This window comes from Sceloporus occidentalis, unplaced genomic scaffold (assembly GCF_023333645.1).
Source record: "Sceloporus occidentalis isolate IW3139 unplaced genomic scaffold, rSceOcc1.0.p SCAF_1, whole genome shotgun sequence".
In the NCBI taxonomy this organism is placed as follows: Eukaryota; Metazoa; Chordata; class Lepidosauria; order Squamata; family Phrynosomatidae; genus Sceloporus; species Sceloporus occidentalis.
Genome location: NW_028316981.1, coordinates 276949641 through 277071536, shown reverse-complemented (window position 1 = coordinate 277071536; position 121896 = coordinate 276949641). Strand labels below are relative to the sequence as shown.

The following is a 121896-nucleotide window of genomic DNA, read 5'->3' as shown; positions in this document are numbered from 1 at the left end:
TAGCAAATATTTAAGTGAAACAATTGTATTACCTGTTCATTCACATTTCTGAAAAACAAAACGCTCAGCTTCACAGATAATGGACTCTGGAGTACATTTTTTGTTCAGAGTAATGTCATTATGAATGAGAATGCTAACATCATATACACAGACATGCAAATATATTATTTTGACGTTCATGAAGAAATTGGAAAATAATATATTTGATTTGATAGCAAGTCAAGAGATTTATTGGATTCATGCTAACAGCATTAAATTAAAATACTATTATTTAATTCAAATAAGCCTGTTTATCAGGTAATAAGTCCTGATAAAGTAAAAAAAACAAAAACAATAAAACATGGCAAACTGAAGAAGACAGCAGGGTAAATATGCATTTTACTACTTGTTGGAATGTAGTTAGTGTAGGCTTTTATGTAAGCAGTATAGTTGTTTACTTCTTGGGTTAACACTGGAAAAAATGGTGCTTACCTTGATATATTCCTACAAAATACATAGCTAAAGTCAAAGGTACACAGTGGAAAAGGACCTGCACTCCATCCAATGAGAAGACCCTATTGGCGTGTCTTTGCTTTATGAAATAGCAAGCATCCTTAAACCTTCCTCTGTAATTATAATTTATTCCCCATATCCAGGGAAGTCAAACTGTCAAGTAAGAAAACAGCCTAAAATAAATATGAGAAAAACTACATTAATTATGAACAAGCAGCTTATATATAAAATATGTTTTTAAACTTATGCAGGACCTTGAGGGAATAATGTGTAGTGCCAGTTTCTACAGAAATGAAAAGGCAACACACACATTGTAAGTAGACCAACTGATTGTAGCTGACGCTCAAGTCCTTTGCATGCTTTGCAAGGGGAACAAACCCCGCTGGACAGAGTGGAATTTATCTTGCTTCTGAATAAACATTGAGCGGAATGAGCTGTCAATCCTAGTGGTTCCATAGCAGTGTGCATAGATGACAAACATACGTTTAACAGAGAGTCATGTTGTATTTACATCTGGGTAAAATTGGTTATACTTTTATTGCGGAATTCTGTGCAAGTAACCAACTCGACCAGAAAATATCTCACAGGTATAGTGCCATGGGTGGTTGAATCTGTGGATTTTTAAAAAAAAACAAACAAACGTGATATGGAGTGACACTGTAGATATAGATCTATCTGTCACACTTGTAAAGTCGAAGGCTTTCATGGCCGACATCCATAAATTTTTTGGGTTTTTCAGGCTATGAGGCCATGTTCTAGAAGAGTTTATTCCTGACGTTTTGCCAGCATCTGTGGCTGGCATCTTCATAGAATGCTGCATTGGAAGAGAGTGAGGCATATATACTGTTGGATGAGAGGAGGTGATTTGCTTGTTAATCTGTGTATTGTTCTGTTGTTGAATGGCAAGGCCTAAAGGGTATCCATTTACTTAATGATCCATTGTCTGCTGGGAATCCCCCTCACCCTCGGTGGTTTTCATTTGCATTTGCTGGGTCTTGATTTTGGTGCTTTTCAGGACTGGTAGCCAAACTATGGCGCTTTACAGAGCACCCAAAAAGGGCACTCTGCTGGCGCCAGTGTTTGCTGCACCAGGGAATCACAGTGGACAAACCACGTGGTTCCCCGGTGCAGCAAAAAGAACCTGCAAAAAGCGGGTTCTTTTTGCAGCACGGTTATGACGCCGCAAGGTGCCAATGGCGCACTTGCGGCGTCATTTCCGCACCATGACATGTGAACACTAAGCATCCGCTACGTCAAAATGGCGGTGCCCATATAGAATGGGCGCCGCCATTTTCTACGTGCTCAGCACGTACTAGAGTTAGGGGCATCTGGAAAGGACTTTTAGGTGGTGTGTAACCTGCCTATGTTCACTTTAAGAGTTTCTTCTTTCCTGTTGAAATTGTCCAGGTGTTAATGGATTTCAATGGCTTCCCTGTGCATTCTGACCTGATAGTTGTTGGCATGGTCCAGAATTTCAATGTTTTCAAACTGCATTTTATGTCCAGGATGGTTTGTAACATGTTCTGCTACTGCTGATTTTTCTGGCTGAAGATGCCAGCTACAGATGCTGGTGAAACGTCAGGAATAAACTCTTCTAGAACACAGCCTCATAGCCCGAAAAACCCACAAAAAACCTTATCTTGTTTTGTTCATGGCCCAGAGAGCCTTTGTGCTTCAATTTCTAATTAGGAAATATGTCAAAAAAGGCCGGGGGGGGGGGGGGGAATGACACACCCTTTGTATTTCAATATATAATATATCAGCCTTTATATGTCAATGTTTTGTGTGTATGTGTATATTATATACATATCTTGAATATATGTATCTTGAATGTGTGTGTGTGTATCCGTCCCCTCCATCACTTTGTTCCTTTGCTCCTGAGCTTGCTGTCAGCCCCAGTCAGTGGCATAATTCTCCTGTGGAATATTTTTGCAGCCATTTCGGAACAGCACACCAGAATGACAGAAATTCTGGTGAGAGCAGAGGAAAGAAAGAGCCTTCTACACACTCCTTGTGTGTGAATGTGTGGGGAAAACAAATGTAGAAATGTGGTGCTACATTTTGCTCCCTCTTTTTGCATTTCCAAAGTGGTCCCCGCCAGCTGTGCTTTCATAGGGATGGAAGTGTAGTAAGGGGAAGAGGGGCTGGGGGTGATTTGGAGGTGCATGGGTTTCCCTGTGGAAATTCTCATGTGGAATATTTGCAGCCATTTCGGAAGGTCCCTGCAGCCAGATATCAGAATGATGCAAATTCTGGTAAGTGAGTGGAGGAATGAAAGAGCCTTTCACACACCCCTTGTGTGTATGTATGTGTGTGTATGTGGGGGGGGGGGCAAATGTGGTGCTACATTTTCCTTCCTCTTTTGCCTTCCCAAAGTGGTCTCCACCAGCTGTAGTCCCTTAGGGATGGAGGTCTAGGGGGGAGAGAAGGGCTGGGGGTGATTTTGAGACTCAGGGTCTCCTCTGTCACCATTTGAGGGGCAAGGTTTCCTCTGTCCCCAGGCTCCTCTTGTTGTCTCAGCAGCAGCAAGAGAGCTACAACAAAAGGAGCCTGGGGACAGAGGAAACCTTGTCCCTCAAATGGTGACAGAGGAGACCCTGAGTCTCCAATGGCCCCTGAGGAGGAGGAGGAGGAGGAGGAGGAAGGTGGGGATGCTGGGGATGCTGCTGGGTGCTGCTGCTGAAGAAGGCCCCAGGCGGTGCTGAATGCCTGCTGCGTCAGAAGCGGGAGGGAGGGAGGGATGCAGCCGCCTTTCACGGTGAGCCCAGGCCCCCTCCAGCCCCCCAGCCCTTGGAGAGAGAGCCTCCCCCGTTGTGGGGCAGCAGCCCCTGCGGAGGGGAGGCAGCTTGGCCCAGGTGAGTGAGCCCAGCCCCTGGAGAAGGGGGCGAAGCCTAGGGCTGAACCTTCCATCTCCTCCTCCTCTTTCCCTCTTGAGGAGCATCCTAGAGCTGGCATCCTGAGGGGAAGCATCCCTCCTAGCAGTTCCCAGGGAAGAGGAGCCCTTTCTTTCTGGAAGGCAAGCAGCCAAGTGGGGCTGTGACACACAGAGGAGAGCCAGGGAGCCTGGAGGCCCACGCCCACCTTCTCCCCCGCCATCTTCTTCTTCAGGTAGGGAAAGAAGGAGGTATCATGATCTGGGCTCCCTCTCTCTCTCTCTCTGGGGAAGTCCAGGGGGAGCAGAGGTCCTCCTCGCCGCCAAGGAGGGCCAGGGCCCCCCAAAATGGAGGACGCCCCAGGAAAAGGGAGGGACAGAACCAAAGCAACGCTTCCAAAGCACGGCATTAAGAACCGAAACGAGGTTTCCAGACCTTCCCTAAAAGCCATCCAGTTCCAAACAGCCCTGGCTCTGTCTACGCCTCCAGGGCAAGGCAGCCACACAACCTTTGAAGGTCAACCTTTACATCTGTAACATAGTATATATGTATGTGTGTGTGTGTGTGTGTGTGTTGTGGGCCTTCAAGTCCTTTCCTACTTATGGCGATCCTAAGGCCAGTGTTCTGGGGTTTCCTTGGCGAGATGTGTTCAGAGGGGGTTGCCTTTGCCTTCCCCTGAGGCTGAGAGAGTGTGACTTCTTGCCCAAAGTCACTCAGTGGGTTTCATGGCTGAGAGGGAATTGATCCCTGCATATGTGTGTGTATGTGTGCCTATATATGTGTATAATTCTGAATATACGTGTGTGTGTATATATACTGTATGTGTGTATACATATATATATACACACATACATATAACATTCTGAATATATATATATATATGTCATTTTGAATATATGTGTATATATATATATATAAATGCAATTCAGAATATATATATATATATATATGCATTTATATATACAATTATGTGTGTGTGTTTGTGTGTATATACACACGCACACATATGCGTGTGTGCCTATATATGTATGTATAATTCTGAATATGTCTGTGTGCGCGTGCATGTGTGTCTGTATCTGTTCCAGGTTTGGAATGCCTTCCCCTTCATCCCCTGCTGCGCCCCCAGGGAGGGAAATCGACTGGATGCCTTGGTTGTGCAGAGTGGACCCCTGACTCTCCTCCCCTGCCAACCAATGCAAAGGGCCTGCCCCCTCCCCGCAGGCCTTGCAGCAGCCCCCCCCCCCGCCCTTCAGGGGCAGCAGCAGCAGCACTCTTGCTGCGCGCGCCCAGGGGCTCCAGGAGCGGAGAGCGCCTGCGTGGAAGGGACCACCTTTTCCTGCTGGCAGCCTGGGCTCAGCTGGGCAGAATGAATTAAACTGCTTCCCAGACGGAGGGGCCGGGCAGTGGCGGCAGCGTCGCCTTAGTCCAAGCGAAGGTAACGCCTAGAGAGAAGAAGATGCAATCCTTGCCAGCAGCCTGCCAGAGAACTGGGTTTCTGGTGGGAGGGGGGTGTGTGTGTGTGTGAAAGGAAATCCCTTAAATCGCCAGGGTTGGGTGTCTGCTTATTTATTTGTTTTTAAACAAAAGCATTCCCCTCCTTCCTGCCATATTGCACAGGCCCCTGAAATCTGCAGCAGGGGCTGTGACCATCTCCTCTAGACTTCTTGGCTTGGAGGCTGAAGGGTCTGCTTTTAAATTAGGTACAGGGCCCATGCTGACCTTAAAAGATTGTGGGGTGTGCCTTGCCTTCTTCTTCTTCTCTTTCTCCTTTTTAAACATTCCCTCCTCCTTTTCCCTATCTTGCTATATTGCACAGGCCACTAAACCTCTTGGCTTGGAGGCTGAAGGATTTGTTTTTAAATTAGGTACAGGGCCCATGCAGTATTTAAATGCTGACCTTAAAAGATTGTGGGGTGCGTTTTGCCTTTTCTTCCTAAATTGTTTTGCATGATGAAGGCGTAGCCAAGGCTGTTTGGAATTGGAAGGGTTTTACTGATGGAAAGGCCTTGTACCTTGTTTAGGTTATTAATTCAGTGCATGCCTGCTTAGAAAGAAGGCCCTTTGCATGAATGGTGCTTGTGCACAGAAGGGCAAGCTAAAAATGTAGCCAAAATGTAGGTATTGGGCTAAACCTTGTGTTAATTTATAGATACTGAATTTAGCTACCAATTCTGTGGAATCCTTTGTTGAGGAGCTTAGGTCCAAAACATATTGCAGAAATAACCCAGTTTGAGACTGCTTTAACTGTCCTGGTTCAGTAATAGGGAGTCCTGGGAATTGTAGTTTGTTGTGGCACCAGAGCTCTCTGACAGAGGCGGCTAAATGCCTCACAAAACTACAGTTCCCAGAATTCTCTAGCATTGACCCAGAGCAGCTAAAGTGGTCTCAAACTGGATTATTTTTGCAGTGTGTTTTGGACCTTAGACTCAATTATGTGCCTTCAAGTGATTTTTGACTTATGGCAACCTTAAGGCAAAGCTATCATGGGGTTTTCCTGGCAAGCTTTGTTGAGAGAGGGTTTGCCTTTGCTTTCTTCTGAGGCTGGGAGCATTTGACTGGTCCAAGGTCAGTCAGTTTCATGGCCTAGCCATGACCAGACCAGTTTCATGGTCTCCAGAGACCTAGTCCAGCGCTCAAACTACTACACCATGCTGGCTGTTCTGTGGTAATTTATAGATACCAAATTTAGCCACCATGGCTTCTTTCTTTGCTGAGGAACTTTGATTCAAATCTAGAACTTAGTGCTGAAGTTCAGGGGCAACAGACTGGTGTTTTCTGGCAGAGGATTCCAGGTTCTTTGCCAAACTGCCAACACCTGGATTCTCTAGGATGGAGCCATGGCAATTAAAGTGGTATCAAAGCAGCTACAACTGTTCTGTGTAGATGCATTTTCAAAGTGTTATATGAGCAATTTCTGGGGAACTCTTGAGCCTTTGTTTATGTACCTTCAATTATATTTTGCTTTTGGTGGTGATGGCTGAGACATTTCAGACCTGTGTATAGCAACATGCACTGGCATACCCTCCTACCTGTGCTGGTGCTGTTAACTAGTTGCTCTCTGTGTGTGTTTGTGTGTTGTATGCCTCTAAGTTGTTTCCGACTTATGGCAACCTTAAGACGAACTGATCATGTGGTTTTCTTGGCAAGATTTGTTCAGAGGAGGTTTGCCATTGCCTTCCCCTGAGGCTGAGAGATTGTGACTTGCCCAAGGTCACCTAGTAGGTGTCATGGCCGAGCTGGGAATCGAACCTGGTCTCCAGAGACCTAGTCCAATACTCACATCACTATGCCACACTACTAAATATAAATATGGGGATATTCCATCCATGCTTGTATTGGTGCAGCTCACAGGGAGCACCACGCAGAGACAACACATTTGAAAAATGTGCATCCTAAAGCAGCCCTCCTGAGCTTTTCCAGTTGGTGTAGCAACTACTGACAGTATTCCTAATACATTAACGCTTCCCTATCTCCATCTCAACAATTATGGATTTTTTTATTGAAGAGAAAGGATCACCTGTTATTTTTTCAGAAGTAGTTACATTCCTAACAATCCCTCCCCTATGGACATCTGAAAGTGCTCATGTGTCTTCTGTGTGTGCCCTTTATTTTTTCAGTTTGCCCCAGGCAAACCATCTGTTTTGCATTGTCTCTCAAACTTGGTGAGTCTCATAATGCTTCTTGCCTTGGGATGGATGGATGGGGAGATATATATATATATATATATATATATATATATATATATCCCAAGTTGGCCAATTTGTGCTGTGTCACAGACCTCTACTTTGAATTCTAAATCTTAACTAGTTTAACTAAACCAGTGTCCTCTGGAATTTGGTGATGTTAGCACATGCAAACAGATTAAAAGAGGGGGCTTTGGATGTTTCAAACTGTAATACTGTGAAGAATTGCAGTGGAATGCAGGCCTATAGCCTAATTTACTTTTGAGCCATGGTCATTGATAGTGTTGTGTTTAATTACAGAACATCAACTGTTAACATTATTTCAAAGCATGTGAAGGGTATTAGTGTATGGGCTTAAGTAGGTAATATCACCCTTAAGCAGAAATCTTACGTTTTAAAGCTCCAAGAAGGACTTTTCTTCCTTCCTGCAACTAAGAATCTCCAGCTGACATAAAGAAAAGAGTGATGCTCATGGCCTGTTTCTAGGTTTTGCTTCACATCTCTTCTGTAAAACATTAAGAATTGTTATCATACAGTATGAAAAGCTTCAGACAAAAGTGTCCAGTATTTACTAAACTGTTTAATAGCAACCCATCCTTTGAATATATGTTAAAGTAATATTAGCGAAGTGTATTAATCTCCTTTTCTCCCAATGTTTTTGGGTTGCAAATAGACTTTTTGGCATGGAGTGGGAGAATCTATGTCAACTTTGACTGAATTAACATTTGTCAGACATATTGTTTTTGAACATTTCAAGCTTCTTCATTCAAAATGGTATATAGTTTGGGTATGGACAGTGAAATCCAGACATCTGCCTTGGAACAGAGTTTTTCTTGTTTACCTGTGAAGCCCCTGAATGTTGTCAGGAGTTTTGAGAAGTGTTTAAGAGTGCATTTTCATTTTGTCTGGCTACTAGGCCTAGAGATTTAAAGACATGAGTGTGGGAAATAACTAGTTTCTAGTTTTGACACATTCCCAGTTTTCTGTTTTGGAAGCAGTTAATTGTTTTTAAAGGGTCTTAACTCCTTCTAAATGAACATTTTAGCTAAATATGTACAGCTTTGGAGACTGGTAGCTCTTATATACTGAAGCCTAGGATGAGCTTTCCAGATATTGTTGGACTTCAGCTCCTATGGACTGCAGTTCCTATGATTTAACGCCATTGTCAATGCTGACTAGGGCTGCTGGGATTTGCAGTCCAACATTTGGAGGGCTACAAGAGGTGCTCTCTTGCTGTGTAGACATCAGTAGTGTAATTATAAATTTTGAGGTCCAGGCCCTTACTAATACCGCCTTTATAGCACTACCACCCCTGGACAGTCCAAAAGGTCAGGTGGCTGTGTTGATTTTAGTAGTCTTAATCTGTATCAGGAACAGTTCTTTTGTAATGCTATTCCTCAGATATTTTCAGTTACAACAGGAATAACTCAATAGCTGTACATCACTGCTGTGAAAATCCATGTCCCCTAAAATTAATGGGAATGGCAGCTATCTTTCAATTAATTTAAGAGATGAGCTTTTGTTGTTAAAGATTAATATGCTAGTGATGGGTACAAAAAAAAAGTCAACTAGGTTTCCTGATGAAACTATGGCTGAGGGAGAAGCAAGAGTAGCAGCTGAACCAGCATTCACTATATCTATCTGTCTGTCAGTTGGTCTGTGAACTTGGATAGAAGCCAGGTACACCCTGTGAATAAGGAATGTGCTGCGAGTACTCTTTATATTCTCCCTTCTCTTTGTGCTTGGTCCTCATTAAAAGGGCCTGATGAAATTTAGTCACTTGTACATGTCTGTGTTCAATGAAAGAAAAATGATTGCCATGTTGTCCCTAGCTGGGTGGGTGGCAGGCGGTGGGGGAATATTTGGGATTGCTCTTCCCCAGTGTTACTGCTACTGACATGGAAGATAGAAAAGACCCTGTTTGGGTTAAGTGGGGTTCGCAATGAGGATGGTATTTGTGTGTTTAAAAGAATGAACACAACAGTATATTTGAGCTGTAGTTACTTGGGTCTTTTCTGGGCACTATATATCTCAGTTGACTAGACTGTTCTGTGGTTTAACTGCACCAGTTGTACTCCATTAAACTGTTTCCTAAATTTATTCAATTTACTTCAACCCTCCATATCCACAGATTCTTTATCTAAGGATTCACCCATCCATGGCTTGAAAATATTTTAAAAATATATAAATTCTAAAAACCAAACTTTGATTTTGCCATTTCATATAAGGGACAAGATTTTACTATGACATTGTATTTAATGGAACTTGAGCAGCCACGGATTTTGGTATCACTGGGGGTTCCTGGAACCAAACCTCAGCGGATACCAAGGGTCCACTATATTATCTATCCTAGAAGAAAATGTTCTCAGGGCAACTGTATAAAGACAGGTAAAATGCAAATAAAATACCATAAAAATTAACACTAAAAACCCCCAACAGAAGCAGCAGAGAGGCACATGACAACAACAAACATCAAACTAGGCACAAATATTATATATTAATTTGAAAAATCTGAGAGGGTAAAACAGTCTTTTCTTGGAACTGGGGGAAAAAACCAACCAGTTAGGTCAGGGGTAGGCAATCTTTTTGAGCCGGGGGCCGGGTTGCTGTCCCTCAGACAACTGGGGGGCCGAAGCCAAAAAATAAATAATTAAATATATATTTTTTAAAATTAAATATATAAATAAGCCAGGACAAATGTAGGACAAACTTTTCAAATGGAAGATACTTTTCTTAAAAAAATGGAGGACACGCGAAAAAATTTGCTGATTTTTAAAAAAATGTTAATATAAATGCATGTTTCTGAGGCTTCTATAGACAATTGCCCCCCAAAGGCCCCGGCGGCAATTGGCGGCAGGACCGGGCTGGGGCCGGTCCCAAGGCCTCGCCGGGCCGCATCCGGCCCGCGGGCCGCAGGTTGCCTACCCCTGAGTTAGGTAGTCACCAGTTGGATTCTTTGAAGAGAGGATTCCATAATTGAGGGACTTTCACTGAAAAGGTCTACTCATGATTATAGGTACTGCACCTTGGTATGCAGTAGCACCTAAAGAAGGGTATTCTGATCATCTTGGGGTACCCTGATAACAATATGTAAACCTGGTTTATTAATCTCACTCGCAAATCCTTTGTTCTGTGAATTCACTGGAAAACCCTGAAAAGCCATGTATGAAAACATTACAGTTGATATACAGTCAGCCCTCCATATCCACAGATTTTTTATCCATGGATTCAAGCATCCACGGTTTGAAAATATTTTAAAAATGTAAAATGTAAATCCCACAGTTAAAAAGTGGTGCGATTTCGCCGCTTTTTGCACGGGTTAATGTCACATCAATGCTTAATTTGAGCTATGTCATCTGAAAACAATCCCGCTCTTGTGGGATTTTCATGGGTTTAAACTCCATTTATGCATGGGATTTAGGCACATCCCTCCCATGTGATAAACTCCTTAGTTATGTTGTAATATTCTACAATATACACATGGATTTTGGGACTTTGTCTTGTCTGTGCCTGAGTTATTGGTTATGGCCCTTGTTTGTGCTTGTGGCACATCATATTAGTCTAGATTGTGGTTAGTTGATAGTTGTGACCTTAACTTCATCTATTGAGTGGCTTTATTCCCTTATGGGGTTAAGGGAATAATTTAACTCTAGGTAAAATTATATACTTTTTAGGGAGACATCTGTGTAGAAGTCCTGACCCTAGAAGGGTCCCACTGTTCTGCTCCTGACCTACATTCATTTCTGGATCTATTTCTGTTACCACCTGCTTCCATGGTATTCAAAACATTTCAGCTGTTCTATAAATCTAAAGGGCCTTGTGCATTCGCAAGAATAATTAAGAGCACTTAGCGGTGTGGCTTTTGTTTTTTCACATGGATTCTGTGTCTAGAATCAATCACAATGCAGGGAGAGTTTATGCTAAAATCCCATTAAAATCACACTCTGCTTTTTGTGTGCATCTAATACCCATTACATATGTCATAGGTTTTAGATGTTTCCAGAGAAATATATTTGGTAGTCATATTGGTTAATAATTTCTCTTCCCACAAGGACACCAAAGTGATGTGCAATTAAATACATAAAACCTTATTTGAAAAGAGATTAAGAACAATTCTAAGAATCAGTTTCAAAAAACAAGGCCAGAAGGAATAATGCCGTTTTGACCACTCATTGGAAGCACAACTAGTAGAGCCAGTCTGCCTTTGCTGGTTTACCACTGACATAGAAATACTTGAACAAGAAATTGTGCAATTATACTTTCTTTTGATTAATGTCTTTTCATCTAAAATAAATATGGCTTGTAAATTTAACTAATTGGCAACAATAGAAGTAGCATATTTTAATACCATTTAAGGTTGATAATGTGAAAATACCAAACGGAATACTTAAGTGATACATTGGCATGATGAATGGGAAGAGTTTTTGGGTCACTGGTGCCATTTCTAACTATTATTACAAGTGTGGCATCACTATGCTATTGAAATATTACATTGAATAAATCCAAGTGGACCAGTTCTCATGGATTAGACTTTTGATTTGAGTGGAGGTAATTGTTCTGCTTGCAGAAATATATCCATGTTTGTTCTGTTTTAAATCCTTGTGGTATTCTAGGGATAGGCTTATGTTCAGTTAAAAGCAACATGAAGGTTCTAGGGTAGTTATTGTGTTCTAAAGAACTTGAGCATGTTCTGAGAATTCTTGTTCTGTTTCTGTGTCTGAATTTGAACACACATGAAAAATTGCTAGCTCTCACGGTTATGAATATTTGAAAATGTAATGCAGATAATGCTAAAAAATTGGAAACAATAACATAGCTAAGATATATAATCCATTGTTGTCTACTCATTTGGGTTCTATTCATGTTGCATTTTTATGTTCTTCTGCTGTCATTCAGCTCTGGTGTTGATGACTTAGTAGTTATTGTAGCAGAAAGCCAGCCTAAATATGATGCTTGGAGATCAGTGCTTGGACCACCCAAAATGTTCTAGAAAAAAAATATCTTAAAAGTCATCAGGGTTGTTTTTTGTTTTACTGAACCCTCAATACACCTCATTTTCACAATGTAAACTCACCCAAGTTATTTACTCTGCAGAAAAAACTGCTGATGATTTTTGTAACCTCTTTTCCCAGTTTACAAACATTGAGATAACTTAGGGCCCTTTTACGCAGCACAGTTATAATCCTTTGATTCCATTTTAATTGCCATGGTTTCATCCTATGGCTTCCTGGGATTTGCACTTTACTGAGGCGCATTTAGACTTTTCAGTCAGAGAGCTCTAGTGCCAAACTATGAACTCCACGATGTGGCCATAGCAAAGTAGAATCATAGTGCTATTATTCTGTTGTGTGAAAGGGCTCTCAGTTATCAGATGATCCAGAACTTTGAGAAATGGGCAAGAGTCTAACCTGCAACAAAAAATGCTCCAGTGCCATGGCATTCAACCAGTTATGTTATGTCATCTATAAAAATACACTGCATGTTCAAATCTCCTGATTCTTCATCTAATTGGTCCAAAAATATACCATTTGGATTGTTGGTGCTGAAGGGATAATTTACATCTATTTTCCCTTTATAAATCAGCATGGTTTATCATTGTAATGTTAGAATAGCAGATGACTTTCTACTTAAAAAAAATCTGATGAATGCTATAAACAAGCAAAACAAACAAGCAAACAAACTAAAAATCTTGGCCTCAAACACAAAGCCTTAATGAGTGCTATCAGTATGTCAGAACTCTATTTCTTAGATATCAAAAATCCTCTTGCAACATTTCTTGGAAAATATAACGCTATGATATAATTTAAAGCAAGCTGGAACTGACAAAAAACAGGAGCAATTGTTAATTTTATTGTGTATTGAGGTTATGAACTATGATTTGTATCTCTTGCTAACCCGAGTAGTATAAGCTGCTTGAAAGTGATTACAAAGAATATGGTGGAAACACTAATCTCAGTGGCTTGGAAGATGTTGTCAACCTATTTTTAGTGCTTGGCTGACTGTGCTAAGATCTAGGAAAGATTTTACTTTATTCCCATTGATCAGCATGTATACCAGGGTGACCAGCCTTGGCAATCCAGGTGTTGTGGTGTTGCACCTCCCATTTTCACTTCTAACTGGCTATGCTGGCAAGGGGTTATAAGAGTTCAAAAACATCTGGAGGAGGCTGCAAATACTTGTCCAGGTTTATATAGAAAAGGTTGTCTGGGGATTTGAAGTGGGGTTAGGGTTGCCATAATTCTGGACCTCCAAACTGGGACAAATGTAGGACAAAAGTAGGACAAAATTTTCAAATGTAGGACACATTTTTTAAAAATGGAGGACACACAAAAAATGATGATTTTTTAAAAAATGTTAATATAAATGCATGTTTCTTAGGCATGATCAAAATGGAGGACATTTTGGCATTGTTCCTAGACAGATGGCAGAAATGTACTTCCCTTTCTGGCTAACCTCCCCCCCCCGCATTCCAAACAGCATATTTGGGCATTGAAGAGGAGGAAGAGTGGAAAAGGCAGAGGAGGAGGAAGAGGAGAAGAAGAAGAGGAGGAGGAGAAAGAGGAAAGGCTCTTTGCCCTGCCTGGCTGCCTCTGTCGCCAACGGAGGAAGCCAGGCAAGGGAATGGGGCCTCTCTGAAGCCAAGCCCCAAACCCCTGCCTGGCTGCCTCCATCGCCGTTTTGCCCCCACCCCCGGGATTCCCCCCCCCCCGAGACGGAGGCAGCCAGGTAGAGGTTTGGGGCTTGGCTTCAGCCGTCCTCCAAGCCCCAGCCAAGCCTGGAGGACTCCGCGATTGCGGAGGAGCCCCCTGGGCATGGCTGGGGCTTGGAAGACAGCCGTCCTCCAAGCCCCAGCCAAGCCTGCAGGACTCACTGGGGGGGGGAGTCCCGGGGGCGGGGCCAAACCGGGGCGGGACCGTGCGGACCCGCCCCAAATCAGGAAAGTCCCGCCCCCAGGCGGGATATGGGAACCCTAAGTGGGGTGATCATGGTTCATCAGTGTGTGTGTATAAGTGCCTTCAAGTTTGTCAATTTATGGTGACCCCATGAATTTCATAGGGTTTACTTAAGGCAAGAAATACTCAGAGGTGTTTTTGTCAGGTCAATTCTCTGAAATATAATGTATAGCAGTTGTTATTGAACAGACTGCAGTCAAGAGATAATGAAAAGACTAGGAATGGGAAGGGCAGCCATGAAAGAGCTGGAAAAAAGATAATTAAAAAGTAAGGATATACAACTGAGCACTAAAGGTAGAGTCATCCAAGCCGTGGTATTCCCCATCACTATGTGTGCATGTGACAGCTGGAAAGTGAAAAAAGTAGATTAAAAGAAAATCAATTCATTTGAAATGTGGTGCTGGAGAAGATGGTGGAGGATACTATGGATGGCCAAAAAGGGTCCTAGAACAGATCAAGCCTGAAATAACCCTAGAAGCCAAGATGATCAAATTGAGGCTGCATTACTTTGGCCACATCATGAAAAGGCAGGATTCATTAGAAAAGCCAATCATGCTGGGAAAGGTTGAGGGTAGTAGAAAGAGAGGAAGACCGCACATCAGATAGCTAGACACAGTTAGGGAGGTTACAGGCATGAGTCTGCAAAATTAAAGCAGAGCAGTGCTTAAGGGGGGTCTTGAAGATAACTTATCCACAGGGTCACCATAGGTTGAGGTCGACTTAAAGGCAGTTAACAACAACAGGCTGTTATGCATTGGCAATTTCCCATGCAGTACTCACCAGGGCTGACCCTGCTTTGCTTAGATGACATCTGGTGCCTTTAGGGTATTTAGGCCCCAGTTGCTGAGTAATCTACCTTTACCCCCCCTCCCAACAAGTTCAGTCTGAGCTAGATGGGGTTCTGTTTGTTAGATAACATTTCTTTAAATTCTAGCTAAAACCTTTTTGTCTTCGGATGAAAAAACGAACACACACACACATACTTGTATAGATAACAACATTGCAACCCATCAACAGTCTGGGTGAATTGTCAGTTGGCTGTGTAGTGTTACACAGGGTGGGGGCGATCTGGATACAATCACAGCCGTTATTTCCCACCTTTCTTATCCTCTGTCACAGAATGGATGCTGCTTTAGTTACTTGGCCTTGACTGCATTACATCTTCTCCAGATATGATTGCTGTTGCTTGGAATTTGATTTAATTAGCTACATCTTAACTAGCGGTTCCAGGTTCAATCATCTTTAACAACAAAGCACTTAATATAAGAACTCTAACCTGCACTTTCTTTCCCCCTCTGCCTTCATCATCCTTTATTCCTTGTGTGTTATTTCATAAATTTAGATTGTAAATCTGAAGTGCAGATCGTTGTGCTTATTTTTAAAATCCACCTTGGAAGACTTTGTGGCTGAGGGGTGTATTGGTTGCACTTGCCTCCATCCTTTACATGTAACTTTATCTGCATCATGTAGCTTTATGATAAACCTGGGACTTCGCATTGTTCCGAGGCCATTAAGAACTTTGATAACCAAGTCCCTAATGGCCTAAAAATGCAAGGTCCCAGGTTACATACGGTAAGCTGCACTAGTTAGGTTCTTGCCTTAATTACTGGCACCTCTTTGGTCATGACATAGTGAGACTTTAAATCAGGGGTGATAATTTTGCAGCTCTCCAGATGTTGATGACCTGTGGCTGCCAGCAGGTAAAGCCAGCATAGCCAATAGTGAAAAATGCCAGCAGTTGTAGTCCAACCTCAGCTGGAATGCTGTGTGATTCCCATCTTGCTTTAAATATTATTGAAAGCCTAAACAAGGGAGTGGTGCATGTCCTCAACTCTCCCACTGAAATCTTGCATCCCTATCTGTGATCCACCCCCACCCCCCACCCCCCGCAACTCTCCTCATGACGGTGAGGGATAATTTTTTTACTTATGTGCTGCAGTCTGGATTGCATCCTGTGCTGGTCTTGGACCAAGAAGCACAAATGTGTACAGTACATATTTACCAGAATGCTATGTAACAAAATGATGTTGGGTTCTGTTGAAATACATTGTTGATAGTGGGAGTAACCTACAGTGTTTCAAAAATAACTATTCTCATTGATCTTTTTTTTTTCCCTGTGTGGAATTTGGTCAGTAGTGTGTTGCCTAGGAGATGCGCTCACTGAACCGCATTCATTTTTTTTAGATTTGGTGGGAATTACTGAGTAAACATTGTAGCAGCTAGTGTTTGGATATAGAACCACAACTCTCCTATCTTTCCAGAAATATATATAGTCTACTAAAAATTTGAACCAAGATGAGTTGGATTCTGCATTTTGTACAAAGGGTCTAAAATACTGAGTCTATTTGCGTAATTGGTTAGTTTGCAGCATTTCCTTTGCAGTTATTTCTGCTTTGCATCGTTGGGAGGTGAATGGATTGGAAAGGTCTCTGTGAAGGAGGCACTAGGCAGATTTGGTTTCCTGACAGCCAAACCCATCACAGAGAACTCTGTGATGGGAGGGAGAAGCCTATGGAAGGAGTGTCTGCTGAGAGTTGATTTTGAGGAGTTGACAGTTGGATGAATCAGTGGGGAGTACATTGTTGCCTAAATTGATTGAAGGGTAAAGTCTGATATAATTCAGGCTGAATATAATACGATTGGAGCTAAAATCTAATCTGCACTGCAGAAATAATGCAGTTTGAAACCCCATAACTGTCATGACTGCATCCTATGAAATTCTGGGATTTGTAGATATGGCAGCAGAGCTCTCTGACAGAGAAGTCTAAAAATATCACAAAACTACAGATCCCAGAATTATACAGGATGGAGCTATGGCAGTTAAAGCAGTGTCAAACTGCATTATTTCTGCAGTGTAGGTTAGACCTCAGCACTGGAGCTTGTTAAAGTATTTACTGTTCTACAAGATATAATAAGCCACATTAATTCTCGTGTTATTTTGTTAATTCTGACTCAGATTGTCTCCCTTCACCCTGAATAAAAGGGTGGTTATGCTAACAAAAACAACACAAAGCTAACACAAACTTGCCCACATTAAGGGGCCACTAGGACAACCAGAAATCTGGGAGAACAAGGTCAGGGTGAGTGGCATGATTCCTAGGGGCTGGAGTGTTAGGGCCAGCACAGACTCTGTAAAGCCTCCCAGCCATTGAAAAATCTTACTCAGACCTTTCTCCCTGTGGTAGGACTTCAGGAGGCAGGACCTACACAGCTATATCATTGTCACTATAAATGTTGCAAACCTGTATCTTAAGGCTAAGATTGTCAGGGGGCATTCAATGACTGATACCACATATTTATGCTCCCTCCCATTTTGGGTGACAGTCTTTTACATTGATTTATTTAGCTCATGATTTTGTTGACTAGGAGATAGTCGGATAATTCACAGAACCTTTATTTTCATTGCATTGCATTTTTCTTCAATATGAGATGATACAACACATTCTGTTACTAGAGGACGTGCTATTTGTAGCATAGTCACTTTGCATGCCTATCAAGAGGGTGGAAGGTCTGTGGAAAATCACGCATGGTCTTCTGGGTCTTAGTACAAAGAACCTTTTAATGCCATTATGTAAGCTTGTGTATTCTGGGTTTTTTTTTCAATGGTGTAATGAAATGCGTGTACAGAACTGACGTACATCTCCTAATTCAATTTTTTAAAAGAAAATTCTCCCCTTTTTTCAGCTTTTTAATTTTGATGTTGCATGAATGACCATAACAATTTAGATAGCTTAAGGCAATGGCACATTTGTTCGGTCTGCCATAATATTCCCTGGCCAATCGGGTGGTGATTTCATGAACAGAGCACAGTCCGGAGTGCCTGACAAAGATATGACCTGACAGTTTTACTGTCATGCAATGCATGGAGGCTTAAAGAGGAAGGAAGAAACAGACTCTTAGGCTTCCTAAAAGGAAATGGTGCTGCCAGATCCACTTCTATCTGAAATTTCTGAATGCGACCACAGATAATACAAGGCTCTTCTCTCCAGCAGGAGCAGCTACATCTGTTTTATTCACCTTTCTTAATATTTTCTCTTTTCTTACCAAATATGTATGTGTATTTTTATACAAACATGCAAGTATAACCGCAGCTGTATGGAGATTTGTGTGCATGTATATACAGAGAGCTTGGAAACAGTTTTCCAGAATCCCACATCTGGCATGTCTAATGGATGTTATTGGAAGAGTTAAATTTCCAAATTCTATGTATATATTTTCCCTCCACTTCATCCTCTTGTAGCATGAATGAGAAAACTCTTGATTTTTTTTTTTTGTGTAGAAATTTATGCTAATGTCCAAGGCTTATTACATTGCTTCAAAAGGAAGTTGTCATCAGAAATGCATACCTGTTTAGGATTGCCCAAATCAGTCCTTGCCAGTATGGAGTAAATATCAGTCATTTTTGGACCAGATCCACAGTTTTGCTTTCTTAAGTTTGCAGTATTTTTTTAAAATATTTTTTCTGTTCTACAGAATAACTAGCAGGTAAGGAAGATCTTTCACCTGTGTTCTTGAAGTGGGAATAGGTTTGGGGGCATTGTGTACACAGAGACAAAAGGGATTCATACTGACATCATCCCTGCCCTTCCTGAATGTTTTAGTAATTTAAAAAGCTAGAGTGCAGGTAAGCAGCCGTTGCTGCATATTTTCTGCTTCAGTTCTACTTTATTCTAAAAATGCCAGGAATGATGGCCTCAGCTCCTAGGTCCTAGAGGCTTTTGCTGTTGCCATGGCGGGTAGTTTGCATATCTCATTGTTGTGTAAGCAAGATGTAAACTTCCATTCTACTTGGTTTATATTGGTCCCTCCCTCTTTTTTAAACTTCATAATAATTAGTTTTTGTGGGTTTTTCGTGCTATGTGGCCATGTTCTAGAAGAGTTTCTTCCTGACGTTTCATCTGAAGATGCCAGCCACAGATGCTGGCGAAACATCAGGAAGAAACTCTTCTAGAACATGGCCACATAGCACGAAAAACCCACAAAAAACTATGGATGCCGGCCATGAAAGCCTTTGACTTCACTTTATAATAATTGATTGGATTTCTCAGGTATGCTTTAACCTACATGCCTTCAGTTTTTTCAACCTCACTCCTGTATTGTATGACTTGTAGGGCATTTCCTCATCCCAGAGAGCATGCCAGTGAATCCCCTCCTAAGCAAGAAATTTCAGTTTCCTCTAAATGAGGCCAGTCTACTGACAATCAGTGCATTTCCCTTCTGCTTTGCTGCATCATAGGTCACTGAAAAATAAGACGAGACAGTTTTTGTTCCAATATATCAGATGGTTTGGGATAAAAAAATACCTAAATGGCAAAAAACGACACATCATTTTTTGTCCTAGCTTTTTGACAAATAAAACAGCAACTTATACATGCAAATGCCTGAAATTTGAGGGAATATATTTTGTGGCTGCAGGTGACAGTCCTGAAGAATAATTCCACTGTAGTTCCATTTCTGTGTGGAATATGCAACAAAATGTGGCTCTGGGTGACTCAAATATTCCTTTCTAGTGTATAAGGGTTAATAGGTTTGTAGTGAGATCTTTAGGCAATTCCTCAGCTACACCATTGCTTTAATGAGGTGTTATTAGCGAGATCTCAAGGGTGGTTTTGAGAGGCATACTACAGTTAGATTTCTGCTAAGCAGGATTGGCATTGACTGGCTGTAGAACATTTTGGGAACAAAACTGATCTAAGCTTTTTGGAAGAGGAGCTGGGTGTAAGCATGATAAATAGCATGAAGCTGCTAATCTTCTTCCAGAGCTTTGTCCAATCACTGGCTTTCAGTGCTATGTAGTACAATTGATTTCCTCCTCAATCCTGCCTTAATTGTCTTTATGGAAATGGGACTGCATAGGATCTGGATCACTCTTGGCAATTTTATTTGTCACTCATATTGCTGCAAAGACAACCATTGAATTTTCTATCTGCATCTCAGGATGGGAGAAATAGTTGTGTGCTTTGCCAGCTGCTGAGGTATAGTAAAAGTATATTTATGGCTGTTTAAACGAGGCAGTTCTGATTTGTATTGTGTATGTGTACCAGAGCTTGGAAGCTCTGTATTGTGATAATTCATGGAACTTTAAGCTACAGTGATAATTGTTTGACCAAAGAACAAATTTTCGCCATTTCAGCTGATCATGTGTGGGGATAGATTTTGGTAGACTGCTAGCTGTTACCTTTTGTACATAGACTGAGACCTGTGAATCATTTCCCTCAGCCCTCATATCCTTGCTTACAACTTGGGGAACTTGCTCAGATCCAGATGTAGTACTATGTAATTTGAGAAATGACATTTATTTGCAAGCTAAGTTATTGCAAGAAATTCTTCTAACCCAGTGAGTAGTTAGGAGACTTTACCTAGAGGTGGGGTTGGGGCATCATTAGTCTTGCATATTTTTCGTCCCCTTCAAATTTTTGGAGTCTTGTTACATGTGTTTTACATATTGTTGGCCCTCCATATCCACAGATTCTGCATCCATCCATGGGTTAAAAATATTTTTTTTAAAATTCCAAAAAGCAAACCTAGATAAGGGACACAATTTTAGTACCCCATTGTATATAATGGGACTTGAGCAGCCAAAGATTTTGATATCCATCGGGGGCAGTCCTGGAACCAAACCCCAGCGAGTACCAAGGGCCCACTCTATGAAGGATCGTCTAACAGTTAAGAAACAGTCTGCTTGCTGTCCTATATGCAACCTTGTTTAAGCTCATAAGAAGGTGGATCTGTCTTCAACACTTTGATAATTATAGCTGCTCATTTCTGCCTTTTTATAGTGCCATATCTCCCCTCCTGCTTTGAGATGAGGCAACTAGGGATACAGTCAGACAGTATTCAAATGCAGCTGCATCAGAAGTTTACATGAAAACATTGCAAGGCTGATCAGTTCATTAGTCCCTTCCTTAAAAATCCCTAGCCCTAAATATATATATATTTAGAATCATCTGCATGCTTTCATTTTTGTTACATGTTTTCATGGAAATATTTAACATGACTTCGAGACCCCATTCCCAGATAGTAACAGTTAGTAGGGATTTGGTTACATGTTGTTGTTGTTCTTAATATATCTGAACCTTTTCCCAGCCAACTCTTAAAACCAACTCTAACTTTTGGTGAAGGAAATGTTTCCACACGCTATGACCACAGCCAACATATTTGCCCATAGATTACATCAGGGGTAGGCAACCTACGGCCCGTGGGCTGAATCTGGCCCAGCGAGGCCTTGGGACCGGCCCCAGCCCAGTCCTGCTGCCGATTGCCGCCGGGGCCTTGTGGCCTCTCGCGTGAGGGGGCAAGGGGGGCAATTGTCTATAAAAGCCTCAGAAACATGCATTTATATTAACATTTTTTAAAAAAATCAACACATTTTTTAACGTGTCCGCCATTTTTTTTAAAAAAAGTGTCCTCCATTTGAAAATTTTGTCCTACATTTGCCCCGGTTTATTTATTTATTTATTTTAAAAATTATTTAATTATTTATTTTTTTGCCTCCGGACCCCCAGTTGTCTGAGGGACAGCAACCCGGCCCCCGGCTCAAAAAGGTTGCCTACCCCTGGATTACATGTTAGTACCTCTTTAACAGTACTAACTTTGCAGTAAATGGTTAGAGCTATAACATGCAATTATATTTTGCTGAATCTTCAAAGACGAAAGCACTTAAATTGAAACTCTAACCTTAGTTTCACTTTGTAGGGCCTTATTTCCAAATATTAAATAAATAAATTAAATTAAACTTCCCTTTTCCACACTTTAGAAATAGCTGAAGAGATTGGAAATGGAAAAAAATTGTATTTATCTGTATATCCTCTCCTAATTTACTAGGCAATGTTCAAGATCATGGGGGTTACCCAGTTAGAATTTTTTCCACTGGTAGAATGGTTTCCCCCACCCTCATGCACTCAGAATCTGCTCCAGAGGGTTAGAAAGCAAACCAGGGCAGTGTGCGTGTATTTGTGTGTGTGTGTAGATTGGAAGTCTGCTTGAGTGATGTTTGATTTTGCCTTGTATATCAGAGAGACACACCATGGTGTAGTAGTGTGAGCATTGGACTGTGACTCTGGAGACCAGGGTTTGAATCCTTTTGATGAAACTGGTCTGAAAATTCCAGAGTGTCAGCTGTGTTAGTGTGTTTACAGCAAAACACAAGAGAATCTTGCTTCATCTTTTTTTTATTCCGTCACCAGCATTTTTTCTCTTTCAATACATTTATTTAGGATTGTTCCCATGGAATGCCTTGTGCAAAAGTGTATAGATGCTAGCTTGTATGCATATGTTTTAATTCATCAAATATTTGTATTAGAAAAGACCGTGCCCCCCCTCCATGAAAATAAAAAAGTGGGGGAAAGTTGGCAATGGTTAGTTGGTAATTATTCCGATCTGAGCTGTAGCATTGCAGTGCTACAGCTCTCAATTACTAGCTCACAGGTTTTTGTTTAATTTATAATCCTACTGTTTAGCATTTTGCTGTCAGAATGGGAACCCTTATTCTTGTCTCCAGCAGCGTCCAACCATCCTAGCTTACTGGCTTCAGCTGTGCATGAATTTAATACTACTTTCTGATAACAAAGCTCCACCTACATAGGAAGGCTTTCCTGCCGCTTTATGCGTGGGGCTTCTAAAGCATCAAAATGACTGGGTGTATGCACATGCGTCATACCCATCCAACATTTCATAGATGAAAAGTGAAACACGTGTGACCAAGCTTGTAAGACGCGTGTAATCAAGATGGCAAAAGATAGTAATAATGAGGAACATAAAGATGCTGCACCATTTTGCTTTTCTCTAAAGTGATCAGATTCTGTCTGATCTTGGAAGCTAAGCAGGGTTAGTTCTGGTTAGTAACTAGCTGAGACCAAATACCAAGTGCTGCAGCTATAGGCTATATTTCACAGGAAGGAACTGGCAACACCTGAGTATTGCCTGCCTAAGAAAACCCTATGAAATTCATAACAAGCAACTTGAAGACACACACACACAGGGAAGGTCAGGATTATGCTGACTCCTTTCCAATCCCCCTCCCCCATTAACCGAGTTTAGACTACTTTTGTACTTTGAACTCACTTTGCAGCAACTGGTATAACCTAAAGGCAAAGGGGGAAAAGTGGGAAGAGGAGAGAAAAACTGGAGCTTTTAAAAGCAGCTGGAAAAGAAAGGGCACGAACTGTCAGGCCAAAATAAAGCTGCTTCGAGTCGCTTTGGAGTAGGCTTCCCATATCCCGCCTGGGGGCGGGACTTTCCCGATTTGGGGCGGGTCCGCACGGTCCCGCCCCGGTTTGGCCCCGCCCCCGGGACTCCCCCCCCCCAGCAAGTCCTGCAGGCTTGGCTGGGGCTTGGAGGACGGCTGTCTTCCAAGCCCCTGCCATGCCCTGGGAGCTCCTCCGCGATCGCGGAGTCCTCCAGGCTTGGCAGGGGCTTGGAGGACGGCTGAAGCCAAGCCCTAGCCATGCCCTGGGGGCTCCTCCACGATCGCGGAGTCCTCCAGGCTTGGCTGGGGCTTGGAGGACGGCTGAAGCCAAGCCCTAGCCATGCCCTGGGGGCTCCTCCGCGATCGCGGAGTCCTCCAGGCTTGGCTGGGGCTTGGAGGACGGCTGAAGCCAAGCCCCAAACCTCTGCCTGGCTGCCTCCGTCTCTGGGGGGGGGGGGGAATCCCGGGGGTGGGGGCAAAACGGCGACGGAGGCAGCCAGGCAGGGCTTTGGGGCTTGGCTTCAGCGAGGCCCCATTCCCTTGCCTGGCTTCCTCCGTTGGCGACGGAGGCAGCCAGGCAGGGGAAAGAGCCTTTCCTCTTTCTCCTCCTCCTCTTCTTCTGCCTCCTTTTCTTCCTCCTCCTCTTCTTCTTCTTTCTCCTCCTCTTCCTCCCCTTCTTCTTCATCTTTTTCCTCCTCTTCTTCTTCCTCCTCTCCTCCTCCTCCTCTTCTTCCTCCCCTTCTTCCTCTTCCTTCTTCCTCCTCCTCCTCCTCTTCTTCCTCCCCTTCTTCCTCTTCCTTCTTCCTCCTTTTCCTCCTCTTCTTCATCTTCTTCCTCCTCCTCTTCTTCTCCATCTCTTCTTCTCCTCCTCCTCTTCCTCCCCTTCTTCCTCCCCTTCTTCCTCTTCCTCCTTTTCCTCCTCTTCTTCATCTTCTTTCTCCTCCTCTTCTTCTCCATCTCTTCTTCTCCTCCTCCCCTTCTTCCTCCCCTTCTTCCTCTTCCTCCTTTTCCTCCTCTTCTTCATCTTCTTCTTCCTCCTCTTCTTCTCCATCTCTTCTTCTCCTCCTCCTCTTCCTCCCCTTCTTCCTCCTCCTCTTCTTCTTCTCCTCTTCCTCCTCCTCTGCCTTTTCCACTCTTCCTCCTCTTCAATGCCCAAATATGCTGTTTGGAATGGGGGGGGGGAGGTTAGCCAGAAAGGGAAGTACATTTCTGCCATCTGTCTGGAACAATGCCAAAATGTCCTCCATTTTGATCATGCCTAAGAAACATGCATTTATATTAACATTTTTAAAAAAAATCATCATTTTTTTGTGTGTCCCCCATTTTTAAAAAATGTGTCCTACATTTGAAATTTTTGTCCTACTTTTGTCCTACATTTGTCCCAGTTTGGAGGTCCAGAATTATGGCAACCCTACTTTGGAGGTATACTGTTTAAATGATGCATGCGCTCTAAGAGGCCGGAAGCCACACCAAAGCCCCGTTCCAGTCCTAAGGAAAAGTATGAGGAATGCTTGTTTTTGTTGGGGATATGTAAACAATACAGTGTGGTGTAGTGGTCAGAGTGTTGTGTTGGGATCTGGGAGGTTTGGGTTCTGGTCTGCAATAATCCTTGAAATTCACTGGGTAGGCATGTGTTGCTTGTATTCTGCCTGACCTATCTTAAAGGATGGTGTTATTACAATGAAGTGCGGAGGAGACAAGGCATGTATACTGCCTTGATCTCATTGGGAGAATGGCAGCATATAATTGGAACTAAGAAATCAATAAATAAGTAATATATTCAGACATTTTCTCAGTTCTCCACTGAACAGATACTCCTGAAGGTGTGCTTTTAAAAATAATAATTTGTGTGCCTGCAGCAGTAACCCTATGTGTGATTTCCCCCCAAAGGGATGGCCTTCCCTGTGGACCTCCTGGATAACTACAGTCATGAAGATCTGGAGAGTTCTGGAGAAGATTATCTTTCTGATCTTAGGTGTGGGGATCCAGAAAATCCAGCTTTCCTGTCTCTTGGCAGTAATGTCAAAGTAAGACTTGGCAATGAAATTGGGGTCTTTTCTCTTTTATGTTCCTGTTCACAATGCAACGTATACAGTTTAATATGAATTTCTCTTCCCCAAAGCCTTTTACTTTCCTGCATGCTGTTGATAGGGAGGGTATATACTGAGCTTGAAAAAGTTACTTTTTTCCCCTGCAGCTCTCCCTATTTTCCAGCAAGCATGGGCACTGGCTATGTTGGCTGTAAGATTCTGCGAATTGTAGTCCAGAAAAGTAATGTTAACAATCTCAGGTTACACTTCCTAGGGAGAAAAAAAAACTGCACATAAGAGTTCTTTTGTTTCTGTCACAGCAATAAACAGTTAAGCCTTCATTCCTAGATCCAACCTACAGTCCTTGATTAATTGATAAGTTCGTATACAGTAAAACAAAAGGAAGGCCTGTTGTGTGTGTTTTACCTTTGAATACTCTAGTTAGATAAATGAGTGTATTGTCTCTTTGTTGCATATTTAAATGTGTTCTGTGCTAGCAATTTATAACTGCATCAGCAACAACTAAAAGATGGCATTGAAATTTTCCCCCCTCCCAGATTCCAATTTGTTTATCAACGGTAGGCTTCGTTCCCATTTATGGTGGAGAGGAGAGGCACAAAGTCCTTGCGTTGTTTGCACCAGAGGATTCACTTGCAGGTTTTGCTTACATCTTAATTTCAGTGTTGTCGTGTTTTGTTCCAAGTTGTTATTTTTCTCTGCTTGTATTGTTTCTGGCCCTTAACCCGAAGATCTGAAATCATTGGGCTTTAAGAATCATGATAGATGGGAATGAAACTAAATTGAGTTCACAAAGATCAGTGGCTAGGAGAAAGCTTTTCCTAGTCTGAGCTATAATTTTGGATTCACTGGGCAAAAGATTACTAGTCCAGTACTTCCCAAGCTCTCTGATGTGAGGAACTGAAAATTAGTTTTTTTTCGTGTGCCTGGGATAGATACCATAACTGTGTCCATTGTTGTTGTGTGTCTTTAAGTCATTTCTGACTTCATGGCAGCCCTAAGGGGCTTTCTTAGCAAGATTTGTTCAGAAGGGTTTACCCTTGCCTTCCTCTGAGCTTGAGAGAGTGTGAATTGTCCAAGTTCACCCTCTGGATTTTCATGGTTGAGTGTGGATTCAGACCCTGGTCTCCAGAGTCGTAGTCCAGTGCTCAAACCACTACACATACTGGCTGTCAATATCTACAATTATTTCTTTCTCTCCTGAAAACTCAGGAACTGACACTAGTGTGCAGTCTACCACTTTGAGTAGCAATGTACTGGTCCACTATTGCATGGGTGGCTTTGTGAGCTGCTATGGGTGATATAATTTCCCATTTATTATATGGCTGTTTTCCTTGGCAGCTGGATGATACAGTACTGCCATGTCTTTTCCCCAAATTCTGGAAAGTGGAGGAGTCTTCCACTATTAATGGGAACAAGACAGTGGTCTGGTTTAGCTATAACAGCAAACCATCATTGATTGTAATAAACATGAGTCTTGTGCTTATACATTCCCCTTACTTATATGAGAGGAGTAGATCTAAAGTTTTAGTTCCTGGGTGTTGTGAACCATAGTGTCCTATTCCCAGGTTTAGATGAAGTGGAAAGGTGTAGTTTAGAAAGAATTGAAGCTTTAAACTTGTTTCCTTTGTGCATAGCAAGGGTGGGGATGTGGAGAGGGGCAATATGTGAACTCCGGGCAGGATAACAAGATACCATAGTTTGTTCTTGTCTCCAAACTAGGTCACAATTGCAGTGCAGTTGGGAAGGCCAATCAGCTTCCCCTCACCCCACATTGCTCCCCAGCTGACTGTTTCTGGTCCATGCTTTCCCAAGTACCTTCATGAGTTTATGAGGGTGGTGAGTAGGGAAAGGGTATTTTCCGTTGTGTCCCCTCACACATTTTGAACATTCACCCCACAGATGCCTACCTGGCCCCAACATTATCACTTTTTGAGTACTAGAATAATAGATGATTCTTTTTCAAACATTTTAGGGGAAGTTATTGGCCATTTTAAAAATATTAGACAAATTGATTATGCCTGTAATTTGTTTTTTGAGGTGGAGGAGGTGTGGCTTTATGTAAAATGCAGTTTTTATTGTCATTAACTTTGGTATATTTTATGTGTAAGACTTCTTTTGTGTGTTCCATGTAGAATTAATTACTAGTTTTAAAAAAGGATTAATGTGGAAATTTGAGCTATGGGTGGTCACTAAAATCTGGCTTCTGCTTAAGGAACATTGACTGCCTCACTGCTTCTTAAGAAAGTAATTTAATTTGTGACGGCATACTCTGGCCAAAATTGATTCTGCAGTTTTGCATAAAGTAACACTTATATTAGTCACAAAGAGTGCTTACTTGTTTCTCTTGCTTTTGACATCAAGAAAATTAAAATTAAAAAAAACCCTAACCCCCTCCCCCATTTCATAATCTTTTTTTCTCATTCAAGCTGTTGCTCTATTCCTTGCTGATCAGTGGTGGACCATAGATGATATTTTGAGAACATCTGCTCCTTCTAGAGAAGGACTTCTACGGGTACGTGTTGTTGTTACATTTAAATACATTTGAGTGCTGTTTTTAGACTTTGTAGATCAATTAACTTCAATAGAGGGGATGTGAAATGTATTCAGAATGTGAATAGCTCAGATTTACTTGTAATAGAATTGTGTCTGTGTTCATGTGGGCTGTTTGTTTGATCTGTGTTCATGCTACAAATATATCAGCAAGCAGTTGACTCTACTAAAAAGCATATAAACAATTCAAATTCAAGATGGCCTACTGATGATTTCACTGATGCAGTGAGGTCATCTTCCTCCTTGGTGTATTTCTGTCATTTGTGCTATATCTTATTTTGTGTTTCTCAAGGTTAATCAATGAAATGCTCATTATACAAATTATGACTTCATCTGAGTTCTGGTTGTTCTTGTGTGCCTCCAAGTCATTTTTGCTCATCCACAGGGTCCCCATGAGTTGAGGTTGACTTGAGGGCATATAACAACAGCAACAGAAGTGAAGTATCATAGGGTTTACTTGGCAAGTTTCATCAGAGGGGCCTTGCCATTGCCATCCTCAGAGGCTGAGAGTGTGTGACTTGCCCAAGGTTACCAAGTGGGTTTTTACGCTTGAGCAGGGAATCAAATTCTGATCTCCAGGGCTGTAGTCCAACACTCAAACCACTACATCATGCCGGTGGGAACCTTTATATTTGCCGGTACCTTTATGGTTTGGATCTTTATGGTTTCTGTTGGTTAACTGAGCCCATTTGAAACTATGGTTAGGTTTTGCAGTAAAATTGAATTAGATCCTTATTCTCAGAACTCTATTTTGTCTTCACTGGTCTATGTCTTGTCATGTTGGTCCTGAGGTCCTGGCTTTGTGTGGTGCTTCTTGTGTGTATTTAGATTAAGGCTAATTGGCTTCCTTATCTCTGTTTGACATGCAGTCACCCCTCCGTTTTCATGGACTTGAAATCCGTGGTTTTGATTATTTGTGGAGGGGTGACCTCCATTAAAGTTAATGGTGCGCACAGTCACTCAAGCTTATAGGTCTTGAATATCTGCGGATTTCCAAATTCGCAGGGGGATCTCCTGTGAATTCAGAGGGAGGACTGTATATATTCCACAATGGTTCCTATATATTCTATTCCTAATTCTCTACCCTTGAAAAATAAATCTTCCTTCTTACAGTTTAAGGTTTTGCATGTGTGCGTGTGTGCGCATGCATGTGCAACCACATTATTAAGTACAGGGTGTTGGCTATCACCTTTAAAGCCTTACATGGCTTGGGCCCAACCTATCTAAGGGATCGCCTGCTTCCATACAATCCGCCCCGTACCCTCAGGTCCTCTGGGAGGAATTTATTACAGCCCTTAAAGACCAGGTTGACGGCGACCTCCCAGAGGACAATCTCTGCAGCCGCTCCCAACTTATGGAATGGCCTATCAGACGAGATCCGTCAAATCACCAATCTAGAGAGCTTTAAAAAGGCCATTAAGACGGATCTCTTCCGGCAAGCCTTCCCGGAATAAATGCTCGGCCACAAATAAGACTTCCCATCCAGTGAACTCTGCCCATGATGATTTTTATTTAGCTTAGTCGGTTTTAATATGTAGTTTTTAATCTTACATTTTTTAATCTTGTTTTAAGGGGGGCATTATGTATATATGGCTGTATTTTAACCTGTTGTAAGCCGCTTTGATTGCCTGGCAAAAAGAGGGATAGAAATAAAAAAATTTATTTATTTATTTATTTTATTTATCTTGTTCTTGATTCAGCTCCTAAATGCTTGTTTTTGGATACTGAACATTAGTTTTGGGGATGAGATTCATAGGAATAGAGGATGCAGGCTTTAGTCTTTTTTGTATTGGAGTCCAGTGACATCCTGTAAGGATTTGACCAAATTAGACAGAAAGGATGGAGACAATCTATCTAGGAGAATTGTTGTTTGATTCTGGTGCTTTTGGCTTTACTCTGGGTTACAGCCATCAACAACTAGTATGTCTTTAATAATGTATAGGTTAGGCTCCCTTTCACCTGGAGTTGGACTCAAGGCAGCTCACAAAAAGAATCAATTAAAAATAAAAAAATAATTAAAAATTATCACATTCAAACAGTATTCAATAATTTAAAAGGTATACAAAAGTTAAAAAACAAAGCACCCCTTAGAAACCTCTCCTGAGCAATATACATGAAATATTTGTGTAAATAAAAAAAGGTCTTTGTTGGTGAAAGGAGAGCAGGGAGGGGACCAGCCTAGCACAGAGCATGGGAGCAGCCACTGAGAAGGCTCTTTCTCTTAATCTTATATATCCGCACCAAGCAAGCCCATGATGGTAGCAGCACCAAGAGAAAGTCCTCACCTGTGGATCGTGAAACTGGCAGGTTCATATCGAGAGATATAGGGCCGGTGTAGATGGGTGCTTTGTGGAGCCCTGGGGCCAAAATTAGGGATAGATAGGGCTGGCCATCCAGATGCACCCAGCCCTACTATCGTGTGTGGCGCAGCGTGCAGACGCCTATCAGCAGAAGTGGCATCATAGGGTTGCATTGCAGCCTTTACGACGCCGCAAAAAAGGAGCTGCTTAGAGCACTCCTTTCCCAAAACAAAAGTTAGAAGGATTAAACCACTTCAAATCAGTTCATAGTGTTTCTCTAGAATGTTGTAATGTTTAATGTTACATGTACTACGATGTATATCTTCTGTGTTTGATTAATTTGGTCATATTCTCTTTTGTGTTTTATATAGGTAAAGTCTATTGGGGAGAGAGTGGTTCTTTACGTGCTAAACAGAATAATTTATCGCAAACAAGAGATTGAAAAAAATGAATTTCCCTTCCTTTGTCATGGTAGCCATGATTATGCAAAGATTCTATGGAAGAAAGGAGAGGCGATTGGCTTTTATTCTGTTAAGCTCCCAGGTAAGACCATGCTTTAAAATAAAACTACAAATAGTCATTTTGATGCAAGACAGACAGAAACAAATCCATCTTTTTAGATCACTGGACAAAAACTATAGCCATGATGGTGAATTGTAATTATTTATATCACATATTTTCCCCAATTTGGGACTCAAGGCAGTTTGCAATTCTCTAAAAAGACACAATATACCAGTGGAAAACTTCATAGTCCTGGGACAATTACTAAGGAAGGTCAAGAGAGAAAGTGCAAAAGCAGGCTTACTGCTGAACATGAACAAAATAAAAATAATGTCCACAGAGGATCTACAGAAATTCAACCTAGGTAATGAGGAAATTGAAATAATTAAAGATTTCATGTACCTGTGATCAAACAGGGATCAGAACAGAGACTGCAAACAAGAAATAAGACTAGGAATGGGAAAGACAGCCATGAAGGAACTAGACAGGATCCTAAAGTGTAAAGCTATACAACTGAGCACTAAAATTAGAATTGTCTAAGCCATTGTATTCCCTGTCACCATGTACAGTTGCAAGAGCTGGACAGCAGAGAAAGCTCGCAGAAAGAAAATAAACTCATTTGAGCTGTGGTGCTGGAGAAGTTTTTTTTAAAAAAACAACAACAACAGTAGTATTTAGAGCACTTGCAGGCATATAATAGAGACTATAGTGAATTTGTCACAGTTCTCGCTTTGGACTTGGAATTAATTTCTTAGGAAATGGGTTGCCAGGAGCAACAAATTATAGGGCCCTGATGACAGTTGGAAACTTGATATTTGGCCATATGGACCTCTTCTTTGCTTTTACTTGCCAATTCTTGAGGGAAAGCAGCAAGCAGGTGGCAAAGTGGGATGGAAGGGAAGTTGATATCCTGGTCTTTTTGAATGAGGATGCATTTCAAAGTAAATGTATGTTGGGGATTTTAAATCTGTTTTTAAATTATACCCTCTCTTTGGTGATTTTTACAAAATTATCTCCAGGAAATTTAAAATGCAAGCAAGAATGTGTTCTGTTTCGTTTGTTGCCATAAAAAACTGGGTCTGGTGAAGATAAGGCACCATAGTACTGTATATAATCGTGTATAGGTTGACCTCGTGTATAAGTCAAGGGTAGGTTTTGGGGCCAAAATTCTGGATTTTTATATGACCTGTGGGTAAGTTAAGAGTAAGTTAAGGGCATGTGACCATGGATATAAAGGATGTTCTGCCCCCTCTTCTTACGTCTTCCCAGCCCGGCTGCCCCCTTCGGTGGTAAACAGGCTGGAAAGAGGTTTGGGGAGTGAACTCCTGTGTCTTCCCAGCCTGGCTGCCCCCTCCAGAGGCAATTGGGCTGGAAAGAGGCTTGGGGAATGAACAATCACTCTCCCTGCCATCTTGTTACCGTATTGATTTATGTATAAGTCGACCCAGCTTTTAGGGTCAATTTTGTAGTATTTTTTTAACTTTTACATGAGTATAGATGTAGGTCATTTTGCATACCATCTGTTCAAAGTTTGCCATCTTTACTTACACTATATCTGCCACCTGAGATGTTCTGAAGCAGTGGTGGCAACGTGTGGCCCAAAGGTGTGTCTGTGGGCTTTAAACCTTCTAGGCTACTTGAACCACCATCCTTTTTCTGCCTCCCCCCAAAAAAGTGGAAATCTCTAGGAGCAGCAACTCACTCTTTCAATATAGCATTGTTTAACATTAAAGATATAATCATTTTTCTAAATCAGAAGTGGGATTCTGGCCATTCTGTGTTTTTTCTTGTTTTTTGGCAGTCTGTGCAGGTCCTGGCAGACTCAAGGGGCAGAATATTGCTCCCCACTCCTGCTACAGTTCCTCATCTCTGCTCTAGGAATATTTTTTCTTTAAAACAAGGCACATCCAGCCCTCCTCCCAACCATGTTATTTTACACCCATCATTCTGGATTCATGTGGTTTTGGTGATGTGGCCCACATAGGTCCCTGGAGCTTGTATCCAGTTATTAGTCCCTAACTAGAGTAGACCTGCTAAATGAAACTGTTGACATAAGTGTTGGCATACGTTCAGTGACAGATTTAGTTGGTCTGCTTTAGTTGGGACTAGTAGTTGGATTTAGGCCAGGATGCTTATGGGAGGAGTAAAAAGGGGAAAGTTGATTCTTGCCAGGGTTAACTAATGCAGAATTTATATCTAATTTGAACCCAAAAGGCAAAGGAAAAGAATGAGTAAACTAAAGCACTATTGCCTTGGTAGCAGTGAAAGGCATGTTAGATCACTTTTATATAAATCCTGTTGGCTTGATGAATTGACTCTAGTTAGAACTAACAATTAGATTTATTTTATACGTTTTAAAATCTTGAGTGATCCAGTCCATAATTGTAGAAACTATAATAATGGTTTTGAAATACATGAACAGCAAAGTAAATGATATGTTTAGTCTTCTTTTAGGAAACACCATTGGCACATAAGTATAAATCCTTCCAGGAATGCTAATCAGAGCTGCTGTTATAATTGCAGGAAGCATATGTAGTGCCTTTCTTACCCAGAGCTACCAGCTTCCAGTCCTGGACACAATGTTTGTGAGAAAGAAACATCGAGAAAAAGACTTTGGGCTACTGATGCTGGAAGATTTTGTAGATTCTTTCACAGAAGATGCATTGGGCCTCCGGTTCCCACTCACATCTTCCATGCATGCTGGTATGTATAGTGGCACCAGAGCTGCTATATCTATATCATTCTATATATCATACTATATCTATATCATACCTATATCATTTGTAATGGTAGCAATAAAAGAAAGGTAAGAGTGAATATACACACACATGTGATATTTCTTACACAAAATAGTAAATGTCTGTGCAACTTTTATAGGAAGGAATTTCTTTCACCAGTTTCTTAGATTCTCTCTAAATTTAAAATATGTGCCTTTTGGATAAAGGCATGAAGTATGTTTTGGAAAACAAAAGAGGAAAGAAAACAAAAGATAGCTGTCTCTTGAATAAGCCTCTTTTCCTTGTATCGATGTTATACACATGCTGAACTTGTTTCTTTTTTGCTTCATATTTTTTCCAGCTTGCCAGAAATACTTTGAAAGGTACCCTGGGGATCATGACCTTCTGTGGGAAGTGGAAGGAATAGGTCATTGGCACCAGAGAACACCTATAGCTAGCATATTGCAGAGAGAAACTTTAAAATACAAAGGTATGATGGCTCAGCAGATCAGAATTTTTCGCTGATCTCCATATGATTTACAGTGAAACGATCAAGATTTCTGATTTCCAGTTGTCTAAGATAAGCAACAAGAGGCCTCACTTTGCTCCTGAATTAGGCTGCTGAATTAAATTCAAACTGCTACACCATCCTGGCTATGAATTAGGCTGTTGAAATCAAGAAAGCTTGGAGAGAAAGTAGCATGTTAGCGTGTGAAATGGCTTGTGTATGAGAACTCCTTTCCTGTTGGGAAAGCTCTATTTTTTTCCTGGTGGTCCTTCATGCAAGTACTAATGAGGTCCTACCTGGCTTAGCTTTTGAAAACAGATATAGTCAGGTATATTCAGGCCAGTATGATTGCTGATTGTAGAAATGTTTTTTAAAAAGTATTAACTCTTCTGAACTTCGTAATAAACAGAGGGCTCACTGAAAGAAAGTCATATTTCCCAGAAGGAGGATGGATTTCTGCAGACTGCCGTGGACCACAGTTTAGCAGATCGGCAAACAGCTGAACCCAGTGAAACACATCAAAGTGTAGGTACACAAGCTGCTAGTACTGTGTTATTTTAGAATGCTGTGCTTTTTTTTTTTTTTTTAAAAGTTGCATGCCACTTTTAAACTTCTGGGGGCCGTTGTATTAAAAATATTTTTTTCTCGAGTTTATTCTCTCACCCTTTGGGTGGTATCTTCTATTACAGGGGTGGGCAACCCAGCCAAGGTTATGACCATGTTTGCCTCTGCAGCCACTGGTAGGACTGCACAGGAATAAAGAATCACTCTTGGTTTGCGGCTTGGCTTATTTTCAGATGTACGTGTGTGCGTGCATGCATATGTGTTAGAGGGTAAGAGAGGCAAAACCATTTCATTTTGTACTAGTTTTGTATTGTTTGGGGGGGTAGTAGTAAAAAATCACCCTGTTTAGGGAAAATAATAAATAATAATAAAAACTTTATTTTTATACTGCTTTTCCAGCAGATCAAAGCGGTTTCTCAAAAAATATGCAGAAGTATACAACAATGTAACACAATAATCATAAATAGTCATTCAATTCAATAAAAATTTTTAAAATCTACATACAAACAGCAAGATAAAATCTATCAGTCACAGAATCTATCAGTCGGATCCTAAAATGAACTTTCCATCAGGGAATAGCATTCTACAAGGGGTCAGGAGGGTATGCCAACCAAAATAAATGAGTCTTCAAGGCCTTCTTAAAGGCATCCAACAGAGCTGGATTTCGTCTGGAAGTTTATTCCAGAGGGTCGGAGCTGTCAACATAAATGTCCTTTGGTGAGTTGTTGTCAGTCTCACCCTAGGGCACTCTAAAAAAATATTTCCCTGTTGTTCTGAGAGTGCAGGGCGGATTGTGTGGGGAGAGGCGCTCCCTCAAGTAACTCGGGCCCAAGCCATGTAGGGCTTTATAGGTAATAACCAACACGTTGTATTGAGCCTGGGACAAGGTGTCCATATTTTACTTAACCCTAGTCTGTAACCAATGATATATTCATGTCTTTTACTCCAAGTCTCAAGTTCTTGCAAGATACTTTCAAATCAAATCTCATGTCTAGGGGTCAAATTTAACAGAACAGTTAGACAATGGATTGAACATCCTGGCTGATTATTGAGGAGGGGGCTTTGAAATCTAGGGATGCAGCTGGCAAAGAGTTGGAGAGGAGTCAGTGAGGTTGCAGGCTAACTATGTAGGTACTAACTTGAGCAGGATGATATGAGCGTATCAGAAGGGAAGGAGCGAGAAAACTGTCATGTAGTTGGTGTGTGTGTGTTTCCAAAGCATACTAATAATACCAAAAATACTGTGATGGGGGAATTTAGTCTGGGTAAAATTCACACATAGTTGATTTGCATAGAAAACAGCATTTTCTGTGCACAAATTACTATTTCTGCATTAACATATTATTTTCCACAATATATTTTGTTTCCTGCATAGAAAATGATGTTTTCTATGCAAAACAACCACTTGTGAGTTTTGCATAGAATAAGTCCCAAATGGTTAATAGCCTTCAAAAACTGCATGGGGGAGAAAATTGTTAAAATTACTCATTGCTGCCATCAAGAAAATGATATACTACAATGTGATATGGTATGAATTGAAGAAAGAAAGATGTGAATGGAGGAAGTATGAACCTTGATTTTTTTCCATGTTCTCATTCATGTACACGGTATTTCACATAAACGGTGAATACAGTTATAAAACCTAGTGAAAATCAGGATGGATTGTAATATGAATGGATGAAAAGTACCTGTTGTTATTTAACATCACATTGACTCCATGTCTGTTTGGTGGCTTTCTCTTCCAGGTTGACAAAAATAAAGATGGGTTAGATGTATGTGAAGGCACTTCTGAAGGTATGATCAATCCATTCAACTGAATCTTTGCTGTTAAATCCTACAGCCTGTTTTCTTCATCCTCTTATTAGGAAGGGGGAAGAAGAATGTAGTTCTCTAGATGTTTTTAAGCTACTGCTGACATCAGAATTGGCATTATTGCTTTATAATCTTGCTGTGCTTAACTTTAATCGTGAATGCTTCGGTACAGACATGATACATACCAAACTGGGGTTATTACAGTTGTCCTCCTCAATAATACACTTATAAGGGCCAAAGGTAGTTTAAGGAACACAGACTATATTGGTGATATGTTACCTGCCTGTTGTCTTTTTTCCACAGCGCTGTAAGGACAACTGCAGACATGGAGTCTGCATTTTTTATGTTGCTTCACACAAAACTTATAAAGACCTATTAGCAATCTGTGTTTCTGCTGATGCCAAAGAAGAAGGAACCTATGTCTATAACAGAATATTAGAAAGGAGTGTATTAAGCACAGTGTTTTATATGCCTACGTATAGCTGTAAATACTTCTAGGATTAAATCCAGTTGTTAGTCCCAGCTAGAATAAATCTATCAAACCAATGGAACTTGGTGAGTCAGCATGTATAGTTCCATTGTTTCTGTGGATGTACTCTCGTTGGGACTAACTGTTCGATTTAGGCTTTAATTTCTAGGCATCGCTAGCATAATTTTAGAGCAATTGGGTGCTTGGAATTTCTCAAGTTTTATTACAGTATTTATCAGACTACAAGCTAAGCTTGTGGTTTTTGTCTCCCTCCTCCAGAAATTGATGCCATAACTCGATCACGAAGCAATAATCTGAAACGTCCAAAATTGGGGAAAAAGATGCAAGAATCTGAAATGTCTGAAGGTGAAGAAGGAAACATTTCTCAAACAGCAGAAAACAGGTATGATGTATTTTTAGTAGTGCCAAAGGTATAGTGTCTCTGAAGATATTTTCATTATTTTTTTTATTACTGGTCATTATTTGGGTAGAACAAACCAATTTAAATAATGAAACCCACAAAATTTATTTAAAAATCAGATTATCACTAAAATTTAAATATCACCAAAATATGGAGTGAAACCTTGAAATTTCTCAAATTACCAGTCCATGTTGAAAGGAAAGTCTTCATCCAGCAGAGCGTGGCTTTGGTGTGGCTTCTGGACTCTTAGGACGCATGCATCATTGAAACACCATACCTCCACTGTGACTCGAAGCAGCTTTATTTTGGCTGTCTGTAACAGGCCAATGTTTTTCTTATATGTGCAGCCTAGTCTTGTCTGCATCAAGTGTGGTTTGTGGATTCTGGGGGAGTGTGAGAAGCAATACACTCTAAAATGGTGAATGGAGTTAGAGCATGACTAACCTATAGTCTGTACATTATAATAATTGATATCTGTTGCCCAATTATGGTGCTGCTTTGTGTTCACTTATTCAATTAATATGCAACACCAATAATATGAATTTCAATATTACATAGTTTTTATTGAACTTTTAATATCAGTAGTTGTTCTTGCCCCTACACAGATTGGAACCTGTTGCACGTGTATCTGAAAGTTCAGAAGAGTTGGTGGATGAAATGGAGGAAAATGTGGCTGAAAGTGAGCAGGAGATACTGGTAGAAAATCAAAAACAACCTGCCCAAGAAACATCACAGTTCTGTGCTCCATCTGAGAAGCAAGATGATAAAGAGGTATACTCAGATTTATATTAGCAGCACTCACTAGATGGTGTCTACTATAATGCTATCTCACTTTCAGCTCTCAGACAGGCTCACATCATCATCGGTTTTTTTGAAAGGAGATAGGCCCTGCCACCACCTAAACACAAAAATATAGGAGAGTTCCTTTTAGTGGTCTCCGTGCTTCATACTCAGGGATCTTCAGTTAGAGAGATTATCCTTGGAATCCTCTAGAAAGCTTGGTGTGCCTTCCACATACTGGAAGGAGGAGGTAGGGAGCGGGGAGAAGATGGAGGAGACAATGATTGTGATTTGTCTCTTGAATTTCATTTTATTAATTTTTTCCCAATTTTCTAGTTTATCAAGGTCTTTTTGAATTCTGTTCCTATCTTCCAGTTTGTTAGCTACCACACCCAGTTTTGTATCATCCGCAAATTTGATAAGAATTCCCTCAACCCCATAATCTAAAATAGTGATTCTCCAGATGTTTTTGACTTCAGATCCCAGAATTCCAGACTGTTGGCCACATTGGCTGGGGCTTCTGGGATCTCAAGTCCAAAATACTTGGAGGACTAAAGTTTGGGAGTCACTGATCTAAATAATTGATAAAACATGGAAGGAGCAATGAAAACATAACTACACCATGTTGCTGTGTTCCCAATATCTCAACAAATTAGAATATTTGCATCCAAACTGGTTACTAAACCATAGTGGGATAGGGAGTCATGAACAGATTATTTCAATGGGGAAAATAATCAGTTTTCCAAACAACAACGGTACAGAACAAGGAGAGCTGTAATGTTGTACAATAAGCTCCAGGCAGAAACAGGACTAACATAGTGCAATTGCAGTATAACAGTGTTGTGTGATAAGCTCCCATATTTACAGCTCTTGGCTCTATTGAACAATATTCTATGCATCATTTTAATATGTACATGCCATTTTAGGAAACTGATGTTGAGCCAGTCAATGGAGAGCTAATGGAAAATGCCATCAAGGTGTCAATAGTAACTGAAGGACAAACAGCTAGTGAAGTTATGGATGGAGATTCAAAGCTCCCATCAGAAAGTTCAGAGGAAGCAACTTTAACTCTCCTTGTCCCAATAATCCTGGATTCCTCAGTAAAATCCACTGAAGACAGTGAAGACAATGTTTCTGATAAGGTGAGGAAAATAATGACACAGTGTTTTAAAATGTTATGCTCTACTTTGTTGGCACAATAATTTCTTAACATGGCTTTGATTAGCAGAATCCTGTTGCTGCTCTTTGCTGGTGTAACTAAGCCAGCAGAGTTGTTGGCAGTAGGCAGGAAAGGCCATGGTTGCTGTACATCTGAGGCAAGTATAGTTTTGGAGAAATAGGTCGCTCAGACCTTGCGAGTTTTGTCTGTCTTCCCTCATCACCACTGTGCAATCAAAGGTGCAACTGCTAATGTAAAAATGCTATTAGAAACTAGCAAAATGCTATTAGAACTTCAATTTTAAAACGTCATGGGAAAAATACTGGACTCATTATACTAAGTTCACCATTCTGAACTAAGCCTTGGTGCATTTAACCATTACATATAAAACACACATTGGTATTTGTTTCCACTGTATTTTGTCATAGAAGTTGAAAGCTACCCGTTTCTTTCCCCTAGCACATTGGTGATTTCTGTATTTTAGAAAAGTGTACTGGTTGAACTCTTACTCAGGTTTTACATCATCTTTGTAGGCTCAGTTTTTAGAAATTGGCTTTAGTCTTTAAGACTCTAAACCAGGCCTTATCAGCATTAGGCTTATCATCACCTTAGCCTCAGGTTTCCATCAGCTTGGCTATCATTTGTATTGATATATCTTGTAGGACAAATCAGTGTTGTCCTTATATTTTGGACTACATCTCTCTAAAGAAAAAAAATGAAATGAAAGGCATCTACAAAGTAACATAGTCTCAGGAGTGATGCAGACAGGCCAAAAGGAGTGATCAGAAGTTGCTCAGGCCCTGATTATCCCAGGGCTGTGGCGACCGGGTGGCCTGCTTCTGATGCGGGTCGCTGCTGCAATCCCAAATGAGCCATCAGCAGGAGCAGCTTCTGGCTACATCACGGGTATGTGTCATCAAAATGCCATGCCTCAAAAGCATCTGGAAGCTGCTCTACTTGGCCCGTCTGTTTTGGGACTCAGTTGCATGTACTACACTGTTAGCAATTGTTTGTTTTCCTATTCTTCAGGCTGAGAGCATGGCAGATACAGAAGTGCTAATGGAAGAGGAGCAACAAGCAACACAGAGGAAAAAAGGACTTGTTCAAAATGCTGATCCCATTTCAGGAGCAGAGAAGGAAGAACCTTCCAATAATGGCTTTTCAAACTCTGTAGCAACTATGGCACCAGAAGATGGCATTTCTGAGAATGTGTCTCCCAACACAACTTCTTCCTTGGAAGAGCAAAGTGAGGAGGGAGGGTCTGACTCCCCGGAAGCCCCTGTTGCTTTGGGTCAGGGGGCTTTAGTGATGGTTGAACTGGAGGACATCTCATACCAGCAGCATTCAGATGGGCAAAAGAACCAACTGGATGAACAGTCTGAAGAGTCAGCTGAACCAGCATCAGAGAAAGCTGCTGATAGCAGTTCAGAGGAAGTGGAAATTGAGGTGCCCATAGTGGACAGGAGGACCCTACGAAGAAAGGCCAAAGGATATAAAGGACCACCCAAGAAAAAAGGGAAGCTAATTTGAAAGGAGAGCTGTTGTCACTGAAAACAATGTCTGTGTTCCTTTTTCTTTTTTAAAGAACAAGCTGAATGGAACACCAGGACATTCATGTATTCAGACACTGGTATCAAACCCTATTTTCATTACTTGGCTATACATACTGTGCATTCACCCATTATCCAAGGAGACAAAAGTCAGATATGGAGGTACATGATCGATATTGCTTTACAAAATGTGAAAATATCTATTTTAGCACAGTGACTTTGCATCAGCGATATTGGAAGTGTTGAATGACCAAGCAGATGTCATAGTGCATTGTAATTATTACTATCTGATTTGGCTAAGTTTGCAAACTGTTACATGGAATAACTATTTCCTTAAAAGTGAGTCAAATAGATATTCATTGTCTAATACATGTCATATGCTTCGTTAGTCCCCAGGAAGGAAGCTTGAGACATGGATAAGCAATCTTGTGTCCTACAGATATTTATTTTGGATTACAGCTCCCATCAACCCAGCCATTGCTCAGGATTATGGATGCTGTACACCCAGATCTGGAGGGCACAGAAATGCCTCTCCCTCCATTGGGAGTGGAAGGGAACCCAGTCTGCCATTAGCTTGCTCTGCATGGTGTGTAAGGGTTAATTACACGTTGGATTAAGTCTTGGTAACTTCCCAAGTTTGGGCAGAACAGATGTTGTAACTATAGTTATATTTAAAGACTCTATCATTATTTTGTAGTAAATTACTCTTCAGCAATAACAAAAATAGAAAACATATGACACTATTTGTGTTTAGCTGTGCTCATCTTTCTCCTCATTTTTAATTCTTCATGGACACAGTATCCCAGTTGATTAAATCAAGTGTTACACGTTCCCAGGTATAGATCAGCTAATCCTAGATTTTTGGTTCATATTGGAGTCCTCAGCTTATTTCACCTGTGAATAAAGACTGGTTTTCTTTCACAAATAAAGATCCTAATAAATAGAATGAGTATAAATTAGAATAGTAGCATAGACACTGATAAGAATCATAATATTTATATGATTCCACCTTTTTATAAGTAGTACAGTTGGCAAGGTTTACAAATAATAGCCTAGATCCAATACAACAGAACCTCCTGCCACTGGAAATCCAGTTCCAAAGGGTTATCCAGCCTCCTAGAACAGGTTTTTAGGGTGTAGAGGCAGCTACAGTGTGAAAGGGATATAATTTCCTCTTCTGATTCTACTGATGGAAGCATTTCTATCAGTGGATATCCTTGTTGGATTTAGGCCACTGTCTTAAATTAGAAACAACTTCTTTTTTAGTATATATTAATAAAAAGCTTCACTTGCATAGCTTTGAAGTGTTTTGATTTTAATCTAAGAATTGGTCTATTTTGGCTTTCTGGTTGTACAAACTTTCTGGGTATTTTCTAAGAACTCAGTTAATTGCTTTTAAAAAACTTTTTGTCTTGAAGAAAGTGCTTTTTTTTTAGAGCATGCCATAAGTTTTGAATTTGAGGTGTATACAAGTGTTGAGTTAAGCCTGCATTTTCAGGATGTTGTGCTTTTTTCTACCAATGTACATTTTGTATATTGTGGGTTAGGAGTGTATTTGCAGAAGTGTGTGTTTGTAAGAAAACATACTCACATGTACTATCACCATTTCTAGATCTGATTAACAGTTTACGTCTCATAGTACTAACGTTTTTTGCTTTTTTGTAAACTGGACACCTTGAAAAAAATAGTCTGCAGTTTTTGCTATTGCATAATGATTGGAATTTTCAAGGGTGATGTGGTTTAAATTACAAAGAACTGGTGTACAGTCTTTTTAATAGATGCAGGATGTGGTTGTTAGATGTTTTGGGCTAAGCTTTAATAAAGTAATCATTTAATGAAACTTTTACAGTTCTTGCTCTGTAAATCAAAACTATATTTGGTGAGGTGACTCAAGTCTCTATTCTATAATAGCTCCTGCATTAGTAGTCATTAGATGTTCTGAATCATTGTTTTCCCCAAGTCAAACGTTACTCTTGTTACACTTAAAGCCCAAAAAACTCTGTCCCAAGTCCATTTTTCTTTTGATTTTGTAACTTAAAATGGTCCTTGATGGAATATCTAATTGCCAACTGTTCAGCTTCTCAACACTTCTAAGGTCTTGCTGTAATATTATGAAACCTGAAGGAATTCTTATAATAAAGCTGTGACTTTAAGAGCACCACTGTTGATTGCTTTATATGTAAACATGGAAAAGTTCTCTTTTGGAGAAACTTTAGAATTTTTCAGTTATTTATCCATGCACGTCTCTGAACACAATTAGTCTACAAAACGTATCTTTAAAATAGGCGTACAGGAGAACCTAGAATCAAACTGAATGTTAACTTGAAGACCCATCTGAGGAAGATTGAGCCCGAAACTTTTTTCCCCCTGAGATCACATTTTAACAGCCTCTCTATAAGCATCTCACTTAAGTATCTGTTACCTTTAAGCACTTGTAAGAAAACTACTGTATTACTAAAAATATTTTACTGCAACTGTTACTAAGACCAAGTTTGTAAAAATGAAAACATGACAGAATGGATGTTTTGGAGAGGGTTTACGTTTGGCACTAATGTGTTAGTAGACAAGACTTGTTATGCCTGCAGAGGGAGAAAAAAAGACCAATTCTTTATTATGAGTTGCAACATATGTGATAAAACATGCTGTGCGTAGTGTATTGCTTACAATTAAAAAGCAGTATTATCCATTCACTTCTGTTTCTAGGTGCAGGTTAGGACCTAAAGGTATGTGAACTTAACTGTGTAGTTTCTTGGAGCTTGCTGTTTACTCAGATCTTCCTGTTCCTTCTAAATGTCAAGTTGTGCTTTACATCCTATGGACACATCATCTGCAAAAGGTTTAATTAAATTAAATGCATGAAAAATATAGGACCTCATCTTGTGTTTAATAAAATGTTTTAACATTTAGCTCCACACACTTTTCTGTGCATTTTGTTCGTTTGTCACTGTAAGACTTCTCAAAACTGGAGTCTTGCCATTTTGTTATGCAACCATAAACAACATATACAGTATTCAGACTTCAGGTCCACACTCATTTTTCATTGTTACAGGGCTGAATCTCTAGTTAAAGGGAATTGCCACAAGTGAGGCATGAGATGCTCTGTGGATTTGTACTGTTAACAGCTTGATATGATGCTGTCTTACACTAGTGTTCTGTTCAGTATTTTCCAGTTTGTCCCTTTATAGTGTGTATTGTGTGTTTGAACAATTAAAGTTACTTTGTAATTTTCTGACTGCTTTCAGTAGTTTGCAAAGATGTTGATATACCTTTTAATTTTTCCATTGCTAAATTGCATGATGAACTCTAGGCTTATGATAAAAGTCCTTACATTAAGTTAAGAATGACATGGGGGTCAATGGAAGCTAGCAGGGTTATGCATTATGGATAAAATAAAGCAGAAACCTCCCTTGGGCAGACCAAATTCTTCAATCAATAGACTTCCGAGCTGGTCAATTTTGAAAGTTGGTGATCTTTGCCAAATTCCCCCTCTCCCTACAAGCCCTTGAAAATGGGTTCTTAAAGGAAATGGTAATGTTAGGAACTGGCAGTTGGGGAAAAGTCCTTTCTGTCAGCAGGGGTGTTCTCAGAAGAACTCTGTTTCTGTTGGCAAAAGCAATTTTTGGATCTAACCCCAACTTTACATATCTGTCCATACAATCTTGAAATTGTTGTTGCTTTGTTTTCCCTTCGCTAAAATGATTTGCTGGTATAAACATTAGACTTGTGAAGAAAGGGTTTTCATCCTGTATCACTACTTGGCTGTATAGTCTCTGTTGCTGCTGTAACAGGTTTCAGCATCAGATTCATCCTGGCTACCTTCTTCATATCAATCCTCCTCCCACATGCTTTGAATTCTGTCTTTTTTAGCAGCATTCTTCCCCATTCTGACTGCACCTCACCTTTTTGAAAGTAGTATCAATTGAATAAGCCAGTTCCCCAAGTCATCAACATATTGAATGAGGCTTTGGTTCAAGTTGGCGTTCTTTATTTTTTGTAAAGGAAAAAGAAAAGCCAGTCCTTTCTGTTCAGCTGCTGATGCTTTGATACAAGGTCTTTTTCTACAAGTATTCTGAGGCAGTCTTCCCTCTTGCTTGGGAAAGCTGCTGTGATGAAACATGCTGCTTATACAAGTAGAACGGCATTAATACATCCATCATTTTCTGGATTGTTTGTTACTTGTGCATATTTTCCTGAAAAAGGAGGAAAAAATCTGTTTAAAAATGATTGGTAAAGTGGACTTAAATTTCCTTCACTTTTATGAATGACACAAATGTATTGCTCATACTGCTGCAATCAATGTAACATACATAAAAATAGTAAAAAATAGTACTAAAGGCTAGGATCCTACAGGTGACTTATTTTATAGTTGCCTTCATGCACTGGTGGCAAAGGGAGGCAGCTTGGTCTGTCTTCCCCATGTGCAAGGGCAGCAAGAATGCCCATGGCACACCCCTGCAGCAAAACACTGGCCAGGAGACATAACTGTGATCAGGACCCCCTCACCAGGTGTTACTGTGTTGCCTGAAAAGGGGTGGAGCACCCTCCCCAGCTGACAACACAAGTGCATTGACATATTTGCCCTCTGCCAATGTGCTTACTCAGTTGGGGCCAAAGTTCATGCAAGGCCAGCACCAAGCATGAATGAGTAAGCTCTGGGTCTTTCTTGACAATAAAAAGGTAGAATGCAGTAGTAGGGAAGAGGAAGGTGCCTTGCTACCTGAACCTGCACCAACCAAAGTAAGATGGCATTAAGCTGTGTTTTGAGGTACAACTTAGGCCACAGGGGAAAAAACAATACCCACGCACATGTTAAACATATACCAATTTTGGAACTGATTTAAAGAAATATACAGAAGGATCCAAATGTGCCAGAAGAGAAAGTGTCATATAGTCAATGCTGAGAAGCTCAGTCTAACATTTTAAGAGCCACATGAGTACCATCTTTGCTGGGCAAAGTTAGACAAGAGCAAGCTATGAAGATCCCAGCAAGTATGGGGTAATTCGTTTGCTTCTGCGCTAAAGTGCTGTTTTTATTAGGAGGACATCCTTCACCAGCATCATCTTTAAAGCCTTCTCATAAAATGTAAAAAAAACCATTTGATCTATGTCCCGTTTCACCCTGGATGATCTTTCTGTGCAGTATTTAAGATGTACAGTTTGTGAATCGTATTTGGATACTTACCCCAGACTACTTTGCCCCCTTGAGTTACAAGACCAAGCTCGCTGACGTTTACTTCGATGACTGTGCCTTTTGTAATTACCCCCAGAGATGTATATAGGGGAGAAGATGGATTCTTTTTTACACCAAGGATGGGTAGACAAAAAGTGGCTTTAAGTTCAGGATGTGTTACATGGGCCTTCTTGAATCGCAAACCCTGTTAAAAGATAAGCAAAAATATCAATCACAAGAAAAGTGCCTTTCACATAATTGCTGAAAATACCCCCTTGTTTTACTTAACGGAGGGTGCATCCCCACTGCAGAAATAATCCTGTTTGACACCACTTTAAATGTCATTTTCTTAATGCTATGGAATACTGGGACTTGTAGTTTGTTGTGGTACCAGAACTCTGTCAGAAGGCTAAGTGATTCACAAAACTATAATTCCCAGAATTCCATAGCATTGAGCCAAGGCAGATAAAGTGGCATCAAACTGGATTATTTATGCAGTGAGGATGCAGCCTGAAGGAAGATAATCGTGAAACAAACCATAAGTAGCTACGGATGAATCAAACTATAAAAGCATTTACCATTGGTCGAATGAACCGCTCGTATTTTGGAGGTTTGCGAGTAAAGCCGTCCCCAACAAAGCACACTTTGGTAACCATCCTCTTCCATGCCTTCTTCTTCCTCTTTCCTGTACGGATCACTTTGAGTACTTCTGTCTCTCCCTGGGCACGGACTTTGGGTACAGGAACTTCCCATTTCCCCTGGAGGGATGAAACCAGACAGGATTGTTAAGAGTAAAGATGGGAAGTGAGAAGAATGAACACAAGATTAATTAACTACATATATTTAATCAGTATTTATAAGACAATCTCTTCTTAAAAATGAAAATTAGCCACCATTTATTTTGACAAAATAGAAACGCTACTACAGTTATGCTATAGTCAGAAACTATGGGGTTTGCTCAGGCAATAATCCTTATCAGTCTTTGCCTGTCTGAAGTCCTTTGCATGTGCTTGAGGACTAGTGGGACAGCTGCTATTATACTGAGCTTTGGAACATGCACAACTGATGCACTGTTTCCATTTTCTCCAAAATTCAGCAAACAGCGTTCCCAGTGCTCAACTCATAATGGATGCTGCATTTGGCAAATGTGTATCACAGTGTTCCTGCCTCCTCTAAATTTTGCACAAGAGTACCTTCCTCTGGATTTATACAAAAGAGGGTTCATAATCTTTTCTGTACAAAGCTTTGGAGCAGACAGAAGTTTCCTACTTTAGCATATGATAAACTTAAAAGACCCCCCCCCCTTGCTAATTCTCTATAATCTGCAGAGTACATAAGGATCTATTCTGCTCTATGTCCTATCTAGTCAAACATTTACTCCTACTAACAATCTATTCAGGCCCATAATTGTCTTAAGTTAATTTCCAGAAATTTCAATTATATACACAAGTAAGTCCTGATACAACACATTATTGAGCTTTCAGGATATGACATGCCCCATCATGTTTCTGAAGAGCACATGTAAGCCAAAACTTTTTTTGAAGTTTAGTACTTCTCTGTTGCAGACACATACCTTTAAATGCTCTTTAAAAATGGGAAAGAGCACCCTGCATGCACTGAGGGAATCAGGGAAACTGCTGGTCAGTAAAGAAGCCAATTTGGGGTACAACCTATTCTTGATGGGGGGTGGTGCTCCCTCTGAAGAACAAGGTTTGTATCTTACATTGCTCCTGGAAGGCCACGTGGGTGCTGTAGCCAAGTACCTTGGTTCAACTGTAGTTTGTGCATCAGAAAGTCACATCTGATCACAGTGATGCATGCCTTTATTGCCTCTAGGCCACTGTAACATGTTCTTTATTTTTAATTTTATTTATTTCATTTTTATTCCGTCTTTTCTCCCACAAAGGGATCCAAGATGGTTCACAAGATAAACCTCTTTCTAGGGCTGCCTTTGAAAAGTATTCAGAAACTACAGCTAGTGCAAAGTGCAGTAGCCAGAATGCTATTTGGTTTGCAAAGCATATAGCACCAGTTTTAAACTAATTTCATTTTGTTTCAGGACTCAATTCAAGATACAGATTTTGTTCAATAAAGAAATGGTTTCAGGTTGGGATATCAGCACGTGTGAACCAGCATGGCATAGTTGTTCGAGCATTACACTACAAGACTTGAGACCATGTTTGATTCCTTCTCAGTCATGAAACCCAGTGGGTGACCTTGGACAAGGCACATGACCTCATACGCAGGCAATGGCTAATCTCCTCTAAACAAATCTTGTCAAGTAAACCCATTATAGGTTAGGCTTAGGGTTGTCATAAAGCAGAAATGACTTGAAAGCACCTGACACACACAGAGACACCTGTTCCTAAAAACTGCCATCTTCCTCAGAGGCCCTGCTGTATGACCCATCGCCAAGAGAAGTTGGTTGCTAGGTACACAAGACAGGTTATTGTCTATAGCAGCACTTACACAGGAGAACTACCTCTCAAGGAAGGTCAGGTTGATTTTAACCCTATTAGCTTAAGTAGATAAGAAAAACTTTGCCAGACTTTTTATGAGTCATAGCATTGCTTGGGCTTGTTTTAAAGAATGGTCTGTTCTTATTCATATTTTATTGCCCAATCCTATATTTATTGCAAATTGATTTGGGTGCTCTGATAGTCACCCAAATCAGCATATAAATACTTTAAATAAATGCTCTAAATGGATATCAGAGTTAATATCTAGCAAATCACTATCTATTGGTTGCATCTATTACTTACAGCTTTCTCTTTTCGCTTTTGTTTGATCATGTTGGAAAGAACTTTTGCTCGGGACTGGCCCTCTCTGTCTAGCAGGTATGCTGGAACAGCTCCTTCTGGGGTCTTGTCATCATTCTTCTGTTTGGTGTTTCTCTTTTCGTGCATCTTAATGCTAAAGGAATACAATGCATATACAATAACTTTCAAAAATCAGAAAAGCAGTAATTAGTTCAGCATCAAACAGTTTAAGGGAAAAATACAGTGGTTACACTGCTCTTTTAAGAGAGAGAAGTAAATGAATCATGCAAAAATGAAAAAGGTGCAATTAATAACAATTGACTAGTCATGAATTTTTCCTGACATAGTTACACACAGCCAAAATTATTTATCAGAATCCACTAAATGACATAAGTTTCAGGTACTAGCCATGACTCCCATTGAGGCTAGATTCCAAGTACACCAATAACTGGTTATACTAAAGTTTTTCAGCTATACATGAGCGCACTCACGTCTTCTTCATCTGTATTTTCTCTGCATGCCGCTGTTTATGATAAAGCTTGGCTTTCAGTCCAATCATTTTCTTGGCCTTCTTTGAGCGCTCATGAGCCTCACGGCCTTCTTTCTTTCTTTTCTTTTCATGGTAATCCAAGCGATAGCCATATCGTTTCCGATGTAACTCAATATACTCGTTTTGAGGCTATAAAATGCATTAAAAAGAAATAAATAGTCAATCAATCTATACACACACACACACACATACACACACACACACATTTTTCTTTTTGAATATATAACTTCAAATTAAACAATCAGCCCATCTAAGAAATATTTTTGATTGGCTGCTCAACATGAAACTAAGATTTGCAATTGAAGCAAATTTATGTATCCATTTGAAACTGTTTACACAAATAAGGAGTTTTTCATAAATGTGCTTGAAGTGCAAGTCTTAGATTCAGAATCATTAGTCTAGAGACGCCATAGTACTGAAGTTATTTGAACTTCAGTATCAGCATGCTGTAGTAGTTTACGTACTGAACTACAACTCTGGAGAATAGGGTTCAGTTCCCCACTTGGCCATGGAAACCCACCCACCCACCCACACACATATATATATAATGGGAGCCAGTGTGGCTTAGTGGTTTGAATGTTGGACTGCGACTATGGAGACAAGGGTTTGCTTCCCAGCTCTGCCATGGAAACCCACTGGGTGACCCTGGGCAAGTCACACTCTTTCAGCCTCAGAGGAAGACACTGGAAAAAACAATCTGAACAAATCTTCCCATGACAGAGTCGCCATAGGTCAGAAACAACTTGAAGGCACAACAACAACAAATATACACACAATACACAGTATAGATAGATAGATAGATAGATAGATAAGTGTTTATACACACACATATATTTGTATATTTGTGTGTATACATACAAGGCAAAAAATCTCTACATACATATATATGTGTGTGTGTGTATATACATACACACATATTTGTATATTTGTGTATATACCATACACAAAAACAAATCTCTACATACATATATATGTGTGTATACACACACATACACATGTGAATACACACACACATACATAAAAATATATACACATATATACACACATATGCATATACATATACACACACATATATGCATACATACAAACATATACATATATATACATAGACATACACACATGAATACATACACATATACATACACATACATATCTGTGTATATATATACACGCACATATATGTGGATATGTAGACACACACATATGTAGACACACATATACATGCACATGTACACATATATGTATGTGTGTGTATATATATATATATATATACACACATACACATACATATAAATACATACACACACACATATATATATGTATATAAAGAGGAGCCAGTCTCCTCAGAGGCGAGGCTTCCCTATCCTCTACCCCCGCTTTCTCCCTCTGCTCACCATGGCTCTCGGGGGAGGCTCACGCTCCCTTCGCCCAAGCGGCCGGGAAGGAAAAGGAGGGTCCTCCTCTAAATCCGCTCCGGGTGGCAACGGGCTCCGCTTCCTAGGGTTCCGCCCCTGAGTAGCCACATCCGGGCATTGGGCTCCCCTCCCTCCCTCCCTCCCTCTCTCCTGCTAGCCTCCCAACAGCGCCCCTGGCGGCTGAGGGGGGAAGGGAAGCCCTGAGGGGCTGAGGAGGAATAGGGATAGAAGGCTGCATCCGCACCGCACAGATAATCCAGTTTCGCACCGTTTTAACCGCCATGGCTCAGTGCTAGGGAATTCCGGGAAGCCTAGTTTGGTGATGAGGCATTTAGCCTTCTCTGTTAGACAGCTCTGGTGCCACAACCAACTACGGTTCCCAGAATTCCCTAGCATATTTCCTTCGAGGTCTATATAGTCCAGCGTTGTGTAGTGGGGCTTTGAATACTGGACTATGTGTGTATGCACCACACACACACACAAATATATATACTTACACAAATATATATATACAGTACACACACAAATATGTATACACACACATATATACATACATGGATATACATGCAGGAATAGATATATACATATATATACACACATACATATATACATACATGCATACACACAAACACACACGTATTCACATATATACATGCATGCATACATACACACACACAATGGACGCCAACGTGGCGCAGTGGTTTGACTGTTGGACTAGGCCTCTGTGGAGTCCTGGGCTCAAATCCCCACTCGGCCATGGAAACTGTCTGGGTGACCTTAGGAGAGTCACACTCTCTCAGCCTCAGGGGAAGGCCATGGCAAACCCCCTCTGAACACACCTTGCCAAGAAAACCCCATCCATGAGAGGTTCGCCTTGGGGCTCAGCATTAGTCAGGAACGGCTTGGAAACACACAACAACAACAACTAGGGTCCAAGACACACTGCAGAAATAATCCACTTTGAAGGAGCTGTAACTGCCCTGGCTCAGTGCTGGGGAATCCTGGGGACTGTAAGTTCATTGTGGCACCAGACCTCTTTCTGGCAGAGAAGCCTAAATGCCTGACACACACACTACAGTTCCCAGGATTCCCTAGCATTGAGCCAGGGCAGTTAAAGCGGCCTCAAAGTGGGTTATTATATCTGCAGGGAATGAGGGAGGAGTAGGGCATGGGGGAAAGGAAGAGAGAGGACACACTCCAGAGGAAGTAGTCAGCCTCAAGTGGAGAGAGATGGGAAGTGTGTAGAGACTAGAGGCAGAATGCCCTGGCTTAGTTTCCCCTTTTTCTGAATGTTCCCAGTGTGGGATTTCACAGAGAAGAAAAATAGAGTACTAAATAGTGTTTTAGTGCTGGGTTTTTGGTGTGTGCCAATGAAGGTCTTTCCCTTTGCAGTCTGTTTGAATAGGATGAACTGACTTACCTCTCTGCTTTTCCTGTTGCAGTTGTTTGCCCTCTGTGACTGTGAAACATGCTGAGAGATGCAAGGAGGCTGCTGCTGGCTCCCCTGGTCAGAGTGCTATGTTTGCACAGCAAGGTGGGTTGTCGTTTCAAAATTTAATTAAAAGCGGACTTTAAATATCTGGGTTCAACTCCCCTCTCAGCCATGGACACTCGAGGGCAAATCACAACCCCGTAGCCTCAGATCTGGGTTTATAAAAGGACTTTAAATATTGCATGCATTCATTCTTATGCCTCAAGGTTTTAAAAAATCTTTTAAAACACATCAAGGCAAAGGAAGTCATGTATGTATGAAAGAAATTGGAAATGGATATGGATGACTGAGTAGAGAAAGAGTTAGGAAGAAAGTTAGGTTTCTTTTTTAGAGATACTGGTAAGTAGTAGAAGGTAGGAGTAAGTGAAGAAAGCTGGTGAAGGGACAGATAGATGAAAGGGATAGATAGTAAGGTTAGGAAGAATAGGCTAAAGAAGAGAGCTTAGAGAATAAATCGGAGGTAGTAAGAATAGTAAGGAGTGACTTACTAGTAACAAACACCTTGGACATACTGATACCCTTTATTTACCTTATCTTCTGGACAATCAGAAAACAAGTGACGCTCACAATGGAGCAAAATTTTGTTACATTGTATGTAAAAAACGTTCTCAATTGGATGGTGATAACTAATATGTGTATAACATGACCTTGAATTTGTATTTGTATCTGAAATTGTTTTTAACAATTGTTAATAATTGTATTTTGCAATTATTATTTTATCAAGTATTTGTATACTGGTCAACGACCAAATAAATTTTACTACTACATCTGTTTAGTAAGGAGTGAGGAAGAATGAGAAGGGATAGGAAGAGGAAGAGAGGGGAGGAAGGGAGAGTTGAGGAAGAAAGGATAAAAGAAAGGCAAAAGACTGAAGTTAAAGAAGGGTCAAGAATGGTATGATGTATATGACTGGGTTTGAATTATATTTGTATTTGATTGATTAGATGCTAGTGTATATGACAGATTGGTTTTTTTAAAATAGTTAACAATAAAATTAATTTTAAAAAAACACCAAGTTTTTTTAAAAGGAAATAGATGACTTAAGAGAAGGTAAGATGCGAAGTTATTACAGTGTTGTTGTTGTAGTTGTTGTCTGTCTTCAAGTCATTTCCAACTTATGGTGACCCTAAGGCAGTGGTCCCCAAACTGTGCCCTTTAAGACATTTAGAACTTCAGTTCCCAGAATCCCAGACTATTGGTGAACATGGCTGAGGCTTCTGGGAGCTGGTCCAAAATCTCTTAAAGGGCACAGTTTGAGGACCCTGTCATGGGGTTTTCCTGCCTTCAGAGGAAGAGGGTGTGGCATGCCTACGGACAAATAGAAAGGGGAGACTAAACAAAGTACCAAGGTAATGGGTATCCTAACATCATTTATTGTGATATATAGTACATGAGGATACCCATTACCTTGGTACTTTGTTTAGTCTCCCCATTCTATTTGATAATTATTTGTGAAAGCTTCCTCTTGTTTTGTTCTAGGTTGCCTAAAGTCACCCAGTGGGTTTCTGTGGCTGAGCTGGGAATCAAAGCCTAGTTTCCAAAGCACTACTCAACATGGGAAGTATAAAAACCCACTGGGGCTGCATCTGCACTGCAGAAATAATCCAGTTTGACTTCACTTTAACTACCATGGCTCCATGCTACAGAATTCTGTGAATTGTAGTTTGTTGTGAGTGACACCAGAAATTTCTGACAGGGAGAGCTCTCAAAACTACAATTCCCAGCATTCCATAGCATTGAGCAATGGCAAGTAATGTGGGGTCAAACTGGATTGTTTCTATAGTGCGTATGCAGCCTGACTGACCTTGGGCAAGTCACACTCTCTCAGTCTCAGAGAGTGGCAATGACAAATCCCTCTCTGAAGAAACTTGTCAAGATAACCCTATGATAATGGCTGTATTTTCGGTTGCCATGAGTCAAAGATGACTTGGAAGCACACAGCAACAACAACAATGCAAGATGTTTTATTATTAAGAAATATGATTGAATTGAATACACTTGTAGCTATTAAATGAATGTACGCATATGAAAATATGCTTTTGTTAATAAACATATTTAAAGAGAAAAAAGATTATGAAGTTGCATTGAGTAATGAGTGGGATATTTTTTTATTGCATGGGTGGATTTGGGAGTTTGGTTAGAGTAAGGGTTGGTGTGTGTGGCTTATATGGAAGGGTTCCTGAAACTACCCAGGATATCATGATCTAAAAATATTCGCATCAGTCTCATACTTGCTGGTGCTGTGTAATGTGATAATAAAGTTACTGAAATTAGTTTTGACAAATTATCCAGAGCTTTTCATTTCTCCAATGATGTTTTTTGTCTTTGTAGTGTATGTACTGCAGAAAAGGCAGAGTTCTAGCAGTAAAATGTCTTAAAGGCTGTTTGAAACTTCAGAGAAATTATAGTTATCCAGCAGGTAACTTTTACACAATATATTTTCATATTTTTGTTGCTCATTCCTGTCCACTGTATTCCTATAGAGAGAAAACTGTGGAAAATATATTTCGGAGCAGTATTGTAGTATAACCTTGCATTTTAGCTTTTATATGTCTGAAAAAAAGTCCTGGAGGTATTTTGCAGTTGGGGAATAACAAAATATGGAGTTTATGGAATTCTCAAAGGAAGCTACTGAAATGGTATCTTACTTTTTGATTGAAATCTCCAAAACAATTTGAATTTTTCATAAAATCCAATAGTCTTGTTAAAATCTTTAAACTTAGAGATAGGAATCCTGCAACCTTTCAGATGTTGTTACTCTCTCCCAGCAGTGCTATCCAATGGATAGCCAATGGAGAGAAATTCTGAGAACTGTAGTCTCAAAACATTTGGAGGGCTGCATGAATCCCATCCTGCTTTAAACAAACTCCTTTCCCACTTAAGGGATATTCGGTTCCTCTAAACACAGGGCAGTGAAGCAGTAGAAGGCATTAGTTCTTGATCTGACTTAGGAAAAATGTGTTTGCCTGCCTGCCCTATTTCTGTATAGTGACAGTGATCAGTGTGACCTCACATGACCAGTGTGAAGAAGACAGTCCCCCAACATTTTGTATACTTTGGGCTACGACCCCCATAGTTCCTGAGCACAAGACATGTTTGATAGAATTGCTGGAAATTAGAGGCTAAAACATCTGGAAGGTGCCACGTAGGAATAGTGTGGTTTAGCTGATCCACATCTAGGCTGATCATGCTATGTACAACACTCTCCAAACATCGGTCTTTTTCTCTGTGGCTTTCTTCAAGCTTCTTTATATTACATTTCCAAAGAAATAGTTGCTTTACTTGAACAAGTAGTTTCACTAATGGAGCTGGTAGTCTCTTTATCCTGAGAAAAAAAAGGTGGAACCTATATGTTCAGTTGCACACTCTTGTGCATTAGGATATTTGGCTAGGAGCTATGTGTGTTGTAAACAATATAATTTCTGTTCTTTGACGTATAAATGTCTGTTCTGGCCATTTTTCTTTGCTGCAGATGAAGTAAAATCTTTGCGCTCTATCATCACTCCACCTGTGTCTAAGTAAGTGATTGTGACTTTGTATATGGGATTGTAGAAATAATTTGTGGGCTATAAGGTTGGTAGGCTTTTGTAACAGCAAACATTTACACCTGCAGTTGGGTAGATAAAGAAATAGTAGGGAAGAAACTAAATTGAAATTAGCAGTTGAGTCAGTTTATGGAATGGGAATATTTTAGTTGATGTCAACACTTTGTTTCTCTCTGACATCTGATCAATCCCTTCTTTGGAAAATACAGTGAGATTATGGGGAAAAATTAGTAGAGATCCAGCATTTTTTAAAAATGATGTAGTGAGGAACTAAGGGCTGGAACAGAGTGGCATGAAGGGTTGGCTTGAAGCTGTCCCCGCTGAAGATGCCTTGGGACCACAGCAAACACACGCCATAGTCCTGAAGGCACCCTCTGTCATCAGCCCAAATAGAAGTGGAAAAGTTCTGCTCTTATTTGGACCAGGTTTGGGCCACCTTAGGAGGCCCTGGCGGAACTTCCAGGCACTCCGGCACTGTGCAGTGTCAAAACGTCATGCTCCCAGAGCATCTTGAAGCTGCCCTGTGTGATTGGCTGGGCAGCTTCAAGACATTTTGGTGGGAGGGGGTGTGTCAAAATCTCGTACCCTCAAGTTATCCGGAAGCTGGCTTTTGCGGCCAGTCTGTTCTGACCCTAAATATTAATAACATGGATGGAGAACCTTGGCCTGCAAGCTTGATACTACATGGGTTCCCTGCCCTTATGTCTGACCAGGAAGTGGATTGCCTTATAAACCAATCCCCTTCCTTCCTTATTTGCAGTTTGTGATTTGAAGAGAGGTAAAGAAAGGAAGATTTTAGATAGGCGCGCTCATGTGCTACAAAGCTCCTTTATTCAGCATCATTTATATTGGGAGCGAGCCCATTGCAGGCTTGTTGTACCTTGCTTTTTGCTGGAAGCTGGAATCCACCAACTGGAGTCCAATAAAAAAGACATGTACTGAAACTTAAAGTATTTTGAGCTTAACAATCTGTTTTTGTCCTTCAACACAAAAACCCCCTGCTAATTATCCAGAATTTTATTTATTTCAAAAGTCTAATTTAGGGATGAGTGGGAAGATGAGACATCTTGTTGCTGCTATCATTAAATATTTGAGAGTCAGAATTGCTAGCCAACCTACTGCAGATAACATGGAAATGCACTAGATCCAGATCTGTCTTCTGTCTACTCCTAATTCATGGGAATGTATTTTAAAATTGTGGTCTTGTTATCTGTGTGTGGCATTATCATGCCAGATTTACAATAGTGAGCCATCTTGCTGTGTCCTTGACTAAAACTACTTTAAAATTTGTCTGACTTATTCCTGGATTACCTCATAATTATGAGTACTGGTGTGTTTTCAAGGGTTGTACAGAAGAATATAGTTGAATGTTCGGCTTGTATAGAGATGAACAGAGTTATTTGTAAAATTATAACAATTGCATTAAGAAATACCTAGAAGCTAAGTACTTGCTTTTTTATGTAGAATCCGCAACATTGGCATCATGGCTCACATAGATGCAGGAAAAACAACGACCACAGAGAGGATGTTGTATTATTCTGGATATACAAGAATCCTTGGAGGTTAGTGTCCCGGTCCCTCAGGCTCGGCAATATTTTACAAGATCATATTTGCAGGCTGCTCTCTGTCCTGTTCCTTATTTCTGTTGGTTTTCGCTAGATGGTTTGAGTCCCTTTCTCAGCTTTACAGAGCTGTGCAAGTGAGACTGACTTGCTTTATAATTGCCATCATCACCCAACTCCGCTTAATGCTGTTCTCAGCTGTTCCTGCGCCATATGGAGGCCATCAGCATTTGCTGTTCTGTGAAGAAGAGCAGGTTAGAGTGTGATGATATTTGTTGGAGGCTCATTGAGGCCTGTTTTGCAACAAGGAGCTGACTGAGCTGGAGGGTCCATCTCCTCTGGCAGTAATAGTGTCATCTTGTGACTAAAGTCCAATCTCTAATCTGCTTTTTCCTTCAACACCCCATTCCTTTCATGATTTTGTCCTGTTGGATTTTTCTGCACCACAGCTGTCTCCTCAGCATTTGTGCAGCATCCTCCAATTTGTATTTGTAGTAATAGTAGTAGTAGTGGTAGTAGTAATATTTATTTATTTCTTACCAGCCCTTCCCCATGGAGCATGGTGGGGAACAACAACAATTAACAAACAACATCAGTTTAAAGACACTGGTTAAAACACACATCCATTTAAAAAAACAAATAAGATGTGCACATATTAAAACAATCCACATCTAAATCTCATCATTTAAAAATCACAATTTAAAAATAATCTTTTTTTTTTTGTTAATTGTTTTTTAGTGCAATTAAAAAACCCACATAATTAAACTTAAATATCAAACAATATATACTCGTCCCTCCACATTCACATGGATTAGGGCAGGGGTCGGCAACCCCCGGCCTGTGGGCCGGATGCGGCCTGTGGAGGCCTTTCTACCGGCCCCTGCCTGCCCCATTTGCAGCTTTTCCTGGCTCCTGGGGGCCGCCATTTTGTTTTCCAAAATGGTGGTGAAGTCTCGTGCAACCTTCCCTGAGGTCGCGTGAGACTTTGCTGCCATTTTGGAAAACAAAATGGCGGCGGCCTAAAGGCAAAGTCTCACGTGACCACAAGAAAGGTTGCGCGAGACTTCGCCGAGGCCCGTTGCCGTTGCTGGGGCCCTCCAAGAGGGCTCCGGCGGTGGCAGCGACCCTCTGGGAGGCCCATTGCCTTCACTGGGGCCGTCCAAGAGGGCTCTGGTGGTGGCAGCGAGCCTCTGGGAGGCCCGTTGCCATCGCTGGGGCCCTCCAAGAGGCCCGTTGCCGTCGCTGGAGAGGGCTCTGGTGGTGGCAGCGACCCTCTGGGAGGCCCGTTGCCGGGGCCCTCCAAGAGGGCTCCGGTGACGGCAAAAGGGCCGGCAAAGAGGAGGAGTCCTCCAACGCTGGCAGCCCCCACCGGCTTTTTTGCTGGCCTCTGACGGGGCCGGCAAAGAGGGGGAGGCCTCCTGTGCTGGCGGCCCCCGCCGGCTCTTTCCCGGCCTCTGACAGGGCCTGGGGCCCCATCAGAGGCCGGCAAAGAGGAGGAGGCCTGGCCCCCGGGGGGGTGGAAGCTCCGCCCCAGCATGCAGCTCCGCCCCCGGAGGGTGGAAGCTCCACCTCCCCGGCTTCCGCCCCCCAGTTGTCTGAGGGACAGCAACCCGGCCCCCGCTCAAAAAGGTTGCCTACCCCTGGATTAGGGGCACAGGACCCCTGTGAATGTAGAAAAACCACAAATAACAAAAACACTATGTTTTTAACTGGAGAGAAACCTCTCTAAGAATCTCTAGGTCCTCCAGTGCAACTCTGTGGTCAACATCTGCCCGACATTGACCATAGAATTGTGCTGGAGCAGCTACAAATGTCTAGTGGAGTGTTTTCTTTAGGTCCTTCAGAGCGACTTTTGGTTAAAGTTGACCATAGAGTTGCGTCGGAGGACCTAGATATTCCTAGAGAGAACATATTAATAAAATCTGTGAACAATCAAATATGCAAAGGTCAAAGCTGCAAATGTGGAGGGATGAGCGTACATAAATTTTTTCAACACTACTTGATTGCGCAGTGGTTAAATGCCTGTACTGCAGCCACTCACTAACAAACCGCAAGGTTGCGAGTTCAGTAGCAGCCAAGGGCTCAAGCTCGACTTAGGCTTGCATCCTTCTGAGGTCACTAAAATGAGTTCCCAGCTTGTTGGGGGCAATTAGCTTACAGTTGTAAACCGCTTAGGGAGTGCTTAGGTACACTGATAAGCAGTATTGACATGTACTTGCTAATAATAATAATAATAATAATAATAATAATAATAATAATGTTTTATTTCTATATCGCTATTCCAAAATTAGATCACAGCGGTGTACAAAGCATTCAATATACAATATAGGATAAGCTATTGCTACTACAATAGCACCCCACCACCAAGATCATATATACCATTTAATTAATCAGTTATCCAAAATTGCCATGACTCTCGTGGAAGCATACACCCCCCCCCCTTTTTCCCCTATAAAAACATACTCTACAAATTTATTCCATATATCTTCAAAATCATTCCTTTTCCATAATCCTTTTTTAACTTTAAATCTACCTGTTTATTTATCATTAATATCAATACCCCAAACTTCTTTATACCATTCCTCTATTTAGTAACTACCTTGACTTTTCCATTTTCTTGGTATTAATCTTGCTGTTATCAATAAATGTATAATTAAATCTTCAATAGCTTTAGTATATTTAACCTTGTGTAAAATAGATAATAATGTGGTATCTGGGCTTATTTCAAGTTTTTGTCTCGATATCTCTCTTACCTGTTCAAATACCATTTGCCAGAATTTCTGTATGTGTATATATATGTATGTCTATATATATACACACACACACACACACACACACACACACACACACAACTACACCACATCTGGATATAGGTGCCCTACCCTCCAACATAACACTAAATATTTCTTATTTTATTTGACTTAATTGTACTAGAGTCAGGTACCATCTCAAAACCAATTTATAATAATTCTCTTTTATTCTTAAAAATCATCTTGATAAACTTGCTGGCAGAGACTAGTCTTCAATGCTCTTTTAAATTCAAACAGTGCATGCAGCTGTTTAATCTCGTCTGGCAGGTCATTCCACAATCTAGGGGCATTTAAAGAAAAAGTCCTCTGGCTGACAGTTGTTAACATAGTCCTGGCTGACTGGAGTAAATGTCTGTTTGTACCATTTGTTCAGCCTAAGTGTGATCCTGTCCAGAACTGGTTGGCATAACTCCCTTCCCGGATTGGGAGTTCTTATTACTAGTACCTCAGTCTTACCTGGATTCTACTTGAATTTGTTTTCCCTCATCCAGTCCATTACTGCATTAAGACAGGCATTCAGAGGAGAGATGCCCTCCTTAGTCACTGCAGCAGTCTGAGACATAGAGAAATATATTTGGTTGTCATCAGCATACTGATAACACCCCACCCCATGTCTCTGGATGATCTCACCCAGCGGCTTCATGTAAATGTTGAACAACATTAGGGACAGAATCACGCCTTGAGGGACGCCCGATTTGAGCTCCCTCTTGGCCAAACAACTGTCCCCAAGCAACACCATCTGGAACCTTCCTGAGAGGTAGGAACAGAACCCACTGCAAAGCAGTGCCTCCGATTCCCAACTCTCTCAGGCGTTCCAGAAGGATACCACGGTCGATGTTATGGAAGGCCGCTGAGAAGTCCAAAAGCACCAGCAGGGTCACGCTTTCCCTGTCGATTCCCAGACGGAGATTATCGACTAAGACGACCAAGGCCGTCTCAACTCCATAGCCCGCCCTAAATCCGGGCATCTGGCTACATTAGTACAAAAAGAGCTGGTGGTTTACATATGTGGTGAGGAATGTGTTGCCTTCTAGGTACTGGACTGCAGTTCCCATCAGTCCTTGCTACCACAGTGAATTTTGAGGGATGAGGGGTGTTGCAGTCAAACTATATCGGGATAACTGCACATTATCTGTTTTTACCTGATGCAGTTCGGAGCTACATCAGTAGCTTCTGTCTAGCTTGCTCAGTATTTGATATGGAACAGGGGCTTCAGATATTTTATTTTCTAGTATTTTTTTAAACTATGATGCATTATTATTTTTTTCTGATAAAGTACAGTTGAAATGCTCAGGTTGTTTGACCAAACTGAAACACTGTATATTCTTCCTGTTAAACAGATGTTGATGATGGAGACACTGTAACAGATTTCATGGCACAGGAGCGAGAACGTGGCATCACCATTCAATCAGCTGCTGTAACATTTGACTGGAAGGGTTATAGAATCAACCTAATAGACACACCAGGTACTTGGAATGTGCTTTCTTACTATGACAAGAGAATAACAAACTAAAGGAAACTGTTGACACAATAAGTTCAGTTAGTACTGAAAATGTGGACATAATTTCCCTGAGATCTTCACCTTTGTTTTGGATATAAGCTATCCAGAATCAAACAGTGTATTTCATAATGTAACTATCTAACCTGGCTATTTGGCAGACTGTATCTCCATCTATGAGCCAGCCAGCTGTTCTGAGACCATCAAGAGACGCCCTTCTCTCAATTCCACCACCATCAAAAGCATGGTTGGTTGGAACACAAGAACGCCTTCTCGGTGTCTGTCCCTAGACTGGAACTTGGTTCACAGGGAGGCCAAAATGGCCCCCTCCTTGTTTGCCTTCCAGTGACAGTCCAAAACCTTTTTATTCAGACAGGGTTTTAAAACAGAACATTTTTAAAGAATGGTCTAGATATTAGAATCATAGAGTTTTATTGTGCAATTTGTTTTAACATTGTAGTAGAATTCCAGTTGAATGTTTTAAATTGTGAGGTACTTTGGGGCTCAGTTTTGATGGGGAACATGGGATAGAAATAAATATCACCACCACCATGATAATCTAATTCTCCCAAACAACATTGCTTGTTCTTGGGCTACATATTTGATTCATTTGGTGCAGTGGCTTTTAGGCAGGGGGCCATTGATGAGAAACCAGTAAAGAAATATTGCCCTTCTAATCTTGTGAAAATATCCAAAGCTTATGCCCTTTATGATCTCTCTATCAACTGGCCTTTAGGTCATGTGGACTTTACATTGGAGGTGGAACGTTCCCTTAGAGTGCTGGATGGGGCAGTGGCTGTATTTGATGCTTCAGCTGGCGTGGAGGTAAAAATGACTCTGCAGTGGATGATGACTTTGCTTTGTATTAATCCTGTGCCTTTATTTTTGATCTTAATTATAAGAATTAAGGGCTGTGTACATCCAAATACCATTCACAAGCTGTACATGAATAGATAATACAAGAATACTTGGCTATGCTAAACAAATTCAAGTCTCCAGGATAATGAACTATATCCAAGGGTATTAAAAACTGGCAGAAGTAATTGCAGAACCACTGCCAATAATCTTTGAGAATTCCTGGAGAAATCTCAGCATACCAGAGGTGGACAACTGTCTCCATCTTCAAAAAAGGAAAAAGGTGGACCCAAATGATTATCCTGTCAGCCTGACATTAATACTAGGAATGTTTCTAGAGCAGATATTTAGACAGACTGTTTGTAAGTACTTAGAAAGAAGTGCCATGACCACTAAAAGTCAGCATGGGTTTCTCAAAAACAAGTCATGTCAGTCTAATCTTACCTCTTTTTTTGAGTGAGTCACAAACTTAGTAGCTGAAGGGAATGCTGTGGAGGTAGTGGGTCTTGATTTAAGTAAGGCCTTTGACAAGGTTCTCCATGGTCATCATGTTCCTGTCCTCTGAATCTGTTTTTCATGTGCAGTCTCTCTCCATTCCTTATCCATATCATTTGTGTCAGTCCTTGATTTCTGTATCTGTACTTTGTATATCATGGCAAAGTAAAGAAGAGTTTAAATAGTTGTAACAGCAACCAGTCATTTAGCTGAAAAGTGCTTGCCCTTTTTGTTTAGGCGCAGTCTTTGACAGTATGGAGACAAGCAGACAAACACCATATACCACGAATTTGTTTTTTGAATAAGATGGACAAAAATGGAGCAAGGTATTAAAATGGCTGAGGTTTTTTTTTTTGCACTAAACCAAGAAAAGAAGTGCTATGTTATGGGAATTAAGAAGATGATTTCTGATTACCCAAAATAATTTATAATTTAATGAGAGATGAATTGTGGTGGTAGTAGTGGTGATGATGATGATGATGATGATGATGATGATGATGATGATGATGATATTCTTACCTATCACTTCCCATGGATGGAGGTGGGGAACAACAACAGACCAATAAATACACATCATTTAAAACACAACATCAGTTAAAAACACACATCAATTTAAAAGAACAAACAGGAGCCATTCATATTAAAACAATCCATATTTTAAAATTCATCATTTAAACTTTACAGCTGTTTTCTTAATTTCCTCTAAATGAAGTTTACAAACGCCCACTTTCCTGCTTGGTTGGGGTGAGACAAAAAAAAAATGCAAACCTCCCGGTGATCAAAGAATGAGTCATCTTTGGGTACCACAAATGACTGAAGTATGCATATGTAAACAGGAGGACTAGAGAAAAGAATGTTGTGAGCTTGTAACTTCTGTGGCTATGGTGCTGTTTCTTATTTCTGGTGCCCTGTCTGTCAGAGACTTGCACAGGGAAAAGGGTAGAGTGGATAGGTGGGTTGGCGATAAGCAAGCATTTTTCACACTGAATGAGTAATACTTTTTCTTCAGCTTTACCCTTGCAGTGGAGAGTATCAAGCAGAAGCTGAAGACGAAGCCTCTGCTCTTACAGGTAATTTATTTATTTATATTTATTCATTTATATCTTTAAGAAGTTATCAACATTAAAAAATATTCAGACGCTTTGATTAATGCTGCATATTCAGGTTTGATGTTTCTTTGAAACTATTTTGTCTTATATCTGTGTTTTTTTTTTTAACACCCATGTATAGTTGCCAATTGGAGAAGCAAAGACCTTTAGGGGAGTAGTTGATGTGGTGACTCAGAACCAAGTTGTTTGGAAATCTGCAGCTGATTTGGATGATGGAAAGACCTTTGAGCTGAAATCCTTGAAAGAAGTGAATGATCCTGACCTGTTAAGGAATGCAACTGATGCAAGAAATGCCTTAATAGAACAAGTAAAGTTCTGAAGTAAATATATAGAACACTTGATGTTTGCATCCAAAAACATGGCAACATGAGGGTGGGTGGAAGGTGACTTTCCAGGCTCTTCTCAGGCCCCTATGTGCCTGAAAAAGGTTTGTCTAAACATCATACTCTAATTCTGCCCTGAAGCTGGCGCAAAGGAGCGGTCTGTTCCGCCACTGGGTGTGAGCCATCACCGCTCTTTGTATGTTCCTAAAGCATGTGTCATTAAAAAACACTTTGTTCTATGATACTTTTAATTTCATGATTCTTTTTCTTAATCAAACATCTTTGTATTTGCATCGAAAAATGCTTCATATTTTAATATATACATTTGTACATGTGCAGAGAAAACCATACATGCTGGTAAAAACCAAATATTTTATCCTTTGTGCCTATTATGCTTCTCACCATCTTTAAACATATAAAAGACAGGTGATTTTCTAACAGGGCAGTAAACTGTATGAATGTACTTCTTGCCCCAGTCCCAGGCTGAAGCAGAACGCAGATTACTGCTTTTTGCTAAAACCACTTAAAGTTCAAGTCTGTCAGAATCCACTTCAGAGCAAGCTTTTTTCACTCGTAGTTAAAAAGATTTTCTGCAAAGTGGGGCTGGTAAGTTGAGAAGACATGTGAGTCTACTTGGTGGCAAGAAGATAAATTTTCATAGGCTTGCATTAATATTTGCTGCCATGAACTGATATTGTGTGGTGTTTATTTCTGGCACTAGATAACTCTCATGTAACTCTTATCAAAGACCCCAGCTCTCTTACACTGTTGGCAGTGTTCAGTGTGGCTTGGAATTGTTGTTGTTGTGTGCCCTCAAATCATTTCTGACTTAAGGCGACCCTAAGTTGAACCTATAATGGGGTTTTCTTGGCAAGATTTGTTCAGAAAAGGTTTGCCATTGTCTCCCCTGAGTCAAATAATAATAAAAATAATAAAATAATAAAATTTATTTATATCCCGCCTCTCTGTGTAACACAACCGGTGCGACTTACACATTAAAATATTAAGTCCTGTGCCCCAATAACCCACTCCCCTAGCCTGAGAAAATGTGACTTGCCCAAGGTCACGCAGTGGGTTTCCATGGCCAAGCTGGCCATGGTCTTTCAGTGTCCTAGTCCAATGTTCAGATCAGACTGGCTCACTTAGGATGGTTTCGGATAGTTTAGGAATTTTATTGATTTAGGATGTATAAATCTTCATTCTCCTCTCCCACCAAGACACTCACAGTGACAACACCACTACAAAGAAACAGAGTGTGAGTGGGTGGGGGGTAGTTAACAAGCTCAGGTGGCTTGGTGGGACTGGATCTCTTTAATAATAATAATAATAATAATAATAATAATAATTTATTTCTATTCCGCCTTTTCTCCACGGAATCAAAGCGGATTACAACAAGAACATTAGATACAAAAAATAATCATACAGTAAACATAAGCCAGAATACAAAACATAAACCTAATGTCTAAAGCAAGGAAAATACATATAAATATATAGATATGGAAAAATACAAAGAACAAAATCCACAGTATCAACATAATAAATTAAAATATACCCTAATCTAGCTAACAAATATCAACTTTCCCTATCAGCAGAAAATACAGTTCAATACAAATACTAGGACAATAATAATACAATAGCAGCAGAAGACCATAGTCCCATATACTTTGCCCTCATACTGCTTTTTATTTCACTCTTGCAGCAACCCCCTTTTTCTCCTCACAACAAACTTTTAAGTTAGCTTAGTCTGAGAGGGAGCAACTAGCCTAAAGGCACTGAGTGAGCAGTGCTAGTCCAGTGCATGTGAGCAGTAGTTCTGTAGTCATTCTCTAGATATACTTCATCATGTGTGATGTTTGGTTTTTTGTTTTCATTTCTCCTTATCTCTGATTCACATCAGTTCAAGATGCATACACCAAAAATGAAGTTGTTTGCAGTCAGCAATTGTAAGAGCTTACATTTTCACTTTGCTGCTGATTTAGAATTGAAAATAATTGATTCTAGCATTTTGTAAAATTCCTTTAATTGGTAAACTTCTCCTTTAATTGGTAATTGGTTATCTTCTGAGTACTGTATAATTAAACTGATTTTCAGAATATGTAACAACACACATATGTTCCTTTTATAAGGTTGCAGATCTGGATGATGAATTTGCTGAATTAGTCCTTGGGGATTTCAGTGAGAGTTTTGATTCATTACCTTCTGAAGAGGTATGTGGCTTGGCTTGTTCGTTATATTAATTGGCTGTTATAATACCTTTAATTTTAATTGTACTTGAAGGATATTTTCCACTTCCTTTAGTGCTGCAAAATATGCTCATTAGTTAGTATGAGTGATAAGGTAGCATACCAAACTGACCTGTGCATTCAGTTTCAGCAGTTGGAAAAACGGAAGCAATGTTAGAAAGCAATTAAGAGAAGATTTCACTTGTATCATGTTGTAGTACTGATAAGCTTCCTTTCTGGACTGAGTTTTCCCAAGCTAAATGTAAACATCTTGTAAATCAGTGGATGCATAATATATTATCAGTACTGGGTATGGTTAAGAAACAGGCAGTAGCTACCACCACTCCAAAATACGGCCGGGGAGGAATTTTGGCAAGTATAGTTTCTACAGATCTTGGCTTTTGATTAAGGAGAAACTAGTAGTTGTGGTTTAAAACAAATACTGATCTGTAGTTTTTTGTGGGTTTTTCGAGCTATGTGGCCATGTTCTACCAGGGTTTCTTTCTGACGTTTCACCAGCATCTGTGGCTGGCATCTTCAGAGAATGTTTGCCTGGAAAGGACTTGGCTATGTATCTTGTGTGATCTGGAAAGGCAGGAGTGATTTGCATGTGTATTGTTGGTTGCTAATGGCACTCCTCAGGGTGTGAGGGTCTGCACAAGAGGACTAATGTCTGCTTGATTAGTGCTCATTGTCTGCTGGGAAATCCCTGACCCTGGGAGATTTCTCATTTGCATTTGTCTTTATCTTGCTATCTTTCAGGACTGGTAGCCAAACCTTGTTTACTTTAAGGGATTCCTCTTTCCTGTTGAAATTGTCCAAGTGTTTGTGGATTTCAATGGCTTCCCTGTGCATCCTGACATGGTAGTGGTTGGCATGGTCCAGAACTTCAGTGTTTTCAAACAGTATTTTATGCCCAGGATGGTTTGTGGCATGTTCTGCTACTTCTGATTTTTCTGGCTGGTCTAGTCTGCAGTGTCTCTCGTGTTCCTTGATTTGAGTCTGAACACTGCGTTTGGTGGTCCCTATGTAGACTTGTCCGCAACTGCATGGTATGCGGTAAACTCCTGCGGCTGTGAGAGGGTCTCTCTGGTCCTTGGCTGAGTGAACAGAAAGAAACTCTGCTAGAACATGGCCACATAGCCCGAAAAACCCACAAAAAGCTATGGATGCTGGCCATGAAATACTGGTGACAAGCCAGCTTTATAAACCCCTGGGTGGAGCAAAGGGAAGAGCTGTCCTGTGAGCCCAAGAGTTTGCCTACTCTGTGTATGTAACAGCAAAGCATGGTTTGGAAATTCTGTGTCCCTCTAGGTGTTCTAGAACACCAGTTTGCATCAGCTCTTTTCACTTGGGCAAATGGTTGAGGGAGGAGAAGTAGCTCATTAATGACTTGAGAGCCACAGGTTTCCCAGCCTGGTGTTAAACTGTGGCTCAGACATTGGAATTGGGCTTTTCTGTTCAAGGCAATTGGCAATTCAGTCATTAAATCAAAAATTACAAGCAGAGTATAAAGCCAAAAGGAAAACAACTGCAGAACAGTAGAAGGTGTAGCAGGAAATGCTTAAGGCACAAATAGTACAACTATGAGGTCAGACATATAAATTCAAAGCACTTTCAGGAAAACTTTCTCAGCTTTCTGAATGATTGAATACTGTTGGTTGGAAACATGATGATGATAATGCCTCAAAGTTTGAAAGTGTCTTGTAGTCATTGAAATATACAAAAATAAACAAACAAAACAATGTATTTGTAGTTTTAAAGTACACCAACTGCTCTCCAGAATAAGCAATATGAAGAATAAAACACTATTGAGTCATTCTGTGTCTACAACAGTTTGAGAACAAAATGTGGCTCATGAGAAATATTGAAGATATTCTATATACTGTAGATCAAATAAGATACCAAGTAGAATCCTGATGCTTAAGTTAGAAAGTGTGAGTGTATCTATGTTTAGCGTGTGTGTGAGTGCATGCATGATTTGTAAAATCTGAGTTTTTAAAGAAATGGACTGTGGGACGTAAGGGACACATGTGACCAATAGAGAATTACATTTCAAGATATAATTGAAGGTTAATGTTTGCTGTGTATAAATCCTTACATCAAGCTGGTGGTTTACTTGCTCAGTTGAAACTTAACATACGGTAGATATCTATTAATAGTGTGAATCTTCTGTAGCTCCATTCTGCTGTACGGAGAGTGACGCTAGCTCAGAAAGCAGTGCCTGTGCTCTGTGGAAGTGCACTGAAAAATAAAGGTGTTCAGCCATTATTGGATGCGATCACCCAGTATCTGCCTGCTCCAGATGAATGCAGCTATGATTTTCTGTGAGTAAGAGAAGACTTTATTTATTTAAATGCAAAGTAGAAACAATTGATTAATAATTTAGAACAGAAATAGATTGTGGGCTGGGAAAGTGAGAGAGATCAGGACGGGGAAGCATGCATTGCAAATAAGAACTGGCTTGCTGAAATTTTTTTCTACTAAGTGGTTTTGTCAAATGAATGTCAAGTTAACAATCTGTAAGCTGCTCTGAGAGCCGTTGTGGCTGAAGAGCAGGGTATAAATATTCTAAATAAATAAATAAACTTGTTGTTTCAGCCTAAACAATTGAGAATATATCATTTACTCTTTTATATTTATTGTTTTTATGTACAGCACTGTGCAAATCTACAGTGCTATATAAATAATAATAATAATAATATTCACTATCCAGTGAACACTAGCATAAGCATTTGAATTGTTAGTAAATATAATGTCTGGAATTACTTTATATCCCACTAAATATGATGTGCTTTCCTTATGTAGAGCCATTCCTACGTTTGTTTTCCTCCCCAGGGAATGGTATAAAGATGATTTGTGTGCTCTGGCATTTAAAGTTCTCCATGACAAGCAGCGTGGGCCATTAGTTTTTTTGCGTATTTACTCGGGCAAAATGAAGCCTCAGTCAGCTATCTTTAATATTAACAAGAACTGCACGTGAGTAAAAAGAAAATTGCACATGTGGAGGCATTACTGAACTTAACAGTCTAGGTTCCTCTATAGGAGTAAACTCTAAGTTGAATTATCTGTTGTAGAGAAAGAATGAGCCGCCTGCTTCTGCCATTTGCAGATCAGCAAATAGAAATTTCTTCAGCAACAGCTGGCAACATTGTCCTTACTGTTGGCTTGAAACAGGTAAATAAAAAAGTGAATTTATTTAAAATTGTATCAAAATTAATTTGTAACATTTAACATAATTGCTGGTTGATTCCCATTTCCCTCTGGTAAATTGGCAACATCTAATAATTTTATTGTATTAATGGCATTTTTTAAAAAATTTGATCTGTCAGAAAATTTCTCTGTGCTTGTAAAGAAAGCACAATATGAAATTTAGTTCTGTAGTAAATACATGGAACATCAAAGGGTTTTTTTCTTTACTTTTAATTGTTTAATACTGGCAAATAAAAGCTATTAGAGTTTGATTGAAAACAAAGAATTTTGCTGTAATTACTGTCATTCCCAATTGGCTTCCCTTTGAACTGTGAAAAGACAACCTTCAGTAATTAATTTTCATCATTAAAAAGGAATGAAAACAAACCTATTATATGTTAACAATGCATTATATCACTCGCTGTTTGACATTTAGAGTGCCACTGGAGACACCATTGTTTCATCAAAAGCTTCTGCAGTGGCTGCAGCTCAACAAGCTGGACAAAATGTGGGGTCAAAGCACGGCCAAGTCGGTGAAGTGCAGAACCTTCTCTTGGCAGGCATTGAAGTTCCGGAGCCAGTCTTCTTTTGTACAATAGAGCCACCTTCTATAGCCAGGCAACCAGGTGCGAAGTAGTTACTGAAACAGCTGGTCCTGTATTCTTAATCACACTGTACTGAAGAAGTTGGGTTTTCTCCTTTTTAAGAAGGACAGAGTGTGGTCAAGAAGATGGATGAGAAATGTCTCTTGTTCTAATTGGGGAATGAAAACTAATTACAAGGTGTGGAGGATATAGTGAGTGTACTTTGCTACACTTTTAACTTTTAAACTATGGGCTGAAAAAAGCCTATTTAATTTTCTAGAGGAAAAATTCCAAATGGCAGTGAATTGTCTCCACACATCCAAAGATGAACATGCTTGGCAGTAGCTCTCTTGTTTTGCATGGCAGAAAAGTTGTTTGAGATTCAAAAGCAACTTAACATATCTTGAACCAATCTTAGGCCCAAAACACAAGGGCCAAAAGCGCCAGCTGCAGGCTGATCCAGGGGTGTGGTGCACAGATGACATATGTCCCTGGATCAGGCCAAAGTTGCACTGTGGCCACCTAAGGCGGCCCATGACCACAAAAAAAGTGCTCCTTGCAAGTGACCTGTTAGGGACCGTGGTGTCTGGTCATCATGGTCTCATGCCGAATGAGGAGCTACTGGGGTTGGAGCTGCTGGAGGCCACTCCAAGCTGCTGGTCTACTTGACCCTTTAGTTACTAATACCTAAGTATGATCTCCTGGCCAGACTCTCTAAAGCTACCATAACAGCCAGCAGGTGGTTGAGCAATGGAGGACTGTTTTGCTGGCAGTCAGGACCCACCATAATGACATTTCCAGTCCCTTCCCACCAGTGATCTGTTGTGTGATGAGGAATTGCAACAGGGATCCTGCTTTTGATGACTCAACCTCAGTCATGATGGAAAGGGGCTGAAAACATTACAGAATGAATCTCTTATCTCTTGTACCAGCTACGTTTAGTTAAGGAGGAATTTGGGGGACATATGATCATGGCAATAGTACTATGATCATGAATCCATAGTATAACTGGATACAGAGCAGTTATTGATCTGTAACACTAGATTACAAATCTGTAACTGTGATACTGGATGCCAGCCGTAATCTTTAAAAGGTGCCAGGAGAATATCTCATTGTAGGAGCCTGTCTACAATTTTTCTTTGGCTCCTGATCTTAATTTCATCCTTCATTTTTTAACGATTTGGTTTTCCTGGTGTGTATTGTGGCATGGAAGTCAGACACTGGGACTAATAAATTGATTCAGCAAAGCAGTTTTAACTGTAGTGTCAAAGGTTTGCTAATAAAATGATGTTCATGTGCTTAGGTACTCTAACCTTTCTGGGTGGGGGAGGGAGGAGGAATAATTTATGACTTTTAGGGGCCACTTCTTTTTTTTCTTCCTGTTTTTAATCTCCAGTTACTTGTATCTTCTGTAGATAAAATGTGCTCTTTACTTAATATAGTCATTTTTTTTTACTCTAGATCTGGATAATGCCTTATCTTGTTTACAACGGGAGGATCCAAGTCTGAAAGTCAGGGTAGATGCTGACACTGGGCAAGTAAGGTGTACTGTGTGCTTTAGGGAACTTTTCTTACTATTTTATGTTCTGTGGATCATGCTTGTAATGACAATAGTTGCAGTAGCTGTTGAGCCCTCATGAAATTGTATATTCTACATTTCATATCTGAAGTGGGCTTAGAAACTTTTCTTACAGGGGGAGTTTTTTCCTTAAGAAACTCTGGAACCATTAGTTTTCTAGAGGAGCAAAATATATGTAACATTACTTTCTGACACTCATAAAATTGTGATTCCACTGGTTTTGCACAGAAAGGCATAATATTTAGATTAGTTTAAAATAAATTTTGATTTCTAATATTATCTTAGAAACAAATGTTACATTAGTACAGAGGTGGGCAAAGTGTGGCCAGCAAGCTGCGTGAGATCTCCCAGTGTTATTTTTGTGCCCCAAAATGATCTCTAGGAGGAGTGGGGGGGGGCATTTCCATCACATTTGGAGCTGCCTAGGACCACTAGGAGGTGAAAACAAAATTTTGTCAAGATCTGGAAAATGTTGTCTCCTCCTCTTCTGCAGTTTCTGGCTCTGAATCCAATAAATATACAAAGAAACATGTAAAAGGCAGACAGTTGAAACTTGGGGACTTTGTTTACAACTCTTCAGGACCAACTGTATCGTAAACTGCCCACTTTGTAAGCATAGTTCTAGAATCATAGAGTTGGAGGAGACCCCAAGGATCATCCCTGCCATGCAGGAATGCACAAAGTGCTCAAGACAGATGACTATCCAGCCTCTCTTTAAAAACCTTCCAAGGAGGAGACTCCACCACACTCTGAGGTAGTGCATTGCACTCTTACAATAGGAAGTTCTTCCTAATGTTGAGCTGAAATCTTTTCCTATAGCTTGAATCTATTGTTCCTTTTCCTAGTCTCTGGAACAACAGAAAGCAAGCTTTCTCCATCCTCAGTATAGCATAACTTCAAATATTTAAACATGGCTATTATGTCGCCTCTTCTCTTCCTCAGGCTAAAAATACCCAGTTCTCTATGCCACTTTTCATAGGGCATGGTTTCTAGACCTTTTACAATTTGGTAGCCCTTCTCTGGTGGGTTTGAATTTGTCAACAAAATGCAACTCTGGAGTTCTAAAATGTCCCATCTGCCTTGATGAGGGTTAATACTTCTTATTTTCTGTTTGGAGTAATGAAATTCTCCTTACTTACTATATTAAATGAAAATAATTTCATGAACATATATATTCCTTATACCCAATCACTGCTGTGGTTTGGAAGATAATAAAGTAGGAGACTTTGTAAAACAGTAATGGTATATTCTGTGCTTTTAATATCTTTATCTATTTCCCAGACTATTCTTTGTGGAATGGGTGAATTGCACATTGAGATTATTCATGATCGAATCAAACGTGAATATGGCCTTGAGACCTATCTTGGACCCCTTCAGATAGCTTATCGAGAAACTATCCAAAACTCAGTTCGGGCAATAGGTAAAATAACCAATGTGTCCTTGCTATTGATTGCATTCAAACTGACAATCAGATAATGCTTTAAAAGACAAGCTTTCTTAAGCAGGATGTTCAGCACGTTCCATGGAATTTCATTTTTATCCAGATGCACTGGACAGGACTGTAGGAGAAAAACGACACCAGGTCACTATAGAACTGGGAGTGAGACCATGGATGGGAGAAATGTCAGCAACAGCACCAGTGATTGAATATGCTGAAAACATCTATGATTCACTTCAGTCAGAGCTTCGTGAAGCTATAGAAACTGGAATAAGTAACTCTTATCTTCAAGGTAAAAGTACCAATCAAATTTATATGTTGAATGTATTAAAATTGGGTTTTTTAAAAAGTGTTATGTGAAAATATTGTTTGAATTCTTACAAATAGGAAATTAAACAAAGACATATGCATTAAAACAGGCATCAGCTCTGGTGTGGTGGTTTGAGTTTTGGATTAGGATTCAGGAGAAACAGTTCAAATCCTTGCATAGCTCTGGAAACCCACTTGGTGACCTTGGGCAAGTTACACTCTCTCAGCCTAAGAGGAAGAAAATAACAACCCCTCTGAACAATTCTTGCTCCAAAATCATGATGGGCTTGCTTTAGGGTCATTGTAAGTTTGAAATGACTTGAAGGCACACAGCAGCAGCAACAACATTGCAGTCCTATGGGCAGCATCCTGTCTTCCTCATTGCAGCTGCCCTGCACTTTCATGCATGCTCTTAACATTTTCAGCTTTTTTTAAGAAAGGCCCACCACATTCTGTATTGGGCATGGAGGTATTTTTGTCACATTTTTATCTCCCCAACATATTCTGGTCCGATTGTGAAACTGCACCTCTTTGTCTGGAAATATGGTGAAATGTGCTCCCACACCCCCTATAGACTGTGAGGAGACTTTTAAAGTTTTAAAAAACTGGAGTACTGAGGACAGCTGTCTGAAGTCTGCCAAAAGGCATGTGTGGTCTCTGGATTCTGAAAGTTTCCCTCTCCTACATAAATTGATATGGCAATGTTGTCCAGAACCTGAGCTCTGCAGTTTGCTAACAACAGATATAGTCGTAAATTGTTTTGTGAATAACAGCAATATTAGCAAAGTACATGCATATATGGAAGCAGCAGGGGGGACACTTGAGAGGAGATATAACAGCCACAGTGATTTCTGAAGCAAGTTGATGAACTCCAGATTTTGGAAAATATTAATAGCCCTTATTGTCATTTTATCAGTAGCAACTTAGAACAATAGAGTGATCTATCTGCAGCAGGGAATAACATTTTATCTATACTGTGTAATATACAATATTGATTAAACAATGAAATTTTTTACAACATGCAATTTCAGCACCTTGTAAAAGCTTCAGCAAGGATGGCTAGAAACTTCAGATTTCAGGTTAGACAGAAACTCAGACCAAGCTATCACAGATCACGGAACTTGACTCTAAAATGTAATTTGAATGTAAGGCAAAAGGATATCACGTCTGCACTTCTACATTCCTTTTTATTCTCCAGAGACTTCTAAAAAGTAAGGTGTATCATAAATGTTTTAAAATAACATTTTGTGACCAAGCTGTTACACCTCCAGTCAAGGTCTGATGATACAGTTAAAATATTCAGCATTATTGTATTCTAATTCTAGGTCATGAAGCAATTGTTAAAGCAGTCCCCACCGCAATGTGTTAACAATGGCAGTTTTTTCATTCCAATGCAGTTCTTGAAAATGTATCTTGTATTTTCACTGCCGTGATGGAGCAGATATAGTGGACCAAACATAGAGGTGCATTTGTATGTGTTGCCAGCAAAGCATCCATCCCATTTCCTATTGATAGAGGTTTTGTATATTCCCAGATCATTAGAAAAATATTTTTCCTAATTGCCCAACATGACATCAAAACAAAACAAAACCCAGCAATTGTGCTCTTCTGCTGTGCTGAGTGCTGTTTGCCAGGTGTCCCCAGTTAACCTCCAGGCAACCGGAGTGTTCCAAGATGCCATCTGCACTCTTAATGGTATTAATGGTTGTTCCTCTGCCTCCCGTCTCTCCAGCAAGACATCCTTGCTGCCCATTTGCCTCCTTCCCTCCCTTCCTCCCCAGGTGGTTAATGGCTACAGCTGCAGCCCCATGCAGCTCAGCTGCTGCCCTAGTGGCTGGTTGATTTGGATGAGGTACAAGAGTCTCTAGAGAAAGTCTCTTGTGCTGCTTCAAAACAAGACATAGACAGGTAAGATATTAACAGGATTCTGGCCTTGGACTGAATGAACAGTGGGCTGTTTTCTGAAGCAAATGAGAATTCTAGTTTGTTGAGGTTTAGGGATAGGGATGTAATTTGGGTTACATGCGTAATTCTTTTAGTTGCTAATTCCAATGAGAACTCCAACCTCCCCAACCCTGGGTAGGACTAACCTACTGACAACCAAGAATGTGTCTTTCCTGCTGCAGTGTCTTGGTTCACCAGCACAGGCCATTTCTTTGTCCAACGCATTACAAAACTGTACCTCGGTGGCAATAATGGTATGGGGGCACTTTGTTCTGGTTGTTTTGTTTGTAAAAAACCAACAAATTGAGCATGACCATTAGCTGGAATTTGGGGGTTTACAACAGTTCAAATGATGATACCACAGAATAGCTACATTTTAGGAATTCTGCTACAAGCAATAGATCTGGGAGACTGACTTCCTGTCCTTGTGTATGAAAGCTGATATAGATCAAGAGTGGGTGACTGTGGACCCTCCAGATGTTTTTGTAATTTAACTCTTCAGTTCCTCCCCATTGGCTATGTTTGCTGCATCTAGTGGAAGCTCTAAGTCAAAGAAATTTGGAGAACCTCAGTTGCTGGACCCTGATATAGAAGAAACCATAGGGTTGGATTGACCACTGATGCTGAAACTTCCTTTAAGTTGTATTCCAGGAAATGCTTCATGGAAATGGCCAAGTAGATTCATGTGAAAAGACAAAGTTCAAAGAAAAAGAGAAACTGTTTTTGACAAAGACTTTTTTCTAGTTCAGCCCATAAATCCTCCTAGTACTGAGTAGTGAATCTGAAATGTTTTCTATGTAAAAGAGCTATAATCCATTCCATGCTTCTCATAAGGCATTTAAGACACTCAACCAATAAAATGAAACCCATGTTAAACTGTTTCCACTGTTGTCACAAAACAGATTAGAATGTTCTGTACTATACTGAGTACTGAACTGTTTTCATGGGAGAAAAGAAGAAAGGTAGCAAAACAAGATTTTTTTTAAACAATCCCAAAACCATGAGATAAGGAGTGAAAGGAAAAACAATTGAAACAAAACTGGGATGAAGGAAGCATTCAAGAAATACCAGCACGTGGTATAGCTGCCTAGAAAGAGTGTGTTCTGGGCAAAGGCAGGAAAGAAACTGAATCCTAAATAGATCCTGCCAACCAATCTGTTTGAAGTGCTATGATACTTCCTTATCCTTTTCTGGGTGTTGGTGGGAGAATTTGTGAAAAATGAACAAACTACACATGGTCACTAGCTGAAACATGGGACCATGAGTAACCTGAGTATTACAGTTTCTCTCTATATTTCTGAATACAGAATTCTCCTTAAGAATTCGTTCTATGGTGCTCGTGTCACGTCCGCGGAGTCGCGTCCAGCAGAGTTGTTCAGGGTAGTCAGGGAACTAACTCAGCTCCCTCCTGCCCCGAACCAGATCCTTGAACCTTCTAAGGCCTGCTGCGACCAATTTAACAACTTCTTCGCGGATAAAACCTCTCGGATAAGCGAGGGTCTCAACGCTGGCATTAGGGCAGAATCCAGAGTAGAGGCGTCCAGAGCCTCCGTGGACTCTATTAAACTGGATCAGTTTGAGTCGGTTAGTACCGATGATGTGGACAAGATCCTTAGAAGCGTTCGGAAGACAACCCACTCTCTTGATCCCTGTCCCTCATGGCTAGCGGCTCAGGGGGGACCGGTGGTAACTTCATTGTTACACCAGATCATAAATACATCTTTGAGGGACGGGCAATTTCCAGCCAGCTTAAAATTGGCCATAGTAAAACCGCTGCTTAAAAAGCCCTCCCTCGACCCCCTGATGCATAATAATTATCGGCCAGTTTTGCTACTGCCATTTTTGGGGAAGGTGATTGAGAGGGCGGTTGCAATCCAGCTTCAATCGATCTTGGATGAAACGGATTATCTGGACCCATTTCAAACCGGCTTTCGGGTGGGCTACGGGGTTGAGATGGCCATGGTCGCCTTGGTCGATGATCTCCGTCTGGGCATTGACAGGGGAAGCGTGTCCCTGTTGGTGCTCTTGGACATCTCAGCGGCTTTCAATACCATAGACCATGGTATCCTTCTGGAGCGCCTGGTAGAGGTGGGAATCGGGGGCACTGCGCTCCAGTGGTTCCGATCCTACCTCTCTGGAAGGTTCCAGATGGTGCAGCTGGGAGACGTGTGCTCCGATAAGAGGGCCCTTACATCTGGGGTCCCTCAAGGAGCCATTCTGTCTCCCATGCTTTTTAACATTTACATGAAACCGCTGGGAGAGATCATCCTGAGACATGGGGCGCGGGGTTATCAGTACGCTGATGACACCCAAATAGTCTTCTCTATGTCTCCGACTGATGCAGTGACTGGGGATGGCATCTCTCCTCTCGTGGCCTGTCTGGAGTCGGTAATGGGCTGGATGAGGGGAAACCGACTCAGTCTAAATCCAGAGAAAACGGAGGTACTCGTGATAGGTTCCCCTGGCCCAGGGATGGCGGTGGTTCCACCTGTCCTGAATGGGATCACGCTTCCTGTGAAGGACTCGGTATGCAGTCTGGGGGTGCTCCTTGACTCGTCGCTCCACCTTAAATCTCAGGTGGATGCGACGGTCAGGAGCACCTGTTATCAGCTTCGGCTGATTCGCCAGCTGCGTCCTTACCTGGACCAGAGGGACCTTGAAACGGTAGTACATGCTCTGGTAACCTCTCGTTTGGATTTCTGCAACGCGCTCTACATGGGGCAACCCTTGTACCACACCCGGAAGCTACAACTAGTACAGAACATGGCAGCCAGACTGGTTACTGGCATAGCCAGAGCCAGCCATATAACACCGGTGCTTAAAGATCTGCACTGGCTGCCTATTCGCTTCCGGGCGCAATACAAGGTGTTGGTTATTACCTATAAAGCCCTAAATGGCTTGGGCCCAGGATACCTTGAGGACCGCCTCTCCCCATACAATCCGCCCCGCACTCTCAGAACAACTGGGCAGCAGCTATTGAGGGTTCCAGGGGCCAGACTAGCCTCCATGTCTAGGAGGACTTTTACCATCTTGGCCCCGACTCTCTGGAACTCCCTGCCCATTGAGCTCCGCTCGGCCACCTCCCTGGCCCAGTTCAAAAAGGGGCTGAAGACCTTCTTGTTTAAACTAGCATTCCCTGATACAGGCCCCAACTAGTTCCCCCCCTCCTCTGTGTCAGCAGTGGCAAGCTGGCCAGAATGTTAATTGTATTGTTTTTAATGTGTTTGTAATCTATGTATTTTATGATGTTGTACACTGCCCTGGTTATATAGAAGGGCGGTATAGAAATAAATTTTTTATTATTATTATTTATTATCCACAGATTTTTTACTCACTAGTTCAAGCATCCGTGGCATCAAAATATTTTTTAAAAAAGTATAAATTCCAAATAGCAAACCTTGATTTTCCATTTTATATAAGGGACACCATTTTGCTATACCATTATATTTAATGGGACTTGAGCATCCACAAATTTGTTATCCACAGGGGATCCTGGAACCAAACCTCCAAGGATAACAAGGACCCACTGTACTTCTAAAGCTGAGTTTGCTTTTTCCTCCAGTGTTTATTCTTGTGGTTTGTTACAGTAGCTCTTTTGGACATTCTCTCAAATTATGCTACTGAACAGTATGAAAGATCCGATTTTAGATAAGTTTTATTATGTAATAAATGGTCTTTGGCTGGTGAAGGGAGTATTTTGAGTGTACCTGCTGTAGTATTTTGTTGCTGCCTTAATTACAGTGTCAGTAAGAGTGAGATGACTAGCTGAGCTCGAGATCCCTATCACATCTTCATTGAATAAGTTACTTCTGTACTGAAGTGCTAATGTATGGTTTGTATTTCATATTGTAGGACCACTTCTGGGGTTCCCAGTTCAAGATGTCATAGTGACGGTTCATGCAGTGGCTACAAATTCTGATGCATCGTTTACAATGGTTTCTGCTTGTGTTTCTCGTTGCATGCAAAAGGTATTAGTGAAATACTCTTTAGAAGGTCATTTGTACTAACAAATTAAGTTTATTACTCTATATTTCTGTTTGCTTTTTAACTTGGTGGTGGTGGGGGGATAATATTTTTTGATAAATTTTTGATTTTTTTAATGCATATGGTTTGCTGTATGAAACACAAAGTGGTTTACCAGTGCCACTTTCTGTGCAGTAATAACTAAACTTAGTATGTTGATGGGGTTTTATGTGTACCGTGTATTACTAGAAAGACAAATACATGGGTTTTAGAGGTCAAGCTTCACTGGAAGCTGAAATGACTAAATTAGTATTATTGTACTTTGGACACATCATTAGAAAACAGGACTTGTTGGAAAAGACAATAATGATGTGGAATCATGAAGACACAGGAAAGGAAGACTGCATTAAAGGTGGATTGATTCAGTAAAGGAAGTTGTGGCTTTAAGCTTCCAAAAGCTAACTAGTGTGGTAAACAGATCTTTGGCAATCACTGATTGATAGGGCCACTGCGCGTGCGCGCGCACACACACACACACACAGAGCGCTAGCTGCCCACCCTCAGTGGACACAGTATGATGGTGGCCATCTTTTAGAATCTTTGCAGTCATAATTTTCAGTACTTTGTATTTGTTTTCCTTTTGTTGACATTCTGGTGTATGGTTTGCTTGCTTTCAAAGATGGTTTTCCTTTTTGCAGGCACAAAAAAAGCTAAGTTGTACAGTGGGACATTGGTAACTGTGGGGGATCTGTTTTGGACCTCAAGTCCCATTATCCTCAATGGTGGCGCATACACACAGTCATCCCGCCATTAGGGACACTGGAGACAACAGGGGCTTGCCATCCACGGATAGTGAGGCCGCACTGTAATACAAACTTTTATATCTATCTGTCCATCCATCCATCCACCTTCCTATTAAATCTGGTGCTCATTCTAATTTTGCTGGTTAGGCTTTAAAGAAAGCTGATAAACAAGTTCTGGAACCTCTCATGAACATGGAAGTAACAGTGGGTGAAGATCACCTTGGTGCAGTTCTTGCTGACCTTGCACAGAGAAGAGGCAGCATTCAGGAGATTCAGAGTCGCCAAGATAACAAAGTTGTGATTGCATCTGTTCCACTAGCAGAAACGATGGTATGTGTTCAACTGCTGAAAGCTCATACTTTATGCTTATTTTGCATCTCATGTGAACAAGAGAGGACATGCTTATGCTACAAATAGAAATTTTTAACTGTTGTGCCTTTAAGGTTAGAAAATGGCACAATAGTTAAGCATTAAGAAATCATAATTTCTGAACACAATTATTAGACAGTAGAGATTCCTAGCTCCATCACTGAAATTGAATGTCAGCTTGAGTTTTCAGTATAGAACATGGCAGGTGAAGCACACTTAAGAATTCTGGGAAGCTACTCTATTCTACTTAGAAACCTCTTCCACAGGAAGAGGCAGTTCCCAACTCATCTATGCTTCATAAACAGGAAGACAGTCTGTGATCACCTGCAACATCAGTCTTCTTAGATAAGCACCATGTGTTCTTGTAGCAGCTCAGAACCAAAACCTTTGCTAAGCCTCTCTCCAAAGAGCAAAACTGCATTTCATCTAGCTGATCTCCTATATACAATGTCATCACCTGATCCAGCCAGAATATTTCTTTCTCCAACTGACGCTCTTGTTGCACTATTAACTGTAGTAGCAATTATGAAAAAAGGCCAGAGAACTCCTGCTTGTTAAACCTGTTCATATTTATAGCTCCAGTATATGAAGGTCATTCTCCATCTTGCTTAGTACCGTCCAATTTAACCAGTTTAATTTAATGGCTGCACTCTGAAAAGTAATATATCCTGCAGAATGACAGTATGTTTTATCAATGAATTATGGCCCCTCCTCAGTGATTCAAAAGTACTTCATTGGTTTACAATTGTTGCCTTTAAATGAAAGTTAAACTTCATGTACTGCTAACTTTATATTTTGGTTCTGTCCTAGGGATATTCAACACATTTGCGGTCCTTGACCTCAGGCACTGCTACATTTACATTGGAACTGGCGAGTTACCAAGCAATGAGTCTCCATGAACAAATGGCTCTACTTAATAAGAGAAGTGGGATGGCATAATGCTCTGGATGAACAAGGACTTGTTTTTATCTCTAGGAAGAAGCTGCTATGTGCTGATTTGCACGTGGTCAAAACTGCAAATCTGTTGTCATGGTTGGTGGATGTGTTTTCAGGTATATAGTTATTCCCATTTTGTAAAACATGTGCCAGCTCTTAAGTGTTGTGATGAAGACAGAGTATTCCATTACTGGAATAAAATCAAAAACATAACTAGCAAACACTTTTTCACCTACCTAGTGTTTTACTTCATGTAGATTTATCCTGGAATTGTTTTTTGGCTTTTCTATATGGGACAAGCCCCCTTTTCTCCCTGCATTGATGTGGTATCAGATTAGAATATAACTAGCCAGATCAGAAGAGAGTTGGTATGTTTCTAATTTGCCATACTTCAGGCTTAGAAAAAAAGGTTTTCCATTTTTTATTGAAAGGAAAATGATTGCCCTGGCTCATTGGACAGCCAATAAAAACCCTATTGATTTTAATTTCTCTAAAACCCCAAGAACATTTATTTTGAAACATTTAAAAGGAAAGAAAGTTGTCTACATGTGGAATTCCAGAATTTCAAAATTACAATGTTTCAGTGCAACTATTTAATAGGGAAAGTGGCAGGTTTTCCTCCCAGAAAGGCACATTGAGTATCCTTCTGTCCTAGGATTGTTACAAGTCTCTCATTTCATGGCTGCAATATCCAACAAACAAAGGCTGTGCTTCTATTCCACGCCTGTGGAGAAAAGTGTGAATGAATCCATATTAAATATTTCATATCATACTAGCAATTGCTTATTAATCTTACTAAACTGTTTATTGAAGATGAAGCAGCTTTGCTTCTAGACATCTGATTTTAAAATAACAATGAAAAGAACTACATACGTCTTTTTTACTTTAGTCTTGTCTGGCACTTGACTTATCTCTAACTTATACCAGGTTGCACTTTTTTTTTTTAAAAGGAAATTTTAAGAAGGGATGTGAATGGCTTATTTATATCTCTGTATAATCTCAACAAATACTGTTCCTGAGCCATTAAAAATCCTGAAGTATAAAAATAAAACAGACACAAAATCTCACAAGATTAGAATAAACTAATATCAGCATACATTCTGCAACAGAAAACAATAGTGCAAAAAACCTTTGGCACTAGGAACTTCTTTGTGAGGGACTTCCTACATTCAGACTTCATTGCTGAAAAGGCCTTGTCCCTCAGAGAAAGGACTCCTAGGTATATATTACTGTCTCTCACAGTAACCTGAATAAAAACGTGCATGTGTTTTATTACATTTTCTTTGCTGGTATTTAGGTCCCAACAAAGATATATTCATCCAAAAAGTGCTTCCTTTGTGCCAGAATGAGTTTGAATAATAAGGGAGGGTTGACCAGATGAACAGGCCTGAGACTACCCAACCAGTCAAAGCACCCAGGCTATTACATCTAAAACTCAGCTAATCTTTCAAACTACATGGATGCTACTGGGAGAGGAGGGGAGCTGATCATTTGTACTTTGCTTTGGTAACTGAATTTCTTTCAATAGTTCAGATATTATTATTAATATTATTATTCAGGCTTGGGTTGGGAAAAGGCAGTTAATTTAAATTAAGCAGGCAGATTAAACTGTGGGATATACTCAGAATGTTAACTGGTTTTTCTACTGTAATAGTGAGACTATGATTAGCATCCTGTTGGTGATGTATAATGGTATAAGTCAGATGTACACCACTGTACACCACTGTGATTACTTCAGTAGAATGGCAGAGTGGAAGAAGTGAAAATAGGTTAATCGTTTTGATTTCTACAAGATTCGTCCTCAGAGAAAATATGACAAATCAACCACAGCTGACTATGCTCTTGCTAGATGTTTTGATTTCAAAAACAACAAAAAATGTAATTTTTTTTCCCTTACAAGGCCCAGTGCTACAAGGGGTTGTGTAGGTTTGCAATAAATGTAAAACTGGGTGCAAGCCTGATTGTATTTTAGGCTGCTTGTGGAAATGCTTTCTCTCAGTCCCACCACTCTCACAGGAATGTTTGGTGAGGACACAGGAGAGAGCCTTCCTGATCGCTGCATGGGAAATTAGGCAGTCTCCCTTCCTGCTTTCCTTCCATCAGCAGGCATTTTTATTTGAACAGGCATTTTGGCTAACTGTCTATGCACTGCAGTCTTTTAATTGGGTGTCTATGCAGTACTATTGTTATGATAATTATGCCAATATTCTGGATCAGCAATTCAGTTAAATAGCCTCTCTTGGCCTGACCCCCCCCCAACTGCATATATACATAATTTACCTGTGCTCTGATTAATATAAATTACTTAGTACAAACCTTTTCATGTCTACTCAAAAAAAAGGCCTGCTGAGCTGAATGGGACTTATTCAAAGTAAGTTAGTACAGGATTGCAGCCAGCCTAGTTTCTTACCTGAGCATGCGACAACGATGTTCATTAAGTCTTCTATAAGCATCTGAAACATCTGTTACATTTTTACTGCTCCACAGTCTCTCCCCAATAGCAGATGCCCGAGGCCTGGAGTTATAATGGATGAAATACCTTGAATTACTATTCTTTTTTAAATTGTCCGAATAATTGGGCTTACAGCATTTACAACACGAATTTTTTAATTTTTGTACTCAGCTACTAAAACTGAGCCTGTGGCCTTGCATGAAACACAGTGACTCACCAAAAACAAAGCGGACTGCATGTAGCATACAGACTGGATTTTCCCTATCTCTGGACTACTTAGAATTTCATATTCTAAATTAAACTGTTGGTTCTGAACAGAATAAATCTAATAGATCTATGGCTGGCATTATAGTAGAAACATCCGCATGGATAAGTTTCTTTTAGGAAAAGAAAGTGCAAAGAAATGGTTTTAGAAGCTGTAGAGAAAGTTGGGTAGTATTTGGTGGACCTTGGACCTGCTGTGCTGCACTGAAATATTACAGGATTGCAGCCAATGGGAACTTGGTATGCCACTACTAAGTTCCGTTAATCTAGTGGCTCTGCTGTAGTTGGGACTAACAAACACCTAGTTGCAATATGCTCGCCAATAGGTAGGGTGCCAGCCAGGTAGTTCCTTTATAGCTTGTAATCTTACAAAAATACTTATTTTCAAACTTTCAAACAGAATAAAGAAGGAAAGAAAAATCCTTTTAAAAATTAAACACTTAAACCTGAATGGAAGTCTTTGTGGGTTATGATCAGACATTATTAGCATTAGTAAATTTTAATCAGAATATTTGTAGTGGGGAAAAAGTAGTGAGATAAATATACCAGAGTCTAGACATGAGGTTAGTTACATCCACATATTCTCCCCAAAGGCAGGCTTCTCCACCAACAACCAGGTCTTTCTGAGTCTTGCATCCTGTGTTTAATAAAAGGAAAACAACAATAACCTCTTTTTATATTCTAAATATAACTTATCTGATGCTTCTGTTCCATTATGAGTCATGGATAAAAAGCTCAACTGGGGTGAATCATAGCTGGGGTGAGTCTGATCACTATCAACAAGAAGAAACAACAAACACCTAAGTAATCAGGCAAGAGTTGTTGCTTTGATTTCATATTATTCCTAGAATCACAAATATGATTCTCTTAATTCAGGAACAGAACTTAATAAGAAAAATTTCCTGCAATCAGTTGTTCCACAGAAGCAGTTTGTCTTACGTCGTTACGGTAGACAAGAATGGGATCTTCACTGAAAAACTGGATATTTAATATGGGTGAAAGAATACAGGTGCACACTGTTAATTTAAACATAAAGGCTGAGCAGCAAGTATATGCAATGCTTTCACTGCAACCAATGGGACTTTTAAATGGACGATTTTGATTGGATTAAGCACATAAAAATTGATAATTGCAAGATTGCAACAAACCCTGGAAGTTCAGTGGTTCTACACTGTAGTATCTCTTCCAGTCCTGACCGTAACTAATGATGTCTAGATACCAAGGTGCTGCTAGAATTGCAGGATGCCCCTCTTTTGTTACTTTTCTCAGTTCTTCTTGATACATTCTTGGCATCCACACTTCAACTACTGTGTCTGGCTGTAGCTGAAAGAAAGAAAAAGTTTGTTAGAATGCAGAAAATCCACCCGACACAAGATCTATTTTCCTCCCTACATCTCTTCCGACGCATATTGTAAGCAAACAGATGACATATCAAGCTGTTACACACATATGACTCTAGGTACCTCTAATTGCCCCTCCTTGCACAATATAAGTTTCTCATGTTCTATAAGTCAAGTAACCTGAATTGTGTAGGGACATATGGGAATATCAGAAATTCATCCTAACTATTTTCCACTATTCACATGCACAGTGAGAATGAGAAACCAATGCCAACTCTGCTGAGTCTCATGAGGATTCCTCAACAGACTGAAACTAAATTCCCTGGGATGAATTACCCAATTATCCAATCACAAAAGATTTGTTTAAGTTCAAGCTAGTATCATTCCCTCTATTAGCTATGTCCAGGACACTGTGATTCTGTCTGTAATGTTCAGACCTGGGTGCTGATTTTTATGATGACAATTTTTCAATTATGGAACTGGATCCATCAGTGGAATCAGGAGGGAAAAAAGATTTCCCTCCCTATCTCATGCATACCCAAAATATAGGGAGTGGGAAGGGAAGTGCATGTCAGGGAAGAGAAGGAGAAAGTCCACCTGCACCATGTTGAATGCTGCCCTCCACACTTTAGAAGTTGCTTTGAAAACAGCTACACGTAGTTGTTACCTTGCTGGTAACAGCTACATGTAGATGCAGTTTTAAAAATTCACAAGAGAAGAAACAGGTTTTTTAAAATGAGAATGTGGCTGCATTCCTTTAGGCTTGAAATAGACACAGCCAGAACCTAGAACAGGAAAAGTAACCTGTTGTGTCAGTTGGGGTGTTTTTAAAAACAAATAAACCAAGGACCACCCTCCCCATGCCTACTTTTAGGGCAACATACTGTTGTGGATGATAAGCTTTAAAAGGTTCTGACAGAATAGAGTAAGACAGATTTCGTTAAAAATTCAGATTTATTCAGAGTCAGCTGTCCCCAGTGGAATTCTCATTCCAACAAAACTGAGGCCTTGAGCCAAAGAAAATGGCTACCTTTATAGGAAAACAAACAAAGAAAACTCATCTTCATCACATCATTGGGCATTTCACACTCTAAACATATACATTTTCAACAATCATAGAACAGATACATGAATACATTTAAATATACTTTAAAATACATTTGGCTACACCCCATTGTCCCTTATCAGCTATGTTAGCACTGAGGCCCTTCTGCCAGTGAAATTACATTCTCTATCAGTCTTTTACTAAGGCTCTTTGTTCTCTTTAGGCGCCTGGACAAATGCTTCACCTTGAATATCTTCACATCTGCCCCCTTTATGCATTCCACTCTCCTAGAAGCCTCTATTCTAAACTGCTTGTACTTTGGTTCACTCTCATATTTTATTCCATCTATTTATATATATTGACTCTTGCATATTACCAAACATTGATATTTGGGTTTGTCTACCTCAGTACTATGCAAAAGTGCCAACTGGAAGTGATACAATGTCACTTCTGGTGCACCTGGATATATGGGGTGCAGTCCCTGGCACTGTGGTGTATGTGTAATATTGGCCCACCCTTTGTATACTTGCCCACCTGGCCTAGAAAGACTTACCATGACTTGTAAACAAACCCATCAAGCTATCCAACAACTAAGCATGTTGTCCCCTTCTGCCTTAAGAGTTTCTCCCCTGGGAGCCTAATGGGGTTGCAGTTGATCTCTATTTATTCTGATTTTAAACAAACCCCAAGTTCTGTGTGTCTTGCATGGTTTCTTTGCAGCTCAAAACAGTGCAATGGGAAGCATCCTCGAAGGGCTATCATATAATTTTTAGAGAACTCACTAGCTTCCAGACTCTGCATAGAATAATGATGTTAGGGATCAGATTTTGTGGACAAAGTACACTTGCTTTTTATACATGTAGATTGCTCTACATGTCTTTTTAATAGATCTGGCACAAGAAAATGCTTTCTAAGTTATTACAGAATGTAACATTTCTTAGATCTTACCTGCACTCCATTATCAAAGACTTCCTGCCAAACTATGGATTTCTTTTTAAAAGAAGACATCATGTCCAATATTCTAGAATAAAGGAGTCATAAAAATGTTATATCCCTATCATTCATTTTTCACATTTATAATCCCATATTTTAGTAAGACTGGATCCTGAAGAAGCTTAAAGCAATAAATGAGATATGGGAAAAGATATTAAAGATACACTGAGAGGACACATATGACAGCTGTTCATGCTATCCATGCCTCTTCCTGCAGAGGGAAGGTTTGGGATCGGGCTAGCTAATGGTTAAGGTGCTAAATTACAGAAGTACTCTTTCTATTGTTACAATATTTCCTGCACACACTTAACTTCTATTTTAAGAATAGCAAGTTGCTAATACTCTTTGGTTACCACACCAACATGAACACAGCAATTTTACCTGATTTTGAAAGCTAAGCAGGTACAGCCTGGTTAATATTTGGATAGAAGAGTACAAGGTAATACTAAGAATCTCTGGGTAGGGCTAGGAAAAAATGCGGTCCAAAAACCAGGAGAAAGTTGACAATACTGGGCTAGATGAACCAATGGTCTTGCTCAGTAGAAGACAGTTTCCTATGTTCCTGTGACATTCTCCTCCCCAAGCTGTCAATCATATCTCATTCTGCATTACAGAACTACTTACTGTATACTTCCTTCTTCAGTGTTTACCTACTTATTTACAGCTTAAGAAGGGGAATTTTCTCATATGTTTCACTTTTTGAACACAAGACTGGTAGATGATTTAATGAATATCACTGCTTTTCCAGCCAAAGATGTTGAATATCAACATCTTTTCCAAAAGATGTTATACAAACCAAAATTATCATCATCATCATCATCTGAAATATGATGTTATACAAACCAAAATCATCATCATCACCATCATCCAAAAATATTAGCTGATTTATCTGACTTTGATGTCGCATGATCTGGATCTGCAAAGAAAACTAATTCCAAATTCCATATTAGACTGTAATTTTGTTTGTGCTAAGAACAGACTGAGCTTTTTTATGGTACTGAGAAAGCATTTACATCATGCTTGTTAATTTCAAGTCAAATACCCCCTGAGCCTACCCTGACAAAATATATTGCTGATGACAGTACTGTGGACATTTGAAGTAGATAGCAACAACACAGTAAGTACACAAAGGAGAAAACTGAAAGGATAAGTAGACTTACGGTACTCAAAAGAAGAAACTCACTTCTCAATGTAATAGGATTCCAGTTTAGAATAACTATACCAAAACCCTTGTTTCTTCATGAACTCTGTCACATCAGGATTGGACTTCCTATGAAGAGAAAGAAACAAAGTTGTATTTCTTACTAAGGCCCACCACATGGTAGAGAAATACAAATAGGATGCCCTGAGTCTGGTGTACTGAAAAGGACTATGTCACCATCTAAACTCAAAACCTTTCAACATACATTTATGCAGAGTTCACAAGTCCCCCCCCCCCCCATTGTAAACAAGGAAACCTGACAGAGGTCAGGGACTGACCATGGCATAATACAAAATAAGAATTAATAACAGTATTCTATACCCTCTCTACTTAGAATAGTTCCTCTCTATTCTGTGCTGGTCGGACCAGATCTGTAGCACTGCGCCCAGTGCTGGACACTAATATTAATACCACCTTTTATAAAGGAGCATAACAAAATATAATGCAACTGGAAGAGGAGTCTAGAAACCAAGCTGTATGAAGAACAGCTGAAAGAGCACATGTTTAGCCTGAGGAAAGGAAGATTACAATAAGATACAAGATCTGCCTTTAAATATCTTGTGGTTTAAATATCTGTTGCACAGAAGATGGAGAACATCTTCTCTATTGCTCATTGTGCAGAACTAGAACCAATGGGTGAAAATTACAGGATTTTGATTAATTCTCAGGAGAAATTTCCTGGCTGTCTCAGGAAACTGTGGCCTCTAATTCAGTACAACTATTCAAGCAGAGGCTGGGCAACAATTTGTTAGGGATGCTGTAGCAGTAAAATTAAGCACATATATCTTACATTCATCCATAGGTTTGGCTGAGACATATCAGTTCCATATTTAATAAATCAGAAAAATTGCTATAATCAAAAACACCATGCTTACTCCTGCATACAAACAGAGCTTCTGAGCTTATCTCTCCCCAAATTATACACTGTGAAAGTAACTTCCGATTCTAATAAACCACAAGAAACTCAGAGAAACCTGATCTTCAGCACAGTACAAAGGGCTACAGCGAGGAAGAAAAAGCAGGGTATGCTTGGATTCTGCCCTAGATAACTGAAGTTTCCAGATAGACAGATTTCAGATTTATTATCTATTTAGACATTTAAAATCACACATTACCAACATGTGAAGTCCACCTCATCTCCTCCTAAGTGAATGTATTCATCAGGAAATACTGTTCCAATTTCTTTGAAAAATTTCATCATAAAATCATAAGTTGTATTCAAAATGGGATTTACAGGTCCATAAGAGCCACTGGGATGTTCTCCATTGTAGCATGGCGTGAGGACATCTTTTTGCCCTTGAATAGAATACACAAAAAGACTATCTTTAGAAGATATATCTTTGCTATTTTACAAAATAAAAATTTGTATGTCCTCTGCTTTTTTCAATGACTCCCAGAACTTAAATATGTTTTTGCAGTGCAAAATACAGTAATTTTTTTCAGGTTCTTTTAAAGTTTGGACACTGAATGTGAATTAACACTTCTGCAGAATATCACACCTGGAAAATTGTGACTCACAGGAGGTTAGCCTTTACTTGATACTATTTTTTATTCCAAAGATTAGCACTTTTTGTTCTATTCTACATTCAAGGCTGTAACATTTCTATAACATTTTCAGATTTGTTTCCATTTCAGTGAGTCTTCTAAATGTTAATCACTAGCTGCCATTGGAAGAAATGCTGTCTATGATAGCAACACAAGAAGCTGCCTTATAAAAAGTCAAAATATTCTCTCAGTACTGTCCACAGTGTCCAGCAGCAGCCTCCAAAGCTTCAAACAGTAAAGAAAACATGCTATTTTTACATGATGACAGAATTTATCACCAATAGGAAGTGACAGCAAAAAAAGAGAAGTGGTAATCAGTAACAGGGTACAAAGGCAGATTTATTAGGACAAAATTGAGAAGACCAACTCATGTCAAGGGTATATGTAGTTCTTCATCAGGAAAATTTTTTAAGCCTAATGGAAACAAAAAACTAACCAATTATGTTATATGCAGTGTGGTAATGAACTGCAAACTGTGAACAATGGAAGTGAACTGCTTTGGATTTAAATATTTCATAATAAAATTGCATATGAATGCAATTATTAATCTTGCTTTCTCTTTCATGCTTGCTACTAAGTTTCTATAACATTTTCAGTATTAGTAACTTTCAAAATCATACCTTACCTTTTCCCCAAGACTCTGTATGCCCTGGAGTATCAAATTCTGGGATGACTCGAATACCTCGTAGCCGAGCATACTCTATCACGAGATGGACATCAGTGGGGCTGTAAACATGCTTGTATGAATAGGCCCCCTGTGAAAATGTCCACATGTAACAGTTGTTTCATATTATGCCAAGAAAAATTCTGTATTCTGTATTTGTGATTGTTGGATTCAATTTAACAGCAAAAATTGAGCTGTAGTCCAAAAGTATTAGGTACTGCTTGAATTTTTTTAGTGCGCAAGGCATGTTGTGGGCTTTATTAATCATTATGACTTCCTTACGAATTTTTGACTGCCAGAGAGAGAGACAGATGTAAAGCCATGGCTCTTTGGAAAGTTACATTTCCAGCAACACCTAATCCCAACCCCCTAGTCATTACAGGCCAAAATACATGATGAATGGCTTGGTTTTAAGAATGGCAAGTGGTGCAGATGTGAAGGATTCCATCTATTGGGCATAAGCCTATAGCCTTGTCATCTGAAATAAAGATGCTGTAGATTTGTGCCAAGTGTTATTATCTTAAAGCCAAAAGAAGAAAAAAAGCTAGGAGAATTCCTCTATCACTCTTTATTTTAAAAACTGTTTTGGGAGGTCACAAACTAAGGAAAACACCAAGGCTTCTGAACAGTGTTTGCAAATGTTTTTTGTAGGTTAAGTCACTAGGTATGTTTTAACAGGGCTGTAACCTGTAATACTTAAAGAACTTCAGTAATCTTAAGATTTCCCCAGAAAGCTGAAGAAAAAGGAAAAAAGACAAAGCCTTTAAAATGCTAAAAGGTTTGTCCTACCCCTATGTGTTCTGGTGTTAAACTTTTTAAAGCTTAAAGTTCTTTACTGATACATTTGCATTGTATTGCCATATTTGCATCAAAAAACATATAGGGTTCACTGTAAAGTTTAGTATAAAACTCATTAGATCTGTATGACATGGCATTCCTTTTAAATATTTAAAGAGGGCTATCATGTTTCCTCCCAATCTTCCCTTTTCCAACCTAAACATACCCAGTTTCCTAAGATGTTCCTCATAGAACTAGGATTCCAGATCTCTGACCATATTGGTTGCCCTCTGTGACAGAACCCTTTATCCAGGTAGGCCCCAAAACTCCAACCCCTAGGAATCCTACCATTCAACCTGCCCTTGTTCCTCCAATTCATTCCTTGCTGGATTGGGTTACTGGGCCTCAGGATGACCCTTACAAATGTGGACTTGTGCTTCTGTTGTTGTGTGGGTTCGTAGTTTGATATGTATGGCTTGGCTCCAGTTCAGGCTTGACAGCCAACCAGAGAGAGGTTTAAAACAACAAAAATAGATTTATTAAACTGTGTGAAAATATAATAAACTCTAATATTCTATTCTTTAGGCAACCCAGTATCATAAGCAGTTCTCCCAGGTGAAGTCTGACTAAATCGTTCTAGAAAACCTGAGCTCATTCTGAGTTTTAGCTTTCTTTTCTCCATACAAGGACAGGCTATTCATTTTTTTTTCTCTTTGGCTATTTACCCCTTTTCCCATTTCTTATACATGTACAGTGCTACCTCGGGTTACGAAATTAATTCGTTCCTCGGCGCCATTCGTAACCCGATACATTTCGCAACCCGAAAAGGCGCTGGAAAGCCGCTAGCCGCGCTTCCGATTTAAATTTCGCGCCGAAATTAATTTCGTAACCCGAAAAATCTTTCGTAACCCGGAACAGTTTTTTTAAATCTAACTTTTTCGTAACCCGGAAATTTCGTAACGCGGTCAATTCGTATCCCGGGGTACCACTGTATCTTTAAAATATCAGGTCAGCTGAAAGTTTTTTCTATATCCACCAGTTTCTTCAGACACCGCCCACTTTACTTCCTTATCAGAATTGTTTTGCAACTTTTCCTTTAACAGCTCATTTTAAGAAACTCCCATGCATCATGAACACCCTTCTCATTGAGAACTTGGGATCTTGCCCAGTATAGAATTAAGCCTGTTTAAATCAGCTTTTTTGAAGTTCAGAGTACATATCTCACTATGTTTGGCTTTTCCATTCCTCTGTATAACAAATTCCAGAAAAAACATGGTCACTCCCATTGAAGGATCTCAATAATGCCATCCTGTTCATCTCTGCTGGTTAGGATCAGATCCACAATAGTCAATCCCTTTGTTGCATCTTTCATCTTGTAGACAATGAAACTGACAGCAAGGAAAGTGAGGAATTTGTTGGACCTTACTTTCTTGGCAGAGTTTGACTCCCAACAAATATTAGGATGGTTGAAGTCTCCTTCTACTAGTATCTCTCTCCTTTTGAATGTTTGGCCATTTGTTCTAACACGGCATCATCCAAATCTCCTGTTTGGCTCAGGGCGTATAGCAGACCACCACAATGAGCACATTGCTATTTCTCTCCCCTTTAATTTTTACCCAATGTCAACCTGTTTTCCATGCTCTAAGGCATGAAGCTCCTCCCAGATGTACATATAATACTACGGCCGGTTACACACCGGCACTTTAGTGCGTGACGAGCACGCACTAGGGTTACAAAAGGGCGGTGCTTCCGCACCGCCCTAACCCTAGTGCATGCTCGTCATGCACTAAACGGCGGCGGCCCTTCCATATGGCCGCCGCCGTGAGGATGTCACGGCTGTGCCGCCTCTAGACGGGGCGGCGCAGACGTGACATCCTCAATCCGCGGCAGGGCGCCTAGGGCGCCCTTTCCACGGACCAGGAAGGAGCTCCGTTTCGGAGCTCCTTCCTGGTCCGCAGCGCCGCTTTGCTTCGCTGGGCGCAGCCTTCAGACGGCTGCGCCCAGCGAAGCAAGGGAGAAAGGGGCCAAGCGGCCCCTTTCTCCCCCTCCCCGCCGCCGCGGGGTGTTGGGGCTTGAAGCCCCAAGGACACCCCTTTTCAGGCTGCGGGGAAGCGGTGTTTTGCTGCTTCCCCGCAGCCTGAAAAGCGGCGGATCAGGGCCTCAGCGGCTGCTGGTGTAACCACTGAAGCCCCGATACTCCGGGGAAAGGGGCGGGTCCAGACTGCCCCAAATGGGCGGTCTATAACCCGCCTACATATAATATTACATTTGACATATAATACTGCTATTCCTCCTTTCCTGTTTGGTACACTCGGCCCCCGGGTTACGAAAATAATCCGTTCCGGCGCCATTTTCGTAACCCGGAAGTCTTCGTAACCCGAGAAAGCCATAGGCGCTAATGCAGAGAAGCCGCGATTTGGTGCGAAATAGCGCCAAAAAGCACCAAAAGGTTATTCGTAACCCGGAATAACCTTCGTAACCCGGAAATATTTTTTTTTTTTTTTCTTCGTAACCCGGAAATTTCGTATCCCGGCGCGTTCGTAACCCGAGGTAAGAGTGTATACTTCTTCGGAAAACTTATTTGCCTTCCTGTGTTGAGAATTCTAATTAATCTTATTTCCCATGCTTGGTGCCTTAGTATGGACACATCTAAAAACAGATGACAATTGGGGGGTGGTTCTGCCCAATGTTAGAGCCCAATTCCTCCTGCCCTCTACAATACCTTCTCTTTCTTCTATAGAACTCAGTTTAATGTCCCTCTCATCATGTTTGTGAGACTTCTAGCAAATACATTATTACGGCTGCTACAAAAAGTCATTGCTCATGAAAGCACAGATCATGAAGTCAAATCTTTCCTGGTGACACAATCGGCAGAATCATCTGCTGAATTCTGTCTACAGGCCACTGATTTAATGTAGAGGTGTGCCTGGACTCATTACAATCACTCTTGAGTGTTACTGTGGGGATGGAGGCTGTTTCTGATACCCTCCATGCTCAACAGCAGCTAGAATAAGACTATGTGCACCTCTGCAGCTGATTCAGTGACCATGGAGAAGAAAGCACAGCCAGCAGCCTGCATAAAGTATAGGGTGAAACAGCCAGGCAGAGGGGAGTGGCCTTTGCCACCTCCTGTACACATGCTGGCAAAGATTTAAGCTCCCCCAGTGCGGTGTACAATCTTGGCCTACACCATCTAATTAGTAACTTTTAAAAATGATTTATGTTTCCTCCTCACACCCAAAGCATTTTTTTTAAAAAAAAATTTTAAAGTAGAGAATTACCAGAAGATGTCCAATGACACTTACCTGGGCACTAAGTTCAGGAAAGGTGACACTTTGATAAGGAAAAGATTCGTCATCTACAATGTGCCAGTGTAGGACATTGAACTTGTTAAAAGCCATGGCATCCTATGACACAGAAGGTAGTACTTCAGTTAATTTTAGTTGAGTAGTTTTTAAAGCAGAATTCTTTTCTATTTTAACAGTTCTGAAATGTTTAATGCTCCAAATATTACATTATACAGTGTGCCCACGTCATACACGGGCGTGCCTTATGCAGCTTTCAGCATACACTGAAAGCCGCACCAGAAAAAACCCTCGTGCACCTGGGAAGAAGTAATGGGGAATGTGCCCATGGCTGCAGACATGAGCCCCATTATTTCTAATGGGGCTCCAGCATATGCTGGATTTCCCTTAAGTGGTAGGGTCTGGAATGGATCCCCTGTGTAAGGGAAGGGCCCACTGCTTCATATAGACAATACATTACGTAACAAACCAAAGCTTAAGTACATCTATTATCCAAGTTTATAGACATTAACGTAGAGATTTATTTTGAGAAAGTGCCTCAAGATGTCCTTATTCCCTACTATCCACTGCTCTATTAATAAAAGCAGCCAATAACCCTAGCTGTCAGACATGGTAATGATATAGGAAGAATACAATGTCCTGGCCAGAAGAGGTCTAGCTAAGTTGAGAGTGCACAGCCACCCATTAAGCTCCTAAGGAGTGGCTCTTCTCTGAGTACCAGCTCAAGCTGTTCCACCAAGAGAGGAAGGCTTTTCTGGGGTGGCATACTGATTTGGAATTCCCCCCACACTAACACAATTGGTGTCACTATTGCAATGTTTTTCGTGCCAAGTCAAAACATTTTTATTTGCCAAGGTGTTAAATATATGTGTTAGCTTGTAAAAGGAAGCTGCCTTATATTGAGACAGACAGTGGTCCATTTGGGACACTGGTCCATTAGAGCAATGGCTCTCTAGGGTGTCATTCTGGACTACCTGGACATATCTGGCACTTCCAAATCCTAATTAGGCCTAACTCTGTTTAACTTCTAAAAATCCGACAAGACTGGATGTGTTCAGGATGATATGTTGGTAGTTTTTAATAGTTTTTGTATAATCAGCTCTCAATAACCGCAGGGGATCTGTTTTGGAGCCTCCTCCCCATGGATACCAAAATCCACAAATGCTCAAGTCCCATTGTCCTTAATGGTGGTGCGGGACAACTGACTGAAGTCCTCCCATCCTCTCTTCCTACATCTGTCCCTCCCTCCCTCCCTTTCTTCTCTTCCTCCCTCCTGCTCTGAGGCTTCTGCCCCAAGCTTGGCTTCAGAGGCGGAGGCTGGTATCTCGTCAATTGGAGGGAGCTGGAACCGGTGTCGGGGCTTGGGTCTCAGAGTCCCCCCGGGGGTAACACCTGGGATGGAACCTCCAGGCTCCGAGACCCAAGCACCAGGCCCATCGCCAGCTCCCTCCAGCTGACATGGCTCCAGACTCTGCCAAGTAGAAGCCTCGGGCGGGGGGAGGGATGGAGTGAGAGAGGAAGGAAGAAATGAAAGAAGGGCAGTTGTTCCCAATGGTTACAGGCCTGTGTGCACATTCTACCATTAGGGACAATGCAGGCTTGCCATCCGCAGATGCTCAAATCCACGGATGGATACCCAGGTCCCACTATATTGTATTATAAAGCCATTTTTTTTTTTAAAAAATTGCATTTAATTCTATTCATGCTCATTTGTAACCTGTTCTGCTATCTGTATAGATGGAGAAATACTTCTTATAACTAACTACCCAGATGTTTCCCTAATAGACACGTCCTCTGTGGGAGGAAGAGGGAGCTGTAGCTGCATCGTGCTCTCGATAACAACTAGTCATATACAGTCGGCACTTCTTATATGCAGATTTGCCATCCGTGGATTTGAGCATCTGTGGATGGCAAACCTGGAAACTGCCTCCAATGGTGGTGCACGTGCACGCACTCCGCCTTTAAAAACAGAAGTCCCTCTCCTCCCCTTCTCCTTTCTTCCCTCCCTCCTTCCTCCCTTCCCTGCCTCTTTCCCTCCCTGTTTACCTTTTCACTGCTGCTGCCGCCTCCTCACCACCGCGAAAAAGGCCGAGTGGTGGTGTTGGAGGCCAAGAGGCATCCAGGCCGTCACCCGGTCCTTCTGCAGCAGCGGCAAGGAGAACAAGGCTTGCCCTCCCAGCCTCCTCGCAGCCGCGAGATCGGCGTCACTGCCACTGTGGAAGAGCCGGGTGGCGGCCTGGAGGCCTCTTGGCCTCCAACATCACCACTCGGCCTTTCTCGCGGTGGTGAGGAGGTGGCAGCGGCAGCGAGAAGATAAGCAGGGAGGGAGAGAGGCAGGGAAGGAAGGTAGGAAGGAGGGATAGAGAAGGGGAGGAGAGGCAGCGGAGGCCGAGGCAGCGAGGAGGCCAGGTGGCAGTGCTGGAGGCCTTGAAGGCCTCTGGAGATGCTGCTCTGCCTCCTCGCTGTCGCGGAAGGGCCAGGTAGTGTTGAGGCAAAGCAGCAACTTCAGAGGCCTTCACGGCCTCCAGCACGGCCTCCTCACCGCCTCGGCCTCCTCACCATTGCTGCCGCAATGGCCTTTCTGTGGCAGTAGTGGCAAGCAGGACAAGGCAGCAGAGGCCAGGAGGCCAAGCCTCGTCTTCCTTGCTGCCGCCGCAAAAGAGCCAAATGGCAGGCTGGAGGCCTCTTGGCCACCAACATCACCACCCGGCCTTTCCCGCGGCAGCGGTGAGGAGGCGGAGGTGGCGGCAAGAAGGGAGGGAAAGAGGGATGGAGGGAGGGAAAAAGGAGGGGAGAGGGACTTTTGTCCCCAAAGGCAGCACGTGTACATGCACGCCACCATTGGGGACAATGGGACTTGAACATACGCGGATTTTGGTATACGCGGGGGGTCCGGAACGGATCCCCCGCATATATCAAGGGCCCACTGTATATTGTAGGACATTCACGCATTTTGTGATTGACAAATAAAATACTGCAACTGACTTTAATTTTAACCCTTCCTTAAGTAACAAAATAGGTTAGCTGGATCCAAATTTCCCCAGCAGCTACCTCAGAAGATCCAGACCCAGGGGTGAGGACCTGGCACAACTGTCAACTTACCAAATTAGCAAGGATACTTTTCAAGGGCAGGAAATGCCTTGATGTGTCAATCAAGATTCCTCGATGGGCAAATCTTGGGAAGTCAGCAATGTCAGATTCATTGATAAAAAACTATTAAAATGAAAAAGAGAAATAGAAAATTTACCCTTTTGCTTTTGTGGTAAGATACTATGGAACACACAGGGGGAAATGCATTCAGTTTGATCAGATATGCATTAAATCTATAGTCAACTCAATACCAAAGATATTTATGTAGATTTTCAAGATGATGTGTCATCATGGGTCACAATTATGAAGAATTCCACCCTGGAATACAAATATTTGAACTTGCTTCTTTTCCTCTTCCACCAGGTAAGATTACTGTATATACAGTACTCATGTATAAGTCTAGAAATTTAGATCAAAAATTGATCCCGCAAAAAACTGAGTTGACTTATCCATGGGTTAATGTAAGTACTATATCTTAATTCTTATTTAAAAGAAGGAACCATACCCTGATGAAAAGCAATAATCTAATCTGATCTGGAAGTACTTACTCTCGGTATTCTCTCATCCAGCCAGCCTTAAGACTAAGCACAGTTATGTCTGCTGGAATTTTGAAAGTTCTTTGACATTGTTTTACTTTGCTTCATTCTTTAGATCCTTTGCTATATGCCCATACGTTTTACCCTCAACTTATCCACGGGTCATAGCAAAATCCATAATTTTTGCCCCAAAATTTGCCCTTGACTTATACAGTGCGCCCTCGTCATATGCGGGTGCACTATACGCGGGTTTGAGCATATGCTCAAACCTGTGGAGAGCTGCACGGGAGCGTGCAGGGCGCAAGAGGTGGCATGTCCCATTCAAAAGAATGGGGCATGCGCCCGTGGTGCGCGCTGTGGCGCCACCACGTGCATGAGCCCTATTCAAGTGAATTGGCCTCGAGCATATGCGTTTTTTGGCTTATGTGGGGGGTCCGGAACGGATCCCCCGCGTAAGCCAAGGGCGCACTGTACATGAGGTTGACTTATAGTCAAGTATATACGGTAACCAGATGCAATTCCACCAGTTATTCTCAAATGCAACTTCAAACATAAAAAGAACTTGGGCTACTCCTGAAAATCATGGAGCCCTGAGTAGAGGAAATCTTACTAACAGGTGGGTAGCTAGTAGGACTGTTTGTCTCTTTTCTTATTGGTACAAAGATCCTCTTGACTGATCTTAGACAAAGCCATGAAGCTCACAAAACAGAAGCAGACTGTACAGAACTGGGTGCCACATTGCCATGGCCATGCCAATATCCAAAAATGAGGGAAGTAGTTATAATTTTATAGAATTATAAAACGGAGTAAGCTAGCCAGTGCTTATAGAAGGCCAAAGAGAAATAGATAGGTTGATATATATTTACCAAGAAATGTAGCTAAATCTACAGATTGCTCAATAGACAGCCAAACTTGCAGAACGTGATAAAACATTTTTTAAAAGAGAGAGATTTCAAAGCAAGGGTATGGTGTGGTCTATACATTGGTAAAGCTTTTATGTCTCAGCAGGAATGCATCATTCACATTTGAGTCAATATCATGAGGAACACAATTATGCACATCTGTCATTCTGCAATTTCCTCTCAGTCTTTGAAGCACAGCATGTTCTGCAGCACAGAACACATTCTATACAATATACAACACAAAACAGACATGCCTGAAATCATTAACAGCAATGAGTAAGTCCAAATCAGAAGATAAATCTTAAAAAGTAGTGGTAGTCTACTGTATAATAAGAAATACTCACACTTCCATAATCATCTTCATATACTAACTGGCTGAATGTTTCCAAACCTGGAAGTCAAATAATAATAATAATAATAATAATAATAATAATAATAATAATAATAGGATTTATTTATATACCGCCCAATCACTGGGAATCCGAGTGGTTTACAACAGAGGGGATAATAGATGGTTCCCTGCCCTCAGGCTTACAATCTAAAAGACAAGACACAAAAGGAGAAGGGAATGGTGAGGGGGGGAGGGGATCAGGTCCAGCATTCTTCTCTCCCTCTGAGGCCTGGACCAAGGCAGATGGACCGGAGGGAGGGCTCTTCTTCTTCAGACTAGCCCTGATGGAGCTGGGCCAGCCTATTCTCTCCGTCACCGGCCAAAAGATGACAGTTATGGAGGGAAGGTGCTCTATCTTCAGGCTAGCCCTGATGGAGCTGGGCCAGCCTATTCTCTCCCTCAGAGGCCGAAAGATGACAGTTATGGAGGGAGGGCGCTCTATCTTCAGGCTAGCCCTGATGGCGCTGGGCCAGCCTATTCTCTCCCTCACAGGCCGAAAGATGACAGTTATGGAGGGAGGGTGCTCTATCTAACTGATAGTTATCACTGATGTCATGTAAAAACTACTTTGGACATTTGAAGGAAACAATAACTAAAGAAGCACATCCCAAATTCATCTAAAGGAGAGTAGTGGTGCTGAGATATTTATTTGGCATATGTTTCTCTCCTTATGCTTGGACAGAATGTAAATCTGTGCACTTCTGTCTGCTTTAGATAAGGATAGAGTAAGGAAGCTGGTCATCTATACTTCCTCTGGCACCACTTCCTCTTAATGTCAGGAGAGGCTAAAAAATCAGTCATAAATTATTATCACCTAATTGCACTATTACAACAATGCAGTGATGAATCACATAATTAAACGTTGGGGTTTGTTTTTCAAGCTAGACAGGATTTGTGTGTGTTTCATACTGAACATGCACCATCACAAACAAATAATGTCAACCTGCTTTCAGGCATGAGCTACAACTATTGGTGTTCTTCTATGCTCATGTTGAAAAATTAACTATCACACATTAAAAACACATACCTTCAGGGATAGGGACTGTATTCATTCAAATGCCACCTCCTGGGGAATAAAGGTGCATAGGAAGCTGCTGCTGACTTTCTATTGGATATTATAGGAAAAAGGAGTCGGAACACAAGTTTTTAATAAATGTGGCACCTATTATCTTATGACTCACCTCTCAATGCTCCCCAGACTTTGTTAGCCTTCAATACAGCTGTAGGTCCTGATACTTGGATTTGATCTTTAAGGAAAAGTGACAATATTAAATTAGCTTTCAGTAAAAATAATTCTGAAATCATTATATTGCTTTTAGGATAATAATTCCAAATATTTTGGCTGCAATTCTGCATACTGGCTGATTGAATCAACTTGAAGTTAATGTTATCAGACTACAGCCATGGTAACAATGAGATTTCTGTGACTTCTGGGTTCTATTTTTAAACAACAGTGACCTTGTGCGATTAAAAAGGAGAACAGAAAGGGGGAGGAAAAAAAAAAGGAGAGGTATAACAAACATAGCAGCCCCTTTAAGATTAACTGGTTTTTATTTTTGCATGAGCTTTTGTAGGTATCAGACCACTTCAGGAGCACTAGAAAGTGATATTAAAGCCTCAGATTATAAAGCATACAGTTGTGGGAGTGGGATATAAAATTATAAATATGCTTTATAACCCTGAGGCTTTAATATCATGGTGTACTGCAACTAAAAAAGGGGACTGATATCATGCAAAAATAAAAACCAGCTAGTCTTAAAGGTGCTGCTATATCCCCCTCTGCTCTCCACTTTCACCTTTTTTATGTTGCAAGACACTAACATGGCTCGTTGAAAACTACTATTGCAATTAAGAAAAGCAAAAGATTCCACTTGATCGTCTTCATAGAGCTGTAACTTTTACCCTCAATACTCAGGGTCCAAAATCCATTGTCAAGCAGTATTAGGTCCAACTAGAATTCTATAATAAATTGAATTCTTCAATAATACAATTCTGCATTCCACTCTAAATGTCTAGTAATGTCCACTTACCAGTGATTGATCAAGCCTGCCATCTTCATCTTGGGACAGAATTTAATCACAGGCCATGTAGCTTAAAATATCTAGCCACATTTCAGCCTTCTTCCTGACCCCTATTTTTTAACAATCTAGCCTGATGAAGCATACTGGAGAACATAAAAACGTGCACAATATTTTGCAATTGTAGTTTGTACCAATAAAGGCATTGCCTGCTTGCGAATTTTGAATTTTATTCTATTCTAATTCATCAATATCACTACCTTATTTTTTTTTTTAATTATTCCTTCAGAGGCCAACTCTCAGAGGTTGTCTGAGCAGAATCAGGGTGAGAAGCACTGGGGTCCCTCTCTACATTTCACTCAGACACACATTCATTACATCTTCCAATACCTACACAGACACTTAAACTTAGTAACACCATAAGGAGGGGGAAGGGGAGGGAGGACAGAAGAAAAGAAGGAAGGGCCAAACTCACCTTCTTCCCCACTATTCCCGCCTATTCAGCTGATATGTAGAGAATAGCTAACTGAAAGGGGAAACGGGGTGGTACTGAAGATAAAAGTTAAATTTTATCTGAAGCCTAGTTCCCTTCACCCACTATTAAGCTGGTCTCTGCCAATGAGATGAACAGTATAGAGAAGACTCTATCTATCTGGAGATGCACTTTTAGAATGCTCTCCCTACCTAGGCAAGAAAGATTTTCATAGACTCTATCAGAGATTTCATGAGCCACGGAAAAAGGACCAAGGGCTATCTGCAGCCTATGGGCCACAAATTGCTCACTACAGCTGCAAACAGACTCTCAGCAATAGAGATTTTTCTGAGTCAGAGCTGCATAATGTGAAGCTATCAGTCAACTGGTTGAGTTCCTCTTTTTTAACGTTTATAGGCCCAACGGACAATAAAAAATTATCAGCTTCCTTAACAGAGCTGCCAGATAAGGCTAAAAGTTTTGTGGTCCTGCTGTAAGCAGTCTCTTATCATTAGTAACATTGCTCAACAAAATGCTATCATTTTAGAGAAAAAGCTGTCACTCCTTTCTTGTTTCCGAGACTTTCATATATCATCAGATTCACACATACTTTGTTTTGTCTGTAAACCTAGTAATCTGAATAACAAGCGAAATCTTATTTCCCCACCTCCTTAGAAGACAGCTAGTGTTCAAGATAATCAATCCACAGAGACTGCCCATTATTAGATTCAATATAATTGACAGGTCACAGGAAAGCTGTGTTCTCTTTATTTCTGACATTTTCAGGTAAGTATGGATCCCTATGCAGTTAAAATAATACCATCCCTGGGCAAGGAGAACAGATTTTGCAGATGTACAAACATTTTTCAGACAAAAAAAAGACAATTGTAGAGCACTTAATGTACTTAGTGTCCATGCAATACTGATTGATCACTTGAGAGAAATGTTGGGAAACTAGTGGAAAAGCTAAAAGACTGGAACATCCTGGTAAACACCATGACAGACAGACTGACCAACCAATAAACTGACTGGAATGGTGGATAGAAACATTCTGAGCTGCAACATTCTGTTTCTAGTCCTACTTGTCTTGATCTACACTTCTAGTTATCTGAGTGTACCAGATTTCTTTCAAGTTTTAGAAATCAACATTCAGCTTGATTACACAGGATTACTGCAACACTGACAAGAGTCAAGCATTACACAATTTATCCAGCTTATCAGGAATGCAAACTTTGCCTACAATGTCTTATTCCAATTTACTTTGCATATAAACATTCACCAAATACAGCCCGAGCTCAGCCAAGTTATTTTCTTCAGCTGTTCACCAAATAAACTGTTAAAGCCCAGAGCTCAGAAAAATACGCAGTTTCGAGGTTGGGAGATTTACAGTTAGGGACCTGTTCCACAATGGGACAACTATCACAATGGAGCAACTAATCTGTGCTCTGGGTCCTGGTCATCAGAACTGGTATCAAATAATACAGATACAATTATTTTTAAAGAAACTGCTTCAAATACGGGAATATCCTTGCTCACTTAGTTCTTTTGAAAACATGTGTGTCTCTCTGGCTATATATTCTAAAGGCCAAATAGCATGCATATATAATTGTCTGATAGAAGAAACATTTGGGAACTCAACGCTTCATAAGGCAGGATGGGAAGCAGAACTTTCCCTTTCAATTGATAGTAAGACCTGGGAAAATATATGGATTCATTTACCATTTAAAACTAGGTCCATTGCCATTAAAGAGCATACTATCAAGGTCCATCAATGGTACCTCACTCCAGTCAAATTGGCTCATATGTCTACCAATCCTAATCCAAAATGCTGGAGGGGTTGTGAAGGTAGGTGAAACTTTGTACATATGTGGCTGGATTGTCGTTTAGTGCATGAGCATTGGACAGAAATTTTATAACTCATCTCCAAGATCACTAAACAAAATATACAATTATCACCACTCCTGCTCCTGTTCTCCATTTTTATGAATGAAAATAAAGCCCTGCAGCATAAAGAACTTATTAGTTTGCTTCTGGCTGTTGCCAGGCTTGAGATAGCCAAGAATTGGAACACTGGAAAGTTGAATATTGCAGGATGGTGGACTAGACAAACACCCCATTGGGGTTATTTTGAGGGGTTTGACTGGATGGCCCTTGTGGTCGCTTCCAACACTATGATTCTAGATATGATATCTAGACTCTGGGACTTGTGGTTAATGGAGAAAATGGCAGATAATAACAACAGAGCGAGACGCTTACACTCTGGATTGACCTTTCATAAGATTTGGCACCCATTTATTGAATACATCCAGCAAGATTTAGTCTCTAGACATCCCCCAATTTTAGCTAAATTTTTATGGAAATATGTCTTTCAGGATCCCTGAATACACACACCTTTTATCTATAATTTCCAGGGCCTTATCTGGGTTATTGCCTTTATTTATTGTTGTTTTGGTGTACTGTTTGTTGTCATTTTTTGTTCTAGAATGTATAAATAAATTTAAAAACAAACAAACAAACAAAACAGTTAAATACAATGGTTATTTCAGGCAGCTATATATGCGTGGAAAAACAGTGCCCAGTAATATAAACTAACAGCTATCCCTTATTCAGAATGCTTGGGACCAGAAGTGTTTAGGATTTCTAAAAAAAAGTGTTCGATTTTTGAATATTTGAAGATACATAATAAGATATCTTGGAGATGGGACTCATGTCTAAACATGAAAATTATTTATATTTCATATGGCCTGAAGGTAATTTTATACAGAATATTTTTTAATAATGTTGTGCATGAAACAAAGTTTGTGTACTTTGAACCATCAGACAGCAAAGGTGTCACTATCTCAGATACCCCTGTGGACAATTTTGAAGTTTGAAGTATTTTGGATTTCTGGATAAGAGAGACTCAGTCTGTATAAGAAAAGATATCCTCAGGATGCTGTAATGAAAAGAAATTAAAAGAAAGTTGAAGGCGTCCATGGCTGGCATCCACAGATTTTTGTAGGTTTTTCGGGCTATTCTAGAACATGGCCACATAGCCAGAAAAACCCACAAAAATCAATGAAAAGAAAGATGATTTACCAAGGTTATACACCTCCACACTTTTAGATACTCACAAGCTTCATCTGATGCAATGTTAGGGTATGCATCACATTCAGGAACTGCTGAAGTGATAATAACCTGTAGTGAAGACAGCTCTGCTTCAGAAAGAGGTTTCTTATCTTGATTCTGCCATTTGGAATACCCAAATATGTATTCATAATACCTGGAAGTCACAGACAAAGAAATTATGTAATGATGGCTTTTTATAAGTACATTTAGGATCCAAAGGAGCAGGTTAAAATTAAAATGAAAGAGAAGCTGTCTAAACATTAGGAAGAACTTTCTGACAATATGAGATGTTTGACAGTGTAACAGAATATTATTATTATTATTATTAAAGATGGCATTCTTCCATTTTCTTAAGATCTTTAAGTGCAGGCTGGATGGTTATGTATCAATGATGTCTACTACTGACATTCCTGAATGGAAAAGATTTTAAATAAATGACCTTTAAGGCACCTTCCAACTCAATGACTATATGTTAAAATATAGGGAAATTCTCCTGAACATGCTCATCTCTATAGGGTTCTCTTTTCCAGCTCACTTAGATAATCAACTGAAGGACTGAAAAGAACCAAATGACACTGATGTAATTCCAGTGCCAAGTAAAAACATGGCTTTTTATAAAGCTTTTGAAACATAATTAAATTAAGCCAAATCTGTATGTATGCTTTTAAATTGATCTGACTGGCATTAAACTGTCTTTCTAACTGTTAAAATTATTTAATATGCTTTTAGTCTTTTCAAATTATTATTATTGTTTAAAATTGTTTAAACTGATGGTATTGTGCAGCTTGTGAGTCAAATTTGACCTGCTAGACCTTCCCTTTCAGAGATCTCTATTGATGTCCCCACCCACACACACCATCCACAAAGCACTGTCAAATACTTTTTTACCTATTGAGAATACATGAATTGTGCAAAGCTGTCTCCTCAGAAGCTGTAACTTTGAGTACCTATAGGACCTGAAGCAACGTTTCCTGGAAAAGCTGGCTCTGCAGGTTTTTTCCTTGGAAATGGCAAAAGCTACACAGAGCTGGTTTCTTCATGAATTATTACTGTAAGGTAAGCCTCCAGTCTCATGGAGGCTTTCCCCTCATGTTTTCCATTGGGAATGGCTGGAACCAGCTCCTTTCATCAAGACCTAAATATTATCATGTTTGCAATCTTGTTAGGATGGCTCTAAAGACACCACATCTTGGAAGCTAAGGAGGGCAGTCCTCATTAGTACTTGGAAGGGATATAGTCAACAAATATCAGGTGCTGTTGGTTATATTTCAGAGGAAGGAACTGACAAAGCTACCTATAAGTATTCCTTGCCTAAGAAAACCCTATGGAATTTATGGGGTTGCCTTAGATTGATGGGCAACTTGACAGCCCATACAAGCACATACATACACTGTTCACATCCCATTTTAGCAAATCATCATTCATATTATTATGGTTGGCCAGAATTTTGTATTGCCTTGTTAGTTAAGTACACGAAATACAGTAACCTTTTCAGGCCCCAAACTCTGAAACCTAACATCATTTCTCCTCACCCCAAATTCTGGCAGAATGGACCCCATGTGGGTGATGCCCTGCAAATCAGGTTTGGAGGGGGGCAGTTATAATTGTGGCATGGGGAGAAGGAGATCCATTCTACCAATGTGTATATGTGTGTGTGTGTGTGTGTGGGGGGGGGGGTGTTGATTAACATTTTCATCAAGTCTGGGGGAACTGGGTGTTAGCACACCCTGTGCTGTATTTTGGGGTCCCCATATTTCATATCTCAAATCTGGAGACAGCATGTTTTTGAGAGATCAATGACCTTCCATAAACACTAGGTCAGGTTCCCAGGAGAAAATGAGCATGTCCTGAGGCTTGTGCACATCCAGGTAAAAATAGGCAATCAAATCTAGATGCATGTGCTTTTTCCTTCCCCCAAGTCATCTAATTTCATCTTGCACACTCAAGAAAAGGGTCTCCTTGCACTCAAACAATAAGCCAATGTCCCTATCTACCCACTATTGGGTTCCCAGCCAAACTAGTCTGGTAATCCATTCATCCTGGGCTTATCTTGATCCAATCACTGGCTTTGTCACCCTAAAATTAAAGCCACCAACTAGTCCAGAATCACATTATCTACAAAGGATAAACAGTCTTTGTTACATTACAAGATAGTCCACTGCTTAGGGCTAGATTTAAGGTATAAATATTGGCCCCAAGAACAGTGTCTCTGCACACTAACACTACATATACAGTTGTCCCAGGCTGAACTCCTTGTATGAAACTGTGCTGCACTCAGACCTCCCATCTGAGCCACTCCAGCTTTCTGCAGTCTACTCTTTGGACAGGTAATTATCACCCTCTGCAAAGCCCTCAAACTCCACTATCTTGTTTCCAGATTTCCATTATGGTTAGCTCTGAATGTTGTCTCTGTGTGAATTGCCATTGTCTGTGTGCAATCACATTCTTCGTTTTTCTAAATAAAACTCTCTTAGTTCACCCTAACTTGAGGTCCTCCTCAGTTATTACTGGTCTATACAGGTGGAAACAGTCCCTAAAGGCTACTGAACCTCTTGCAAAAGCTCATTTCTCCAGCGATTGGCTGGTGGGGATCTTCCCCACCTTTTTGGGTAATATGGGCCTGGAGAGGTTATTTAGTTATCTATACTTAACTAAGTAGCTGATACACAATCCTGGTCACTATTATTAGCATCATTAAACTTTATTTATATTCTGCCTTTTTCCCCAAGATAGTACAATCCAACAGTAATATAAGCTTAATCAAAGGTTCTAAACTGATCTAACTGTGTGCTAAACAGGGATCTGAGAACACCACAGACCAGGCAACACTGGAATAGTAGGCTCCACTGACTGTTGTTGTTGTGTGCCTTAAAATAATTAATTTGGAACTTCCTGACAGTAAGGGCTATTTAACAGTGGAACACACTCCCTCGGAGTGTGGTGGAGTCTCCCTCCTTGGAAGTCTTTAAACAGAGGCTGGATGGCCATCTGTTGGGTATGCCTTGATTGAGAGTTCCTGCATGGCAGGGGGTTGGACTGGATGGCCCTTGTGTCTTTCAGCTCTATGATTCTATCATTCTAAGGTGAACTTATCACAGGGTTTCTGGGACTGAGAATGTGTGACTTGCCCAAGATTCCGAGCAAGGAATCGAACCCTGAGCTCCAGTGTCATAGTCCAATGCTCAAACTATTAAACCTCGCAGACTATACAACCCTATTACTGTTTATGATACCAACTTTCCCAACTTTGTGCCCTCCAAATATGTTGGACTACAATTCCTTTCATCCCCAACCAACAGAACCATTCTGGCTAGAGGGTGATGTGGGACTGCAGATATTTGCAGAACACTGGTTTATTTGATTGCTGTCATGGTCAAAGAATGTTGACTTTAAAGATCGTCTCAGCCTATTATGCCAGGATAAATTATTGCGTAATTAACAAGCTCTGAAAACAAGAGGCATTGACTACTTCCTGTTAGTTCCTCGGAGTGCCGGAAAGCCTTCAACATAACAAATTAAAATCACCTTATGAAAACGTATCTTTTCTACATTTTCATTCACAACTGAGAACAAACTCTTAAGCTATTGTGACTAGTGCACTGTACAATATGCATGGAAGAAAGTCAGGGAAGACTCTTGTACCTTTTAAAATCCTATAGACAGATGTGGTGAGTCCAAAATTGTCACCATGTCATGCCACAGGCATGAGAGAAGCTGTTCCTGTTGAACTCATTCACCTACACAACTGCTTCCAATGCTATAGGAGTTTAACCGCCCCCTTTACATCTGAGCACTCAAAGTTAGAAAACTATTATGCCAGATATGATATAGTCTACTCTCAACTCTCAGGTTGCCAACTTTCATTTTTTACAAGTGTGTTCAGTGTTCTTTTGCATTTCCCCCCCTGAAATTTAGCACACAAATCCAGCGAAAGGGCATGACCAGATAAACTTCCCTAGTCTCAAATGCTCCTGATGGGTCAAACCACACATCATCTCATCTTACATTCATGGCCATTGAGAGTTATCGTCCAATCCAACTGGAGGATACTGGGTGATTTACACAGAGGACAAATATATAAGTGGTAATATGCCATAATAAAAGTGCATGAAGCTTCCATGGACTAGATATGAAGAATGATCCAGACCATTGTCTCCATATCATGTCTGAACACATAAGCATCCACCTAGCAAGAAAGAGATGGTGGTCCAAAACACACTGCAGAAATAATTCAGTTTGAGACCACTTTAATTGCCTGGGCTCCATGCTAGGGAATCCTGGGAATTGCAGTTTATTGTGGCACCAGAGCTCTCTGCCAGAGAAGGCTAAATATGTCACAAAACTACAGTTCCTAGAATTCGCTAGCACTGAGCCAGGCCGGTTAAAACTGTATTATTTCTGCAATGTGTTTTGGACCAGGTTCTATGGTCCAACCCAACAAAGCAATCCTTAATGTCAAATCGTTGACACATTTTAAAAAATGTTTAAAATACAGTGGACCCTTGTTATACGCTGGGGTTTAGTTCCAAGATCTCCCGTGTATAACAAAATCCGTGTATTATCAAGTCCCATTGAATATAATGACATAGCAAAATGGTGTCCCTTATAAAAACTGGAAAATCAAGGTTTGATAATTGAAATTTGTACTTTTTTTGAACATTTTCAAACCGTGTATGCTTGAATCCGTGTATAAAAAATCCGTGTATAAGAAGGGTCGACTGTATCTTACACAAAACACACACAATTAAACACAGGAATTACAAATAACTATAATTACACATTTAAATTTAAAAATTACACATGCCTAATATTACAAAGATCTAGACTCACGATTTACACATATCCATTTAAACACAGTAAAATCACAAACAAACAAACAGCAGGCAAAGACTAATTAAACACTTGGTAGAATTCAAAAGGTATAGCCGTGTTAGTCTGTGGAATCCATATGTAGAGAGATCTTGCAGCCCCTTTGAGACTCACTGAAACAAAGAAGTTGGCACAACATGAACTTTCCTAGACTTAAATCTACTTCCTCAGAATTAAACACTTGATTATTCCCCAGAGGCTGGTAGAAATTTATTTACTTAATATCTATCTTTCTCCGACATGGGATCCAAAGGAGCTTACATTAGTTCAACATATATATAAATATATATAAATGATGCTTGAGAAACAAAGGTATGAATGACAAACTGATCTCTGATAGGAGCTCCATAACTAGGGTGCCACCGCTAAGGAATCCCTGCTATGTATGGAAGCTGGGTGAGCCACAAAACTATGAAGCACCATAAGTAATGCTTCCTCTGGAACCACAATGCAAAATTCCATCACAACATTCCTATCAGGTTGTTGTCCAGCATCTGCTTGAATGAAAGAGACCCTTTCACTACCAATGGCAGTCTCTGCCTTGCCATTTCTACCCATTGGTTCTAATCCAGAAAATAAGTCTGTTCCATCTTCTAAGGATGCATCTGTTGTTCTTGTGTTCCTTCAAGTCATTTCTGACTCATGGCAACCCTAAAGTGAAACTATCATGGGGTTTTCTTGGCAAGTTTCTTCGGAGGAGGGTTGGCATTGTCTTCCTCTGATGCTGAGAGAGTGTGACTTGTCCAAGGGTCAGCCAGTGGGTTTCTATGGCCCAGCCAGCATCCAAACCCTGGTCTCCAGAGTCACCATCCAACATCCAAGCTACAACAATATGCTGGTACCCAACACTCTAGAAATACCAGTAATGCTTTTTGACACCACTATAACTACCATGGAAAATCCTACATAATCCTGGTATTTGTAGTTTTTGTGAGGCACCAGCACTCTTTTGCAGAGAAGGCTGGCAAAACTACAAATCGCAGGAGTCCATAGCACAGAGCTACAGCACTTAAAAGTGGTGTCAAACTGCATTATTTTTACAGTGTAGATGCAGCGCAAGGCTGAGGGATCTTTGGCTCTTCTAGAAGCTCTGCTCTACAGCTCCCTTCAGACCCACTAGGAAAGGATGATAAGAGATGTAGTCCAAAACTGAAGAGCCAGCTCAGCCATGGAAACCAACTGGGGTGACCTTGGCCAAGTCACACTCTATCAGACCCTCTGAAGAAACCTGTCAAAACAATAACAACAACAACATGAAAGGGTCGCCATAAGTCGGACATGACCTAAAGGCAGACAACAACAAAGTCCAAAGTTATCAGAAGGGTAAAATACAACAAATGTTCTATGGGGCATCCCTTAAGATATTATCAGCTGTCTCCTCCTCCTCCCCTCTGAGGGAAACTGGGGTCCAAAACACACTGCAGAAACAACCAAGTGAGGCAGGTTTAATTGCCTTGGCTCAGTGCTATGGAATCCTGGGAATTGTAGTTTGTTGTGACACCAGAGCTCTCTCTGACAGAAAAGGCTCAATGTCTCAAGCACTACAGTTCCCAGGGTATATAATAAAACAAGACAAAATATATTATTGTTGTGATTATTATATAATTATATAAAACATATAATAAAATCTATAATACAATTATTTAATAATATATTTAATAATCACACACACACACATATATAATAAAATCTATAATATAATTATATAATATAACATATATATATACAGTATATATATATATATATATATATATGCTAAAATCTATAATATAATTATCTAATAATAATATAATTATATACAATTTGTGTCTAAGTGCACTGTACTGGGGATATTGTATTGTGTCTTGATGTTTATGTGTAATTTTAACAGAAGAAGGGAGGGTTAAGGGAATTAGGGAAATGTTATTATTGTCTGTATACCTGCTTTATTGGACTGTTGTTACCCGCCTAGATCCCAGAAGGGAGAGGCGGGATATAAATATTTTATTATTATTATCATTATTATTATTATTATTTAATGATATAAAATCTATAATATAATTATTTAGCAAAATATAAAATGATATATATACAATAATAAAATGTATAATATATATATATATATAAAATCTACATTTATATAATAATATAATTATATACAATTTATTTATATAAAATCTATAATATAATTATATAACTATATATATAATAATAGTAGTAGTAGTAGTAGTAGTAGTAGTAGCTGTCTGTTTCCTTCACCTGCGGAAGGCGTCCTGCAACAAGGAGCACCTGGGGCCCGCGGAGGAGCCCGGGCCGTGGGCGATCTGGAACCGCTTGGGCCCCAGCTGCAGCCGGGAGGGAGAGAGGGAAACCGAGCGGGGCAGCGGCCAGAGGGAGCCGTAAGGGGAGCTTTCCAAGGCTTCCCCCTGGCTCTGCGATATGGCGGCCAAGGAGAGCCACAGCAGCGCCCCGAGATGATGCTCCATGCCGACCGCCTTCCAACCAGCCGCCCGGCCTCTTACTGAGAGGCGCCAAGGAGGAGGCCTGGCCCTCGCCCTCGCCCTCACTGGAAGAAGGCCCGCCTCCCGCCCCACCGCCCGCCCTCAGGGGAAGGACGCTCCCCTTCCTTGGCCTGGCCAGGGCTCCATGGTCTTCTTATGTACCTTCAAGCCTTACTGCGACCCTGAGGGGAACCCACTACACACAACAAAAACAAGCATTGTGATGGAAGAAGCCCCCAGGAGAGAGGGCCGCCTTCACAATGTCTGTTCTTGCTGCGTGCCTTCAAGAAGTTGTTGTTGTTATAATTATTATTACATACTATCATCATTATTATTACACACATCAAGAACAAGCAATTTGTGAAGTAAGCCCTCAGAAGGAGTCCATTTCTCTCCCCTGAGGGCTTCCTTCACAATGTTTGTTCTTGTTGTGTGCCTTGGAGAAGTTATTATTATAATTATTATTGCACACAAAAAGAACAAGCATTGTGAAGGAAGAGTCTCTCTCTCCTAAGGGCTTCTTTCACAATGTTTGTTCTTGTGTGCCTTCAAGTATTACTATTGTTGTTGTTGTTGGTACACACATCAAGAATTATTACTACACACAACAAGAACAAGCATTGTGAAGGAAGCCCTCAGGAGAGTCTCTCCCTCATGTGGGCTTCCTTCACAATGTTTGCTCTTGTTGTGTGCCTTCAAGTCGTTTCCGACTTACGGCGACCCTAAGGCAAACCCACTTGACTTTGGGCAAGTCACACTTTTTCAGCCTCAGGGGAAGGCAATGGCAAACCTCCTCTGAACAAATCTTGCCAAGAAAACTCCAGGATAGGGGTTTGTTGCTGTAAGTCAGAAACAACTTGAAAGCACAAAACACAACACACACAGGGCAAACTATTAATGGGATTTCCTGGCAAGATAGTTTGCCACTGCCTTCCTCTGAGGCAGAGAGAGTGTGGCTTCAGAGACTCTCCTGAGGGCTTCCTTCACAGTTTTGGTTGTTGTGTGCCTTCTAGCCACTAAGTTCCAATTTAGGAGACCCTAAGGCGAACATATGGGGTGTTCTTGGCAAGATTTGTTCAGAGGAGGTTGGCCATTGTCTTCCTCTGAGGCTGAGGGACTGTGACTTGCCCAAGGTCACCCAGTCAGTTTCATGGTTGAATGGGAATCTAACCCAGGTCTCCAGAGTGGTACTACCATGCCATGCTGGCTCTCCCTTCACAGTGGCCTGCCCAAATATCTTCCCCTCCTAGCTGGGTTGATGTCTGCAGTCAGGTCATTGAAGGAAAGTAGACACTCAGAAAGAACTATGACAAAACAGTGCTTGCCCACTGCTCTTTTGGAGCATTGTTTTGCCTTATTTACTGTGGCCATTTCTGAGCATCTGTTGGACAACTAGTGGGGCAACCTAATTCTGGTCCCATAGGCAAAAAAATCAAAATATAAGATCAACAGCAACTGTGGCAATAAGTGTCAATCCTCACTTGTGCAACTTGCCCTCCCTTCATCTGGTTCCAGGCAGAAGTAACTGCAAGGTGCAAAGGAGAAGACCTATTATTCACTATTACTATTATTATTACTATTACACCTATCAGATTTGGTTATTAAAGTGTGCTTTAGCACATATTATGCTTTAGCACAGTAAATAAAGCAAAACAATATGTGCTTTAGCACAATATGCACTTAATCACTGTAAATAAGGCAAATGCGTGCTTTTGCACATATTGATAATCAACTATGATAGGTATAGAGGTAATAATAATAATTTATTAAAAGTGTAGGTTGGTTTTCCTGTCCATCGAGGTCTCTTGCACAATGTATGATACACAAGCAACATATAAAAACAAAATGAAAGCAAATCATTGTTTAAAAACTTAAAATAATTTTAATAGCCACAATCTGAAAATCATGATAATTACTATAAAATAATATTTATGTGTCTTGTTACTACTACTCCTAGGTCTATTTCCCCACACATTTTCTTCTGTTGAGGCTGTTTTCTAAAGTGTTTCTTTTTTTGAGTCCAAAGTGTACTTTGGTTCTTGGGGGAGGGAAATGGAACAAATGTTTTGTGTAATTTTTCCCCTCCTATCTCATCTACTTGGGTGTACTTTCACTTCACAAAACAATAAAAGAAGCCTTTGGCCTTAAAAAGCCTGCAGTCCTTCCAAGATGTCATAGGAAACCAGGGAGAGGCATGGTCTCCAAGCGTTGTTGCTTGCTTGATTTCTTCTTGGCTTCTCTTCCTTCTATCTATGACACCAGTATTGATCTGTCAAATTATTACAACAACCCTAAAACAAACAATTTTATACAGTATATCATTCAAAACTGGCAGGCAATATATTTATTATAAGATGGTATATAACAGGTCAGTCAGGTCGGTTGTATCCACTGTTCCACCAGTATGGATATTGCTCACACTGAATGCCACCAGCTCCACATCTCTCTGCATCCACACATCCCAATTAGATCCAGACTTTTGGAGGAATAAAAATGGCAAACACATATTTAGTTGGCTGCCCAGTATTTTGGTCAGAAGAGGAAAAGAATCTGGGGGGCATGGAAGGGGCTGCATTTCAAAAGAGGAGAAAAGAAACAAACTACGTGAACAAAAGTCTGTTTATGAAGAATTATCTGTTTCCTTATCTGTCAGTCCTTATTTCATCTCACAGTCCTGTTTGAGATTTGTGGTCCAGGAGCTTGGGGCTTCTTACCCAGCCAAGGGTTTCTTCTTCCTTGGCTCAGTTTCATCCTTTTTCAGTTGCTACACTATACTCCTGGAACTGCCTCCCTGAACACCTGTGGACTATCTCTTCTCTTGCTAGTTTTAAATCTGAATTAAAGACTTCCTTGTTCTCTAAAGCATTTGGGACTATATTATGATATTGTTTTATAATGTTGTATTTGATTATATGTATTAGTTATTTTTACAGTTTGTAGTTTAACTGCATAACTTGTTTAATTTAGTATACTTTATATTTTATGACTTTTAGATTGCACACCATTGGCAGGTTGTATGCTATTTTGATGATGCCTGTAAAGTGCCATGCAAATTTATGGCACTATATAAACAAATATAAAGAAGAAGAAGAGCAATGATATACACTAGTAAATAAAATGACTGCTATATCATGTCTTCCCTCCATCTCTGGTCCCCAGGGAGAAGTAACTGCAAGGTGCAAAGGAGGAGATCTATTATTCACTATTCCTCTACATGCTATTGCTAGGAGAGACAGAACAGCAAATGCTACCTCTGTCCCTAAAGTTATGGTCCAACCAAGTTATTTTGGCCCCTGAGGCAGGAAATGCTTCTGGGCAGTAGTGCCTGCTGTATATGAGTCTATTGAAGTCTCTTAGTGGCATTTCTCTGCCACTGAAAGCTTCAGGTCTTGTAATACTGTGGCAGGCAGTGTCAGTGAGTGTAGTTTACCAGTGGTGTCATTGGGGGAGTGGAGGGGGTGCAGACAACACTGAGTGAAACCTCAGAGGAGGGATGACACCCATTTGAGTCTTCCTCCTTTGGTGCAGGTTAAACATGTGCCCTGCCCAGCAGCTCCATCATTGGATTTTCTCCCTGGAGAGGAACCCTGGCAACAGAGCAGTAGGAAGGTCAAATGTGCCCCTTCTGTCCCCTCTCTCTTAGAGATGTGAAGGCCCAGGGGGAAAAAACTGGAAAAATTTGGAGGGGAAAATGTTTTTTCCCCATTCCCCCCCTGAAGCCGTTACAGTGGTGCCTCGGGTTACGAAATTAATTCGTTCCGCTGTCAATTTCGTAACCCGAAAGGCTTTCGCAAGCCGAATTCCCATAGGCGCTAATGGGGAAAAGCCGCGATTCCGTGTGAAATCGCGCAGAAAAGCACCAAAAGTTTTTTCGTAACCCGAAAAAACTTTCGCAACCCGGAACAATAATTTCCTATGGGTTTTTTTCGTATCCTGAAAATTTCGTAACCTGGGTATTTCGTATCCCGAGGTACCACTGTATTTGTTTCCCCCTGAAGCCTTTGGCCCAGAGTGCCACTTCCGGCACGCGTGCCATAGGTTCACCATCACGGCCATAGGACTTTGTCTTTCTTTCCTCTTCCTACAGCCTTTTGGGATGCCAGAAAAATTTATCTGGAGAGTTTAATTGGTCTAGTCTGCAAGTTTAAAATACTCCAGTCAAATAGAATGTGATCCAACCACACGTGATTTGCAGGAGTTTGGGACTGCAGGGTCCTCTCTCACCCAAAAGCTCCTTAGACTTTACTGGAAAATACTTTCCAGTTTTTACCAGAGTACCTGCTGAAATTCACAGGATTGTACATTATCCATCTGTTGCCATCCATCTGCTTTGTGTATATTCAGATGGCTGCACATTTTTGGCAGAGGGAGGGTGAATAGATGCAAATTTGCACAGGAAAGTGAATACAATTAACCATCAATACAAATGTGGGAAAATGTGTGGCAGTTCACATCGTACCCATAATGTCTATTTGTCTGTTTAATTAATTTAATCTTCCCTTCAGTACACAATCAAAGCAACCCTGACAGATGGCCATCCAGCCTCTGTTTAAAGACTTCCAAAGAAGTCTTACAATATGAGTTAAAATGAAGTAGCCAAAACAATATGTAATACAAAAGTTTAAAATGCATTATACAATCAATCCATTTTAAAAACAATTAAAAACATTAAATATATATTAGATATTAAAAAAAAACCACACACTCACCACACCTATTGAACATCCTTCTGCCCCAGTTAAAGGGCAGTTCAGTTCCTGCTTGAACTGGTGAATGACTTATCTTTCCCCAAATAAGATGAAAACATTCAAAGGAACAGCCATATTAAAATTTTGAAAAAGCACTCTGCCCTGTGGTTACATACAACATTCAGTAAACAAGTTTGTTTGCTTGTCATATCATCCTATGCCCACCTGGAACTTTTGTAATCCAGTTTGAAGATTCCAGGTATGAGCAGACCAGGAATTATTCCACAGTCAGTGTTGAATCTCAGCCGGTAGGTGGCACTCAACTCTTACTAGTTTGGTAGTCTCCAAATAAGTTCAGAGAACCAAGAACCATATGAGATTCTGACAGTTTGGTTCAGTGAGTAAAATGCATTTACCTCTCTTCACTTGATTCATATGAATGGTTCCTATGAATGATTTTGAAATACAGTATGTTCCAGGAGATACTGTATTAGTATTACTGGTAAGCCATCACTATGTAAGGATGTGAGAGCTGTACAGTAAGGGAAGCAGACAGAAGAAAAATCAACTCTTTTTAGATGTGGTACTGAAGAGGAGTGCTTAGCATACCATGGACAGTCAACAACACAGAAATGGGTCTGGGAACAGAAAAAGCCAGAGATCTCCTTAGAAGCCAAAATGATTACATTGAGACTGATATACTTTGGCCATATAATGAGAAGGCAGGGGTCACTGGAAAAGACAATAATGCTAGGAAAGGTAGAAGGCAGAAGAAAGAAGACCACATGGCAGATGGATTGACTCAATCATGGGGGATATGGGCATGGGATTGCAGGAACAATGAAGTGGAAGATAGAGGTTCCAGCAATGAAGTGGAAGATAGGGGTTCTTGGAAGTGTCCCACCCACAGGGTTGCCACAGTTAACAGCAACCAAATACACCAGCAGCCTATGTTATCCCAAAAGCCTGGCAATATTTGTGCCCTTTAGGATGCCCTAAACATTACACTACTCCCTTCCAATTGTCCTGATTGGGCAGGGACAGTGGATTAGATTGTCCCATTTCTGTTGTCCCACTTTTTCAGCTGCTTTTGAAGTTGGACACCAAGTTCTTTCTCCTTTTCCCCTCTGCCCTCAGCTTACTTCAGTTGCCACAAACTGAGTTCCAAGTGTGAGAGTTTGCATTCAATTAGCTTGTGTGTTTTTCCTCATTAATAATTTTTGCCATTTTGACCACACTAATGTTGCTTGACCACATATGTTCCAGTTTTCATCCGTGAAACGCTGGAAAGTCTATTACACTAAAATGGATTTTGAAATTTGTCTTGAGTTACTACAGTGCAACCCAAAGATTGTTGGACTCCAGTGAGGAATGCAAACAGGGTGGGCTGAGAAAAATCTTGTTTTGTACATCAGTCTGATTCAATCCTCCCATCCCTGCTTAAATTCTGAATAGGGAATATGAGTGAAGTGCAGAAGTAGGAATTCCCCTGGTATCTTTGTGCTTTTCTTTTCCACAGAAAAGTGGAAATGGACATTTGGGAGTGTGCAGAACTGGATTATATCAAAGAAGAGTGCGTCTTTGTGCTCATCCATCAGTGAGATCATCTGGCCCAGCGTATTAGTCCTGAGTTGGCAATCTGGTTCCTGGGAGTAACAGATTTCATCACCCCAGTTCTGAGGGATCTATTGTTAGTCCTTTACAATAGAATCTTATCACATGTTGCCTACTCACCAAATAAGTATTACGCATTGCATGGAATTACATCTCCTACAAGGATTTGTGTACTTGTTGCTTTTCCTTTTCTCTCCTCCATTTCCCTGTGTTTAAAATTCAGTTGTTGGTAGTTAATCAGGGCTGCAATCTGGTGGAAAAGGAATTATTTAAAAAACCTTTTCCCAGCATGGTGTAATGGTTTGAGTGATGGACTATGATGCTGTAGACCAGGGTTTGAATTTTTGCTCAGTAATGGAAACCCACTGGTTGCCCTTAGACAAACTCCACTCTGTCAGCCTCAGAAGAAGGCAAAGGCAAACACCTGAACAAATATTGCCAAAGAAAACCCTGTAATAAGCCTTAGGGTTGTCACAAGTCAGAAATGACTTGAAGGCACACAGCAACAACCTCATTTTGCTTTTTGGCTGAACATTAGATCTCCCTTCAACCCTAAAGCCACTATTTACCTCAATTTCATAACAATACTAAATATTTTTTGATACAGGTAAATGACAGCTTTTGAGGTGGAGAGGTTTTCAACAGAGAAACAGTGCAGGTAGTAGAACCGTGTTGTGTCACCCAAGATAGTTTTGTTGTTGTAAAAGACTGTTTCATGCATTGGATTAAAAAAAATACAGATTTCTATTAAATGTAAATCTTATAATTTCAGACTACAAGGGAAAGATTTTCTGACTCCCTTGAACAAAAATGCAATAGTCCACTCTTATTCGCAGTTTCACTTTCTCTGGTTTAAATTACCTGGTTGAATTTAATCCAATTAAATATTTTCAGACCAGTCAATCACAGTCTGAAAATATTCCTGGTATAGATTTCAGTACTATCTGCAGTTTCAGGCATCCCCTGGGGATCTTGGAACATATCCCTTGCAGATAAGGGGGGACTATTTCCAATGAGATGTTAAGCAGAAGGCTATTTATTTATTTACTTATATATATGCCATCTTTCAGCCATGGGACCCAAGGCAGCTAACAGCTTACAAAGGCTGAAAACAAGATTAGCTAAAAACCTGATAATGAAAAAGTTAAAACACAAATAAACAATCATCACATTAAACACAGTTGAAATTTTAAAGGATATTTTTTATTTGTTGTTGTGTGCCTTCAAATTTTTTCCAACGTATTTGATTTGCTCAAGGTCACCCAGTAGGTTTCCATGGCTAAGCAGGGAATTGAACCCTGATCTCCAGAGTCAGAGCTGCACACTCAAACCGTTACACTACAGTGGTATACAATCATTTAATATACTCCAGTAAAGTTAAAAATAAAGCACACCCATTCACCTCTTTTCCCCCCCTCCAAAAAAAAGCTTCCTTAATATGTAACCAATTAAACATTAAATGTCTGGTTGAATAAAATTGTCTTTACATGCCAGCAAAAGGAAAGTGGAGAGGGGGGCAACCTAGCCTCCCATGGAAGAGAATTTCATATGTTAGGCGCAGCCATTGTGAAGGCTTTCTCCTGTGTCCTCATCAGATGGACCTGGAATAATAGCCAGACCAAGAGGAAACCCTGAGGATCTTAACACTCTGGCAAGTTCATATAGGAGATGTGATCTTTCAGGCTAAACTAGAGCTCCTCTCCTCTCTCTTTCACACTACACAGTTATAACACTCCAATACCATTTTAACTACTGTGGCTTCATCCTGTGGGACTGGATTTGCAACTTCATAAAGCATTTAGAATTCTCAGCTAAAGAGCTCTAGTACCTCACCAAACTACAAATCTCAGGTTTCCAGCAGTTAAAGGAGGATCAAAATCCTATACTGTAATTGTATACAGTTGGCCTTTGAATCCACAGGGGTTCCATTCCAGACCTCCTACCCCCCACGAATGCCAAAAACCGTGGGACCTGTTGGTTTAATGGTAATGCACTGTGTGTGCAGCCATGGCAGCACAGCTGCCATTGGGGTGGCACTGAGGTGAATGGGGTGGGGCCATCCATGGATGCTCAAATCCATGGGTGGCAAGCCTGCGGCTGGGGTCGACGGACTGCACAGTGAAAGAGACACTCTCTGGGGTTGGGTGGGAATTCATTTGGAGGGACCCTTACCTATAGTCTGAAGTGGGACAGCTCAAACTGTGATTTCTTTTTATTGTGTCTGCCCCCCATCAAGGGTAGTTACATATTATGTTGAAGAGTATTTGGGGTCATTAAAGACCACTTAGCTTCTTTCCCTACAAGTTAACCTTCCTCATCTGGTTATGTTTATCAAGCCAAGCCACAGGATGGCTCCCAGTAATGTCAATGAAAGCATCCTAATTTATGAACATTATTATTGCTATTTTTAATTTCCAGGGGAGGTGGCTCATAACATGAAACTATTACACAGCTCATTAACAAATTGGACACAATAGAAAGAATAGGGTGTGTAGCAGTGTACTGATCTTTTTCTATTTGCTTTCTCACATTCCAAAGTTGGTTAGATATATATATTAGTATACTGTACAAGTCTTTACCAAACGTCTGATAGTGCAAGCACAGTTTTACTTAATTAGAATTGGATATGTATGTCATCCTTGAACCTCCA

The 121896-nt window shown here is 40.6% G+C and overlaps 4 protein-coding genes across 10 annotated transcripts; 2 read left to right on the top strand and 2 right to left on the bottom strand.

The window, feature by feature from the left end:
* Positions 1-2725: 2725 nt before the first annotated feature.
* Positions 2726-43781, top strand: FAM169A (family with sequence similarity 169 member A). Of its 5 annotated transcripts, none has more exons than XM_089494252.1 (13): positions 2726-2747; positions 25079-25215; positions 25776-25875; positions 27666-27751; positions 30461-30632; positions 33114-33293; positions 33669-33797; positions 34225-34340; positions 36125-36173; positions 36940-37063; positions 37687-37852; positions 38788-39003; positions 40050-43781. In XM_089494252.1, exons 2-13 carry the CDS (start codon positions 25081-25083, stop codon positions 40548-40550), a joined length of 1974 nt encoding a protein of 657 aa, XP_089350378.1. In that variant the 5' UTR covers positions 2726-2747; positions 25079-25080; the 3' UTR covers positions 40551-43781. The 5 variants fall into 5 exon arrangements, with proteins under 5 accessions (XP_089350378.1, XP_089350360.1, XP_089350366.1 ...); XM_089494234.1 differs by lacking the exon at positions 2726-2747 and adding an exon at positions 3218-3347; XM_089494240.1 differs by lacking the exon at positions 2726-2747 and adding an exon at positions 3358-3600.
* A 752-nt stretch (positions 43782-44533) lies between these two features.
* Positions 44534-50557, bottom strand: NSA2 (NSA2 ribosome biogenesis factor). The gene is made up of 6 exons (XM_089494258.1): positions 50444-50557; positions 48991-49178; positions 48503-48653; positions 46319-46498; positions 45753-45945; positions 44534-44760 (listed from the first exon to the last, which is right to left on the bottom strand). Exons 1-6 carry the CDS (start codon positions 50444-50446, stop codon positions 44693-44695), a joined length of 783 nt encoding a protein of 260 aa, XP_089350384.1. The 5' UTR covers positions 50447-50557; the 3' UTR covers positions 44534-44692.
* A 71-nt stretch (positions 50558-50628) lies between these two features.
* On the top strand, positions 50629-83500 carry GFM2 (GTP dependent ribosome recycling factor mitochondrial 2). Of its 3 annotated transcripts, XR_016277637.1 has the most exons (21): positions 50629-51998; positions 54288-54375; positions 55429-55474; positions 56966-57063; positions 61214-61339; positions 62108-62196; positions 62959-63047; positions 63731-63791; positions 63952-64137; positions 66280-66360; positions 68554-68702; positions 69184-69354; positions 69453-69552; positions 70004-70193; positions 71613-71689; positions 73012-73150; positions 73275-73460; positions 79274-79389; positions 80335-80517; positions 81367-81608; positions 82790-83500. XR_016277637.1 is itself a non-coding variant. In XM_089494215.1 (20 exons), exons 1-20 carry the CDS (start codon positions 51933-51935, stop codon positions 81493-81495), a joined length of 2340 nt encoding a protein of 779 aa, XP_089350341.1. In that variant the 5' UTR covers positions 50629-51932; the 3' UTR covers positions 81496-81713. The 3 variants fall into 3 exon arrangements, 2 of the variants coding, with proteins under 2 accessions (XP_089350341.1, XP_089350329.1); XM_089494215.1 differs by lacking the exon at positions 82790-83500 and having other exon boundaries at positions 69214-69354; positions 81367-81713; XM_089494203.1 differs by lacking the exon at positions 82790-83500 and having other exon boundaries at positions 81367-81713.
* On the bottom strand, positions 81771-112953 carry LOC149323925 (beta-hexosaminidase subunit beta-like). The gene is made up of 14 exons (XM_089494225.1): positions 112703-112953; positions 105601-105749; positions 101179-101244; positions 99951-99997; positions 98181-98291; positions 95079-95180; positions 90958-91087; positions 89903-90083; positions 88770-88856; positions 87542-87614; positions 85357-85531; positions 84755-84845; positions 83903-84007; positions 81771-82216 (listed from the first exon to the last, which is right to left on the bottom strand). The coding sequence occupies exons 1-14, from the start codon at positions 112927-112929 to the stop codon at positions 82153-82155; spliced, it is 1608 nt and encodes a 535-aa protein (XP_089350351.1). The 5' UTR covers positions 112930-112953; the 3' UTR covers positions 81771-82152.
* Between the last annotated feature and the right edge of the window lie 8943 nt (positions 112954-121896).

Excerpts from the sequence above, each read along its gene's own strand:
- FAM169A (XM_089494234.1), top strand. The coding sequence starts at position 3,233 with ATGCAGCCGCCTTTCACGGTGAGCCCAGGCCCCCTCCAGCCCCCCAGC. Across the intron at positions 33,294-33,668 it reads CACATCTTCCATGCATGCTG|CTTGCCAGAAATACTTTGAA; the intron begins GTATGTATAGTG and ends TATTTTTTCCAG. Across the intron at positions 37,853-38,787 it reads AGAAGCAAGATGATAAAGAG|GAAACTGATGTTGAGCCAGT; the intron begins GTATACTCAGAT and ends ATGCCATTTTAG.
- NSA2 (XM_089494258.1), bottom strand. Across the intron at positions 45,946-46,318 it reads AGCGGTTCATTCGACCAATG|GGTTTGCGATTCAAGAAGGC; the intron begins GTAAATGCTTTT and ends ATCTTTTAACAG. Across the intron at positions 44,761-45,752 it reads AGGGGGCAAAGTAGTCTGGG|GAAAATATGCACAAGTAACA; the intron begins GTAAGTATCCAA and ends CTCCTTTTTCAG.
- GFM2 (XM_089494203.1), top strand. The coding sequence starts at position 51,933 with ATGCTGAGAGATGCAAGGAGGCTGCTGCTGGCTCCCCTGGTCAGAGTG. Across the intron at positions 51,999-54,287 it reads TGCTATGTTTGCACAGCAAG|TGTATGTACTGCAGAAAAGG; the intron begins GTGGGTTGTCGT and ends TTGTCTTTGTAG. Across the intron at positions 64,138-66,279 it reads GAAATGCCTTAATAGAACAA|GTTGCAGATCTGGATGATGA; the intron begins GTAAAGTTCTGA and ends TCCTTTTATAAG.
- LOC149323925 (XM_089494225.1), bottom strand. The coding sequence starts at position 112,929 with ATGGAGCATCATCTCGGGGCGCTGCTGTGGCTCTCCTTGGCCGCCATA. Across the intron at positions 84,008-84,754 it reads AACCTCATGTCTAGACTCTG|GCCTCGGGCATCTGCTATTG; the intron begins GTATATTTATCT and ends TTATAACTCCAG. Across the intron at positions 82,217-83,902 it reads CATCGTTGTCGCATGCTCAG|GCGTGGAATAGAAGCACAGC; the intron begins GTAAGAAACTAG and ends TTTTCTCCACAG.